Raw genomic sequence first — 117203 nt, 5'->3', positions numbered from 1 at the left:
ACTCAATTTCTACATCAGCCCACCTCCCCAAGCCCAGGTGTCATTCAGTTAGAGCTATGGCTATAATCTGATTCTCTTGCTTGTGTTTTCCCATTCACAGAAGTATGTTTCTCCCCAGAGATCAAGAAACACATACATTGCTGACCCAGACCCAGACCCAGATGAGATTGAAGTGTTTCTGAAAGGGCAAAAGATGTCTTGGCACAAATCTTTGTGGCCTTAGGTGGACATAGTCCTGGTTGTGGTACACATGCCAATTATAGGATTAGATTGCCAAGTGCGGCAATTTAAATCGGGGAGCAGTAGAGTTCTGAGTTTAGGAATGTATGGGCGTGATCACATCAACCATTTGAATTGCTTCTTTTTTCCCCTCCTTTTTGTATATTGATATGTTTCTGTGTATAGTCACATAGTATATATATGCTGCTGGGCAAGTTCACATGCCTGTCAGTTCAATCGAGTAGACATGGTCTAGAGGGGCGGGGTAAAAATCAAATAAATAAATAAATAAATAAATAAATAAATAAATAAATAAATAAATAAATAAATAAATAAATAAATAAATAAATAAAATAAATCGGTACATTTCTTGCTATTTGCGCCAGTTCTGTAGGCTATATGTGCCATTTCATATAAAGCAATTCATTTGCTATCTTGTTTCTGGATCCCAGATGCCCTAAAATTTTCTTTCTTTCTTTCTTTCTTAAAATAATGTGTATGTGACATATTGCTATTTTCTTGTCACTTTCAACTGTCAGTCAATGTGCAATCTGGTGGTACATGTCACCTGCAGCCCTTCCTCTTTTCCTTTTCAGTTTTCACTTCCTTTCTCTGTCTTTCTTTCCCTCCTTTTCCTTCTCTCCCTCTCCCCTTTTCCCTCACCTCCTTTACTCATTTGGTCTCTTTTCTTTTTTTCCCCCTGCATATCTTCCTCTCAGTTCTTGTCTTTCATTTTTCTTTTCCCCTTTGAACAGTGTGGAGAGGAGGAAACAAGTTTTAAAAGACATGTAAATAGCAGGGCTGAAAAAAATGCAGAGACATTAATATGATACTCCTTTCTTTTCCCCCTCAAACAATTCCAAGCAGGAGACATTTTTTAAATGTTAAAAAAAGAGGGTACAAGACTGGTGGCCATGCAGTGGCCATCATGCGCCAAAACCTGAGCCATTCACTAAGTAAATAGCAATGTTTATCATGCACAAGAACAATAAGGATTGAAGCAATATATGAATCAGTATATTTTAAAACAACCATGCCAGCAAGATGGATTCATTTGGCTAGCCATATGTTACCCATATGTCATTTGGATGGAAATTTATAAATTGATTTATAAAAAATTTATAAAATGATTTAAATAACAGAAGAATTGATATAACTGGAGTTTTTTGGCACATGGAATCAAGCCCTATGTTACCTTTTTGGGTGCTGGAACCCTAAGGTCCTTTCGTTGGAGCCTTGTATAAAAGGCATAGCCTATGAAAGAGTCTGGGATCCAGGAATTTCTTCTCAGAAAAACTCAGAAGATTTCTTGGTTGGCCTATACTTCCCAGAATTCTCTCAGCTACTGCAGTTACTGGAGTTGTAGGTTTTAAAAAAATTGTACTCTTAAAAAATGAATTTTCCGAGCTCTAATTCTGAACACCAGAACTGGACATACAATCTTTCCACAGTAAAATTCACTTCTGATCATCTCAAATTTTCTTTCTTTCAGGACTGTAATTGAGGGTCGGGGTAGGCATGACAATTTTGTTGTCTGATGCTGCTAAGCACCTAAGAATCAGAAATCCTTGATAATCAATTGCAGATTATTTGGAGATACACTGAAAGATGTAAATCTAGCTTCCACCAGCTCTAAATTTAACGCGAGCCTTAAATTTAAAAACCAAAAACCCAAAAAACAGTTTCATTAGCAGAAGTGATTCCAGATGTCACTTATCTATATAGCTTCATGATGTAATATATATAAATTTAATCTTTTTAATGTCAATAAACCTCATTGTGAGTGTTGTAACACAGCAAGCCGACAGGCATACCTGGTGAACCATTTAGACACAGTCCGTTCCTCACGCTAATTAACAGTCTATGAATTTTAACTTGTGTCAGGGTCATGGCAGCTGGATTCTACAGCCAAAGAGGCCTGTATTTGTCATTCACAGACAGTGCCAAGAAGCTCGGGGGGGGGGGGGGAGCCTTTCCTATGAAGTGGACTCTAATTCCTGAAGAACCAACTCTTGGTAAATGGCTAGTGATCACAAATGACATGCAACTGACTACCTTCAATTGACATATGGAAAAAAATTTAAATGGGGTATTTTCCAAATGCATAAATGCTTATTAACATGTATTGTCCTGCCAATTACACATGACAACTTTGAACACAAGGCACACCTTGCTCCTTGATCATACCTTATATGAGGAGTTGTTTTAAAAGAACCCATTTTCTCCTTAGGCACCAGTAATTTTTATTAACAAAAATCAGCAATTCTTTTATTGAATCTCTCTTACTACAGTAACAAAGCTGTCTGAGCTTCTGTTTAGCAAACTTCTTTTGTCAAAACCAGTACCTTGCAAACACAGAGGTTTCTGTTGGTCCACCTTTGAATGCCTTTGAAGCTTCTGCAAGGGTATCTTCATCTTAATGCTGCTGTACATCTCTGTTCCAAAGCGTGGTCTCTGAGGCATAACATGTGTCTATTTTCTCTCTCCATATTCCCAAATACACATTTTGTTTCCAACTGTACTCTGGAAACAACAGCAGCAACAACAATAGCTGAAAAAAAACAGGTAAAATACCTAATACCTGTGACAAACCCAGACCTACTGGGATATGCCACAGTTTCACTAAGCTGCCACCAACCATTCCCTATAAGAAGTCACACAGACCAGGGATGGATTTTTAACAAATAAAGGAATAAGGTTTATTTAAACAACACACAGGGAAAAATAAAAGGATCAAGTGAATAAGATACAGTAACGTGGCTTAGTCTCAATCATACATACACACAGTTTGGTTCACACAGAACACTTAACTTGAAGCACAGACCCTGAACCTATCAGTTCTGGCTAACCATACAGACACCTGAACCTATCAGGTTGGTACTGACTGACACACAGTAGTACCCTGTCTGACACACAGACTCCCACTCAAGCTTCTTCTCACAGCTCTCCTCCAGCTTCTCCTTCTTCTCACACACGCTCCACATATATATACAGTACAGCCCCTCCTCCTGATGTCCCGCCTTCCACTCCCCATAGGATGGAACTTTCCCTCCAAACCCATGACAGACAGGTAACATCAGTGCTGTATGTAACACCTCCCCTCTTTATAAGTTGTTTTGTAGGGGGAAAGCTAAGGTGCTTTTCACCAAAAAAACAACCTGGACCCAAAACAAACAAAAACAGTCATATAATAACATACAATACCATACTTACTTATACTTACACTCTATTAGGCATTTAAACATTTACCATTAACAATACATCAAGTTACCTTTATTCATACAAACCAACATGTTTAATAAACAGACACATTTGACTTTTTGTCATCAAAATATATACATAGTCCATGTTTCTTTCGCCGTCTTCATTCTTCAGGTCTTCTTGACAAGGCGTCAGCAACACAGTTCACTGACCCTCTGACCACCTTCACTTCAAAGTCATAGTCTTGCAGATTTAAAGCCCACCTCATAAGTTTACTATTGTGGGTTTTCATTGTCTTTAACCATTGCAGTGGTGAATGGTCAGTGCACAGAGTAAAATGTCTTCCCCAGATGTAAGGCTTGGCCTTCTGGATCGCGTAGACTATGGCCAGGCACTCCTTTTCCACGGTTGCTAAATGTCTCTCACCTTTCTGGAGTTTCCTACTCAGGTAGGACACTGGATGCTGGTCACCATTCTCATCCTCCTGGCAAAGAACTGCTCCTACCCCGCTGTTAGACGCATCGGTGTAGATGATGAACTCCCGGTCGAAGTCTGGAGCACGCAGCACTGGATAGTTGATGAGCGCCTGCTTCAACCTCTGGAACGCCTCCTCACAGTCGCTGGTCCACGGGATGCGGTCATCAGCCTTCTTCCTCGTCAGATCGGTCAGCGGAGCCGCAATCTCGCTAAACCTCGGGATGAACTTTCTGTAGTAGCCCACCAACCCAAGAAATGATTTGACTTTTCTCTTGGTGTTGGGTCTGGGCCAATCACGAACTGCTTCTATCTTGGTCTCGAGGGGTTTTATCACTCCTCCCCCTACTATGTGACCCAAGTATTTTATTTCTGGGCTACCCAGCTGACACTTGTTCTCTTTGCAGAGCCTAGGCCAAAGCACTTCCTCCCCTGGGTCAAAGTGCCTCTCCCTGCCTTCCTGGTCATCCCAAGCTTTCTTTCTGACCTTTTGAGCTTGCAGGGTCTCTGCTGCTAGCGCTAGATTTCTCTTTAGGTCATGTATCAAGGTGTCTATATATGTCACAACATCTTGTGGGTCATCCTGGGTGATCTGCTCCCAATTTTGTTTGATCAAATCAAGGGGCCCTTTCACCCTTCTCCCAAATAAAAGTTCAAACGGACTGAACCCGGTACTGGCTTGTGGCACTGATCGATAAGCAAACAAAAGGGATTGCAGCTTCTGGTCCCAATTGTTTGGATTCTCTGCCAAGTAAGCCCTAATCATGCGCATTAGAGTCCCATTGAACTTCTCAGTTAACCCATTACTTTCAGGGTGATAGGCAGTGGTTTCCTTGTGCTTAATTCCACAGATTTGCCATAACCGTTTCATGAGCTTCGATGTGAACGATGCGCCAAAATCTGTGATTATTTCTGAGGCAAATCCCATCCTGGACATATACCCCACCAAGGCATCTGCCACTGTGTTAGTTTCAGTGTTAGTCAAGGGTATGGCTTCAGGGTACCTCGTGGCATGGTCCACAATGGTGAGAATGAACCTGTTCCCCCTCTTTGTGGCCTTGGGCAAAGGTCCCACAATATCCACCCCTATGCATTTGAACGGAGTGTCAATCACAGGCAAAGGGCACAACTTTGCTTTGGTCCTGTCGCGGCTATTCCCCTGCCTTTGACACACATCACATTGTTTACAGAACTCCCTGATCTGCTTCCCTATGTCAGGCCAGTAAAAATTCTGTGTGATTCTCTGCTGTGTTTTGTTCACCCCTAAGTGCGCAGCAAACATGTCAGAGTGCCCCCTTTGTAAGATCATGGGGCGATACTTTTCAGGTACCACTAGCTGACTTCGGATCCCATCTCCCCCTTTTGAGATATTCCTCAGGGTCTCTCTATACAAAATCCCCTTTTTCTCTAGAAATCTCACTGGGGTTTCAGGCGTTAGCTGGGCGTCAGTCACCTGTTCAAAACACTTTTGGAGAGTGGCGTCTGCCTTTTGCTCTTGGCCAAATCGGCTGTCTGTGGTTAAGGTTTCCACCACAGCTTCTGAACTCCCCTCTGCTTCCGTCTCTGGCTCATCATTACCCCCCTGAACTGTCCCCGTGGTGGCTTGTGAACGTGTAATCACTAGCACCCGTTTCACATGTTCAGCCAGGTCATTTCCCACGAGCACGGCTGCTGGCAGAGTCGATGAAATCGCTAGCCGCCAAACTCCCCTCCAGCCTTGAAAGTTCACAGGTACCTCCGCTACTGGCAGTGAGATCACCTGCCCCTCAATCCCTGCCACCTTCATGCTCTCATTTGGGATTATATATTCCCTAGGAATAATATCTGGATGGCACAGGGTCACCTGGGAACAAGTGTCCCTCAACCCCCGATACTGATGGTCAAGTATTCCTACGTCCACCCCTGCTGTTTCAAACAACTGAGAATCTGTTCTCACGAGCAAGCAGCGCTTGACCTCCACAAGAGGACCATTTTCCTCAGCCTGATCAGCAGATGTAACTGTTCCAGATTGAGTAGCCATGGCAACAGGCTCCCTCAGTGACAAGGAGCTTTGCTCTTTCTGGACACAGAACACAGCTTTTGGCTTGGTTCCACTCGAGTCCTGAGGCACAATTCCTTTTAGCTGCTTTAATTTCTCACACTCTGAGATTAGATGGCCCTTTCCCTGACAGAAATAACATTTTCTGCTATATTTTGAGTCTTTCTCATCTTGTTTTGGTTTTCCCTCCAAAATCTGAGGTCTTGGTTTCATGTCTGAGGGCTTCCCTTCACCATGGGCCCCTCCCCCTTGCTGGCTTTTCCCTGGTCCCTGAGAGTACTTGCTGTAGGTTTCTTTAGGTTTCCCCATCGATTTCCCCTCACCCAAGGGCTTTCTTATTTGGGAAATAAAATCTGCGATCTCGGCTGCTTCTGCCACAGATTTCGGTTTCCTTTCCCTCACCTGGAATTTCAGTTCCCCATGCAGGACTGAATAGAACTGTTCCAGCGCTATCAAGTCTTTGAGCTGCTGAAAGGTCTCTGTCCCCTCCTGAGATAGCCATTTCTCTAGCAGCCTCACCAATTGGGCCCCCACTTGGGTAAAAGTCTGCTCTGGTTTCTTGGTGATTGACCTGAATCTTTGCCTCAGCTGTTCCGCATTTATCCCATGTCTGGCAAACACCAGTTTTTTAAACTCTGCAAAATCTTTCATCAGTTCCTCTGGCATCTCTGCATAGACTTCTGCAAGGCTGCCACTGATTAAAGATCGCATGATGGTCATCTTCTCAGTTTCCCTTACTGAGAAGTCCACAAACGCTCTTTCCACTAGGGAAAAGAACACCTCAGGACAATCTCCCTTGTGGTACACAGGGAATTTCTTCAGGTCAGCTTTAGACAATTGGCCTCCCTCAGAATCCCCGTTGTTATTATTGTTCTGATTCATCAGTTCCAATTTTCTTAACTCAAACGCCATTCTTTCTTTTTCCAGAGCAATTTTCTCTCTCTCCCTCTCCATTTCCATTCTCTCTCTCTCTAATTCGAAATGTCTCTGTTTCTCTCTTTCCCTTTCCTCCACTTCAAATTGCCTGATCCTCAGTTCATGCTGTTGGGCTATGAGCATTTTCCTGAGTTCTGGGTTCTGTTCTCCCGTGCTGTCACCCTGCACTGAGCCAAATTCATCCTCAGAACCTGGGTCAACCTGGGGGTCTTTCACTTCACCCATTTCTGCCATTTGGCTTCGAGTCAAGGGCATAATCCCCCCCCCCAGAACAGGCTGCTTTCAAAAGTAAAGCCTCAAAATAAAGCGACCACTTTTTTTTTCTTTTGCCTCAGAACCAGCTTTCTATAGATTGCTGCTGTTCTTCAGCACTAACTTGCAACAGTTGCGAGCCAGAGTCTACCCCCCTCTGCTAGGCCTCGCAGCAGGCAGGCTAAATCACTTCTACTACACAGTTTTGCCTCAGCTTTTTTCCCGCCAAAACAGGCTGCCTCAGAGCTCCCTAATCTAGTCCCCAATCTGAGGTTACACGTTCTTCTACTAGCGCACCTCCCCGTGAGGTACACCTAGAAGATTACCTACGTGCTCTCAGATTGTCCCTGACTAGACCCCCCTTGCTCTGGGCACACTTGCCAAGGCTTTGCTGTACCACTGGACAACTGGACCAGTCGTATCCCACACGCTGGACACCAATCAATGTGACAAACCCAGACCTACTGGGATATGCCACAGTTTCACTAAGCTGCCACCAACCATTCCCTATAAGAAGTCACACAGACCAGGGATGGATTTTTAACAAATAAAGGAATAAGGTTTATTTAAACAACACACAGGGAAAAATAAAAGGATCAAGTGAATAAGATACAGTAACGTGGCTTAGTCTCAATCATACATACACACAGTTTGGTTCACACAGAACACTTAACTTGAAGCACAGACCCTGAACCTATCAGTTCTGGCTAACCATACAGACACCTGAACCTATCAGGTTGGTACTGACTGACACACAGTAGTACCCTGTCTGACACACAGACTCCCACTCAAGCTTCTTCTCACAGCTCTCCTCCAGCTTCTCCTTCTTCTCACACACGCTCCACATATATATACAGTACAGCCCCTCCTCCTGATGTCCCGCCTTCCACTCCCCATAGGATGGAACTTTCCCTCCAAACCCATGACAGACAGGTATCCCCTACTGGGATATGCCACAATACCCACAAAACAGGATGATGCGGTTAAATGCTAATAGACACAATTTAATCTGATTTCTTGTAGGATGTGTGGAAAGCCTGCATTTCACCACATTTTCTTCATCATCTTCAGAGCTTACAGCTCATAGAAAAAGAGCTTGATTTTTGTCATAACGCATAAAATTATGAAAGTTGTGATGAACATGAATATCCTTAAAATCTCATGATCATGCAGTGATATTAATTGGCACCAGATTAGTTCTGACATTTCTGGACATTATAAACGACCAATGAACAGAGCGTGGTATCGGCTCTCCTCTAAGCAAGAGATCAGAAGAAGTGAAAATAATCATTCTCTACACCTTACAGTACTTCTCGTGTGAAATTAATTGCCACATGATGTGATGATATCTGCTGAGTGTTGGCCAAATTCAAGAAGAAGGCTCATGGAAACTGTCTTCGGACAAGCACTGGCTCTACGGATGAGTGCTGCCCCCTAGAGTTGGACACGACTGGACTAAAAATGTCAAGGGGAGCCTTTACCTTTACCCTACTCCCAGATATGAGAAATATTACTTTTTGGACTACAGCTCCCAGAATTCCCCTTGCCTAACATAACTGAAACCCTTGCATAATCTTTTGTTGTGGAATGCAATACTTTTTTCTTTCTTATTGGACATGAGGAAAGATTTCTAAAAGGTTAGTACAGAAACCTCTAGATTTGGCTCTCCTGTATGCAGGTCTGACATTTCAACTGATACAGAACTGACTTCAAAAGGATGGAAGAAAACACATGATTTCAAAGAAGGAAGGAAGTCTAAGAGTACCAATCTGCAGTTTGGGCTAAAAAAGACAAGACAGGAAAATCTCAAGCAGCTACCTGCCTATTCCTTGCCATCTAATTCAAGTTACTTGATAAATCCACTGGTGTTCCATTCTAACACTGCTCAGAAGTATTCAGTGAGTAGGTCCACCTAGTGCCAGAAGGTTCACAGAAGAACGCTGCTACCTTCAGCCATACACAGGCCCAGCAATTCTTGGTAAATATTGAACAATAACCACTATATCTGGAAAAACAGCATACTGGATCTCAATTTGCAAATGAAGGCGAGTTCAACAGGATCCTCCCTCTCCTGAAAAATACATTTATCTTGGAGAAATCTGCCTGAAATGCAGAAGCAAGTAGAAGAAAACCCAAGGAAATGTCTAGGAAGCCAAGTTTTGGTATGAGAAACAGAATGTGCAGGTATTATGTTTGGCCACAGTGTCTATACTTAATGAAAATGAAACATGAGTACCTTAATCCATAACATTAGCTTCCTCCTTTATTACTTTAGAAGACTGCAAAGACAAGGGAGAAGAAGAAGGCAACAGATCTATTCCTTTTATGAGGATGGTTTCTGCTTATCATCTTCTTGATTCTAAGTAGCAAATATTAAGCCATGATGTTGTCATTCTTAAGAATTTGAGATTTAAATATAAACACTATAATTTGTGGATGTGTAAGTTATGAATGCTGTAGCAGACATGATTTGTCAGTACTTTAAATTTCCATTGCCTTTAGTGGGGGAAAGTGAAGCATTTGTTCCACCTGGGTGAAACAAACAGCAAAAACAATGATTGAAATCCAGTAGTGAACTGTAACTAGAGTGGGAACACTGAATTAATTGAATTTATGGAGGAGCTGACTCATAAAATCCCATTTGCTTCAACGGGCCTACTCGAATTGTGACTTACTATAGGATTTTGGGCAATGTATTGCTTATCTGTTATCACTTAGAGCAAAACTCGCTGGTATCAAAATCTGGAATGTAAAGCAAGCATTATATGAATATTAGAAGGGCTGAGATAGGGTTCACTGACTGAATAGCTCAGTGAATTAGGTATCTGGTTGAGAGTTCAGTTCCTAACCATGAAGTTCATGCCAGAAGAGCCAGCCTGTGTAGCCTTGGGCAAACAGCACAGTCCTCGGGTGTTCCCAGAGGAAGGGAATGGGTAAATCACTTCTGAGTATTCTCTACCTAGAAAACCTTGAAAAGGGTTGTCATAAGTCAGAATGAACTTCACAGCACACACTTATATTAAAATAGGATTCAGCAAGCTTCAAAGTCCTAATTTCCTTGCTCCGGGATGGGTTGGGGGCAGCAGTGTTCCCCCAAAATGGGCAAAGAAGGTGAAAAAGAAGAAAAAGTAGATGGTTCCCCTAGGTAGCACCATTCTGTTCCTTGGCTGAGATCTAAAACTCTTAGAATTTGACGCCAGCATGGCTGGTGAACGCTAGATGCTGTAGTCCAGTATCACTGGAGGGAATACGTCTAGGAAATATCAGCCTATTATGAATATCTATTCATGCAAATTAACATTTGCGGTGATTGTTTGCAAGGATCTCACCCCCTGGGAAACAAAGCATTATATCTGTGCCTTTCTTACACATACATAAATTAAAAGTAAGCATCCTTGCCTCTGGCACATGCAGAGTAATTCTCCTGTTGCTGTTGTCTTAAACAGGTTGCAGAGCCACCCCACTTCCACAGCCCAGGTGGAAATAGTTCTTGTGACAGCTCGCAGAAGGGTGCAGACAAGCTCATAATTCTTGGCCCTCTTAATATATGATCTCAGCACGGATTGTTTATGACTAATATTACAATCCTCTTCTCTCTGTGGTTTAATTTCATGCTGCACATGTGCTTTAAATATTTCTTTTACACAGTAACACGCAGAAATTATTTACTTGGTTGTTTCTAACTTCGAGCCCATTACGACTACTTTTGTTGTTGTTTAGTCATTTAGTCATGTCCGACTCTTTGTGACCCCATGGACCAGAGCATGGCAGGCCCTCCTGTCTTCCACTGCCTTCCAAAGTTGGGTCAAATTCATGTTGGTAGCTTCGATGACACTTTCCAACCATCTCGTCTTCTGTTGTCCCCTTCTCCTCCTGCCTTCACACTTTCCTAACATCAGCATCTTTTCCAGGGAGTCTTCTCTTTTCATGAGATGGCCAAAGTATTGGAGCCTCATCTTCAGGATCTGTCCTTCCAGTGAGCACTCAGGGTTGATTTCCTTCAAAATGGATAGGTTTGTCCTCCTTGCAGTTCAGGGGACTCTCAAGAGCCTCCTCCAGCACCACAATTCAAAAGCACCAATTCTTCAGCGGTCAGCTTTCTTTATGGTCCAGATCTCACTTCCATACATCACTACAGGAAAAACCATAGTTTTGATTATTCAGACTTTTGTTGGCTAGGTGATGTCTCTGCTTTTTAAGATGCTGTTGAGGTTTGACATTGCTTTCCTACCAAGCAGGCGTCTTTTAATTTTGTGGCTGCTGTCTCCATCTGCAGTGATCATGGAGCCCAAGAAAGTAAAATCTGTCACTGCCTCCATATCTTCCCCTTCTGTTTTCCAGGAGATGATGGGACCAGTGGCCATGATCTTAGTTTTTTTTTATGTTGAGCTTCAGACTGTTTTTTGCACTCTCTTCTTTCACCCTCATTGCGAGGTTCTTTAATTCCTCCTCACTTTCTGCCATCAGAGAGGTATCATCTGCATATCGGAGGTTGTTTGTTTGTTTGTTTGTTTGTTTGTTTGTTTGTTTGTTTGTTTGTTTGTTTATTTATTTATTTATTTATTTATTTATTTATTTATTTATTTATTTATTTATACCCTGCCTATCTAGTCATCAGCAATCTTAATTCTGGCTTGGGATTCCTCTAGTCCGGCCTTTTGCATGATATATTCTGCATATAGGTTAATAAGCTGGGGGACAATATATAGCCTTCTTGTACTCCTTTCCCAATTTTGAACCAAGGAGCCATAATGTTAGTGTTGTGCTGACAACAGCACCTTTTCCAGCATCTTCAATGAGGAGAGTTGGCACCAGCTGGACCTCCACTGTGTGGAGGGGCACTACTACTACTACTACTACTACTACTACTTATACTTTGGATTTAGCATATTTTAGACTGAATTTTAAGGGTGAATGCATCACGCCTGACCAAGTGTGGACTAATTTGACAGGGAATTGTGGTTTTTTTGAGCAGCAGTGAGTTACTCTTCCACCAGAGATCTGTTTATTATGACACAAATGTAGAATTGATTCATTGAAATTGTTTCTCATTATATGAACACCTCGATCTGCATTAATTTTTAAGTAGCCCTCTCACTGGCTGACTCTCACAGCCACTGGCTCCTCTTTTGTGTTGTCTTTAATTTTTAAAAAATTCCTGCTATCTGATACAGCGCTATACCAGATAGCTATGGCTTTTTTTAATATTAAATGGCAGGTAGGGAGGTGCTTGCCTGGTCTCTGCAGCAGTTCTCTTTGTGCTAGGCTTCACTGTTGTCTCCTGGCTCATTGACCCCAAAGTGGTCCACTGGTGAAAGGGAGAGGTGAAGCCGAGGTGATATCAGCAGCAGCAGCAATTGTGATCTCCTGAATGGTGCAGCAGCAGCAGCAGCAGCTGTGGTCCTCTGAACAGCAGTGGCAGCAGCAACAGCTTCTGTGCTTCCTATGGAAGCACAGCCCCTCCACACAGTGGAGCTTCAGCTGGTGCCAACTCTCCCCACTGAAGATGCTGGAAAAGGTGCTGCTGACAGCAAAGCACTAACATTCTGGCGCCTTTTTAAGAAAAGCAAACCAGATGAGCAGTTGCCCAAAGAGATGCACAGAGAGATTCTAAGACCATGTGACTACAACGTGACTATAAATCAATTTTGTTAATACCAGGGCATATTCCATGATATAAAGCAGGGGTCTCTAAAATTTTCATTATGAGGGCCACATCATATATTCTACACATTTTCAAGGGCTGAAGGAAAAACAACAACAGTTTTATAATGAATGAATGACAGATGGGTTCTCCTGCAAGGCTGTGAAGACTCACCGCCTTCCCAGGGCTGATCCAAAGCAGAAGAACTGGTGGAGCAGCAGCAAGAAAGACTTCCTGTCTACGTTGGCCTTTCTCTTGTTCCTCCACTGCCTGAGCAGAGCTAGGAAAAGGAGTAAAACCTGACCAGAAACAATCCCCCACCCAGGTGTCTTTGCAAAAGACGGGAACAGGAGCAAAGCCTGATCCATTTTGGCGCTTTGTCCCTATCTCTAGTTGCTACCATCCGTTCTAGGCAGCCATGGACCCCCAGCATACCAGACTGGGCCAGATAAAAAGGCAAGGTGGGCTGGATGTGGCCCATGGGCTGTAGTTTGGAGACCCCTGGTGTAATGTAACCAGGCCCTTTGATTATTTTGTGTTACAACATTACAGTGCTTGTGAGTTTGCAAGTTGTTTTATTTACCATTGTATGTATTTCAAGGTTGTGCACATGCTTCAATGTGAAAGTATTTACATAAGTACATGCATATGCTCCTGTATTAGAATATGTTGTCCACATGTCTATAATGTGGAATGCATTCTAATTTATTTTTCTCATGCAGAACGGACTTGATGTTTTAATACCCAAGCTGTTCACTGTATTTGAGTATACCCTTATATTTTAGATGTCCTCATTTGTTCCAATAGCCACTGAAGCGTCAGGTTACTTCTGAATGTTGGCTAGAGTACATAACACCATCAAATACAGCTATGATGAAAAAGATAAAATCAGAAATGGGAGCAGTATTATGGTAATTTCCCCCAGAAAACTCCATCCAATGACAGACACAGGCTATGTTGGCTGGATTATTCTGGGAAATGTTACCCTAAAAAGTAGGTTTTGCCACATCTGGGGAAGATGTATCAACTTGTTTTTTAGTATGTGAGATATATATAGAAGCATGGCCCTTTCATCTTACCATGAAAGAAGAAAAACACAGAGAAGAGGCTTTTTTCATTTTTGTTCTTTTGTTGATTCCCAGAAAAGAGCATCTTAAACATGAATGATTTGTGTTAATGAAAAGAGATGTACATGAAATTTTCATATTCTTTTTATTCCCCCCTTTCAAGAGGAGAAGGGGATGTCAGAGGACGAGATGGATGGATAGTGTCACTGAAGCTACCAACATGAATTTGACCTAACTCCGGTAGGCAGTGGGTGACAGGAGGGCCTGGCGTGCTCTGGTCCATGGGTTCACAAAGAGTCGGACACAACTTAACAACCAAACAAGAACAAAATTTAAATTGAATTGGTAGTAATCCAGTGAGGAGAGTTGTTTGGTTTTGCTTCAGTTCTGTTTTGCTGGTGTTGAGCTTCTAGTGCATTCTACTCTTGATTTCTTTGCTGCTAGCTTAGCTTTTGTGGGTCCTTTTTTCTTTCGTTCATTATTTATGCTGCTGCCTGGCTTGCCTGCTCAGCTCAAAGAATAAAAGAGAAGACATCAAGTGGTGGGGTGTGGGTGAGAAATATCCCAGTATTCTAATTGTTTTGATGGAAGGACTTTGGTTGTTGTTGTTATTTTTTTGCCTTTACTTGCTTGCTTGCTTTATTTGGTTTTTGGGAAAGAAAGATGAGGCTTGGTGCATGTTTCTTATTTTTGCTCTTTCTTTTCCTGTATATGTAACGGTGATTTCCCTCTTTGATCTATTTATTAAAATTGTTATTTAGTTAATTCACTGTGTACTTATTATGTTAAAGGTATATATTTTGATAGGATTTTGTGGACAAATTTGTTTGCTTCTGTCAGGGTGTGTGGGCCTAGGGAGTGGACTTTGTGAATGTGCCAATGTTTTACTGGGCTGTTTGGGTGCTTACACAGGTCTGATGATGTTTTTTACTTTCTTTTTCATGTTCCATTTCTTTCTTTTGAAGTAGATTGCTTCCCTGTTGCCTGTTTTGTCCCTACTTTTTCTGAGTAGTTTTTAGGGTTTTTTTTTTTAGAGCTTTCGGATCACAAATGCCAGAAAACAAGAATAAGAGACATGAAATGAAATGACCCAAAAGAATCAGTCCCATTCATTGTTAAGCAAAAGGACTGGTGCATGAAAAATGCAAAAATGAAAGAGGCACAACGCCAGGAATCATCCAAAAATGAAACAAAATTAATGTTTTCACTGGGCACATCCCTAGTTGACAGCCCACAAATTAGCAGATTAGGTGTTGGATCTCAATGGAGTGAAAAAACATGTCATGTACAGACAAGGAACAAAAACTTTTCTCCACTCTTCCTAAGAATCATGAGAGCTTGGGAATGGAATCTCAGTGTTTCTAACAAAAACTTTGCAGTGCTCTTGCTAAATTGAATTAATAAGGGATAAAAAAAACAAAGGCTCTGTAAGTAAAAAGACTATTTTTACATCCATATAGAAGTCTGTTTCAAATCTTCGGTAGCTAGACCCAAGAACATTATTTTTCTTAAAAATCTATTTGTAGTTTTCAGCAACTTCCACAAGAGCACTATGAAAGTGCTGGTTTTGGTGCCCTCTGGCGTCAGTATCATCCTCCAGATTTGACTGCTCTTTATATTTTTCCTTTCTTCACAGAAATCTCAGAATGATTACATATTCCTTAATTGTTATATGGGACCAAGCTGTCTTTCCTCAAAATGCAAATTCTGCTGTATAAGACTTTTCAAATCAAACTACTTTTTTTCCAACTGGAAAAAATGTTGTGTTCCATTGCTTCAACAATATTTTCCCCAATAGTCAAGCAAAGTCCCTTGCACTTTGCTTGACTATTGCCTTTGCTCATACATCTTTGCTGCCCTAGTATGCTGTTAGTGGGAATGATGAAATTCAGTTTCTCTGTGCATGACTACAGTGCAAACACTAGGTAGAGAAAAATGTGGCTGCTATTGTTATACCATCACTTCTATATAGTACTTTATCCTGGAGTGGGCAGATTTCAGGTATCTATCTGTCTTCAGGTATCTTCTTCTATCTTCAGGTATCTGTTTTGCTGTTAGAAATCAACAACAGCTAGGCAAAAAAACTGGTTCATGGTGCAGCATCAATTATTTGTTGCATTTGTTTACGTACATATCAACATGGGAATAACTAGACATCAGGCGTTCTAATACAAACAGACAATCAGAGCTGGACTAAGAAACTGAACAGTATTCCCAATAGTATACTGATGATGATCATTGAGGCTGAGACTGCTCCCTGAATATTAGTCCTTCACTCTATCCATGACACTCCGTATCCCAAATTGAATCAGTCATTAGAAGAATAAAATCCTTAAGGGCTGATTTTGCGTCTCACAGCAGGAGCTTCTCCCTCCACTGGGATTGTGAAGTTAGTTTGCTCCTGGTTGTTGTGGGTTTTTTGGGCTCTTTGGCTGTGTTCTGAAGCCTTCGCGAATTAGTTTGCTCTGTTTTGTGATTGGTCTTCAGCTCTGATTTTCTTTAGCACAGGATCTCTTTGAAGTTTTTCAGACAGTGAAGTAGCCACTCTAATCATAAGTACGTAATATGCTACCAGGGAATAATGGCACTTTATCTGTTCCTATAAATTATTGGTGATTTGCCACAAAACGTGACCAACCTCCTTCACATCCTAGCTTTACAGAATTTAGTGGATCAAAAAACCCCGAAGAGTTCACAATCTAGAATATTTGAGATCCACAATGAATCTCAAAGCAGCATGCACTGAGCTCAAAAACCTTGGCACTTCCACCCTTCCAAGCATGTCTGGTGAAAATATGATACAGGGCCATCTCAGTGGCTGCACCCAGGCTTTTGAATCTCCTTTCCAAGAAACCAGGTTGGCCACCTCTCTCTTGTCCTTCCATCATCAGGCACAGACCTTCTTTTTCAGGCAGGCTTTTAAGCAACAGGTTTCTCAGAAATGCGTTGTTTATTAACTTACAGCTTTTAAAATGTATTTTTAATACTATTTTAAAATTGTTTTAAATCTTGTTTTTTAATCTTGATATATATTTAATTGTTTTGTTTTATAGTTTTAGTTGTGGCAAGCCACCTTGGGTCCCCTATGGGGAGAAAGGCAGTATATAACATGGTTCTGAGTAAGCCAGGGACCATCAGTTAAACATGTGGGGAATGTATGTTGCATTCATTGAAGAAACGTTTGCATGAATTTATTAATTACGTTATGCCTAAGGAAGAAGCCCTGTGATATTGTTCCACTTTTGCACTCACCTTTTTAAAGGTTCTTTTCTAATCTTTTTCTAAATATATAATAAAGCTTGACTTTTTCTTCAGTAAAATCTAGTCTGCCTTTCCTGCTCTACACATACACCAGAAACTACCTCAGTTAAGAAAGAGAAAGTCCAGCTTTTAGAGCTTTGGTTTTTGTTTACTGAGTTTCCTTGTCCCGAAAGCAGCAAAATCAGGGAGCTGGACAGGGGACAGATTGTATTTTTCTCCAGTGTGGAAGGGATTGTCACTCTCGAATTGGCCTTCTCAGCCACACTAGATGCTGTTCCAAGTCCTCTATAGCTCGTTACTATAGTCTCTCGAGACTGAAGGATGCCTACACACCCTTTGTCACAGGAAGAGAAATATATTCCCACAACAGGTATGCTTCTGTTGTTGTATGAGAAGGATAAAAGGCTGGTGGCAGCTTTAATACAATTAAGTAAGGCCCTCTATCTGCTCAGAAAGAGTTTTTCCCCCTCATAGAATAGCCTTTCCAGGGATTACAACTGAAAGATGTGGTGGAAAAAAATGTACAGGTTGCTGTCCTCTGAAGTACAGGTTGCTTTCCTCTGAAGATGCCGGCCACAGAGACTGGCGAAACGTCAGGAAGAACAACCTTCAGAACACGGCCAAAGAGTCCAAAAAACCCAGAACAACCAAAAAAATGTAGTTTATCTTTCCAGTAATGTGTGAAATTGTCTGGGAGGCAGTGGAAGATAGGAGGGCCTGGTGTGCTCTGGTCCATGGGGTCGCAAAGAGTCAGACATGACTAAATGACTAAACAACAACGACATGCAAACCAATAATGTCATGATGGAGAATGTTTAGCCCTCCAGATGCTGCAAGGATGCTGACAGGAGACCTGACACCTAGAGATTGAGCTGTACCCATTTGGTTTGCCCCACCTTATCACTCTGGAGTAGAGAGAGTGCTGGAAGGCTGGTGTTGGAGATACTGAAGGGGCAGAGGTTTTTTTTAGGGGGCACAACCCATGGTATTGGCGCCTGACTGAGTTGTCGACTGGCAATAGTGCTGGAAGGGTGGAGATACTGACCTCAAAATACTGAGCATCACCCATTTGGCTTGTCTGTGCAAGATGAGCGATGAGAGGAAGGATGTTACAAATGAGATGTGGAGATGCATACCAACATTATTTATTTTATTCAATATTGTATTATTGTGCATTTATCTAATGAAGTAAGACATAAGACATAAGACATAAGAAATTTATTTGTCATTGCGCTCACAAGTGGGTGCAACGAAATGAGGTGCTCTTCCCCAAGGTAAAACTGGACAACACTACAAAAAAAAGTTAAAATATACACAACTTTCACCATCCAAATATAGATACCCCGTTTTCTCTCAGCAATTAAAATTCCACCAAAAACCTATGGCCCCACATTTAAACGCAATACTGCACTTGGGTAAAAACTGTTCTTGAATCTGCTTGTCCTTGCTTTCAATACCCTGAATCTCCTTCCTGATGGTAATAGTTTAAAGAGCTGATATCCCGGATGAGAGGAGTCTTTCAGTATGTTAGATATCTTCCTCTTACATCTGTTCTTATACAATTCTTCCAAAGAGAGGAGTGAACAGCCAATGATGTTTTGGGCCGTCTTAATCACCCTTTGAATTGCCTTTTTCTCTGCCACTGTGCAGCTCGTGAACCATACACAGAGACAGTAGGATAATAGGCTCTCAATCGAACTCCGATAGAAGGTGATTAACAAACTCTCAGTCAATTGTTGCTTTCTAAGAATCCTTAGAAAATACAACCGTTGTTGTGCCTTCCTGATTAACACAGCGGTGTTTGCACTCCAAGTCAGGTCATTTGTTATGATAGTCCCAAGAAACTTACATTCAACCACCTGTTCCACACAAACAGTAATGGGTCCTTGTAACTGTTTTTATTATTTTTGGATTGTTGCACTCAACTATTGATTGGTATGTTATGAGCTGCTTGGAAATTTCCAACATAGAAGTTTGATAGAAATCTTAATTTATTTTGATGAGGATGATGATAATAGACTCCACCTCCCTTTAGGACCACCCAGCATGGCTAATGGATATGTGTGATGGGAACTGGAATCTAACAAGTAGAGGACCACAGGTTCTGCACCTCTGCTATACTGCATCATTTATGAAAGCTATAAGTGCAGTATGGAATATTTTGGGCTTTCTCCCCTTCACTTATAAGCATCTGCCATAAAGGCTCCAATGCAAACAGCATATTTATGAAATAAAAGAAATATCTCTTTATTTCCTAAGAAACTCCCAAATCAAGCAGGAAGGAAAGGGAAGAGTGATGTGTAGACTCCTATATTTAACAGCCCTTATGCTCTGGAATGGGTACAGGTCTGCAGGGACACATTAGAGAGCATTTCTGACATTTTCATATAGATGCTCAGTGAGACCAATAAATGAGCTGCTGTTGTCTATGTTAGCACAGGGAATATGCAATCAAGGTATAGACTTGATTGCAAAATGTCTCGGCAATCACTTTCTGAGAAGCTGTTGTTGTCACTTGGGGAGCAAGAGAAATAGAAGGGGAAAATATTACATCTTGAACTGTAACATTAATCTGAATATGATAGCCATGTTATTCTATTACAGCAAAAACATGCAAAGAATCTTGTATTATGCATGGCTCAACAATTTATTGTAACATAAGCATCTGACAAAATGGGCTACTGCTCATAAAAGCTTACGCACAATTCGCTGCTTAATTGTTGTTTTTAAAGGTGGCATAGACTTCTCAGGCCCAATCAAAATGGCATTTTTATAAATCACTCTGCAAGGCACACTAATATTTAAAAATAACCCAAGCCCCATTCTGTCATTATCTACCTGGTTGTTACCAGGTGAGGAGCAACTAGCCCATCATTTCTTTGTTGTTGTCTTTTTTACATGGAGAGTAAAATGTCTGGAGAAACTCCTGCTTGTCTGTGGGCTTTACCTATGAGCAGAGAATCCAGATTTTCTAAAACTCTTGTGTACATGCAGAACCTATATATGTGCAGACATTTCTCCTCATCAGACATGTTGCTCTCTGTGTGGAGAAAGTGGCAAGAGGGAGGGGAGGGGAGAAGCTAGTTGCTATTCTCCAAGCAACAACTGGGTGTGTATTGACTGAATAGGGCTACAAAGATGCTTATACCAAAGCCTTCATCCAGTGTACTATCACAGCCAACAACTACCAGCAGGTTCCATGGAACTGGCATGGAATTGGATACAATGGTGGAGAGTGAAGCAGTTTACCAGGCTATTGAAGAATGAGTGGCATCACCATCCTAATCAGAAACCATTAGGATGGAGCAGTCAATGGGGTAGCATCCATTGCATCCTTTAAACATGTGAATAGAGTCGTAAGTCATCTTGCTGCCTGAGGCAAATAGTACCTCCCGCATGTCAAAGTCCTTAGCACCCACACCCAGCCAAGTATTTTAGGCACAAAAAACATAAAATCTCACAAAAACTATCCTACTGGTGGCTGCTGATTACAGGGGTGGGGGCGTGTAGATGCTGTGAATGCACTCTGGGTTTTAGATTTTTAATCTTTATAAGAGCTGTGTAAAAAGCCGAACCCTGTCCCTAAAATAGGTGCAGCACAATGGATACCTCTTGTAACATGAAAACTAAAACCACAGTGGATTCACAGCCTCACCAGCCACTACCAAGTAATCCCCCACCCCAATAACGCTGTGGCCAAAATCCTGTTGTTTCATGTAGTAAATTGTACTAGATCAGACCCATTTATTCAATAGCAATGCAATAAGTGAAATCTTCTGCAAGCCCCATGTTTCAAACAGGCCTACTCTAACTGCAACTTGTTATGCTAAACAGCAGTTAGAGTAGACCCATTTGAATCAATGGAGCTTATGGAAATGTTGATTCACCAAATCCCCATTGATTAAATGGGCTGATTCTAACAATGGTAAGCAACAGGTTTTTGGCCTGCAAATAACCATTTAATGCTCTTTCAGATAGGATTGGCTACCTGGTGAGGATACCTTGCTCTGTGACGTTAGGGCAGTTCCTAACCCACGCTGATGAGAGCAAACTGCATTGGTACAGAGGGGTTTCACTAACCAGTGAGCATGATGGTTTATTTACTACCTCAATATTCCTGGTAAAAGTGCAATACCTCTGCCATTTCTCCACCAGTGCAAGTTGTTGGCTCTGAGCAGTAATCACTGTGATGCCCATGGTTGCTTCCTTGCCACCACCTGGAAAAGTTACTTGTCTTGAGTACACCTTCTCTGATCCCAAGTGGCATGGCCAGTTAGAGAACGCTGGTTGGGCTGATTCTGGCAATCGGCCCAGCCAGCTAAGGGATGCTGCTGGAAGGATTTGAGGAGCTGTAATCCAGAAAGGTAACTTTCTCAAGTTCACCTCCTTGTTTCCTTTTGCAAAAAGAGCAGCTGGAATAAGTGTGCCATTTGGTAATTTTGATGGGCCAGCCATGAATATTGCGGTATGCAGGTCTTCTAAAATAATCAGACAATGCCTTGGGGGCAGGGAAGGCCATATATGCCTGTATTTTGTCAGCTTAGCAGACATTTGTCCAGTGGAGGCAGCTAAATTGAACCTGACAAATGCCATTTTGTACTGCTGGATCTGGTTAATACTTCAAGTACAGATCCTGGAAGGTTTCATTCATATTGGAAACCTATAAGCAAGCTTGTGTTTCTAACACTCATTTTCTTCTTTATTTCACAAAGAAAACAATATTGGAGCTTTTTCCTGGAATATTACTTTCCTGTTAAAAAAAAACCCAGGAAATTTGGCTCTTTAGAGTTAATAATGGTTTCTTTATTGAGCACAGTCTTGCTGGTTTTTTTTTTTTTTGATGGGTTTTTGTTTTCTTGGCGTTTTTTATTTTTGGTTTTTAGGGTGGGAAAACAAGATTTTCTTATGAAAGGGTTAGCGGTGGCTGTGACCAGTCGAAGATCATCTGACTCCTTTTGATTTATACTGACCTTAAGGAGTGGAAAGGTGAGGCTGTTGGCAGGCAATAAGATCTAATCTGCTAGTAAATCAATAATTAAAAGTGAGGCCTTACATATTTTGGTAATGGTTTGACAGCCTTTTCCATCCTCACTGTCACAATTTTGTTTTCATCAATATAGCTAAGACATTTAATTCTAAATGACATGTTGGGGGGGGCAGTGAAATTGTGATTTCCCATATACTTCCTTATCCCCAAACATGTTCTTTCAGAGAGTCCCATAAATAGGCTCCTGGTGTGTTTTGAGGAGAAGGAATAGGGGGAAAAATGAACTTTTATGCATTCTTTGGTGTAAATCAAGTTGCTACTTCACACTAGAGTAGATCCATTGAATCAGCCGGATTACAAAAGTGTAGACTTCCTATTTAGCAATTAATTATGCTCTGTTGCTTGTAAATGTATTTTTAGTATTGGTTTTTAATATAATACTTGTTTAATTATTTTTAAAATATTTGTATACTTACTGTTTTTAGCTTTTAGATATTGTCTTTTTAATCAGGTAAGCTGCCTTGGATCCTTTTGAGGAGAAAAGTGGGGTAAAAATATTGTTATTGTTATTAAGTGAGTCTTCTTTAGTTGATGCTAACAGCTAGATTTAAGATTTTTTAAAATTTTTCTTAATTTTCTAATTGGTTTCACTTAAAGATGCAAAGCCTGGGTCGGTTTGCCATATTCCAGGTCGTCCAAATCTGGGCAGAGTAATTTATGTACAGTGGAACCTCGACTTATGAACGTCCCCACCCACAAACATTTTGACTTTGACTTGCAAACAGAGCTTCGACTTATGAACGGAAAAATTGTGTTCTGTTTAAAAGGTGTTCTCCTGCCCTTTTTTAAAGCTAAAAGGTGCTTGGTTTTGTTTAAAATGTGCTTGGGTTAAAAGGTGTTGTGTTTAGTAGGTGTTCCCTCCCTCCCTCCTTTCCTGCCCTTTTTTTGAAATTCATCTTAGGTCAAAAGAAGAAAAATTCTCTCCATAGTGGTAGAGTACAGATTAACCGGCTTTGCATTAGTTCCTATGGGAACTAATGTTTCTACTTGCAAACAGCACCTCTAGATAAGAACGAAAAACAGCCAGAACGGATTAAATGGTCTTCAATGCATTCCTATGGGAAATTTTGCTTCGATTTACGAACGTTTCAATGTACAAACACCGTTCCAATACGGATTAAGTTCATAAGTCGAGATTCCACTGTACAGTATTATATAAAGTTAATGAGCTCTTCTTTGTATTAATTAGCACGATACACATTGCCTTGCTTGCTATTTGATTCCACCACTCAGTCTTGCCACTGCTTATTAATGCAAGCAGTATTGGTCTGAGAGGGCCAATACTGTAACCCTTCAAGCCCTGGGCTTAGAACAAAGAGACCTAGTGTGGGCGTGGCCACCCTCCAGCACTGCAGAGCAAGCAAGGGCTGGGTTCCCTGGCAGAAACTCCATGGGCTCAAGTTCAGAGTTTAAACATATGGATTTACAGTTGCACTAGAGCTTTGCAGAATCCCTGCAGCTTTGGAAGAAGAAGGTTGAGTGGTACATATCAGTTCTTGGGCATCCTCTCCCTTAGTGAGAGCCTCAAGTATCTTCACTAAGTGTTCCTACAGTTCAAATCCATCAACATGAGACTTTGCCTGGCTGAAAGAGGGCTTGTATTGTTCTTGATATGAATCTTGGCTACTCAGCCCTTCTCTTCCCCCTGGTCCTTTCCTTCTGAGGATGATGACAGGAGGGAGGTTCTGAAATCAGTCAGCAGTGGTCCTTTGAGTGGAGCAACATCACATAGCCCTCCCAGCTCCCTCATGCAGCAGGAGCTCCTCTTGGGCATCAACCTGGGTCCCTTCTCCTTCTTCTTCCTCTTCTTCTGTTGGCCAGCAAACTCCTCAAAGTTGCGCAGGTCACAGGGCATGTTGCCCCATCAGCCCCACATGCTTTGAATCATCATGGTTGACCTCTCCTCCTGGAGGCATAATAAGCATTCAAATTCCTGCCCCTAGCTGTACATTCCAATACACTGTGCTATCCCTATTCCATATTTTTCTTGCCCCCCTTTTTTTGAAGCATCCTGTTTTACTCCCAGAAGCCTGTAAAAATAGGATGGATTGTGCATTTGTTTTCCTGGAAACTCAGTAAAGATGCATAGAATATTGCCATGTCAAGTCCGTTGCAGCCAAAACAGCATGGCAGCATAAAAGAAGTGGTAATGACTTTATTACAATGATAGCAAAAATTTAGCCTGGTTTGCACAAGTACTTTGTTCTGTTTCATTTCACCTTCTTATGTTCCTATGGCTGCTGCGTTTTCTGTGTGCTGTTTGCAAGTAGCTCTGCAAAACCAACCACAGATAACTACAAACAGGCAAACAGAATTGCAAGGTATACTCAGGGAGTTGCTCAGATTAACCTCATGGTGGCTAAATACATTGAAAAGCAGTAACAGCTCCTACCCCTCGAACAGTCCAATTAAAAAGGAAAGCATATTTTGCCACATATCTCCAATTCTAAGAGGCCAGAGACCTTCTGCACAGCCCTGTTTATTTATTTATCTGTTAATTGATATCTTGTCTTTCTTCCCATCAGATAAGGTAGTACTCATGGCTTTTCTTCCCAGTTTATCCTTGTAACAATGATGCAAGGTAGATTAGGCTAAGCAAGTTTGATAGGCCTCCTAAAACTTGATGTAAGCACATATGTGCACCACACTGGACTCCTTAAGCTCAATGCAGAAGAGATGGGATATAAATATAACTCACTATGTCAATAAATAGACTTGAAGAGAATGCCATAGGCTGCCTAGTTCAGTCCAACACTCAACACACAAAATTCAGGAGCAGAGTAATCCCAGCAGATGGGACTCCACTCTATGTCAGAGGAAGAACTCATTACTTATATTACCACCCCATAGACTCTTTGGGCAGTTTGCAATTTTAATTATGCAGATTACACATTGTCCCTGCCCCTGCAAACTGGGTACTCAATTTACTGACCTTGGAAGGATGGAAGGCTGAGTGAATGTTGAGCTGACTACTTGGGGTTGAATCTGGGTCATGAGCAGAGTTTTTGCTGCAATACTGCAGTTTAGCCACTATACCACAACGCTATAGGGGCCATGCTAATCTTCTCTGTATCTTTCCAATTTTAGTATATCTGCAGCCATAGTAATGTGAGTAATTGGTGGCCTTCATAGAAAAATGAAGTTGGAAGGGCCCTATAAGTCTATCAAGTCCAATTCCCTGCTCAATACAGGAATACAAACCAAATGATATCTGGCAGGTGGTTGTTTAAATTTTTTACATACTTTACTTTTATTGAATTTATACCCCGCCCGTCTAGACAAAGTCATATATATATATATATATACATTATCAAGATGGAAATAGTTAAGAAACAGCAACAGAAAATAAATTAATTGACTGGAGGGAAGGCCTGCCTAAAGAGCCAAGTTTTTAAATGACTTTTAAAAACACCCAGCGAGGGAGCCAGATTTCCATTGGGAGCGTATTCCACAGCCGAGGGGCCACCGCCAAGAAGGCCCAGTTTCTTGTTCTTTCCTTCCGGGCCTCTCTCGGCATAAGACCCCTCAGCCATCCCTGCTGGCTTTGTTGAGTGATTCGGGTAGACCTGGGAGGGAGAAGGCAATCTGCCAGGTATCTTGTATGCCTCCAGTTTTGGAGCACTCACCACCTCTTGAAGTGCTTGGTTCCACTGCCATACTGCTGTAACAGCTAGGAAGTTTTTCCTGATATTCAACTGAAATCTGGCTTTCTGTAAGTTGATCCCATTGTTGCATGCCCTGTACTCTGAGATGATCAAGAACAGATCTTGTCCCTCCTCTCTATGACAGCCTTTGAAAAGTGCTATCATAATCTCCCCTCAGTCTTGTTTTCTCAAAGAAAAATATGCCAAGTTCTTTCAATCTTTCCTCATAGGTCTTGGTTTCCAGCCCCCTGAACATCCTTGTTGTCCTCCTCTGAACTTGTTCTAATTTGTCAGCATTCTTCTTGAAGTATGGACACAGTACTCAAGATGAGGCCTAACCTGTGCGGAATAGAGGGGAAACTAGTACCTTGTGCGATTTGGAGACTATACTTCCGTTCATGCAGCCTAAAATAACATTTGCCGTTTCTGTTGCCACATCACACTGTTGGCACCTATTCAGCTTGTGATCTACAATGACTCCAAGATCATTCTCACTTGTTGTATTACTGAGCCAGGTATCCTTCATCTTGTAACTGTGTGTTTTGTTTTGTTTTCTTAGGTACAGTACTCTGCATTTATCCCTGTTTTTCAGCCTAGTACTCAAGCCTATCTAGATCCTTTTGAATTTTGTTTCTGTCTCCCAGGGTATAAGCTATTTCACTCAATTTTTTTGTCATCTGCCATTCTGATTAGCAGTCCCTCCACCCCCAGATCCAGGTCATTAATAAAAATGTTGAAGAGCACTGGGCTCAGGACTCAACCCTGGGGTAGGCCCCAAAAGACAGATTTTATGAATGTGTGTGTGTATGGATAGCGAGATGCTGGGAGCAGACTTGTATGTGCTCAGTATTATACTTAATACATTTATATCCCACCCGATTATCTTCTGTCATGACCTGACGAGGAGCCCAGCAAACCTCTTATTCCAGAACTGACTGAACTTCAGGAGAAAAAGAGGGCTGCTTCACATGCCCTAAGATACTGTGACAAGAGCTTTTCACATGTTCACCGAATGCTCTCAGAACCAAGGAGGGCCTGGGAAGCTTACTTGTTTTGAACAACAGTTCCCAGAAATTCAGATATATCATTTCCAGCTCTGGAAATGCAGTCACACAATCTCCCCACCAGGAACATTCATACACCAACAGCTATGAGAGTAGGTAGAATAACTTTCCCCATCCTTTGCAGCAGCATTGCACTACAACTTTGTCATTTGGGAATGATGGAAGTTATGAACCAACATATAGGGAAAGGCTGGGGTTGAAAAAAAATCCCATTGGTGGGCCTGGAATCCCAGCCAGAAAGCAAAGGAATTTCACCAGCATCCCTCCAACACCCACCCACCCCTGTGCTTCTGAGCCTATTTGAAATCCTGTTTAAGACGACAACCTGGAGTGATTCAAGATTCTGCTCTGTTATTAAGGGAAGGTATTTATAGGCTGAGGGTGGGGATGAAGAAAGGTGTTGCATTAGGAGACAGTCCACCTCCTCCCTGTTGGTGTTTTGCTCTGAGGCCCTGGTGCTCAGCCAGTTCTCAGTAAACCAAGCCCTTTCATGGTCATGGGGACAGATTATGTAACTCTATCCTCCTGGCCTTATTCTCCCACACATGTTGGATCACATCCCTGATGGATGAAGGAGTAAACGATCAGGTTACAGAAGAGGCAAGGTTATTGTTTTGTTTTCGTTCTGGAGCTTTTATTTGTTGTTCCATTTCCTGTCGCATTTCTAGTTAACCTTTGCCCCTCCTCACCTTGTTAAAAAATAAATAAGATGAAAGGATATCAAAGTGAATTTGGAAATTACCTTTGCCTGGATGAGAACAAATTGCCTGTGTGTGCACATTTGTATTCTTCAGCCAGCATCTTTATGATGGCCGCCACCATCATCACCCACTTCAATTTTATTTTTTAATAAATGAAAATGGGGTAATTTTTAATTTCAAAACTTCAAGCAACCCTTGGAAAATTTCCCATGTCCAAATTCCAAACAAAAGCCTCACAAAAACTTAATCGAAACTGAAAAGGCTTCTGTGTTAGAGTGAAAGATCTGCCACTAGAAGTCGTTAGCCGATTGAAAATCAAATCAGTAAAGTGTAACGATTAGAATGTTGGACTTGGGAGACCCAGATTTAAGTCCTGCTACACACCAGATAACCTTGGAATAATCATTCTCTCTTAGCTGTAGTATCTCACAGGCTAAGAGAGCCATTTATATCATCTTCAGGTCACTGGGGGGAAAGGGAAATGTATAAATGTTATAATTTGATTTATGATTATATATTAAACAAACAAACAAACAAACAGCATCCCAGTATATGAATCAGTAATGGCGGGCACACTTTAGATTTCTGAAGTAATAGTCTAATGAAATCATAAAATTTTTCCTGTCCAATAAAAAACAATCTGCTACAAGACTTTTCACTCCTACATGAGAGTAAAAAGACCAGCACTTTAAAAAAATCAGCAACATTAAAAAAAAAACATGCAGGCTTTGCAAGAAAACATTGTATTTTGCACAGAAAACCTTTTATTTTGTGCAAAGTGCAACTTTGTCATGCATAATACAGATTTTCTGTGCTGAATATAAGTTTTGTAAAAGAAACACTTTTGTGATTTTTGTTTTGTTTTGTTTTACAATAAATGCACTGAAATGGGAGATATGAACAAGCATTCAAAAACCTTCTCTGGTGGGGAGAAAACCTTTGAAACTTCTTGTTCTTGCCTACAGGAGTGAAATAAGTGAAGATTTTTACCTCTAACATGTACGTACCTTATAACTAGGTGATCTGTAGCTTGAGGGAACAGATCAAGGTCTGGTGGGATTAGCACAACTCCAAAGGCTGGGAAATGGACCGCATATACTCTCCTCTGCTCTGAACTAGTGGTTCTTCCCTTCTTAAATCTTTGTTGTTGTTTTGTGCTGTCATGTCAAAACAGACTTATAGCAACCCTAATCGGGCTTTCAAGGTACGTGAAATATTTTTTGACCAGTTGTGAGAAAACAGGTGAGTGGCCATAACATGGCAGATGTAAGGAGTTGAAGGTTTCTGGAGCTGCAATTTTCCACATGTTGATGTTGTTCATGATGATGATGGGAGCTCAGGGCAGTGTCTTGAGAGGGCCATGGGACCATGAAAGTATGAAGGAATCATACGAACTGTGGAAAATTGTATTGTGGTCGGCTATGAGAGGTAAGATTAGGCTTAGTGGCCTGTTATCTATTGGGATGCTTATAAGTGGCAGTCATTTATCTTACTGGATAGCCATCCTCCCTATCAATATGAAATCAAATTGTAATAAATTTATTAGCCATATTACAACTAAGGAATATAAAGCAGTGTAGAGTAGTTGAAAAACAATGATCCAAGTAGCCAAGCAGGACACAGATAGTTTTCCTACTAAGTCTCTAGATAACCCTTCAGTCCTTTTTAGGTAAAATTATCATGATAAAAAAGGCTACGGGTTGCTTGGGGCCACCTAATGAGGACAAGCCTTCCAGTTTCTCATTGGGTAGATATAGATATCACCTTACTAGTACAGCAGCATTTTCTCCTCCATGTCTGCTCTTTACTAAGGGAGAAGAGGGCACAGAAAATCTACTCTAGCTCAAGCAGACAAAGAATATCGAAATTCCTGAAATGGACAAGAAATAATTACAATATCAAAAAACTAACAACTTAAACAGCTGCAATTGAAACAGGAACAGGAAGTTTTAGTTGTCCATGTAAAATAGAACAATGCTTTGAATGGTAAGACAAGCAATATCTATGAAATTTCCACTTCTCCATAACCATTAAAAGGCAGGGAGCTCAATGTCTCTCCACATCTGTTACATTTATAATAGCTTTGAAAAAAAGAGGTTTTGGTTGATGTTTGGCATTAACCATGTAAAAGGTACTGCTTCAGTGGGTATCCATCTACATGATTAATATCAAACCTGCACTAGCTGGTCTAGATTTTTGTTCCAAATGTGTTATAGTCTTTACGGGAAAGTTCACAGAAGCATCCATTGGCATCATTTCAATTGCTGGAATTCAGATGGCTGGCAGATGCCTAGAAGAAATGCACAAAAAGTTTAACAAATTGCGTGGCTTGAGGGATAGTTAGGAATGCATTCTGCAACTTGATTGATTCGTACAAGAATCTTCTATCCATTCCCCTGGAAGTAAATGCCAATGAACGTAATAGGACTTGCCTGAATGACTAGACAGGTACAGTATTGCAACTCTTAAAGGACATTCACAGTAAAGACCACATCAAAAATCTTGTTATGGTACATGGAAAAATCAGGATTCTCTTGGGGAAAAAATTCTCTAGCAAGATAGCCCAGGTGTTCACCGCCATTGCTCCATCCTCCCCACAATGTATGGCAGTCTTATGTGACTCCAGATTAATCAATAGTGAAGCAGAGCCCTGGATGCCAAGGATGTTCATGCTCTTGGCAGGCTAAGCGTCACATGACCAATTGTGCCCAGAGCTATAATAGCTCTGGGCACAACTGGTCATGTGACGCTTAGCCTGCCAGGAGCATGAACTGCTTATGTAATTACTGATGCACATGTGAGTTTTCCTAGCAAGGTTCTAGTATTCATAGCGTGTGTAGCGGAATGCAAAAAGGTGACGTCATTCCTGCCTGTCCATCACAGCAGCTAAGGGGGAGGAGCTAAGGATAGAGCAGGAGGGGCAGAGCTGGAGTGACAGTTAGGGAATTGAAGGGACACTTAGACAGTGGGAATGGGATATTGATTTAAAGCATACATCAGTTCAGAATAAAAGTGATTGACTACATGATCCAATATACTTTATCACCTGAAACAATTCTATTGTGATTTTCCTTTTGATTTGTTCAATAATAAAAGAATATTTAATTAAAACCCCTGCTTCTTAAGTTATATGACCCTTTGGGGTGGCAGCTCCTGAGTGGGACATGAATTGGTATTAGGAGAATACCTGGTAGCAGCAAAAAGGGCGTGTGTACCTTTGTGAGACCCAAGGAAATGGGGACCACAAAGGGTTGATCGCTACTGTATTTTTCCCATCTTGCAGAATCATTTAATTAATTAATTGTTATAAATTTTTCTTGAACTTGTTATCCTTTATGTTGTAAGCCACCTAGAGTGGTCAAAATGACTAGATAGGCGGGGTATAAATACAATAAATAAATAAATACAGTGTGTTGTTATATGTGGTCAAGTCGCCTCTGACTTATGGCAACCCTATAACTGAGTGAACTCCAGAATATCCTACCTCAAAAGCCCTATTCAGCTCTTGTAAATTCAAGGCTGTGGTTTCCTTGAGAGAATCCATCTATCTCATATTTGGTCTTTCTTTTTTCTTGCTGCCTATCTATGTTGCCATTCCAGGTTGACACTAGGCACGGGAACGAATTTTTTAAAAATTGCTGATTCGTGTAATATGTATCACTTTGTATTTGTCAGTTCTGGAGGCCCCAACTAATACAACATGACAAATATTTAGCCTTCATATTCACACCTTCATTTGGCCTGGGCCCAAAGAGCAAGCTTTGGGTCCAGAATGGCTGTTCTTTGAACAAGCCAGAACAGCTGTTCCAGCAGCCTAGTTTGCTCTCTCTGCCTATGTGCCTGCCGAACAGCTGTTCAGCGGGCCCACTCTATCTGCCCCCACAGCCCCCCTCACCTCTTTCCCATTGCCCCCCCCCATCGCCTTCCTGCTTTGTTCTGTTGCCACTTCTGTTGCTGTAGCCGCCGGAATAGAAGCTAGGCCGTTGGAACAGAAACTGTTGTTCTGGAAGGGCAGTCTGATCTCTCTGCTTCTGTGGGCATTGATCAGCTGATTGGTGCCCGCAGAGGCAGAGAGCGCATGCCAGCATGGTTCCTGCTAGCTAGCTTACTCTCTTTGCCTATGGGCTTTGTCATAGGCAGATAGAGCAGTTTAGTGGATCAGCACCGTGCCAACAGGCTAGCCTGATCTCTCTGTCTCTGCAAGCACCAGTCAGTTGATTGGTGCTGGCAGAGGCAGAGAGAGCAGACTTGCTGGCTGGAACAGCAGTTTCTGTTCAACTGCCGTCACCACTGCCACTGGCAGGCCAAGATAATGAGGCAAAGAGGGATGGTGGGAAGGGGCTGGGGGCTTGGGGGGGGTCAGCCACAGGCTGCCTAAAAAAGAAAGTCCAATGAACCAATTCATGGTTCACCGGAAATTCCTGGGGAACTTCGTGAGTCATGGTTGTCAACCTTAATGAACCACAAACCATTGGTGGTTCATCCCCATTTCTAGTCAACACACTTTCTTCTACAGCCTAAAGTGGGAACAGAAGCACCATCCTCATGGTGCTGCCACCTACCACTCCCCTGGTATTCATGCCAGCACTCATGTGGAGGGACAGAAGGAGGAGGAAGAGGAGGAGGCCATTGGAGAAGGAGAAGGAGAAGAAGAAGAAGAAGAAGGAGAAGAAGAAGAAGAAGAAGAAGAAGAAGAAGAAGAAGAAGAAGAAGAAGAAGAAGAAGAAGAAGAAGCCGTTGGTTGCTGTGCTGGAGCCTTCCCTAGAGCTGTTGCATTTCAGGGATTATTTATATTGATGTCTGGCTCTGGGGTTAAAAAAGGTCATTGATTTTAGGACCAGGATAGATAAAAATCAACGAGTTTTTTAAAAGATTGATTTAAATCATTATTATGAAAATTTAAAAAAATTAACTTTAAATACTCAAAAAACCTTATTCTTTTATTTAAATCATGATATGATTTAAAACAAATCAACCCTGCCTAGAACCAAAGAACTGTGTGAGGGCGACTAACTAAACAACATTATAACAGCTGGCTGAGATGTAGCAGGACGAAGGACATGGTGATTCCACAACAAAAGGCTATTTCTCAGACAGTACTCAGCTGAGAGTAGCTGTAGCTTTTCTGCCTCTCCCACTGCTCTGACACTTGAAGAGATTATCTTACCCCAGTTTATGGCCGTCTTGATCCTGGTGAAATAATGCTGTTTCCTTACCTGATGATGCCCATGGCGGTCTCCTCACTCTGCCACTTCCGTGACCTCTCAAGAAAACACAGAGATGACAAGAACTTAGGATCAATTCTTTATCCCTTCTCCCTACTTGCTTCTGTAACATATCCCTTGATCAAACGGTGGTTTTCTCAAAAACTATTTGGTGTCTTTTTTGGGCTAGATAGCTCTGTGGTTTAGGTATCTGGCTGCAGAGCTAGGGGTTGTGAGTTCAATTCCCCACTGTGCCTCCTATGAGTAGAGCCAGCCTGTGTGGCCTTGGGCAGGCTGCACAGTCCCAGGATGGCCCCAGAGGAAGGGAATGGCAAACCACTGCTGAGTATTCTCTACTTGGAAAGCCCTGGCAAGGGTTGCCATAAGTCAGAATTGACTTGATGTGACTTGATTATTGTTAATAAAAGGATTGCTTCATAATGGATTTGGGCACTTGTTTTGTGCCAACCTGGCTTCCCCTACTTTTGCCTCCCATTGAAATAATGCTGTTGAATCCAGCCAACAGTAATGCTAAACATATGTTTGGAAGGAGTTCTAAGTTTTCTGAGTTCTAATCCTGCTGCTCCCCAAATGAGTCACTAATGAATGGCCTGAAGGGAAAGTTGCATCACTTTCCTGTCTGTCTTCAGTCCTTAGGTGGGTCTATAATCTCCCTTGTGGCAACTGAAGTGTTGTAATGATTAATTATTGTTTTTATGGATACTTGGAACAAAACAGAGAACTTGCTGTTTATCTACTTGTGCTCAACAGTTTCAACTGGAACATGCACACGCAGTGTTGTCTGGCATCATGCCCTCTGCCTGAACATTCACCCGAAGTCATAGAAATGATGGATAATGTTCACTACAAAGCCAGATGCTACAGGTGATTTGCTCCCCACCAGGCTGCAAACAATACACTGCTGAGTTTACAATCACGATATTGTTCAGTCAGAAATGTCTCTGTGAAGCTCTTCATTGGTATTTCACACTGGTGGCCACAGTAGAAGATGAAATGGTTTGCTAGTTGAAACTACCAGAGGCTGCTGTTGGGCTATTGAGGAGTAAAGAAATTTCATAGTAATACCTGTAAGTCCCTCATCTACTGCAGGCCATCTCCTCTCCAAAATAACAGACCAGAAAAGGTCAAATGTCCATTTCTGTTTTTGGGATCACCACTAACAACCCTTGCCCCTCCCAAAAACAAACAAACAAACAAACAAACAAACAAACAAACAAGGAGAGATCCTGTTTTAAAGCAGAATTGCAGGTCCTGGAATTTTTGAAATCCTATATGATTTGGGTCCAGGCTATCTGAAGGACCATTTTCCCCATATGAACCCTCTTAGCTCTTAAGGTCTTCAAGGGAGGCCCTTCCCTCAGTCCCACTGCCTTTTCAGTCACAACACGACAGAGACTGGTAGCAACACAAAAGAGAGCCTTCTCTGTAGGTGCTCCCAGGTTGTTGTTTTTTTAATGCCATAAGTTATTCTTGTTTTAGTTAGTTTGTTGTTTGTATATTGTGTACCTTGAGTCTCTTAATTAGGAGAAACATGGCACAGAAATGTCAACGAACAAATAAATAATTTTATGGAAAGGTAGTTCTGTGTGTTTCCCCCCCCACACACCCATTTTGAAGGGGGGGGTTGGAGGGTCTCATAAATTCAAATTGAGGGACCATATATTCTCCATTGGCTGTCCCCCCCCCCCCGACCGCTGCTGTATTCTTGACAATGACTGGGAGTAGCTCTATGGAGTTCTAGGCAAGATTCTTTCCTGCATCTTGTGGTATATGCCACTAATTAAACCTAGAGAATCAGATTGGATTGTGGGATGTGTGTGTGTCAGATTTATTTTTATTAAAAGACAACATGTCATCTTGCAATAGCACATATCAGAAATGTTGCAAAATAGATATCAAATAAATAAAATAAAATTAAGCTTGTGAATGTAACAGATTTTTAAAAGCCAAAACCATACAAAATTATAAAATAATCCAAAGAGTACCCAATTGTAGAATTAATGGATAAAATAATTTATAAAATATAATTTAAAAACTAGAACAAGCTGCCCAGAGTGGTAGAATATACCAGATGGGTGGGATATAAATCAAAATAAATAAATAAATAAATAAATAAATAAATAAATAAATAAATAAATACAATAGAGTTCATCAAAATATGCAAGTAATGTAAATCAGAATGTACTGTTTGGAGCTTAACTGATTATAACCTTACTTTACAAAATTCCTATCTATTTTCCTGCTTGATCTTTTAACTTCCATTTTCATGTAGTCAGAAGGATAATTCCTTCTGAGCATTTCCACCATGCCAATTAATGACTTGTCCTGCTTGGAAGAAGGTAGGGGAAACTGACATTAAAAAAAAAAGATTATATGTGTATCACTGAATCACTACATCAGTTATATAAAAAAATTAATAGTATTTTTCACTCCATAAGACGCACCTTTCCATAAGACGCAACAATTTTTTAGGAGAAGAAAACAGGAAAATATAATCTGTTTTCTTTGCTCCATAAGTCACACAGACTTTCCACCCCCGTTTTGTGGAAAAAAGTGTGTCTTATGGTGCGAAAAATACAGTAACTTTGTATTTTCTTGTCTTAAAGAGCCAGTTGAAAAACTGCCCACAGTTTCTCATACAGCCTTTGAAGAGAAGGCAAAGAAAAGGTTTTTCAATTTTTTAAAATAATGGATGCAAAGCATCAGCAATAGTCTATAAACAGCAATTTTTTTCTACACTTCCCCTGCCCTCTGCCAAGCAGGGGAAGTGATGAATTTGCCAATATCCTGAAGTGGCTGACTTATTAAACCACTTTAGAATAATAGCAGGAGCCATTTCTGTGTAAACAGTAAAAACAATCTAATCAAACCTGGCTGTTCCCAACCAGCCCACACTAGCTCACTCCCTGTTTGTATGTTTTTATGTTTGTTTTGAGAGACTGCGGAAATAGATTTGTGGCTGCATGCAGGTCAGGGGCCACATAATTCACAACCCCTTTTAAATGAAAGCAGGAGAACAGAATTAAAAATATTCTTTCAACAACTATCTGAATATATGTAGCTAAATTTTGGTTTCATTTTTCAAATTTATATATTACTTTACACCCCCAAAATAAGTCCCAAAGTGATTTACCAAAGAATAAAAACACACAAGGTGTCATAAGATATTAGAACCATACACATTTTACTATCTGCTGCTCCCCTGGCCCCACAAAAGTCCTAGATGCACTCACACATATACATACAGTATAAAAACCCTTGAAGTTTCTGTCAGGAATAAGATAGTTGAACTTATGAAAATTATTCACGGAACATTCCTCTAAATTTTTTTAGCCCTCTGAATAATAGTCTTCGAATGAATCATTTGATCTTGAGGCAGGTCATTAAGATTAATGGCACTGTGATGTGAACCTGAAGAAAATGTTTCCCTTGAGGACCAGTTGAAGCTCGGTGGGGAAATTGCTGATATTCATTACATTAGACAAAACATCACAGAGAGGGCAAGCATTTGAAGATCCTGCTGTTTTTTAAATTTTGTTTTGCATGTGCGCGCGCTGTATGTCGCCAAATTCAATCATCTGAAAAAGATACATCTGATCAATAGTCCCCATTCAATTTTTATTACATGGGTTGCTTTATAGCTAGGTAAAAATCTTTCAGATTCAGACACAAAAGTCCATCTGGAGTTCTCATTCTAATCAAGCATCCCCAGCTGTGAAAATTAGATCAACGGCTTTCAGGCTTTCTAATTTGATGGTACTCTGTGGTAGTTATGCACTGCAAGGGAGGATGATTGTTGTGGGATTATTTATTAGCAAATATCTCCCTCAGGAAGCTTTTGTAAGCTTTCAGAGAACTCAAGTATCACTTAAAGCAGTGGTCCTCGACCTTGGGCCTCCAGATGTTCTTGGACTTCAACTCTCAGAAATCCTAGCCAGCAGAGGTGGTGGTGAAGGCTTCTGGGAGTTGTAGTCCAAGAACATCTGGAGGCCCAAGGTTGTGGAACACTGACTTAAAAGAAGCACTTTGGAAACCATAGGGTTAGACAGGGAATGTCATTGGCTCAGACCTAGGCATGGATAGACCACTAAGATCTCCAGAGGTTGTTGCACCTCCACTCTATAATCTTCCACCATTGGCTACGTGAATGGGAAATCACACGCTACCTGGAGGGAAACACTTGTCAACGTGTGTCCTGTACTTCAAGTCAGGACCTGTCCCACCATCAGACAAAGCAAGGCAGCCCCCTCGGGCAGCAGATATGAGGGCAGAAGAAGCAGTGGTGTGGTATTGGAGAAATGAGCTGTATGGCTAGCCTGCACATTCTGGGCTAGCCTGCTGATCTCAGGAGTATGCACCATGTTGTCCCATGATCAAAGTTGAAAAACTTTTGTTCATGGAAATGGCAGGATGGATGTCTTCTTATTCTTCACTTCAATCAGGAAGATACCTTGGGCAAACCTTGATTTAGATGTGGACAAATCAGAAGATGGAAGCAGCTACTGTAGTTACAAGTACTATACAAGTACTGTAAAGTACTATACAGTACAGTAGTTTTCTCTAGCTAGTAATTTTGTGGGTAACAAGCAAGGCTAACAAGTAGTTACAAAGTTACAGTAGTAACAAGCAGTGACAAAGTTATTTTTTAGTGTAACCAATAAGAATTTCTCTCTAATGCTATGTATAATAATAACATTTTCTAGTTATTTCCAAAAAGTACATTTTAAGGCATTTTAGAGGCATTCTGACAGGAATTTGGGGGGGGGGGGTTATGCCATTCTTTTAAAATGGCAAGTGATGTATTCTTTGTCTTTTATAAATATCTACAGGATACCGTATCAAATTTTGGCCAATAGATAGAAGATGAGAATATTTCCCTATATTTTTATGCCCCATTGATAATAGCAATGCAAAGTGCTAACAATGTGTGATACAGCAAAAAATTTCTATGATTGAATTAATAATAATGGTAACAATAACTTGGTTGCCAACAAGCAATGAATAATGCAATGAGTTTGTTTTAAAATGCTCTGAGCCCTGGAATAAAGAGATGGATAGACAAAAGAGTAGACCAGGAAAAGCTTGAATGGGTGAACTCAGGTTTCACCAGGTCTTGTAAGGTCTCAAAGTGTTGAAGGCACACCTAAGCAAGCATCTTGCTGTTGGTTTTTGTTAAGAAACCAATGGCAAAAAACAATCAAACCAGCCATTGGGGCATTCATGTTGCTTAAACAATGCAATGGACCTCTTCGAGTGTACGCCATCAGGTACTTACTTCATAGGCATCCTTCAGTCTCGAGAGACTATGGTAACGTGCTCTGTATCGAGAAGTGTCCTCTCCAGAGCATGAAGCCTGGGTAAAGTAATATGGAGGATAGGCTGTTACCCAAGCAGCAAATCCCCCCTCTCCACATTGCTGAAATGGTCCAGTGGAAAGGCAAGAGCCAATACAACTGGTTCCGGCAACATCGCAGGAGTTGGCAGAACGACACGAACAGCCTTCGGGACTCCGGCTCCGGATTTTGCCTCAAGGTTAAGTCCTGAAGCCTTTTCCATGAGTGGATATAACCACAAGGCAGTGGAGGTTTGAAATTGGAGTTTTCCTTCTCCTAGATGGGCTGTCTTCAATGGCTGACAAGCCCCACCTACCTGACACTGTGGTACTTACTAAAGGTTAGCAAAAAAAGTGTGCAGAGTCAGAAGAGTATATAGTGACTGAGTTCTGATTGTGAGTTTTCCTTACAGTAAACCTGTCTAGGGGAGAGTAACATGGTCTTATCAGCTTTGAGTCAGCAATTGCAAAGTTTATAGAAAGGTTCTAGCTAGAGGCTGGGATAGTTGCCATTCATTATGCTACATGCAACAAGCTTGCTCATTTTGATCCAACCAAGCGTGATGCAAATTCAATGGTTGTTGCACAATAGTACTTCTTTTACTGGCTAATTAGCAGCCATTCAACTGTGTTTTCTCATCTAATTGCTGCTCTTTGTATGTTTGGCTGAAGATCAAGGATGCCTGCCAAGCTAGGATAGAATAGCTAAGTAGGGGCTGCAATATGCACAGGCTTCATTCATGCCTTTGGCTTTGCTGAAGTCAGTGGAACCACTTAAGCCACTCAGTGTTGCAAGACCTGCAGAGCTGGCCCTGTCATTGGGCACAGGGGACCCGCAGCTTCTGGTTATGGTTTGCAAGTGAGCAATATTCCATTCACTGAGATTTCAGGGCCAAAATCTGAGACCACAAGGTTGGACCTTTTGAAGTCAAGTGTTGGGAGGGAGGTCAGTACAGCATAAATTTTAAAAAAATTCCCAAGATTCCCTGCCTTGGCACTCGTTGGGAATGAGTAGAGCTGGGCATCCAGGCTTCAAAGTCCAGCACCCAAATCAAACTTTCTTCTTTTGCAGCACTGCTCACCCAGAGAGTTTTCTCCCTGTTTTGGAGGTCTGCAAGAACATAGCCACATGCCCTGCAAAGCTACTCTGGGCTGTTCTTCTTTCTGGAGGACAGAGCTATATGTCCCACATGCCACACCCAGTCTTTGTAAGGTAATCTGCTGCCTCAGGTGCAGGAGTAGGGGGATTATATCACCTCACCAGTGTTAACAATTGGTTCCAATTGCCACTCCACTTGGTGGTACAGTTATTAAACTGCAGTATTGTAGTCCAAGACTCCGTTCACAACCTGAGTTCAATCCCGACAGGCTCAGGTAGCTGACTCAAGCTTGACTCAGCCTTCCATCCTTCTGAGGTTGTTATATACCTTAGCTCACAGGTGGGGAGGTACAATGCGTAGCTTGTACAATTAAACGGTAACATGTTCAGAAGGCGCTTGAGCACTATGGGGCGGTATATAAGCAGCACATTTTGTTTTATGTACATGAAAGGAGAGGGTGCAATGATCATATCTAAGCAGGTTGAGAGCAACTGTGGAGGTAAAGCCCTAATAATGTTAGCATGTTCAGTATGTCACAGTACTGGACTCAAGCACAATGGATAGGCTACTGCTTCCCCTTTTTTCTTGTAGTCTCTGGTAGTGATAAGTACCTAGAAGTAAAGATGGGAAGTCTTTCTTTTTAGGACGATGAACCCCAGAATATCCCAGCCAGCATGACTAGTGGAATATTCTGGGACCTGTTATCCCCAAAAGAAACATTTCCTACTGCTGCTTTAGGAGAGGTTCAGCTGCAACTGGATTCAGATATGTTGGAGGGTTCTTGACTGTTTGCACATGAATGAGATAGTAAGCCAATCAGAAGCCACATCCTTGCATTGTATATGTGAGCACGCATGTGCTTGCATGTTAATGGAGATATTGCTCACCCCTCCTGCTGAACCTTGTTGGTCTCTATTAGAGCTTGGGAAAGTTACTTTTCTGGACTACATCTCTTCAAAATACCCCACCCGGCTTGCTTGTGAGGGGGTTCTGGGAACTGTAGTCCAAAATAATAAATTTTCCAAGCTCTGTTTTCAGTAAGGATGAAAATTCTTGTCCCCTCGAATGCTCCATGGCAGCAGTAATAGCAGTAGCTCACCACTTCAACTCCAGCAGCATGATCATCAGCTGTCACTGCCAAAATTTGCAAATCTACCAAAAACAGGGAGCCAACATGGTTTAAAAATGGCAACAAAATCTGTCTTTCGTTAAGGCTGAGCACTGATGTTCCGCAATGAGCAGAAGCATGACCAAAAGTGGGTTGGCGCCAGGAGACAAATAGAAACCATTCTCTCTGCAAAAGCTCTCGTTTGTCTCCTTTTCATGCATATATGTATTCTGGCAAATGAAACACCAGTAAAATAAAATAAAAGTCTCCATGTTATTGGATCAATAGCTGAAATGGGCACATTTGAACACATTTCAAGGAGTCAGGTTTCAGGCTAGATGTGATTCTTCAATTGTGTAGCTTGTTAGTCACTGTGATAGTAAGCGAAGGAAGAAGGGAAGAATGAAGGCAAGAGAAATTAATTGCAATTATTCTGTCAATTTCTGGATTATCAGGGTTACCACATCTAATAGTGCCAGCTTATAATATGAGGGAGGGCTTCTCCAGCTCCCCAACTGCAGAGTAAAATAGCACAGCAAGTGAAGCTGGAGAAGGTCTGATTTTTCTGTTTGAGGGTGTGTCTAACACTTGGATATGCAGCTCCACCCCTTCCCAGCTGGCCCCAGAGCTCTCCGGGTCAGTGTAAGGATGTCTACATGTCCTGCTTGCTTCTCTCAGCACTGTTGCCTGCTCTGCCTCTGTGACATCACAGAGATCCCTCCCAAGTCATTCCTAAAATTAGCCCCTCCTCTCAGGCTTTGGCATCCTGAGCAACAGGGCATCAATCAGAGGTAACAAACAAAAGCAAGGCAAAACAAGTAGCAAAAGATGTTACCTTTCTTAGGTATGTTTACAAGTTTATGAGATTATCAAAGCCTTATTCAAATGTCACAAAGTCTGGCACTCTGAACATGCTGTCTTTGCATTCTTTATGTTGTCAGTATGCAATTCAAAGATAAGAGGTTCTTGCTTGCATATAGACTCTACACATGAGCAAAAACATAGAATTTCTAGAATTCTTATTTGTACCTGGACCCCGCAGATGAGCAGAAAACTCTCCTCTTGAGACTCAGCACTGAAAGTATGAAAGGGTTATGTTGTTCTTAGAAGCTTCCCTCTAAACATGTTCAGATTCTTGTGTTTATAACCCCTGAGTAGGGCATTTCACTTCATCAGGTGATATATATTTTTAAAAGTGGGAGGATAAATGGGGGAAGGATTGATTGTAAGACCTTAGTGCCTGCTAATAGAGTGGATATGGACGTTTCTACGAGTAGAATTCACTGGGTATGATCAAACGGAGGAATTATTATAGCTGCCCCATAGTGTGGTATGTTATTGTGCAGCAGAGAAATAAATATTATACAAGGCAATTCTAAAATGGAGGCAGCCCAAACAAACAAACAAACAAACAAACAAACAAACAAACAAAAAAGCTTCGAAACCAGACTTTAAATCAGAACCACATTTTGTACAAATGTAGCAGACATGCTGATCTTGCTCTGTGCCAGATTTGGGGAAGTTTGGGCAATGAGTTTTTGAGTTATGATTTCTTGAATGTGAAACTGTTTTATGATCCATGCAGAAACAAGTGACCCTATCTCCAGATTTAAAACAGCTTGTGCAAAGTGAAAATATTGATATTATCTTGAATGAGAATGGTTGGTCCCACCTGCTTTTTTTTATTTGTAAGGAATCCAGGCTGCAAGAGATGAAATGTTGATCCTAAAAGGGAAAAACTACTTTGTTATAAGACTGAGCATATGTGGGACAGACATAGCAGCAAGAACATTCCAAAGTAGATATGTTGTAGCTTCATGAGCCAGGAGGAGAGATTTTTAGAGGGGCAATGAAAGGTCACAGAAACAGCCAAAATACAAATTTTCTTTGAAGAGACAAAAAACTGGTCTTGCTTTAAATAAAGTAATGGAGTCACAGTTCTCCAGATAGGGACATTTTGCCGTGTATCGCCAGGGAATTAGGAAAATAATTTTTAAAGGAATATTCAAAATATTTCTGCATCACAAAAGGACAGAGCAGTCATATTTATCCTAGGCATAAGTGCTTTCAGTACACCTTCTCTCAGAATTTCTGAGACCGGGCTCCTTAAACAAGTCTTCAAAGGGTAAATATGAACTTTTGACCCTGGCAGTCAGGACCCCCTTAGCTGACTCATAGGAGAACTCTTTAACTCCTTCCTGGACAACAGACATTTGTGCTGGCAAAAGGATTTGGTGTCTGATTGTAAAAACATATTAGAAGAGCTAAGAATAAATATTTGGAAGCTCAGTCATTTAAGCTGTGATATTACTGGTTTTTGCTTTGTGGCTGGGGATGGTTTTACTCAATGTTAGCAGAGCTTTGGTGCCTATACCCTGTAATCATTTGAATGATTCCACCTGTCTTTTCACTATACAATTGTCTGATAAATTAAAAAAAATTCAAGAATGTTATGTGCCATCAAGTCACTTCTGATGTGTGGTGACTATATGAGTTAATGACCCTCAAAATATTAATAGCTCTGCTCAAATCTTACAAACTAACAACATCACATATTAGATTGCTCTCTCTTCCTAGTGACGCTGCGACCCCCCCCCCCCAGCAATCTTGTGTTTTCCAGTAAGTTCTGCTCAGATCTTGCACACTAACACCGTGGCTTCCTCTATTGAGTCAACACATCTCATGTTAGCTGTTCCTCTTTTCCTATTGTCCCACCACCACCATCTTTTCCAGCAATATTGACTTATATTATATTATATTTTCATGGTAAGATAGCCTCGGTTCATTTCTGCTCTAGTGAGTGTTCAGGCTTGATTATCTACTTTTCTGCTTTCCTGACTGTATTTTGTATTTGTGTGGCTCTCCTCCAACAGCACAATTCAAATGAATTGATTTTTGTCCCTGTCTTTCTTTCACATAGTATGGATGATTTTGACCTTGGCTTCCAGTGACAATCTTTCCCAGCTCTCCCTTTAAAAAAAATACAAAAGGTGAGGGAACATCTTTTGGAAAACATGCAGACAACATGTCCATATTGCTTTTAGTCTGATACAGCTTGTCTTCCTCAGGTTGCCTACCCCAAGGAAAGGATTTGGAAATTGGAATATAGCTTTCTATTCAGCATTCTGCAGAGGTGGCACGGCAGCATTAGTTTATTAGTTTTAACTGTGTATGTTTCTCTTTATGTTGTATTTAACCACCTTTGAATTGTACTTATATCTTCGCTTCACTGTTTCATCAAGTCCAAACACAGTCATTCAAAATATTGTGGCACAGAGAAATGCAGCCACCTCCCATCTGTTCTTGCTTCCGTTCTCTCCCAGCAGCCATAGTAGAGATCATGTGACAATCTTCTGGAATCCTCTATCACTGGGTAATTCTACAGGAGTGAAGTTTCTGCTGGAACATGTGAATACAGTAATGTATGTATCCTTAAACTTACATTTTTAAAAGCCAGTAAATTCAGTTCTTTTTTTTAAAAAAACCTCCAGTATATGAATGTGGGATATTGTGCTTCTGTATCCATGATTCAAAATGCCAGGGAATGGCCCAGTAATTGGTGTATAATATTGTGCTTGTGTTGCCAGGAAGAAAAAGGATGTTAAGCTTTATATAGCAAAAGACAGCCTTAATATTAAGAAAACAAATAGCAGCAGTCAAGATGGTCTTCTGCTCACTACCATTTGCAAAGTGACACCACACAAGGGAAAATCCCAGAAGCTGACTACTTTTTTCATACGTAAACCACTATTCAATGAAACACAAAGCAATTGTCAGGATTGTTTTTCAACAAGCGTAAATGGCAGTGAGCAGAAAAGGGTCTCCTGTAGACCATCTTGATTGCTGACATTGCTGTTGTCAATATTCACGCTGCCCTTTGCTACAGTGTTTCCCCAAAAAGAAGACATAGTCTTATATTAATTTTTTGCTCCCAAAACAGCATTAGGGTTTATTTTCAGGGGATGTTTTATTTTTTTCATGTACAACAATCTATATTTATTCAAATACAGTCATGGCATCTTCTGGTTGCTGCACAATGGTGGAGGGCGGGCTTTCACTTAACTGGGGATTATTTTGGGGGGTAGGGCTTATATTACAAGCATCTTGAAAAATCATACTAGGGCTTATTTTCAGGTTAGGCCTTATTTTTGGGGAAACAGGGTAAATCTTAACATCCTTTTTCCTGCTGGCAATGTGGGTATGATATTGGCCCATCTCCTGGCATTTTGAATTGTGGATACAGAAACGCAATATCCCACATTCATAAGCAAACGTTTTTTGTTTTTTTGAAGAATGGAATAATAGGTAAAGCATTTTCTGATAAAGTAATCTAAGCAACAAATGAGAAAAAGATGCACTGTCTTTGTCGTATTATTGCTTTTCAACAGTTAATTTTATTTTATGCATTCCTGGGCATGCTCAGTTATCTGCTTTGGAAATTTCCACTCAGAACTATTAAAAAGTAATTGTCTAGTAATTATTCAGGGAGACCCACTTTGCTCAGACATTGTGTGCTAGGGACCCTATACTTTCAAAGGCAATAAACCTTTATTGTTTTATTACTGAGATTCACTCTGTGTTCTGTTTTGTGACACACACACCCTAGCCAGGGAACATGAGCTGGGCTGAAGGGCCATCCTTCCCAAACAATGGATCAAAACTTCATAACTTCTTAGCTCTCAGTAAGCCTGTGGACTACCCAAAGTGAAATCTAACACAGTTTTTCATCTGAGGAGTCGTATTTGACAGTGCTTTCCAGTATAGACCAAGACAAATGGAGGCAGCAAAGACTCCCCCCCTCCACAATTCCATTCCTCCCTGCTTACTTTTATAACTGATTTTTTTTTAAAAAATACAAGATAAGTAACTTACAAGTGGCAAGCCACTAAAAATGATGATGAAAGTGTGAGAACAGAACTGAGCAAGTTAAAAATATGTGTTAGCAATATTGCTATTGGCACTGTTTACAGTGAAACTGCTGTTTTAACCAGTAGGGGAAGATTACAGCTTCATGGTTCTGACAAAGATTTTGATAATTCTAAGATCTACACACATAAAAACACCCAGAAAAAGATTTTCAGGGAGCTAAATTGGAGTATAACAGATGACGAGAATGCCACAAAATGGGCACAGATCAAAGATATCAAAGGGGTTTGGTCTTAAGTTAAGTAGAAGGAGATGGCACATCAAAAGCAAATCTGACTAAGATGACTTCACCCAGAATATTATAATTTGTTTGCCACATATTTACAAGCACCTCCCAAACTTGCTCTCAATGGAGTAAGTGATGTGGCTTATGAAGCACCAATTGGTAAGACTTTAAGTATATCTTCCAGAATATTATGTGAAGAATGCTTAGTAAAAGAAACAAAAATGCACAGATGGTTAGAGAAACTAAAAATAGAATCCCAGGCTCATAAGCCACAGTTCTACCACCAACTCATATGAGCACGAGTACATTTTAAAGTGCTTCTCTTCACAGGATATATTCCCACAGTTTCCTTCTGGTTTGGAGTGGGAAAGAATTCCATTTCAGTTCATTTTTATTAGGATTCTTCAGTTTTTCAGTTAAAAAAAATTGTGGAATGGAAATAACTTACAGAAGAGTTGACTGATTAAATGGGTCTACTCCAAAGTGACATACTATGCCAAGCAACAGAATTTCAGCCATTGAATCATAGAATTGTAGAGCTGGGAGGATCCCCAAAAGTCATCAATTCCTGCCCCCCTGACAGTACAGGAAATCCACACTAATGCATCGCAGAGAGTTGAGTACCTAACCTCTGCTTAAATATCTGTAGTGAAGGAGAGTCTACCAATCTCAAAGGTAGCCCCACATAGAGCTCATTACAGTGGTCTAATCTCGAGATTACAAGTGCATGGACCAAAGTGGTGAGTGCTCCAACATCAACATAGGGACGCAGCTGGGCAATCCGTCACAGATGGAAATAGGTGGAGCAGACCACAGATGCCACCTGGGTTTCTTTTTTTTATTTTATTTTTTAACAAGAGGGGTGACAGAAAGGAAAAGGGGAGCTGAGGTTAAAGGGGAAAAAGAGAAACAATCACATACTAACATCCATTCTATACCTATTGCCATATCAAAATTCCACATTACTCTATTTACTCTTTTCTGCCTTCTAGGTTTAAGTTCTCAGTTCAATATATGCTATTCATACGTTGTCTGTTGATTTAGTCCACTTATAAAATAAGTCCCATCTTTCTGTTGCCTTTTGTAAAGGACAGACCTTCATTACTTCTGATAAAATGTCCATTTCCGCTACAGATGCCACCTGGGTTTCTATGGTGACCACTGGGTCCAGATGGATCCCCAAGCTGCGCCGGAGAGGCCATTTAGGAGCAATCGTGTCAACAGTCCTGGTGGTGGTGGCAAGCCAGCCATCAACCAGAGCCTTGACAGGAGTGCTAGTCAGATCAGCCAGAATCCTCTCATGGAATCCTGGAATCCTAAAGGATCCAGTAGCCTTCGAGGGCAGAGCATTAAAGTAGGTCCATGCTCCCTGTGGGGAGGGAGAACCACTGAGAGGTTACATTTTATTAGGTGGTGATCCAACCATGACAAAGGAACTGACACAAGGTATGTCCCTCTACCTGTAATCACTCTGATGTTCAATGACCCCTCGCTGGGGGGGAGGCAAGCCTTCCACTCCGTGTCAAAGAAGAAAACCCCAAAGAAAACAGCAAAGGAATACGATTAAACAGTATAGTGATATCAAAATTTAACATAAAATATCAAACAAAAATAGCAATATGCTATTAAACTAAACAATTATCAATAATCAATAATCAAATTAAATAATTTAAAGTACATTTGTTTCGGAAAAGGGTGAGTAAGACAGAAAACAAAACAAAATAAAATAAATAAAATAAAATAAAAATAAATAAAATAAAATAAACAATATAAAGAAAATAAACCCAAGATTTACCCCCCTACACACAGTCCTGTTCCGTTCAGCGAAGTTCCTCCATAGCGCCGCCATTTTCGCGCCCTCAGTAAGTGAGAACAGGGTGCGAAAACACTTGCGGTGGCCATTTTGGGCACCCAGCGGCCATTTTGGAACCGCCGATCAGCTGTTTAAAAAAACATCGCAATGCGAAGATCGGTAAGTGAAGCGCTTACCGATCATCGCAATGCGATGTTTTGCCCATTCAGAACATCGCAATGCGATCGCATTAGCGATCTAAAAAATAGACTGCTATGCGGATTCGTCGTTAAACCGTGCGCTCGTTAAGCGAGGCACCACTGTACATGTCTCGTATCAGCTGAGAAAGAAAACCTAGGATTGGCTAACCCTGGGATAAAGCTAGCAGATCCAGCACACATACTCTGTGGTGTCGTGGTCGCCGTGGTGAAAAGTGCTGTATCGTCGTAGAGGAATCTTGGAGAAGGACTCTGACTGCTGGACTGAATTATATGGACCCTGATTGCTGAATTTGGTTTACAAGGACTCTGATCTGATTTATGTCTGAACTCCATTGGAATTGACATGTTAGACCACTGGACTGGAAATAAGAACAAAGCTGTATGTGTATGTATATATATCCTGCAAATAATTTGATTCAATATAATTGTTTCTGCTATCAATACTGTTTCCTTGCCTGGTAACTTCATAAGTCTGGGAAACTCTACATGTTGGTGTCACCTGGGACACCTGGTATACTGCAACTCTGTCAACAGTTATGAGGACAGTTATTACAATTGAGGCATGATTCAGTGGTAAGTAGGAGAAATAACAGTAGCAAAAGAGTTAATGATAGAAATGGCGCTATTGTTGCCATTTTCTACATCAGGAGGTCAGTTGAGAGATCCTCGCTGGTTGAGCCAGGAGAAGGGGCAGGGGGAATAATTCCTGAAGGTATTGTCGCTGATGGAATTGGCAACATAGCAGCTGGCAGGACCCGACAATAAATGGGACCCCACAGCAAACCTCCCAGCTCCAAACTCCCAGCAGAATTCTCCATCGAACCCCCCAGCTCCAAAACTCTACCAAGCCTCCCGTTGCCTCCCAGGCACTCAACACCGGATTCAGCAGGCTTTTCGGTGGTCTCCTCCGAGTTCTCCGGGCGTCTCCAGCCAGAGCTCCAAGCTCCGAGTCCCACTGTGCTGGGACTCTTGGCTCTCGACCCCAGTGCCAGGCTCCTTCGAACCGCGCAATGTTCCTCCGAGCTCTGCAGACCAGCCCTAGCCGAGCCTCGTGATCCGAGCTCCAAGTAAACCCCACAGTGCCGGCTCCATCTCGCTGCTTCACCTCGCAGCTCCAGCTCCACAACTCAGAAACAACCTCTCTCCACGTCCTCCATGCCGTCTCCCTCAGACACAAAACATATGGCTCAGAATGGTCTCTTAACATCCCCAAGGGCCAGACCATCCACTCACGTGTCTGGTGGGGTGTGTGGCCCCGCTCATCCTTCCAATTGTGCCTGGAATGCCATTCTCTTCCCACTTGACTGGCCACTCGGCAGCCATTCAGGGAGACTCCTCCTCCCTCCCCCTGCCTGGAGTGGCCAGCCGAGCGAGAAGAGAGCGGCACTCTAGGAGTAAATGGAAGGATAAGCAGAGCTGCTGGTGGTGGACATTTGAGTGGATGGTCTGGCCACGTGGGCCGGACCCTCATGAAGTCGTGCTGCACAGGGATATTCATATTCGTATATAAATACAAATACCTCCATCTCTACCTCTTAACATTCTTGTTGCCCTCTGCAGGAAAATATTCCAGCTTGCCAATGCCCTTAAGTTGCAGTGCCCAGAACAGGATGCATTTTTCCTAGATAAGGTCTGACCAAAACAGAACAGAGTAGTACTATCACTTTCCTTGATTTGGATACTATACTTTGTTGATAAATCCTAGTATAGCACCCTCTCTTTTTTGCTACTGCATCACATCATTGGCTCATGTTTATCTTGTGATTTACTAAGAAGTCCAGATCCTTTGTAGTACTATAAAACCAGCTTTCACCCATCCTAAATTTGTGCATGTGATTTTTCCTAAGTGTAACGCTTTACATTTTTCAAGTACTGTACATTGAAACTAATTTTGTTTGTTTCGGCACTGTTCTCTAATCTCTTGAGACCAGTTTGAATCCTGATTCTGTCTTCTGATGTATTAGCATAAGGTTAGACTCCTAAACACCCTTATTGGAAAGAAGCCTCATTGAAGTCAGTGGGAACTAGTGCTAGGTAGATATATATATATATATAAGATTGCAGTGTTCATGTATTAGCCACATCACATCCACTGAGCCACACTGCACCCTATTTCTTCCCCAGACTGTCTAGTCGACTTGATCAATGCTACTATTGCTATTACTACAGCTGCTGCTGCTGCTATTGTTGATATTTCACCTAAATTATCCTATTACTCAATGTGTGTTTAGATGCTGGCAAGGATCTCAGAATTCAATTATTCAATAGCAGCTATGAGTAGCAGTTATATCACCAAAAGGAAACATATAACATTCAAAAGATGACTTCTATTTCTTCTTGTAAAACACCCTGTCTCAAATATCCTCTTGGATATTGTCCAGGCACGAAGACAACACAAAAGTGCCTCAAGGATCCAGCTAGTAGGTTGATGTGATTGGTCTGATAACATTAGCACAGAGGCTTCAGTGGTAAAGCTGGCACCATGTCCGATGACACACCGTGCTTGTTTTGAAAAGCAAATCATGTCTTCTGATACTGTAATTTCTTGTCCTACTTCCAGTCTCACCAAGTCACATGCGCAAAGGTGGCCTCAAACACATCACCCAAAACAAGGGCATACATACATCATCAAAAAGGAGAACAAAAGAGTATTTGCCCAAAATGGCATATGCTTATTTATATCTAAGCTAGCTGGATAGGTCAATGAGTTAAGTATCTGGCAGTGGAGCCAAAGGTTGGGGGTTTGATTCCCCAGTGTGCCTCCTGTGAGTAGACCCAGCCTGTGTGCCCTTGGGCAAGCTGCACATTCCCAGGGTCCCCCAAAGTTTTTCCATACCATTTCTGAATATGAAAAACTTTCTACTTTCTTGGAGCGCAATAAAAGTTGTCCACTCCCAGTCAAACAGACTGAATTGACCCAAAACAATAGGTTTTGGTTTATTGTTTTATTAAAGTTTTTACGTTAAATTGAATCAATCTAGACTATTTGACTGGATTGGTCAACTTCTACTTTCTACCCAGAAAGCCCCGAAAAGTTAGAATTCACTTAACAGCACACACACACTTACATGGACGCACAAGTTTATATATACATAAGCAATGTTATACATTATTTTCATAATTTCAATAGGAGTGCAATCCAGTCACCTCAGTGACTGTGTGACTACGAGTGACCACTGAGTCCCCTGTCCTGGGGTTCACTATGTATGGGCACCTTGAAAATCCCTGATCTCTCTCTTCATCGGTTCCTTATATTTAAATCAGACTTGGACTTCAGCCCTTCAAATGGAGGATACTCTCAAAAGGAAGACTGCTTTCTGGTCTGTCCTCCTGCCCTAATAGTGACTGAAATACATGATTTGAAATGGACTGTGGCCCTAGCAGATAGCTGAGATTAGCAATGATATTATCAAGTGAAAACAGCTAAGTATCAATTGAAATAGGTTTTCATATCAGCTGGATCCTTAGAGTACATCCAATTGTTAGAGTAGACCCACTGAGTAAACATGACTTTTGAAGTCATTTCCATTGACTGAAACCCTGCTGTGCAAGGTGTACGGGCATAATTCAACACAATACCTACAGTAGCTACAACAGCACCAAGGCAAAAGAGCTATCAACAAAGCACTTCTGCCAGCCCATTGTATAACTGGCTGCAACAGGAAGCATGCAATGGATTGCACAATCAAATTCCATAGTTTGTGTTGCCTGGGTGTGACTTGGTAGAACCAAAAGCATAAAAGTAAATGCAGAGATGCCTCTGTCCCTTATAATATGTATCATGAGCAAAGCCAGCAGATGGCAATATTCTCCTGTCTCATCACAGAGAGAGCCATCCAAGTGGGTCTAATTTTTTAATCAGTTTATTTTCTTCATAATATCTTTTCCCCCTATGCATCCCATAACATCCTAAATATATTGCATTATTATATAGTATTATCAACATCATGCATTTGTGCTGATATCTGATTTCCCACTCAATTATATATTTATTCAATAGTTTTTACACTTCTGTTACCAAGTAACTCACATGTACCAATATCATAAATTTCTAAAAGTATAACACACAATCATTTATCACTGGAATCAGTTTGTGTTTCTATTTCCCTGCTGATTCAGTTCTTGCTGCCATTATTTAAATTAATTAAGTGATGGGGAAACTTGTGGTTTCTTTTTGGTGCTGTCAGATTACAAGTCCCATCATCCTCAAACAATACAGATGGTATGCTCAGATTGGCACTCCAAGAATATCTAGAGGGTCCCTTTTTGCTCATCCTTCAATTAATTATTATAATTGCTATATAAAACTCTTTCTGTTGGCCTAGACCAGTGGTTTCCAACCTTGGGTCCCCAAACATTCTTGGATTAAAACTCACAGAAGCTTTCATCTAGCGCAGGCTGTGATTTCTGAGAATTGTAGTCCAGGAACATCTGGGGACCCAAGGTTGGGAACCACTAGTCTAGAATCAAGATGGTAACAGATTTTATGGTGAGTTTCAAAAATAAATTAAACTACTTGGCTGGAATCCTGTTAGGAAAAACCTCACATAGATAATTGTGCACATGGCTCCTTTCCATTGTGCAGATGGTTTCTCCATGACCATACACAAGTGGATAAGTGATGGTTACCCCGCCAAAAGGAGGATATACTGTACTTGTTCCTGTTGCGAGCGCGCTGAAGCCTCTATTATCTCAGGCCTTCAGGAGGTGCTCACTCTTCTTCTTTAGTTGCTGCCACCAATACCAATTCTGTACCCATTATTTACTGAGACATGTGTTGCTTTGAAACTTAAACTTGTTTATTTGATCAGTATTATATAATAAGTAAATCACAAGTTGCTAATCAATTTCTCTCACTCACTGAACTCACTGACACACAGAACCCTACTCTCACTGACTTTCTGGCTCACTCTCTCACAGACTCACAGATCTCATAAACTGGCTCTCATACTCAGTACATCCCCCTTTATATCCCAGCACCTCCCCCTTTAGCACCACCATCCACTCACTCATAGGCTCCTTTTCCACTGCTCAGCTGTGACGAACGCTACATTTCCCAACAGGTTTTGACTGTAAGATTTAGATGTAGAGGCCAGCACCTTCTGCAGGGAGAAGCGGGAAGGATGAAATCTCTCTCGTTCCTGTAAAGGTAAAGGTAAAGGTTCCCCTTGACAATTTTTGTCCAGTCGTGTTCGACTCTAGGGGGTGGCGCTCATCCCCGTTTCCAAGCCATAGAGCCAGCGTTTGTCCGAAGACAATCTTCCGTGGTCACATGGCCAGTGCGACTTAGACACGGAACGCTGTTACCTTCCCACCGAGGTGGTCCCTATTAATCTACTTGCATTTGCATGCTTTCGAACCGCTAGGTTGGCGGGAGCTGGGACAAGTGACGGGCACTCACTCCGTCACGTGGATTCGATCTTACGACTGCTTGGGCTTCTGACCCTGCAGCACAGGCTTCTCTGGTTTAGCCCGCAGCACCACCACGTCCGGCACCTCTCATTCCTGTAGCTCTCCACAAAACCTAAAAATAAAAATAGGGCTGGGAAACTCCCTCACAAAAGCTTTTGGTGCAGGAGACAGCTGCAGGATGGAGAAGGATGACTGGAAAACCCAACATTATTTTAAATCTAGCTTGGATTTCGGCCAATTTTAAACCTGACTTCAGCTTAACTTTGTATCTGTTGAGAAGTTGTCATCTTTTCCTGATTTCCCCTTTACCACTCATCTTGCCTCCTGCAACATCAGCTATATTTAGACTGTAAGTGCCAAGAAACAGAACAGAACAACGAAAGAGGGAAAATAACAGAATTCAGTCAGAAGATCCGAAAAACTGAAGGGAAATTTACACCTAGATTAGAGATGCTGAAAGACCAACAGGGGAATATACTATCTGACCAGGATGAAATAAACAGAAAGTGAAAACAATATGCTGAAGTTTAAAGAAGAAATACTGTATAGGAGTGAAGAGGAATCCTATGGTGAAGAACCTCCTGTTTTAGAAAATGAAATGAAAGCTGCTCTGAAGAAATAAATCACCTGAATGATGGAAGAACTATTGCAAGATGCAGAGACTGAATAGGTTAAAATCCTAACAACAATGTGCCAACGATTATGGAAAACAAAACAATGGCATACTGAAAATGTTCAATCTACATTCCTAAGAAAGGAAATGCCAAAGAATGCAGACACTATATAGGATAATTGCATTAATTTTTCCATGCAAGAAAAGTGATGTTCAAGGTATTGCACAAAGACTTCTAACATATATGGATTGAAAAATGCCTGATATTGAAGCTGGATTCCAAAAAGGAAGAGTGAACCTGCTATGAATACTTGTTAGTGAAGAATATCATATTTTTTCATTTATTATAACACCCCACCCCACCTTGTTTTTAAGATATCCCCCACACAAACACTTTTCTAACTTCCAAATTAAGAAAAACTTAGCTTTGAGGATTCAGCCTCTGGGCTCAGAACGGTGGACATTTGAGTCTCTGTTTGTTTAATTAATTAATTAAATTTATACCCACCCATTTAGACCCAAGTCTACTCTGTTGAATCTGAGCCTACAGGCTCAACCTCCAAGAAAGTGTGATTGGAGGAAACTAAGCCTTGTGAATGAAGGAAGCCTGTTTACAGAGACAAGGTATGTGTCGTTTTGTTCTCTCCCCAGCTATCTCAACTTAGGTAAAGGTTCCCCTTGACATTTACTCCAGTTGTGTCCGACTCTAGGGCGCGGTGCTCATCCCTGTCTCCAAGCCATAGAACCAGCATTTGTCCGTAGACAGTTTCCATGGTCACGTGGCCAACGCAACTAGACATGGAAAACAGCTGCCTTCCCACTGTGCTGGTACCTATTTATATGCTTTCGAACTGCTAGGTTGGCAGAAGCTGGGACAAGCGACGGGAGCTCACTTCATCGTGTGGACTCGATCTTATGACTACTGGTCTTCTGACCTTGCAGCACAGAGGTTTCTGCGGTATAACCCACAGCACCGCCACATCCCTTCTATCTCAGCTTACTTCTACTTCAATTCTATTAATGCATGTGAAAATAATTCTGTTTTTTCTTTTTACCATTCTCTCTCTCTCTCTCTCTCATATATATATATGAGAGAGAGAGAGGATCCCCATATCATAGTAGGATCCCCATATCCATATATATGGTTTTCAGTATCCAGGGGAGGCTTGGAACCAATCCTCAGAGGATATGGGGCTCCTACTATACCAGGAATTGTGCCTTTTCAGTTGTGGCCCCTGGAATAAAATGCCAAGAGAGACACATCAGGCTCCTTCACTTCTTACATTTAGAATGATGGTAAGACTGCTTTATTCAGAACAGCCTTTAATAACTGAATCTGTGGAATGCTTTCAATAACAACTTTAAAAATCACTTCTAGATATTTATAGGGTTATTCATATTCATGATTATAATTGTCTGTTGTATCACCATGTTGTTTTTGAATTGTATTTTTGTACTGTTGGGTAATGAGGGTTTGTGAATTTTAATCTTGTATAAACTGCCCAGCGTAGCGTTTGCACTAATGGGGTGGAATATAAATTGAATGAATGAATGAATGAAAATAAATCTCCTTTTCAGGTGTTTCTGGATTACAGCACCCATCATCCCCTCGCTATTAACTCTGCTAGTTGGGGCTGATAGGAGTTGAAGACCAACAACATCTGGAGGGCCATATATTCCTCATTCTGCCCCAAGCAGAGGAAACCCTCACACAGCACTTAAAAAAAAAAAAAAGACCTTGCATTTTACGAGATTTGGGGTATTTTCTGACTCTGGCCGAACTAAAATGTACTGATAGCTATCGGTAATGTTCTCAGGGTTAGGGTCTGTGTTTCAAGTGCAGTTCTTGCATTTCTGGAACCTACTGAGAATTCCAGTATTCTGTATCTATTAAGGCCAAAGTACAGACAGGATACACACGGAGCTTTGTGATTAGCAAAAAACTGACCTTGTTATACTGATTGACTAAGATTCCCTTGTTCTGAAATCCCAAAGCAATAGATGTCGGGACAATTTTGTCCCAGTTTTTCACAAACCCTGTGTATGGTGCATGGGTAACACCTGGGGACATCTACCAATGTCTCTTAGACCCTGTTTTACTGTGCAATTTCTGTATTCAACCTTGTATATTTGAAGAAGTGGGTGAAGAAGGTCCACAAAAGCTTATATTAAAATATAAAAGTTAGTATTTTAGGTTATTTTCTTTTGATTTTGCCTGATACACCGGGGGGGGGCATTGTTTACAGCTCTTCAGATTAATGGTAGAGCTAGGTGTCTGTGCATTCCATAGCAAAAACATCACTGTGAGGGACTCAGATATCCCGCTTGGTTGCAGAGGGTTAAGTGTGTCACTGTTTCATTTAAAAAATGGGTGAAAGTTAACTGGAGAGACCACAACCATCTTGCAGTTTAGCCTTTCCATTGTTGCAAGCTCTGGGTTTCACAGGAGTAGCACTTTTGGATGCCATAGGATGTAATTAGCATGATTTACATGCCTTCCAACCAAATCCTTGCATAACTTTCATTCTTCTCTCTCCACCCTATCAATTAGCCAGGGAATTAGCACCGACTCATTTTGATGTGTCGAGGCAGCTCCCACTGCTGTGTTTTCTCCACAACAAAAAGAAAGAAAGGAGATGTGCTCTGCTCTGCTCTTCACAGCTAGAAAGATGTACAGCCTATGTATGAAACGAGCCAGCGATGGTGTGGCAATGAAGCCAGACTGACTGAAGGTCATTTATTCAATGTTTATCAGTCAATGACTTCATTACAAGTATTTCAATTCAAATTAATTTAATCGGATCAACAATTAATTCATCCTAGGCTTTGGAGGGCAATTCATCAGATGTTTCTACATATACATAATTTGAAAGGGATATGTAGAATATCTGCTTTGCATTCAAAAGCTCTCAGGTTCATTTCGTGGTGTCTCCAGATCCTGGGGGTGGGTGGTAGGTGGAGGAGTCCTGAAAACCCTGGAGAACCAGTGATTGTCACTGATAAGTAGCTCAAGACTGGAGGAGGGGGCACCATCCAAAATATGGGGGTGAGGTGTCAACAGTATGGCAATATCAGCAGGTCCAAAATGTGATCAGACTGATTACAGGACTAGTAAATTTGACGATATATTCCTGGTCTTGGTGTGCCTTCATCGGTTCCTTGACAATTTTTGTGCTCATTTCATAATGCTTGTTATGACCTATAAAGCCCTTAATGATTTAGGATCTCAACACAAGATGTCACTCCCAGAAATCAGCCATCCATCCCACCTGCTCTTCTCAATCCACGCTGTTAAAAGTGGCCACACCAGGGGAGGCCAAAAAAGCATGGCCCCTTGTCTCTGGAACAAGATGCCATCAGAAAAGAGCCAAGCTCCTTCCCTTCTTATCTTTAGAAAGCTGGCGATGATGGAATTATTTAAAGCTATCTTTAATAATATTATATTCTGAATACTATCAATTTTTGAAATAATTCTAGATTTTTCAGAGTCATTTATGTTTAGGGTTATTTATATTTATGTTTTAATTATTATCTGTCTATTCCTGTGTTATTTTTGAATATATTTTTGGTAGTGTGGGGTTCTGAGGGTTTTAAATTTTAATCTTGTAAACTGCCCAGAGCAGCATTTGCACTAATGGAGCAATGTATCTAATCTAATCTAATCTAATCTAATCTAATCTAATCTAATCTAATCTAATCTAATCTAATCTAATCTAATCTAATCTAATCTAATCCTATCTTATCTTATCTTATCTTACCTTACCTTACCCTATCTATCTATCTATCTATCTATCTATCTATCTATCTATCTATCTACCTACCTACCTACCTACCTACCTACCTACCTACCTACCTACCTACCTACCTACCTACCTACCTACCTACCTACCTACCTACCTACCTACCTACCTACCTACCTACCCTGTTTCCCCAAAAATAAGACCTAACCTAAAAATAAGCCCTAGTATGATTTTTCAAGGGACATGGTGGCGCTGTGGGTTAAACTGCAAAAGCCTCTATGCTGCAAGGTCAGAAGACCAGCAGTCGTAAGATCAAATCCACATGACGGAGTGAGCTCCCGTCGCTTGTACCAGCTCCTGCCAACCAAGAAGTTTGAAAGCATGCAAATGCAAGTAGATAAATAGGTACCACCACAGTGTGAAGGTAAAGGCGTTCCGTGTCTAATTGTGCTGGCCACATGACAACGGAAATTGTGTTCGGAAAAATGCTGGCCCTACAGCTTGGAAACAGGGATGAGCACCGCACCCTAGAGTCGGACATGACTGGACTAAATGTTAAGGGGAACCTTTACCTTTACCTAAGATTTTTCAGGATGGTCATAATATAAGCCCTATCCCAAACATAAGCCCCAGTTAAGTGAAACCCTGCCCTCCACCATTGTGCAGCAACCAGAAGAAGATGGCATGACTATATTTGAATAGATGTAGATTGTTGTGCATGAAAAAAAAATCCCCTGAAAATAAGCCCCAATGTGTTTTTTGGAGCAAAAATGAATATATGATCCTGTCTTAATTTTGGGGAAACAGGGTAGTTAAAAAAAAGTGGGTTGCAACTAAAGAAATGTCTTAAGCGTTCTTTTGATAAAAACCAACAATAATAGATGTAGTTATTTACTCATGGGATTGCTAACTATTCGAAAGACCTCTTCTAGATCCCTCTCAATAGGGACCCAAATCTGTTTGCTCTCATTCTCACATCTTTCCTGAGAGAACTTCATGAGGTTTTAGTTTCTCATTTGACTCTCTTCCTCCATTTGTAAGGAAACATATTACACAAAATTTGAGCAAAACTGGGAGGACTGCCCTTTAGGTTCATATAAATAAAATGAATTTACGCTTTGGGTGGATTAGCTTCTTTGTTAAAAATCAGTCTTTCTCTGCTTGGTATATTGATGTGCTTTGTTGCTTAAGGAGAAAGGTGTGTGCGCAATTACACATTTTCCCCCTTCATAGAAAGGGAGGGAGGGAGAGAGGAAAGAAGGAAGGAAGACAAGCAATCTACCTTTTTCTTGCTTTTGGCTGGAGGGATTTCAAAATATTCAGTTGCAGCACCTCTTTGTGATGGACGAGGAAGTACTCATTTGCTCCCTTACCTACCTGAAGTCTCTAATTGCCAGGCCAATGAGTTGGGGCTCAATGTTTGATCTGAGGAACTGGCATGCTCTTACTAAAGGATATTACATATCCTTGAAGTACCTGCCATTGAAAGAGCACTTTTCCCCATATGAATCTACATGTGTAGTAAGATCACCTACAAAGACAGCGCCTCAGGTCTCTCCATCTTTAAAGAGATGCAGACAGCCACTGAGACAGAGAATGTACAATTGTTGCACACAGAATTTGAAAGTTTGGCATTATCTATATTCAATTTGTTATTTAGTCGTTAAGTTGTGTCCGACTCTTTGTGACCCCCATGGACTAGATAACGCCAGGTCCTCCTGTCTTCCAGTGCCTCCCAGAGTTGGGTCAAATTCATGTTGGTAGTTTCGATGACACTGTCCAACCATCTCGTCCTCTGTCGTCCCCTTCTCCTCTTGCCTTCACACTTTCCCAACATCAAGGTCTTTTCCAGGGAGTCTTCTCTTCTCATGAGATGGCCAAAGTATTGGAGCCTCAGCTTCAGGATCTGTCCTTCCAGTGAGCACTCAAGGTTGATTTCCTTTAGAATGGATTGGTTTGTTCTCCTTGCACTCTAGGGGACTCTCAAGAGCCTCCTCCAGCACCACAATTCAAAATCATCAATTTTTCGGTGTTGAGCCTTTTTTATGGTCCAGCTCTCACTTCCATACATCGCTACTGGAAAAATAGGCATATTCAATAGGCATTCATTATTTTAGGTTGTTAATCTCAACTAAAACTGTTTATATTGTTTTTTTCCTATACTTTCAGCATTTGTATGTAGACACTGGAGCCTGTGTGATTTGTGGCTTGCTTTCCTTCATACATTTTTATGAAGATTATAATTGGACTCCATTAGAGCTGCTCAGCCTGTTCCTCTTATTATGTATTAAAACTCTCCTGATAAAGTTCTTCATACTGTGGCCAAACACATTCTTCCCAGTCCTATTGAGGTGCAAGCCATCCGTTGCCAGCAAAATATAGGTTCCAGGAAATATAGGTTGTGGTCCCAAAACTGAAATCCCTCACATCAGCACCCACTTTGTACCTAGTTGTTTACTCAGAGTATCATCCTTTCCCTTTCTATTGTTCTTCTCTTGTCTACTGGAAGCATGGATGAGAGAATACCTGGGCCCCAAAGTCCTTGATTTTCCATCCCAGATCTTCAAAGTCCCATGTGATTTTCGCAGTTCGTCTTGGCTGTGTCATTTGTTCCTACGGATGAGAAGAAAGGAATATGAATCTGTGGGTTGTGTGAGTGATGGCAATCCTTCCACATCCCTAATCCGTCCTTCAGGGAGATAGCATATTTGGCAGGTCCATGGACCTTCCCAGCATATTTCAGTCCCAGTCCCACGCAGTAGGGAGTCTCCTACTACAACTATTCTTCTCTTCTTTTTGTAGGGTGTGGGTTCAGTGAGCTTTAGCCTCTCTCATGTCCTTCTGCAGTGTCTTCTTTGTATCTTCTACTGCATGCTGTCTGCCAGACTCCTCTCCAAGAATTTAAAAGTGGTTTTTCAGTTCCACTAGTGAAAAGTGTCTTCTTCTTTTGCTCCTAACTGTGGCTCTTTCCATGGTTCTTCCTCCACTATCTTTATTCTCTTCCCAGCATTATCCCTCTCTGCTTTGTCTTGCTGTTCTTCCACTTCCAGTGCCTCCCTTGGCTGCTGCTGTTCAAGAGTTGTCTATGTCGTTTTATCTTCTCTTATAGCCTTAAGTGTGGCCACTCATTGCTCCAGTTCTTTCACTTTTTCTTCCAACAGTTTGCACTTGCTGCATGCATGTGCTGCATGAAGAGAAACACGGAGAACACTTTGCAGGTCACCACCACTGAAGTGTCTCTTTCCTTCATAATCAAAATCACCTTTTTCCTTTCTTCTGTTTGTTCATAACTGCTGTTGTTTCTTTTGTCTTGTCTGCCTTGAAAGATGCTGGAGAGTCCATTTAATATATAACTAAATCCAAAAACCAACAATTCTGTTAGCAACCTATAATCAAACTCATGGGGTTTTACTCATCAGCTGTGTTCTGTTAGGAGTCATCAAGTCATCAAACACTTTATTCTCAAAACAACCTTGTAAGGTAGGTTAAATTAAAATATTGTGACTGGTCCATGGTCAACTCCCCTTACCAAATGAGATTAGAATCCAAATGTCATAAACTGTAGTCTATTATTCTAACCTTTGTTGTTGTTGTTTAGTCATCAAGTTGTGTCCGACTCTTCTTGACCCCATGGACCAGAGTACGCCAGACCCTCCTGTCTTCCAGTGCCTCCCAGAGTTGGGTCAAATTCATGTTGATAGCTTCGATGACACTGTCCATCCATCTTATCCTCTGTCGTCCCCGTCTTCACACTTTCCCAACATCAGGGTCTTTTCCAAGGAGTCTTCTCTTCTCATGAGATGGCCAAAGTATTGGAGCCTCAGCTTCAGGGTTGATTTCCTTCAAAATGGATAGGTTTGTCCTCCTTGCAGTCCAGGGGACTCTCAAGAGTCTCCTCCAGCACCACAGTTCAAAAGCATCAATTCTTCGCCAGTCATTCTAACCATTACCCCACACTTGTTGTCTAGGGATGAATGAATCAGCTGATTTTTAGTCAAGACCCACAACCCAAGATAGATGCTTACCTCTGAAATAAAAGAACAAGGGGCTTAGTAAAGGAGCCTAAAGTTGCAATCTGATGTAGATATATTTCTACATAATCCCCACTAAATTTTGTAGGATTGGCTTCTGAGTTAACATGCATAAAGATTGTTCTGATACAGATTTTATTCTCACTGACAGATTTTATTCCCTGCTCATGCTTAGGTAACATAGAGGACAATCCAATGTGTGTTTAGTGAGAAATAAATCTTACAAGTTTTGTGGGTATTATTCAAAAGTAAGTCTACACTGGATTGCATCTTTTACTCCAGTCCTGTGCACACTTCAAACTGAAGTGAAAGGGACTTACTTCTGAGTAGACATGTATTAGCCTCCGCTGTCACTGACATCTGTTTTCAAGAAGCAAAGGACTATATGCAAGAAGCAAAAGACTATCGATCGATCTATCAATCTTTTAATGATTGTTTTCAACCATTTCTGGGCTTGTTGCAGTCCACAGTTCTGGTATGAATTTGGCTCCTCAAGGCTGGTGATTTTGCAGGGCCACCAGTTGTCTATCAGTGCTTTGGAAGAGGGGTAGATAACTTTCAGAGGTTTGAATTAAAATAGAAGTCCACTTCCAGACTTCAGAGCATCATGCTTATTTCTGTATCCCCACCCCAATAATATTTTTATCTCTGTAGAAATCATTGTGTCCCCCCACCACCTTTTTTTCTGTCCCTGAATTATGACTACTGGTTTCTTATTTTTTAAAAAATGTTTTAAATGGGGGGGGGGTGTTGATGGGACCAGGTGTTTTGAGTGGCACATGTGGACCCCTGTGGGACCACATGCAACACGTGGGTCCCAAGTTGCTTACACTTGCCATAGAATATGGACAGTATAAACAAGGATATTACTGACTGATTTTAGAGATGTTAATTTGCTTGCAAATTGCTTTGAAGTCCTCAGATGGAAGTGATTTATACCAAGAGCGAAGAGTTTGCAGACACATCTAACTTTAGATGTGGTGACTCACAACTAGTTGCCCGGTGTGATTTGATTTCAAACTCATTACAGATGCATTGTTGATAGAGAAGAAGAAAATTAAGGAGGTAAGACAGAACTACAACCAACACATTTGACTAATTAAGGGAGTGACTAGACAGCCAAATTGGATTAGGTTGGATTGGACTAAACAGGATAGTTAAGGATGGATGCAAAAAGGGGCAGTATGCCATCAGGTGGTTTTAGGGCAGAAACTGCACCACACCTATTTAGTCTATCCTTCCCTTCAAAGGGAAAGAAACGAGAAAGGAAAGGAAAAAGATCCTCTTCCAGTTTCTCCAGTCCCAGACCAGAGTGGACTGAAGCAGCTCTGTGTCACGCTGCACCTGCACTGTGGGGCTAGCAGGAGGCTAGCGGGAATCTTTGCTTCCTCTTCTGTTTTCCTTTATCTGAGGGCCTGGGAGGTAGCTTTCAATTTCTTAATAAGGAAGCAGCTTCAGTGACAGTTTGAACCACCTGCTTTGGTTCAATCCCAGTGATCAAACATGCCGGAAACGGACCAAAACAGAGCAATCCTACTCGCTCCAAAAAAGAGTAGCCCCTGAAAAAGAAACAAAAAGATGCAGGTAGTCATGGATCAGGGATGGACTGGTTCATGATAATCCATATGTCATGTGGTTGCCAGGAAAAGGGATGAACTAGCTTGTCCCCAGAGCAGAAAAAACTGTGGGATACATTCTGGTCCGATCGCACCCAAAGTTGCAATCCACTATGAACATATTTTTGGTGGACTACAAATTCAGTAATGCATATATGACAGAGAAATATATAGATTGTATCTCACAGAAAGTGGACATACTTTAATTCCTGTGCCTTGGCAGCTTGTTTGTACATTCATTTGTTGATTCATTCGTTTATTCTTTCTTTCTTGCTTGCTTGCTTTCTAACATTTTTACCCTGCCTTTCTCCTTAAAAAGACCCCAGGTGGCTTGCATCATTAAGAAGACCATATTTAAAAGCGAAAAATAGCAAGTATACAAAATGTTTAAAAAGAATTAAATAAGTACAGTGGTGCCCCGCATAGCGATGTTAATCCGTTCCAGATTAACCTTCGCTATGTGAAATCTTCGCTAAGCGGGAAGTAAAAAGCCATTGGAACGCATTAAACTTCATTTAATGCGTTCCAAATCAGCCCTAAACTTCCCACTTAGAGAAGTTTCCTGGCCCCGGGCAGCCATTTTCGCGCCCTCGGCAAGCGAGGGGAGGGCGCGAAAACGCGGCGCGGGGCCATTTCGGGTCGTCCGCGGCCGTTTTGAAGCCGCAAAACAGCTGTTTTGCGGCTTCAAAACGGACCCGAAATGGCCCCGCGCCGCGTTTTCGCGCCCTCCCCTCGCTTGTCGAGGGCGCGAAAACACCGTGCGGGGCTGTTTTGGGTCATCCGGCTCCCATTTTGGAGCCGCCGAACGCGGCTCCAAAATGGCCGCCGGACTCCCCAATCGTCGCAATGCGAGTGCGGCGATTGGGTGCTCCGTATAGCGATCCCGAAAAGGGGGATCGCTATACGGATTCGTCGTTATACGGTGCGCTCGCTAAGCGAGGCACCACTGTATATCATCAAAAACGTTAAAAATAAAATCAGCACTAAAAACACATTGAAAAGCTCAGGACACAACAATCCATTTTAAAAACCTGCTCAGACTACCAGTCACTAAGGGAAAGCTTGCCTGAAGAGAACGGTCTTTGCCTGCTTGTGGAAGAACAGCAAAGACGGGGCCAGCCTGGCCTCCTGTGGGAGGGAGTTCCAAAATCTGGGAGCACCAACTGAGAAGGCCCTCTCCTGTGTCCCCACCAAGCACACCTGTGAGGGTGGTGGGATCAAGATAAAGCCTTCCCCTGATGATATTTAATGCCTGGGCAGGCTCATAGAGGGCGATGCAGTCTTTTTCGATAGCTTGGACCTAAGCCATTTAGGGCTTTGTAGGTTAAAACCAGCACTTTGAATTGTGCCCGAAAATGGACTGGCAACTGGTGGATTTGCTGTAACAGGGGAGTTATATGTTCCCGGTAAGCAGTCCCAGATAGCAATCTGACTGCGGCAATCTGGAGTTTCCAAACACTTTCCAAAGGCAGCCCCACATAGAGTGTGCTACAGTAATCCATCGGAGACGTAATTAGGGCATGTGTCACTGTGGCCAGATCAGACCTCTCAATAAATGGGTGTAGCTGGTGTGCTAGTTTTAACTGAGAAAATCACCCCTGGCCACTCCAGAAACCTGGGCATCCAGAGTCCGAGATGAATCCAGGAGCACCCCCCCAAGCTGTGCACCTGTGTTTTCAGAGGGGGTGTAACTATAGCTATAATTGTTATCATTAACTTCTGCTTTGCTGTCTCCGTAATTGTATGCCTTCGATTCATTTCTGGAGGTATGATTAAATCCAAATCATATGTCAGCTACTATAGGAGTGGTTATATCTGAGTGACATGGCATGTACTTTGCATGCAGATGGTTCCAGGTCAATTCCTTACAGCTTCAATTAATGGAAAGAATTTCAGGTAGGGTGGCTGGGAAAGGTTTTTGGCCTGAGATAGTGGTGAGATAATGCCAATCATTCTTTATCCAACATATTGGGCCTTATGGATAATGGGAACTGCAGATTATCAGATTCTCTTGCAACACAGCTCAATATATTGTAGTAGTAGTAGTTGTTTCCCTGTAAATTTAAGAAAGTATCTATTTCTGTATAACTACTACCTTATTTATGTATCAGAGTTTAGACAAGTTATTTTTTTAGATTACAATTTATGGAATCCCCAGGCAACATGGCATGCGCCAAGAGGAGAAAGTAGAGGCAATTATGGGCTGAAAATTGTGGGTTTTTTACTCCACCTTCTTTCTTAGGTAAGTTTTGGTGGAAAGTATCATGCCCTTTAGACTGTGTTTCTTTGTGGGGGATGGAATTGAGCAGCACACTATGAGGCATAGGTTTTTGAGTAACAGCTTGTATGCTGGATCTGTATTTTAAAGAGGTAGATTTAAATGGCAACTCCCCCACTCCTTTCTAAGTGGGTCTGCTTTCCCTAGAGATCTAGCTAATACTGTAAAATGAATTCAAGGTATTGTGTTATTTGCTTTGTTTATTTATTAAGATGTTTTTCAAAAAATATTCCTATCTGGACAGGAAGCAACATGGAGCTAGCTAAGCCTAGCTAGGCCTCAAAGCCTACCAGTTTAGGCCTTTTTCTCAGGTGAGCCACAAATAGGTGTCTCTTTGTCAGAATGGAGAATTACAGGATTTGTTGCCTCTGAGACCCAAGCTAAATTAGACCTCAGGAATTTTTCCCAAATGTTCTGCAAAGGCATCAAGTAACCCCCTCCCCCTCCCATGCCAATCAAAGGAGTGGCTGGAGGGAAGTAGAAGAGAAGTTTTAGGAGATCTAATTTCAACCATGGAGCTGAGGAGAATTTTAGGTGTGCTAAGGAGAGAACCAGCAGATTTAATTAAAAATAACATGAAAGATCTACTGGAGATAGATCAAATGCAAAAAAAATGATCACAGATGGTACTAGAGACAGCAGAAACATTAGAGAGATAGGAATGAGAATTGGGAAAAGACAAATAAGGGAAGAAGTCACTTAGAAAGAGGCAGAGTGAAAAAAACATTAAGATGGTCTTCAATGTTGAAATATGTATACACCTAACTTCTGGAATTGTAAGGAAACATATCTTATATATTAGAAATGGGAATAAAATTGAAATAAGAGATCACTAATCAGGGTCAGAAGTACAAGCTGGATTTCGAAGGGGCAGAGGAACTAGAGACCAAATTGCTAACATGTGCTGGATTATGGAAAAAGCCAGAGAGTTCCAGAAAAATATCTACTTCTATTTCATTGACTATGCAAAAGCCTTTGACTGTGTGGACCACAACAAACTATGGTAAGTCCTTAAAGAAATGGGAGTGCCTGACCACCTTATCTGTCTCCTGAGAAACCTATACGTGGGACAAGAAGCAACAGAACTGGATATGGAAAAACTCATTGGTTCAAAATTGGGAGAGGGGTATAACAAGGCTGTATATTGTCACCCTACTTATTTAACTTATATGCAGAAGACATCATGCAAAAGGCTGGACTGGATGAATCCCAAGCCAGAATTAAGATTGCTAGAAGAAATATCAGCAACCTCAGATATGCAGATGATACCACTGACAAAAAGTGAGGAGGAATTAAAGAACCTCTTAATGAGGGCGAAAGAGGAGAGCACAAAAAAATGGTCTGAAGTTCAACATAAAAAAAAACTAAGATCATGGCCACTGGTCCCATCACCTCCTGGGAAATAGAAGGGGAAGATATGGAGGTGGTGACAGATTTTACTTTCTTGGGCTCCATGATATCTGCAGATGGTTACAGCAGCCACGAAATTAAAAGACTGTTTCTTGGTAGGAAAGTGATGACAAACCGAGACAGCATCTTAAAAAGCAGAGACATCACCTTGCCGACAACGATCCGCATAGTGAAAGCTCTGGTTTTTCCAGTAGCGATGTATGGAAGTGAGAGCTGAACCATAAAGAAGGCTGACTGTCCCCTGGACTTCAAAGAGAACAAACCTATCCATTTTGAAGGAAATCAACCCTGAGTGCTCACTGGAAGGACAGATCCTGAAGCTGAGGCTCCAATACTTTGGCCATCTCATGAGAAGAGAAAACTCCCTGGAAAAGACCTTGATGTTGGGAAAGTGAAGGCAAGAGGAGGAGGGGATGACAGAAGACAAGATTGCTGGACAGTGTCACTGAAGCTACCAACATGAATTTGACCCAACTCTGGGAGGCAGTGGAAGACAGGAGGGCCTGTCGTGCTCTGGTCCATTGGTTCATGAAGAGTCGGACACAACTTAATGACTAAATAACAACAACAACAATCAGGGTCAAGACATAACATGTTGCTTGTTAAGGTAAATTGAAGCTAGATATAAGAAGAAGTAAAACAAATAGTACAGTACTTAATTAACATATATTAGATATGATATTGATATAGACATGACAGAAAATGTGGAGATAGAAATGGCTAAAATAATTTACTATGTGTTAGAAATGTATTTAGTTATCTGATAAAAAAAATACAAAGTAGGTTGTTTAATTGCCTCCAAATTGTATAGATTTGAAATCAGAATTGCTTTTATGAGGTATCTTATTAAAGGATTTTGAGAAACAAAAGAGAGCAATATTATAATAGTACCCATATTATGTGCTAAAATAGATATATGATTGGTTCAAATGCTTTAAAAATGTAAAGATTTTGAAGAGACAGCTAAGAAGACACCAAGATGCAAAAAAACCCACAAACCCAAATAATTATAAGCAACCCACGTAACACGATGTTTAATAAGCACAAATTGAATGTAGATAGAATGAAAAACCAATAAAATGTTAAATAAAAAAAGTAAGCCCCCTCCCCTTCCCTAAAGTTCTGCCCCTTCACACAAGCCAGAGCAGGTGGGAATGATGACTCCACTTCTGAAGAACCACTTCTCAAGGCTGCAATCCAGTCAACTTCACTCCCTTGCAACAGGGGAAAGGAATAGTAGAGTGAAGCCAACTCCTCCTTGATCTACCAGAATGGAAAGTTGTCCTTGGACTGAAGGCTTTTTTAGAAGCTATGTTGGGCCTTCTCTGAGCAGTGAGAAAGAACTGTAAATGTGGGACACATTCCACTTGTGGTGATGGCTGCAATGGGTGGCAGCTCATCAACCCAAGCAAACTACATCAGAGCACAGAGTGCTGTCCTCTGAAGATGCCGGCCACAGAGACTGGCGAAACATTAGGAAGAACAACCTTCAGAACACGGCCAAAAAGCCCGAAAAACCCACAACAACCATCTTGGCATGTAGTTCCTGAAAACTGAGCTTGTGAGTCAGCATTAGTTTGCCATTCCTGCAATTGCAGATTTGCAGACCTGCGAAGGAATGGTTCTACTATTTGCTACCACCTATGTCCTGTTTGTATATTTCTAAATAAATATTATAAGAAAGCTATATGTCTGTATGGAGCTCTTCTCAAAAGTGAGCAAATATTGCCCCTAAAGCTTGTCACCACTCAGGGAGATTGGAGATGGCCCTGGGCGTTCCTAGTTTTTCAGACAAAGACATTCTGCACTAGCCTGATGCCTTCCAGATAACTTGGACATCAGTTCCCAAAACTACTGATTAGGAATCGTAAGAGTCCAAGAAGTCTAGAGAACATCATGTTGACCTATACTACAGAATACTGGGCCTGCCTCAACAACAGCTTTCTCAATTACGTAGCATTGGTAATTCGTGTTTGCATGTCTGTAGAAACATCATATTCTGTACTGATTTGAAAGGTGGCTTCATATATGACACAGAGGCCTGAATCCTGTTGTGGTTTATGCTTCTTCAAGTTATGTTATGTAACTAATCACAGAAAATTGCCAGTAACTAATAATGTGCCATACATTTAAGAATGCATATATATGCTTATGTCTTAAATGCACTCCCTTTCTCCCAACAGAGGGGCCCAAGACAGCTTATAGGTACTTGCAGTGGTTCTCAGACTTTTTTTGTCTTGTGGCTCCCTTGACTTTTTGGCCATTGGCCATGGCTCCCCCAATATGACACCTTGGGTGAGTGGGAAGAAGGGAAGGGGGAAGCCCAGTTTGAGCAGTACTTCTGTGGATTCAGTGGATGCCAGAGAAGTACTTCTGAGGATTCCATAGTGCCACTGGCTGGGTTTTGGCAGTGGCTGGCTGGGTTTGGGGGTGCCACAGCGCACAGTTTGGGAACCACTGGACACTTCTTTTGTAATGCAAGCAGCACTTCACTAGTTAGCAGTAAGTCACTGTGCTGAGATACGCAGTTTAACTTAAGCTCTCGACCATGATTGTGGGCATTATGGATTAGACTGTAATTTTGGTGTGGGCCACTAAGGTCACTGAAATCGCTTATTCTAGCATCCCTACAGCAACCACTCAGATCCCTGAAAATGCTACAGGAAAAGTCAGGGAAATTTCTGAATGGGGTACAAGAAAGTGGGGAACTTATGTGAGGATGGCACTTCCACCCCTAGGAGTCAGATAGACCCCTATATTAAGCTAATTTTCCGTACAAATGCCAAATTAGCAGCACAATTTAACAGTACACATTCTGTTCTTCAAATATATTCCTTGGCAGCTTTAGATTTCCTTCTCTAAAAGTGTGGAATTTTGGAGTGCGGTTTCAAAAAGGCAGAAAGAGAGAACTAAAAAGAGGATGTGTTTATGTTTCCAAAACCCTAGGCAAAAAGGAAACATGATTGAACTGGCATGGTGAGAATAATGGAAGCCAAAATTTATTAATGGTTTGAGTGAAAGAACTGGATGGTGCCATTATATCAGGAGCAAAAGCAAAAATCCAGTGCAGAGCAACAAGGAGGTCAATACAGTGTTTTGTTTGCTGTTATGTGCAACCAAGTTACTTCCACCTTATGGCGAGTGTATGAATGAGTGACCTCCAAAATGTCCTATCATTAATAGCACACATGTACTAACAGCAAATGCTGTACTTGAAGTCCAAGTCCTTTGTAGCCTTAATAAAGAGTGAAATTGCAGCAGCTTGCCAAATGTTTAGCCTTTTTTAAAGAAAGAGGGGACACTAAGGAAGAAGAATGCCCCTAAACAGTCCAATGAGGACGAGGCACATGCAGGCAAGACTGGATGATTCTCAAGCAGAGGTGGAATGGAATATTCTGGAAGAAAGCATAGCCAGTTTGAACTTGCTGCAATATTTTGTTGTAGCATGTGTGTGTGTGCATGCATGTGGAGTCTGCTGACCTTAATTAGCATGCACAGTATTTTACTACGCATACTTCTGACCAAGGGTGTCGTCAGAAGTACTGCACCCTTGACCCAAAGAAATAGGGACATGGTGGCGCTGCGGGTTAAACTGCAAAAGCCTCTGTGCTGCAGGGTCAGAAGACCAGCAGTTGTAAGATCGAATCCACATGACGGAGTGAGCTCCCATCATTTGTCCCAGCTCCTGCCAACCTAGCAGTTCGAAAGCATGTACAAATGTGAGTAGATAAATAGGTACCAACTCAGTGGGAAGGTAACGGCATTCCGTGTCTAGTCGCACTGGCCATGTGACCACAGAAACTGTCTTCAGACAAACACTGGTTCTATGGCTTCAAGACGGGGATGAGCACCACGCCCTAGAGTCGGACATGACTGGACTAAATGTCAAGGGGAGCCTTTACCTTTACCCGACCCAAAGAATTTACAGTCTGAATTTCAGCACAGGAGAGAAGAGTGGAAGCAAGGAAAAATGTGCAGATGTTTGGCTTACTCATATATAAACCTCTTCAGCCAGAAGATCCCCAGACAATGTTCCCTTTAACTTCTGCTAGTGTTGCATGGGGCTCCGCCCCCTGCATACGGGGTTTTAGTGGCAAGCACATCGATCTGGCTGCACAGGATTGATGTAGCAATGGGCACACACACACATGCAGCTTAAAGAGAACATTGCCCCCAGTTGTTACTTGATGCTGCAAAGCGTCTTGTCGCCTTGACTGTGAGAGACTAATTACTAATTGTCTTCCTTTCTTCCCTGTCACAACCCTTCACTAATAAATACAGGGATTTAAATAGGTGACTCAAGAACAACATTCCCTCAAATTTTCAGCCCCACTGAGTGGGACCCTGGCCCCTGCCCCGACCCTGCCCCTCTTGCATATGCATGGGGTTCCATCACAACTAGAACTAAAAGAGCTGAAAATGATTGCCATTGATACATGGAGCAGGAGGAGGAAGGCTGTGCGGAGGGGGTAGAATTATGCATGCAGGTGCACACCTTAGAGGGAACCTCGTTCATAAATAAGGGCAAAAGCGATACAAGTGGTGTGGGCGGGTAGGTGAGAGATTTCAGTTTTATTAAGGTCTGAAAAAATAATTCTGGATCAAGTTGCTTCTTTTAAAACATACTGGAACTATACAGTCTTTTCTAGAACTGGATGTAATTAGGAAAAGAGTCCAAGAAGTCCATTCAAATATCATTTGATCTACTGTGCACTTGCTGTTTATTGAATTGGGTTTCCCCAGATGAATTGCTGTAGCCATCAGATGACAATCTGCAGGAATCAGCAAGGCAGAGACAGAGAGCTCTCTTTGCACCAAGTTCCCACTGCAGGAGCTGCCTTGAGGTGCTAACAAGGTGCTGATTGGCAATTTTCACCTGTCCCTTGTTGTTTAGTTATTCTAAGTGTTGTGAAATCCTGTTCCAGTTCTAAGTTGAAAACTTCAAAAGAAAAAAGAAAAAGAAAGAAAGTACACTATATGGAGACTAATTGAAGGGTACTCAGTTGAGGGGAAATGATACTCCTGTGCATGCCACTCTGCCTTTGAATTGGGTGATCACATTGGGGAAAAATGGACTAAAGCAGTGTCAGATTGATTGGAACAACTTTAAACCACCTCCGCCAGCAGAATAAAAGAAAATGATTCCATACTCAGAAAAAATGATTATATGAGAGGCTTTCCCACATTGAACGTAATATTATGTGGTATAATATTAAGTTGAATTTAATGGGAATGTAAACTGTAAGGTAAATGGCCAATGTCGTTGCCCCCTGACTTCTTGTATTGTATCAGTTCAATCCCACATTTGCTGACACGTTTACCTCTAAATCTCAGGCACATTCTTCCTTTAGTGGGTGAAAGGAAAGTTTAAGCAGGGTTTAACTCAAGTGTTTTTCTGCAAAATAGTAAATTGCAGAAGATATAGATTGCAAAATAGCTATGTATTTTAAAATCATTTCTTCTACTTAATGTGAAGCAACTGGTAATAATGAAAGCAATCCTATTGGCATAGGTCAAAGAGTTCTTACCCCTCTGCATTTTAAATTTTAATGTAATTCTTTTGGCTTCACATAAGGATGAGAATATCACAGGCTGATATTAGAAACTGACACAGACCTGCAATTAAAGGATTCATCCTGATTAGAACATTGGGAATGGCAACCAAATGTTTTCCTATCAAGAGCATACTTAGAATATATGAGAATTACAAAAGGAGAGCTGACTGTGCTTTAGAGCACAATCTTAATTCATGTCTGGGAACATATTCCTCACTTATGAGGAATCAAGTTCACATTGACAGCAGATCTGTTAGGAAGAGTGCACTGGAAATATCAAGAATAATTTACAATCTGGGTCTGTTTTTTCCAAAATATGAAAGATTGTACTCTCAAAGCTTTCCCAACCACACTAAAGTTTTATGGCAGAACAACTAAGCAAAATCAATTCACTGACATGTGGTATCACTATCCACCTTACTTTTATAAACAAAGGATTTCCATATTGTAAACCATTGGGACAAGATAATACAATAAAAGCAGACCTGTTAAAATTAAGGACTGCAATGGAGCTTCTTAAAATTATTCTGGCTGTCAATGACAAACAATTATCATGTTGAATATGACTTAATGGATACACAGGATGGTTTTATTGTTTGTTGAATTTACTGTTGATGTTGCGTGAGTTGCAAATGATGTATCAATAAAAGCATGTATTGTCCCACTCAGACTTTCATTCTTCAGGTTAAACAAACCCATCTTTGCTACCCCCATTTATACCTGTTCCATTTGGTAATATATTGGTCAGGTTCCTATAGTGTAGTTAAAGCGACATAAGTGTAATGGTGTAAATTACAGCTGCTAATTGCTGCTAATGTGTTTTGAGAGGTTCATGCATTGACTTGTTTACTTGTGGCTGTTTGGCCCTGCAATTTACATTACTGGATTTGCGCCACCACGAGCAACCAATAGGATTGTGCCCAGTGTTTTTGGAGCACAGTGTCTGGGACACATTGCGCCACATTTGCCAATTAGCAGTCAAAGCCACACCCATGTTTGTAAGAGAGAAAGCGAACGAGCAAGCAAGAGAGAGAGAGACTTCTTTTCTGAAACAAAGACATTCCCTCCCTACTCCATGAGCAGAAATGAATTGGCCATTCAGGGTCTTCCACTGCACCTGAAGGCAACAGGCTAGTTTAGGAGGGGACAAGACAGGCGGTGTGGTGTGTTCAGCTCTCATCTACAACAGAACAAAATGGCCAGGGACCTGCTGCCACTTCCTTCTCCAGCACTTACCATGAGAGATGATTGTCTCACTCTGCCGAATAGCAGAGCTGGCCCTGTGCCCTTTTCTGCACCTTCCCTTCTTGATGACCAAGATGAGCAGGATTCTGTCATTTGGGAAGGGGAGGACAATACATCTCTCTCTCTCTCTCTCTCTCTCTCTCTCTCTCTGTGTGTGTGTGTGTGTGTGTAAACCGAAGCATTCTAAAGGAAATCATAGTAGAGATGGGTACCATCTTTGAACAAATGTGTAAATATGAACTAAATCAGGGTATTTGTGCATTTTCAGGATGACGGCACAGGAAAAAAATCCAAAGGCATTGATGAAGCAGAGCAGCACCCCTGCAAATCCCTTGAGTGATATTCAGCATTAATTGTGAATAGAAGTGCAAGGGGAAAAGAAAAACTAACGAAGAAGCTGTGTTGTCAGTAATGTGGAAGAAGGGTATACTCTTTTTCTTAGAAATGAGCCTTCATTGCATTTCCTGTTGACACGTTGCTGCTTGAAGGGTGGGAGGAAAGTGTACAGAAAGTGTGAGAAAGGGCTGCATTGCTTTTAAAAGAAGGATTGAAGAGGATTCTGCCCATTGGCCTTTTCTCCTCTCCTCCTTCATCCCTGTGGCTGCCTTAGGAAGCTATTCTACTCACTGGTAATAATGAGGCTTCCTCCTGGCAGCTGGAAAAAAAAGAAGGGGGAAAATAAAAATAAAGCAGAGCACACAGCTTTGAAGACTAGTGTAGTCTGAGCCAAAAGCTCCCCACCTTTTTTAAAATCAATGACTTGGCCTTGCATTTTGCATTTCCCTATTCTCAGAAATTAAAATGAACGTGGTCACCGACTCAGGCCAGGATCAGGCTGGAGTGTCTCCAGAAGGGTAGAGGGTGGGCCAGGCACAGACTGGGTCTGGGTCCCTGTAAATCCCCATTTAACTGCATCGTTAAGTGTTGATGAGACAGATATTAAAATCTCATAAATGCCACAACAGTCATGTAGGACCACAGCTGTGAATGTCATCTCTCCGAAAAGAAAGGCTCACAGCTAAAGTACATATAACCCACAAAACCCACATAATTTAGTAGAGGTTTTGAGATTTATAATTAGGGGGAAGAAAGGCCTGCATGAAACCTAACCTTATAAGGTGGAGAAGTGGATACTGTATACTAGTGGTAAGCTGCTCCTGCTCCTTCCCACTGGGTATGACAAATAGTAATGTAGTTTACAACCAGGGAAAGCTTTCAAGAACAGTATATTTACCCACATGCTGACATTTGAATATTTAAATTGACAAAGCCATCTCCTTAGGCAATAGTGAGGAGAAAATGCTCTTAGAGAGTCCACACATCACTCACAAACCCCCAACAGCTTTTGAAGGCTGGGAAGAACCCAGCACAGTATGAGGCTTCCCCTGCAATCCACCAGACATATGCAAGACTTTAGGGAAACTTAATGACTCTGGCAGTAATAAAGTTCCTTCTTCAAGCACAACCATCACGTTTAATAACACACCTAATCAGAAAACGTCTCCTTTTGTTCAGTCCCCAAGCAGGAAAAATGTTAAAGGTGTGTTTCATCACGGCAAAACATTTATGAGATGAGGGAAAGGGCTAAGAGAGAAAAGAAGCAGATGATCAAGAAATGGAACAAAGGGGAGAGTTCCTTTTTTTAAAAGCACACTTTTGCTTTTGATTATTAGAGGATCCCACTATGCCATATTCATCCTCAGCTTATGTTCAGTAAGGCCCATTTCACATTCAGCACAGTTACAACTTCATCAATGATAAAGTCATTGCCCCCACATTTACTCTGACAACATGATGACAGGACCCAGCAATGTCACATACAACATCAAGGGTACTTTATTTGTTCCTCAGCTAAGGTGATTGATGCCATATTTTGCTAACAGTGCCCCTCTGCACTCTACATAGAGCAAACAGGACAATCTGTCTGCAAAAGAATTAATGGACATAAATCAGACACCAGAAATCACAATACAAAGAAACCTGGCTGAAATCACTACAGTCTTCCAGGACACTCTTCACAAGATATGAAAGTTGCTATTCTGCAGAAGGAGAAATATAGAACAAGAATCCAGAGGGAAACAGCTGAGATAAATTATATACACATGCTGGACACTCATATCAATGGATTAAATATCAGTTAAGGTTTTTAAAGTCATTACCAAATGTTATAATTATGTTTTTATCTACTGTTATTTTCCTTCACAACTACCATGTTTCCCCGAAAATAAGATAGGGTCTTATATTAATCTTTGCTCCAAAAATGCATTAGGGCTTATTTTCAGGGGATGTTTTATTTTTTTCATGTACAACAATCTACATTGATTCAAATACAGTCATGCCATCTTCTTGTGGTTGCTGCACAGTGGTGGAGGGTGGGTTTTCACTTTACTGGGGCTTATTTTTGGAGTAGGGCTTATATTACGAGCATCCTGAAAATCATACTAGGGCTTATTTTCAGGTTAGGTCTTATTTTCAGGGAAACAGGGTACCAGGCTCTTTTTTTTCAGAACAAGGCTCAAAGGTAAAGTTCATCATTCTCTACATTACCACATTGTTCCTCTGCTTTTTCTTTTAAGCATGTAACTATTTACAGTTAATCTTTAAAGTTCTGCAAAATCTTTTTTACTTTTGTTTTGTGTTTCTTGTTGGAATGTTTACAGAACCAGATTTCAAAAGAAATGAATACCAAACAAGGGTCATACATCATTACAAAGTGTGAAATGCAGCCAAACCCCACTATCTCTTAGAGCCTTGCATGAAGTCTCTGTATTCTAACTCATATGTCTGAAGTTGACCATTTTCCATGAAAGCTTACATTAAAATACAGCAGTTAGTCTTTAAAGTACCACAACATTTTGTTTTGCTTTGTGTTTTTTGTTGAAATGATTGCACAGAGTAGGATAGCTACAACTCTGAAAACTTCATCATTGATGTTATTCTAAGTTTCTGTGCTACTCTGATACTCAAGACAGAGCCCCCTAAATCAGCCCTTTAGATATTTTGGACCACAACATCCTGAAGCACCTGAAAGCATGGGGAATGGTCAAGCTTTCTGGGAGATGAAGTCTAAAACAACCGGAAGAACAAAGGTTGAGGATAATTGCTCTAAACATGGTCTCTTCCAATGATAAGATCTGTCATGGACTTTCAGAGGGTGTACTGTACACTTATGGTTCCTTACCATGTGTGTTGAGATATAGTCCATCCTAAATAAGGAGAAACTTCCAGGTATTATTTACAATATTTTGATGAAAAAATCTTGTAACATAGACACAGTAATGGCTGCTGTGCAAACTTTGGGTTTTTTTTTTTTTTTGTCTCTTCCTAGTTCAGAGCTCCAACTGTTGACAACCATGCTTTTGATCTCTGGGAAATACAGCTTTGTAAGTCTCTAGGTAACAGCCTGTTCAGATGGGTGTATAGATTCAATATTTGGATCATTCTTGTTATGGTTTGGTTCAAACCAAATTACGGCATCCATATGTGTTTCTATTTAGGTTGTTCCAGGTGGTGGTGAGGTTGGTACAATTCAGCATGCACCGAATAATCCTGCTGTGTAGTCTGTGTGGATAGCTAGTTTGTACCTAAGTGGAGCTGTGAGCACTTTTATCTGGTTATCTGAGGTAACAGTTCTGTGACATATTAGGTGGGTTGTGACATTAAAAGGGAAGATGGAGAACCCCCCTGCTCTATTTTCATCTTCTTCAAAACATAACTGATGCAATGCAATTCTAATACATTGGAGGTGTTCTTGGTACATATGTATACTATCCTAGGTTGATGTATAGTTGTTTTGACATGCCACTTTTTAAAACAAAAAATGGCTGTGAGAAAAGGCAAGGAAGGGGGCTATGTAGTTTCCATGGCATCTTCCCCCAGAAGGCAGTGCAGCCCCAGCAGAGCCCCACCTGAGGAGAAAGGTGAGAAAAGAGGGAGGGGTTACCTGCCTTCCACCTCCCCAACCTTCACTCTGGCATTTTCCCCTTGTGTCCTTGGCTGCTGCCTCCTTACTCACAAATAAACCAGGTAAACATACTCATGAGTAAACAGGATAAATGTGCATGCAGGTAAACCTGCTCAACCTTGCTCACAAGTAAACCAGCAATCCAGAGACCTGTGTGGATCCTTTTCACAGGGGAGTAAAAATCTCCAATGTGAATAGAAGGATTTTTCAAGTGAGAGAGAAAATAGATCACACTGAAGTTAAGGATCTTTTAAGCCTGAACTAGACTGCTCCAAATTCCTTTGTCTGAGCAGACCCTAAGTCTTTGTGACTTTCTCAAATCCACACCACAGGCTCCTTATGTGTTCCTGCTTCTATTTCTTCCCATGTCCCATCTCTCCTCTTCTTTCCTCACTTTCCATCTGTGCTGGATTTGAATGGCCTTTTTAAACCCAATAAATGCCCGCATCCTCTCCAATTACACTTGCTGTTCTGTTAAGTTGGCCACTAAGCATACGAGGCTTGCATGTGATCTCATCAGTAAGAGCCAGTGCTCAGAGTCTTCCCTAGTCTAGCCTATGGATGACACAATGTGTCAGCAAAATATTGTAGGTACATTTTAGGGTTCCTCATTAGATTTCCTGATGCTGGAGTTGCACACAATACTCATATCTGCAATTTTTTGTGGCGATTCAGAGCCCAATTGTAACTAAATTTTGGAGTGTTTGAGCACAGCCTAGAAATATTTGTATTTGTGCAACCATTTCTAATAGAGATGTGGGTATTCGTATACGAATATCACTGGAGTTAGCTAGGGTCCACCCCCTCGGGCTGGACCGCCCGCTCACATGTCAGGTGGCGGCCTCGCTCATGCTTCCAATCTCTCCCGGAACCCCCCTCTCTTCCTGCTCAGCTAGCCAGTCCAGGCAAGGGGAGGGAGGATGAGTCTCCCTGCGTGGCTGCCGAGTTGCTAGTTGACTAGGAAGAGAGTGGCGCTCCAGGAGTGATTGGAAGGATGAGTGAGGCCACTGCTGGGCGAATACCCCCATACGAATATCCCCATCTCTAATTTCTATATCCATCTAATGAAAAAGCAATGGTACAAATGACATGTCGGATAGATCAACTTCCTTGTACATGATAATGTTTGTCAAGTGTATCCCTCCGTTTCTTGCCTTCTATCTGTTTATGTTATTGTCACCCAGTTGTCAGAATTTAGACTATAAGCTGCTACGGGCAGGGACTTGTTTTGAGGTTTGGCTATGTTACTCTGTCACCAGGTGCAGTCCTACTACTTCTACGAACATTACAATTGCTACTACTTTTCTCCCCACCCATCCCACTCTTCTCTTACGCTTGGCATTGCCAGTTGATGCTATTGCTACAGAGAAAGAATGTTTCAGGTCCTGGGAATGATGATCCTTCTGCCTCCCAAGTCGAGCTCCAGAGACAGCACTTTTACCACACCTGGGACTAAGCTCTGCTCCCCGCCCAACCCATTCCATAGCATCTCACTGGTAGTTAATTAGCTGGTGGGAACCTGGAGAAAAAGCACTGCCTTTCAATTCCTTTTACACTGATGTGGAATGGTGCTTTTAAACACGAGATGTAACAAAATGGAGCAGCCCCGTGTTAATTTCACTTATCTTTTCTTTTAATTTCCCATATCAGTTGGTTGCCTTGCATTGGGAACCTTGGGCAACGGGTCTACTGAAATTTAGGGGAAAAAAAGTTTCAGGCTACTCTGAAGCTGAGAGAGGGCATGAATGAGAATTGCATGCCCTGGGGGCCTCCAATGCAGCCATCACCCCATCCCATTTAATATTTTGGATCCACCAGAAGCCCCCAGAACAATTTTGTTGACCTAAAAATACTCAGTCATACATCCAGAAGCTTCCAAGGGTGTGAAAGTTCATTTAAAATCTATTTCCTGTCCTTCAGTATCTTTGAGGCTTGAAATAGCTTTTAATCAAAACCAGTAATGACCTTTCCACAAAAAAAGAGGTGTGGTCCACCAAGATTTGGGATGCTCGTGAGAATGGGGAGATGTGCCCCCCTCCAACCGTTGATGGCTGCTTCCTGAGAAAGAATATGACTTCCTCCTCCCCTCCCCCTCTCCCAGCTGTATAAGACCTCTAAATCAGCAAAACACGTTGCCTTGAGAAAAGATCACACTTAATGACTTCTGTGTGCCATGCTAACAGCAGATGACACTTTGTTGTGCTATCAATAGAGCTTGGCCAATATATATATTGGCCACCATGAAGAATCCAGTTCCTTCAAGCTGCAGCCTAATGTGGCACATTGGCTTGCCAGAGGCTGTTGCCTCCCTCTTTAATTAGAGTTCTGAGGAGAACTTGTGGTTTCAGTGGGAAGGCCCATAATGGGATTCCTTTCGCAAACACGTGCATCCTTGGTTCATGCCTGGCTTTGGCAGGCTGGAAGGTTCTGCGTTTCATGAAACCAAGTCCTCTTTCTAAGTTTCCCACAGTTGTAAATCATGGGCCAGTGCCACCTGTCAGAACATCTTCAGCAATGTCCTCTTTAATATGTTTGCCATTGAATTCTTCCTGATGTTGAAACTCCACTGTTTGAAGTTATGCGCTTTAAATGCCTCGACTCTTTTAAAGCCTGCAGAGCGGGGGGGGGGGGGCAAAGCAAAGCACTGCCAATGGGCTAAAGATGTCCACCCAGAGGCATTTCTGCAGCTCTCAAGACTCCACAGAAGACCCACGCTCACTAGAGGTAAAACAGTTTTTGGGGAAAAAAAAGATTCATATCTGGGACAAAAATGTGATTCTTGGTTCCTGGAGACCTTCAAGAACAGTGTTTTTCATATTGAACTGATGTGGTGGTGTGGAGAACTCTCACCTCTCCAAAACTAATGCAAATATGGAAGTGGATTTCTGGGCACTTACGATTTTGATTTTATAATTTTAATTTTTTTTCTCCTTATGTGGGGGCCGTGTGCATCATCCATAATAGTTCATCCTTCATTTTTCAAAGGCCATCCCCATCCAATTCAGATTCACCATTTAGGCCAAAAATGGAAGTCAGTGGTTAAGGTTAAGCAGTGACACACTAAGGGACACCCAGGTGACTAATTAGCCCAGCACCAACTTGGAAGACATGAAAAATAGTGGCAACAGGTTAGCTGATGCTGGGCTTGTTGGGTGGTCTCTGTGCTTTTCTCACGTCCCTCTCCCTTTGTGCATCCTTGATTCTTTTTATCTCAAATTCTTTAGCCCCTTGTTTGATAGCATTTGGCCAGGCACTTTGGTTTTGAGTGAGAGCATCCCCTTTTCTATAGCCAATATTAAATCATTTCAAGATTGTCTTCAGTATATCTTTGAATTGTTCCCTTTGTCTACCATGCAATTGAACACCCTGCCACAAGCTTTCCATAAAAAATACATTTTGGGAGATAATCATTTGACACCCTGACGGCATGACCAGCCTACCGAAGTTGTCATTGTTTCAAGATTGTAATACCTACCTACCTACCTACCTACCTACCTACCTACCTACCTACCTACCTACCTACCTATTTATTCATTCATTCATTCATTCATTCATTCATTCATTCATTCATTCATTCATTCATTCATTCATTCATTTAAAATATCTTACCCCACCTTTCTCCTTAAAGAGACCCAAGGCAGCTTACAACAATTAAAAGAAAATATTTAAAAGCTAAAAACATTGAGTATACAAATATTTAAAAAGATTTAAACATGTTAAAAAATGGTAAATAAAATCATGGTTGCCCATCCACGCACCTAGATGCTTACCTACGCATGTACGCCTGTGTTTTTTCCTAGTATTCCAGCACTTTACTGGGCAAAAGAACAATATAAAAAATGAAATAAATGAATAAATAAACAGGAAACACAAGATAGGGTGGTCTTTTTTGCAGAGAAGTAGGAAATCTCATTGGTACAGGGAGACGTCTCAGTGAGAGTCTCTGTAAAGCAATACTCAGAAAATCACCAGGAACAATTCAAATTTTCCAGTCATCTGTATGTCCCTAGATTGTCACCACATGTCTGTCTTTCATGAACCAACAAGAAACATATCTACTTGTGCAAACCTCTAAAGAATAGGCAAAAGTTCATTTACCTTTGGCTTATTTTTGCTTGCACTGCTTTTCTCATGTTTTAGTGGGCACTCATAATCCACTGTTTTAAATATTTGCAGTCTTAGATTAGTGCAATTTATGATTTTAGATGTTTTATTTCTAACTCTGTTTTTATGTGAATAGCCAGCCACCTGAGTGGCTATAGAAAGATGGGATACATTATCTAATATTGTATGTTATCATCACCATCATCTAGCAGAAATAAACTTGGTAGGAAAACACAAGTTTTAAAAGAGTTAGAGGCAAATAAATTGCCAGACAGGAACACCATTACATGCACTTATTTACAATACAGTACCTGAACCCCAGATGCACATCACAAGAGTAGGCACATTAAGTCAATGGGGATTTGGTGAGTCAACTCCTCTGTAAATTGCATTAATTCAGATTGGTCTAATTGTCATTTGCTACACTAAATAAGCCAAAACTAAAAGAGGGGCATTTCAATCAATGGAGCTTCCAGAGGAGTTGACTCTCCAAATCCCTACTGATTCAATGGGCCTATTCCAGTGCAACTTACTATAGTAATCAACAAGATTTCAGCCACAGATTTGAAACAGTGGAAAACCTTCCTCAGTCATATGCCTCAGCTATTCTGGCTGTTTCTCAGAGTTTGTAGTAAAAAAGTTTCCTAAGAGTACAAGGTATATAAAGGTGAAATCAGGTACTATTAAAAATATTGTTTGATTTCTTTTGCAAAGAGCTTGTTATTGCCAAATTTCGTCACAATGCTGGGGCTCGTCTCTCTTAAAATCATCCCTCTTTATAATAAGATGGAAGATTGCCATAATTGAGATGCAGATTGATTATTTATTTGCGCGTTCACAAGGTGTTCAATTTGATGGAGATTAGTTTCCATTCGTCAAAGAGACAGAACACAAACAAAGTCACGTGCACATTCAGCATAATTGAAAGTCTAGTAAAACTAGTTCTCTGTCTGGCTGAGTCAGAATCCTTTACAGAAACTTATCAGCAAGTATCAAGAGATGCTCTGCTTTCTCTCCAGTGCCCAAAAGGATCAAAAAGGGTGCAGTGCAGATCCAGAAGTCAAAACAAAACAATATTGATTACGCAGTAAGTAACTTCCTTTGGAAGACTGGTATTTTTATTAAATGTGCCATTAAGTAAGATGTTGGATAATGTATAAGTCACGAAATTGCTTGTCTGAAAGATAAACTTGCCTGTAAATTTCTTTTAAAAGTTCATGTGGGAAAATAGCCTTGTATTAGGACGACTATTTAATTTCAATTCTGTGCCAGCATTTTTAGGACGGCTAAACCACCCAAGGTGTGTGTGCGTGCGGGTACACACACACCTGAACAATATAGAAAGTTTAAGCAATAATAGAATATGTAAAAAGGCTGCAAAATGGCACGTGAAGGACAATACAGGGACTTATGGGAAGGGGTGGCAACGCTTATGTATATTGAAGTGAGATGTTTAAAAAGAGTGGAAAACCCAGAAGCGTTTAAAAATAGTTAGAGAATACACACCCACAGACCGAAGTGGTGAAGATTTTTTTTACGTCTCGATCACTCTATGGAAATTAAACGGGGAAATCCAGCCACAAGAGTAATGTGTAGAATCCATGTACATTCTGTGTCAGATTGTGAATGGGAAACTCTAGTCAAGAGCTACGAGGACAATTAGTCTCTGAAACAACAGATTGTTTAAGGAATGTCTGAAAGAGGCATGCATGTTGAGTTTTAGAGCTAATTAAGGAGGAATGTAGTGACAGCTTTCTAACACTTAAAAGGTGGTCGAAAGGATCATTGTCCACCTTATCCACAGATAAGACACTAAGCAATGGATTTGGGGCTACAGTGCAAGAAGTAAGCCCAACTGGACAGAGTGGGAGTTACTTCTGAGTAGAATACAATGGATTATATGGTAAGCTTAGCAAAGGTGAGTTAAACATCATCCCAATGAAATGGTAGGTAGATGATTTGAATTCACTGGAATACCGGTGTCTCAAGTATTATTGCTGCCGATATGTTGTCAAGAAATAATCAGCGAATACAGTACAGTGCAAAAAAGAGCAATTCAGATCTAAAGAGTGGAGGTTCCTCTGCTTTCTAGTACATTAAAATGAAATGGAGTAATATGCCATCTGTTGTTTCCAAAAACAAAACAAAACTGAAAGTGATGGCTCCCTAGAAGGAATTGCTATTTTTGATGGAAATTTGAATAAAACTCTACTTTTATGAGCCACTGATTAAGCAGTGGAAAAAGTTGTATAATGAGCTTTACCTTTGCCCTATAACTTTTTGGTAGCATGTAATTCAGAGGACTGATCAAAGTTATTATGAGGAAGCTGATAAGTTGATAAGAATGTGGACATGAAATGAAGGGGAATCTCACGAAGTGGCTGTTATTTCTGAGAGAACCTACAAATCTAGTTTTGTATTGCACTTTGGTGGAGCAGTTGGATAAAACATGGCCTGTCTAACCTGAATTAAAGATGAAATATTCTTGCACTTTATTATTTAACCTATTATAATTTCTGCATTCAGCACATGCCATCTTCAAGCTTCTTTGAAAGAGCAAGGTAGCAGCTTGCAATTTAAAGCTGACTATATACCACAAAGGGACACCTGATTTGGGCTTATTGTTGCAATCACATACAATGTGAGTTAGGACAAAACTTCAGTTGTGTGGAAGGCGTATTGAAGTCAATTGAAATTCCATTTCAATTTGCATTTTGTTGAATTTTGCAATAGAGTTCTCCAGTACTAAATGTATCTCTTAACAAAAACAAAACTGAGTACAAAAATGTGTGCATTAGGAGAAATGCACAAAAAAATTCACATGAATTTTCTTTTTTAAAAATTTTTTTTGTTACAAACAACAAATGAAAACTAAAATACAAACTCAATAGTGACTACACACAATATGCATCGAACTTTCCCATCATGTGCCAGCTTCACCCTTGGGACTAGGTGACCAATAATATCAGTTTATACTGCTTTTCACCCCATACCTCTCCAAAAATACATTGATTCTTTTGCTGGCATATAGCCTTTCCCCTTTGAAAAGACATACCCCAAGTATAAATTCCATACATCTTTGAAATTATTAGACTTTACAATTCTTCTTATTTTCATTTCACATGTTAGCTTATCATTAATTGCTAAGCTCCATACTTCTTTATACCAATCTTTAAGATTAATTTGTCGCTTTTCCAATTCTTTGCGAATATTAATCTTGCCATTGTAACTGTTAAAACTAACTCTTTCTGATCTTTTTTCAAATGATTATTCTTAATTATATTCAGGAGGGCAATAATTGGTGATATCTGAATATCACATTCAATAATTTTTCTAATTCTCTCAAAAACCAGTGCCCTTTCTTTCTTTCTTTCTTTCTTTCTTTCTTTCTTTCTTTCTTTCTTTCTTTCTTTCTTTCTTTCTTTCTTTCTTTCTTTCTTTCTTATTTCACACACCCACCACATATGCATATAGGTTTGTTTTTCCTTTTTGCACCTCCAACATTGAGTTGGTATATTTTATTTATTATATTCAAACTTACTGGAGTTAAATACCATCTCCATGCTATCGTATAATAATTTTATTTTAACTTTATAGACATAGTCTTCATTATTCTTTGTGGTGACCATATCTTGTTCCAGTCCTCTCCTTTTATCAAAATCCTCCAGCCACTGTTTTTTCATCCTTGTTTGTTCAAACTGATAGGAATTTTCATGCAAATTTTAAATCAACATTCTCAGCACTTGGGAAAAACTGGATATAAAGACAGTCAGTTTACAATACTTTGCCAGCCCAGGGAATGCACTATTTCATTTCTGTCCTGCGATGGGATTCCCATAATCATATGGTTGCCCACTGTATGAATAGAATCCTGGAAAAGTTAAGCCCTTCCTCTGAATCAGCACAGTTCTCAAGTTCTTATGAAAAATGTTACCCAGAAATGGGTTTCCCTTTCTCTGTAAACTGAACTCCAGCCTATATTCTATTGGGTCACGTCTAACTGGGATCAATTTTGTTGTTGTTGTTTAGTCGTTTAGTCATGTCTGACTCTTCGTGACCCCTTGACCCCATCAATCAAATAATAATTTTCTTTATATGAACTTGGCTAGCAACTGGTTTTGAGGAAACGAGAGGATTTTCTTCTAAGGGGGCATGTCACAACCAATCTACACTCTAGTTCCACCATCCACCTAGACCACAGAATGCTATTTACTTACTCCTTGTTCTGCCTGATTTTAGGGAGGGAGAGTTGCATCTAAATGTTTCTTTCTTGTAAAGAAAAAAGTCAAGGAACATTTTGACTCCAGCCTCATCATTATTACCAACGTCTTTAGAGAAATATCCTCATATACTGAGGCCAGAACCCTTTTGTATTGCATGATTCTACAAGGATATAATTGGCAACTGCACAAGCACCAATAGGTATTTTACCAGCTGTCCATCACATGGACAGCAGGTAAAATGGTTTTTCATTGGTTGCAGAACCAAGTCACACAACCAGCTGCACAATGGCCATTTCATATTGTATTTAAAAGCACTTGTGTAATTACCCAAGCACACACAGTTGTTTGCAATATGATTTTAACCCGAGAAAGTATAATTCATTCATAATAGTATAATAATAGGGTTGTATGTTTCCCAGAGGTTTATGGGTCACGTATAGCCATTCCTGGAACTTAGAAGACTGTACCTATTCACACACCCCTCCCTCAATTTTCCTTACAAATGCTCCCCCTCCCAAAAAAAAGCCTTCTTAAAAAAATTGGGACTGGAGTGCATCAAGGTCAAGCAAAATTACGTTTCAGCCCCTGTGGGGCTGTAGACAATCCACGAGCTGCCTCCCCACACTTCCTGATTAGACATACATGTCTGTGTCAGTGACGTGCTTACTGCTGTTTTAGAAAATGCTTTAGTTCTATTATACCAATTTTGTACTATTTTGTTTCTGATGGCATATGTTTTTTGGGATATTTGTTGCTTGTCACAATTTTTCGATGACTCGTTAAACAGTTTCTGTTTTAGTTACTAGCAGATTACCTCCAATGCTCATTTTTCTAGCTATCACATCTAATATTTCATATTGTATTAATATTACATGATATGAAAGATTATTTATATTGTTTTATTTTATCTCCTCCGTCTCCTACTAAACTGAATGATTTACTTCCACGCCTTTTCCCACTGTGGTCTATGCATTTCCTGCATTTTTGTCTCACATAGACTCTAGAAAGTTTATGTTGAGTCAGAGTGTCATCCTCTGGTGGGAACTGGTAATAGCACTGTGGCTATGAGCTGACTTTAGGAAGTCTGCAATCTGATTTTTTGCAAGAGCAGAAAACATCCTTTTAATGCCACACTGTCCTCCCTACTCTATAGCATGAAAAAAAAATGATATCAGCCTTCTTTGCCAGTTAGTTATAAAGAATGAGTGAATAATGTGCATGAAGCAAGGATGATTAAAAATTAAAGGAGCAGAGACACAGATGAGGTAAAACATTTAAAAAAATACATTGATAAAGTGTTATTCTGTTCAGTGATCTTCACTAGAGTGAGCACTGGGGTCTTCACTGATGAATTGTAGTATTCCAATTAGCATCTCTTCTAAATGTTGACTTTCTCCTCAGTCTTATAAATGTTTTCACTTTTTTCCTTTTTATGTTTCTTAGAGAACAAAATGGAGACCATATTATTTTTGTTCTTTATAATTGTTGGGATCTTTGCGAACAATGGTCCTTATCCATACAATTCTGGCTATCCTGAAAACTGTGATAACAATGTCCAGAATGATCCATTTACCAACAATGAAAACCAGTTCAATCAAAGAGGTGTTCCGACACCCTATGAGGTGCTTGTCAACAGTAATTCTGACTTTGCCTTCAAGTTCTTCAAGAAAGTGACAACTAATGGAGGCCAACGGAATAATTTCAGAAAGAAGAACATTGTCTTCTCTCCCATGTGTATCTCCTCTGCATTTGCAATGCTGGCCTTGGGTGCCAGGTCCGACACCTTAGATCAGATCCTTAGAGGACTTGACTTTAGACCGTCAGAGATCCAGGAGAGGATGATCCATGAAGGTTTCCATGACCTCATCTACATGTTAAACAGTGGGGGGTCTGGCCTGCAGGTGGAAATGGGCAATTGCCTATTTGTAGAAAACCACCTGCATCCACAAGAACAATTCTTACGGGGACTCAGAACTATCTATGGAGGAGACATCTATATGGAAAACTTCAAGAACACAGCAGAAACCCAACAGCACATCAACAACTATGTTGAAAGGAAAACTCATGGAAAGATTGCCAAGCTTGTCGATGGAGTTGATCCTATTACTGAGATACTTCTGGTTAGCTATATTTACATAAAAGGTAAGACAAAGAGAGGCTTGTGATCTCATTTCCTCATTTCACATCTAAGCTTAGGGCTTGATTCCACTGACAATAAAATTTGCGTTCTGCTTTAAAACAAAAGGCACAGATTTAAGTGTACACATGAGGCACATGCACACACAGACTACTCTGCGAGGGGAGTGATTCCCCTCCCAGGGGTCCATTTATTTTGAGGCAGATTCCAATGAATTGATTCTGTATACGTGAATGGCCCTGCTCTGCATCTCTTTGTTTATTTGACAGCCACCAGGCAGCCAACCCAACCCTTCCTTCCTTCCCCTTTCAGCCCCCTCCACCTTCCTTCCCTTCTGCCCCATCCCTCAACCAACCTCTTCTCCTTGCCCCCTCTGTATATCTGTCCTGTTTTCTATTCCTCTCAGTCACCACCTTCACTCCTTGCTCCTCTTCCCCTTTCCACTTCCTCTTTCTCTTTTCACTCCTTTCATGATTTCATATTTTTATATGAGATCCTCACCCAACCAATATCAAACCATAGGGCCCATCTCAGCCTACAGACTACCAATCCAAAGCATGCCTGGGACCCCACTTTTTGTGTGTGATTTTGGGGAATCCTATATATAAAATTCATGGGGATCCGTGGGGAGGGTTTCTCCAAGAACTGAAGCCCAAACGGGAGAGTGGGTCTTCCTTCTCTACCACCATCACCTCCTCCTCCTCCACTGGCTTGCTCTCTAGTTGGAAGGTTTGAGTTTCTAGCATCTAGGGGGAATAAAATACCCTCGCGCCCCCCTCACTATAACTCTAAATCTGCATCTCTGTGTGTGTGCATTTGTTTGTGTGCATAATGTACCAGATTTCCTGGGGAAAAACCCTTGCCCCTTTTCCAGTTCTCCTCCCTTCCTTTCCATTCTCCCCACACCGTCCTGCAGTCAAACCCACCTGACAGGAGATGAAGACAGCAAGAGTGGTGGTGGCAGCATGAGGATGCAGACACTGTCACTCAAGGTTTTGATTCGGACTGAAGACAACGTGACTTAAGCACAAATCCAGAAAATACCATCACTCTGCCGATTTATTCCGGCAGTGGGAATATAGATTCCCCATATTCTATGAAACTTTCAAGGGCAAAACATCCTTCTGCATACAGTAATGATGATCTACTCTCGTTTGCAAAGAGGATGTTGGCCCACATATCTTATGTCTCAATCATACTATATCTGTAATATTTTAGAGGAAATGTTTTTTAAAAGTATTATAGAGTTACTGATCCTGTTATTCATCGTCAGAGCTGGCACTTGAGGCCATTTAGAAATAATGTGTTCATAATGTGCTTATAAGTTAGAAATGTTGTATTTCCTGCACAAAGTAGTTGTAAAGCATCAGTACCTCTATCAGCCTTTGCATAATGAATAGCTTAGTGGGTTGGGAGTTTGATTTCCTACTGTGTCTCCTAGACAGGGGCTTCACTCAATGATCCATAAAGTCCTTCCAGCTCTGCAGTTCTAAGATTATAGATCTTCTCCTTTACAATATTGCAGTACTGATTCAGTAACCAAATTGTGATTTGGCTCACAAATGTTGGCATAAAATGGTGTCTATTAAGAATAAAGAAAAAGTAGAGATTGGGGCAGTTGCGGGTGGCACTGGTAATATTATAGTGGGGTCTCTACTTAAGAACTTAATCCGTATTGGAAGGTGGTTCTCAAGTTGAAAAGTTCTTATGTTGAATCTGCATTTCCCATAGGAATGAATTGAAAACCATTTAATCTGTATCTGCTGTTTTCCGTCCATAGAAACTACAGTGGAACCTCTACTTAAGAACTTAATCCGTTTTGGAATGGTGTTCTTCAGTTGAAACATTCTTAAATTCAAGCAAAATTTCCCATAGGAATGGACTGAAAACCAATTAATCCGTTCTGGCTGTTTTTTTTGTTATGTAGAGGTGCGTTCGTACATTGAAGCTTTAGTTCCCATAGGAACTAATGCAAAGCTGGTTAATACGTACTCTAGCACTAGGGGGATAATTTTTTTTAACCTAAGATGACCTTAAAAAAAGAGCGGGAAAGGTTTTTTTTTCCTGTTCTTATCTTGGATTTCTGTTCTCAAGTAGAAGCAAAATTTAGCAAATGGAGCTGTTCTTAAGTTGGATTGTTCTTAAGTAGAGACGTTCTTAAGTAGAGACCCCACTGTACTCTTTAAATGCCTCACCTTCAAAGTCTTATAAGAGATGTTTGTGTCAGTTCTGACTTGATGGCACACAACACAGAAAAGTTTTGTATTTTAAAGGAATCAAAAGGTTTCTGTTAAATGGCCTGTGTTTTCCAGGTACTTGAGAATCTGTGGATTTTGTAATAATAGTCACTAAAGTTAGCTTAAAAAACTAACTCTCAGCTAAACTCTTACAAATAAGTCCTGCTAGAGTGGAGAAAATACAGCAGCTTCTAATTTGGATGGCTGGGGAAAGTAGGATAAAAGATTTAAAATGAGGGCAAAGGAAATTAAGAAAACTCAGCCATTGTTTAAATTAATTTTAGATGGTTTCACCACATCATTGTTTTGCTCCTGCTACTGTGAAATTCTTGATTTCTTAACTGCTTCATCTAACAATAAAAAGCTAAGATTATCCTCTTGGCTTTTAAGAGTAGTTCTGGACTAAAAGCTTTTTAGCACTGAGCAATTAATTATAATCACAGTAAGGAACAGTGGCCTTTTAAACAGTCATGTCACAGTACTTAAGAATCCTAAGAAATGAATTACCAACAATATAATTGTAAATCAGGAAAACACTGTTGTTAGGCATCCTTCAGTCTCGAAAGACTATGGTAGCGTGCTCTGTATGGAGGGCTTGGAACAGCGCCTAGTGTGGCTGAGAAGGCCAATTCGAGAGTGACAGTCCCTTCCACACTGAAGACAAACCCAGTCTGTCCCCTGTCCGGCTCCCTGGTTTTGCTGCTTATGTGACTTCCTCTTTGCCTCGGCCTGCTGGGCAAGAGTCTCTTCAAATTGGGAGAGGCCATGATGCACTGCCTGCCTCCAGGCTGAACGGTCAGATGTCAGGGTTTCCCATCTGTTGAGGTCTATTCCTAAGGCCTTCAGATCTCGCTTGCAGATGTCCTTGTATCGCAGTTGTGGTCTCCCTCTGGGGCGCTTTCCCTGCACTAATTCTCCATAGAGGAGATCCTTTGGAATCCGACCATCAGCCATTCTCACGATGTGCCCAAGCCAACGTAGGCGTCGCTGTTTCAGTAATGTATTCATGCTGAAAATTCCAGCTTGTTCTAGGACTGCTCTGTTTGGAACTTTGTCCTGCCAGGTGATGCCAAAAATCCGTCGGAGGCAACGCATATGGAAGGTGTTCAGCTTCCTCTCCTGCCGTGCACAAAGGGTCCAGGACTCACTGCAGTACAAGAGTGTGCTTAGAACACAGGCTCTATAAACCTGAATCTTCGTATGTGTCGTCAGCTTCTTATTGAGCCATACTCTCTTTGTGAGTCTAGAGAACATGGTGGCTGCTTTCCCAATGCGTTTATCCAGCTCGACATCTAGAGAGAGGGTGTCAGAGATGGTTGAGCCGAGGTACACAAAGTCATGAACAACCTCCAATTCTTGTGTGGAGATGGTAATAGAGGGAGGTGAGTCCACGCCCTGGCCCATGACTTGTGTTTTCTTCAGGCTGATTGTTAGTCCAAAGTCTTGGCAGGCCTTGCTGAAATGATTCATGAGTTGTTGGAGGTCTTCAGCAGAGTGGGCAACAATGGCTGCATCATCTGCGAAGAGGAAGTCCCGCATGCATTTCAGTTGGACTTTGGTCTTCGCTCTCAATCTAGAGAGATTAAAGAGCTTTCCATCTGATCTAGTCCGGAGATAGACGCCCTCGGTTGCAGCTCCAAAGGCATGCTTCAGCATGACAGCAAAAAAGATCCCAAAAAGTGTTGGTGCGAGGACACAGCCCTGTTTCACTCCGCTTTGGATGTCAAAGGGGTCTGATGTTGAGCCGTCAAAAACTACAGTGCCTTTCATTCCCTCATGGAAAGATCTGATGATGTTAAGGAGACGCGGTGGACATCCAATCTTGGGAAGTATTTTAAAAAGGCCATCCCTGCTAACCAGATCGAATGCTTTTGTAAGGTCTATGAAGGCCACTAAGAGTGGCTGTTGTTGTTCCCTACATTTCTCCTGCAGCTGTCGGAGGGAGAATACCATGTCAGTGGTGGATCTATTAGCTCGAAATCCGCACTGTGATTCTGGATAGACTCTATCTGCAAGCACCTGGAGCCTCTTCAGCACAACACGGGCAAGCAGCTTCCCTACCACACTAAGAAGAGAGATGCCACGGTAGTTATTGCAGTCACCCCTGTCTCCTTTGTTCTTGTACAATGTGACGATGTTTGCATCCTTCATGTCCTGTGGTACTCCACCTTCCCTCCAGCAGAGACAAGAGACTTCATACAGTTCGGTGGTGATGATCTCCTTACCGCATTTCAGCACTTCAGCAGGGATGTTATCCTTTCCAGGTGCCTTGCCGGAGGCGAGGGAGTCCAAGGCCGCTTTTATTTCTGCTAGGGTTGGTTCGTTGTCCAGCTCTTCCAAGACAGGCAGGCACTCAATGTTATTTAATGCTTCTTCGGTTACTACATTCTCTCTGGAATATAGCTCAGAGTAGTGCTGTACCCAGCGTTCCATCTGCTGTGCTCGGTCCTGGATAAGCACACCTGTAGCAGACTTCAGGGGAGCAGATTTCTTCTGTATTGGACCTAAGGCCTGTTTGATACCGTCATACATTCCTTTGATGTTACCTGTGTCCGCTGCTAACTGTATCTGAGAGCAGAGCTGGAGCCAATAATCATTGGAGCATCTCCTGGCAGCCTGTTGGGCTTGACTGCGAGCAGCTCGAAGAGCTTGCAAGTTGTACTCGCTAGGACAGGCTTTGTATGCTGCTAGAGCTCTTCTCTTATCCTCGATGGCTGGCATTAACTCCTCTGAATGGGCTTCGAACCAGTCAGCCATCTTTTTGGTCTTCTTGCCAAAGGTGGACAAGGCGGTGTTATAGACAGTGTTCTTGAAGTGTTCCCATCGTTCAGATGCATTTGCATCAGCCGGGCCTGGAAGGGCTTCCTCAAGTGCTTGGGTAAATTCCTTCACTTTTCTTTCATCGCAAGTCTTGCTGATGTCAATACGTGGTCTTCCTTCCTTTTTCGTGTGATATACTCTCTTTGTTCGTAGTTTTACTCTACTACACACCAGGGAATGATCAGTATCACAATCAGCACTCTGGTAACTGCGTGTGATCGTAATACTAGGAAGGCTGGAACGTCTAGTGAGGATTAGATCAAGCTGATGCCAATGCTTGGATCTTGGATGCCTCCAGGAAACTCTGTGTTGCAGCTTCGTGTTAAAGAATGTGTTGCTGACACAAAGACCATAATAGCAGCAAAACTCCAGCAAGCGTTGGCCATTTTCATTCATCTTTCCAATGCCAAAACGGCCTAGACAAGTGGGCCAAGAATTATGATCAGCACCAACTCTAGCGTTAAAGTCTCCAAGAATGAACAGTGCCTCTCTTTCAGGGACTTTTTTGATAGTAGCTGCCAGATCGTCGTAGAATTTGTCTTTCACTTCTGGAGTGGATGACAGTGTTGGTGCATATGCGCTAATGAGGGTTACTGGTCCTGCTGATGAGTGGAGCTGCAGAGACAGGATTCTTTCACTCCCCACAGTAGGTGGAACAATGCATCTCAGAAGAGTATTTTTGACTGCAAAGCCAACACCATATTCCCTGGTCTCATTCGATGGTTTTCCCTGCCAGAAGAATGAGAAGTTTTTTTCTTTGACAGATCCAGAGTCTGGCAGTCTTGTCTCTTGTAAGGCAACAATGTCCATCTGCAGTCTACTCAGTTCCATGTCAATGACAGCTGTCTTGCGCACATCATCTATTTCTTGCAGGTCGTTAGGAAAGCCGTAGTCAGGAAAGCCAGGGGTCATTGTCCGTACATTCCAGGTGCCCAGCTTTAGGGCAGAAGTTTTCTTACGATTGTTGCATGGTGCACAGTTATCGATCTGCTTGTCGGGTTTGACCCTAAACCCCACGCACCCCGTGGAGTTAACAGACCGTGGCGAGGTAGCACCTTACTGGCTGGGGGCTGCCCAGCTTAAGGCGGGCGGTATCTACCTAGTGAGGTGCAATGACCTCTCCCACCGTCAGAAGTAGCCCCTGGCGTCCTGCTCTACGCCAATTGAGCAAAGACTTATAACCGGTAACTGCTACTTCCCGTGTTGTTTCGACGCTGTATGCGAAGCTGGAGTGTCCTCTCCAGAGCACGAAGCCTGGGTAAAATAATATGGAGGATAGGCTGTTACCCAAGCAGCAAATCCCCCCTCTCCACGTCGCTGAAATGGTCCAGTGGAGAGGCAAGAGCCAATACAACTGGTTCCAGCAACGTCGCAGGAGTTGGCAGAGTGACACAAAGTGCCTCCGGGACTCCAGCTCCGGATTTTGCCTCGAGGTTATCTCCTGAAGCCCTTTCCATGAGTGGATATAGCCACAAGGCAGTGGAGGTTTAAATTCGGAGTTTTCCTTCTCCTAGACGGGCTGCCTTCCAGGGCTGACGAGCCCCACCTACCCGGCCTGCTCTCTAATAATGTGGGAGTATGCAATGTTGAGTGGCTTTCTTGTTTCCCAAATTAGGGTAAGAAATAGGATTAGAGAGTTTCATGCACCATTAAATATGCTCTCTGGCTCATCCTCCTTTAATGCTAAAACTCTGCCCTTCCTCAGGTAATTCATATTTACCATATTGGAATTGGGGTTAAGAGTTAGGGTGTTTGAGAATTTCGCGCGCCGTTAGGCGCGCGGTCCAGTAAAAAAACCCAAATTCAGGGCGTCAGACCCAGCCCCCTCTGGGACCATGTGGTGCAGGGGCCAAGACAAAAGCAAATTCCTTAGCAAAACATCAATAAAGGCCTACCTTTATCCCTGAAACCTCCCTCAGCAATGGGTACAGTTTCCAGTAAAAAAACCCAAATTCAGGGCGTCAGACCCAGCCCCCTCTGGGACCATGTGGTGCAGGGGCCAAGACAAAAGCAAATTCCTTAGCAAAACATCAATAAAGGCCTACCTTTATCCCTGAAACCTCCCTCAGCAATGGGTACAGTTTCCAGTAAAAAAACCCAAATTCAGGGCGTCAGACCCAGCCCCCTCTGGGACCATGTGGTGCAGGGGCCAAGACAAAAGCAAATTCCTTAGCAAAACATCAATAAAGGCCTACCTTTATCCCTGAAACCTCCCTCAGCAATGGGTACAGTTTCCAGTAAAAAAACCCAAATTCAGGGCGTCAGACCCAGCCCCCTCTGGGACCATGTGGTGCAGGGGCCAAGACAAAAGCAAATTCCTTAGCAAAACATCAATAAAGGCCTACCTTTATCCCTGAAACCTCCCTCAGCAATGGGTACAGTTTCCAGTAAAAAAACCCAAATTCAGGGCGTCAGGCCCAGCCCCCTCTGGGACCATGTGGTGCAGGGGCCAAGACAAAAGCAAATTCCTTAGCAAAACATCAATAAAGGCCTACCTTTATCCCTGAAACCTCCCTCAGCAATGGGTACAGTTTCCAGTAAAAAAACCCAAATTCAGGGCGTCAGGCCCAGCCCCCTCTGGGACCATGTGGTGCAGGGGCCAAGACAAAAGCAAATTCCTTAGCAAAACATCAATAAAGGCCTACCTTTATCCCTGAAACCTCCCTCAGCAATGGGTACAGTTTCCAGTAAAAAAACCCAAATTCAGGGCGTCAGGCCCAGCCCCCTCTGGGACCATGTGGTGCAGGGGCCAAGACAAAAGCAAATTCCTTAGCAAAACATCAATAAAGGCCTACCTTTATCCCTGAAACCTCCCTCAGCAATGGGTACAGTTTCCAGTAAAAAAACCCAAATTCAGGGCGTCAGGCCCAGCCCCCTCTGGGACCATGTGGTGCAGGGGCCAAGACAAAAGCAAATTCCTTAGCAAAACATCAATAAAGGCCTACCTTTATCCCTGAAACCTCCCTCAGCAATGGGTACAGTTTCCAGTAAAAAAACCCAAATTCAGGGCGTCAGACCCAGCCCCCTCTGGGACCATGTGGTGCAGGGGCCAAGACAAAAGCAAATTCCTTAGCAAAACATCAATAAAGGCCTACCTTTATCCCTGAAACCTCCCTCAGCAATGGGTACAGTTTCCAGTAAAAAACCCAAATTCAGGGCGTCAGACCCAGCCCCCTCTGGGACCATGTGGTGCAGGGGCCAAGACAAAAGCAAATTCCTTAGCAAAACATCAATAAAGGCCTACCTTTATCCCTGAAACCTCCCTCAGCAATGGGTACAGTTTCCAGTAAAAAACCCAAATTCAGGGCGTCAGACCCAGCCCCCTCTGGGACCATGTGGTGCAGGGGCCAAGACAAAAGCAAATTCCTTAGCAAAACATCAATAAAGGCCTACCTTTATCCCTGAAACCTCCCTCAGCAATGGGTACAGTTTCCAGTAAAAAAACCCAAATTCAGGGCGTCAGACCCAGCCCCCTCTGGGACCATGTGGTGCAGGGGCCAAGACAAAAGCAAATTCCTTAGCAAAACATCAATAAAGGCCTACCGGGGGCTGGGTCTGACGCCCTGAATTTGGGTTTTTTTACTGGAAACTGTACCCATTGCTGAGGGAGGTTTCAGGGATAAAGGTAGGCCTTTATTGATGTTTTGCTAAGGAATTTGCTTTTGTCTTGGCCCCTGCACCACATGGTCCCAGAGGGGGCTGGGTCTGACGCCCTGAATTTGGGTTTTTTTACTGGAAACTGTACCCATTGCTGAGGGAGGTTTCAGGGATAAAGGTAGGCCTTTATTGATGTTTTGCTAAGGAATTTGCTTTTGTCTTGGCCCCTGCACCACATGGTCCCAGAGGGGGCTGGGTCTGACGCCCTGAATTTGGGTTTTTTACTGGAAACTGTACCCATTGCTGAGGGAGGTTTCAGGGATAAAGGTAGGCCTTTATTGATGTTTTGCTAAGGAATTTGCTTTTGTCTTGGCCCCTGCACCACATGGTCCCAGAGGGGGCTGGGTCTGACGCCCTGAATTTGGGTTTTTTTACTGGAAACTGTACCCATTGCTGAGGGAGGTTTCAGGGATAAAGGTAGGCCTTTATTGATGTTTTGCTAAGGAATTTGCTTTTGTCTTGGCCCCTGCACCACATGGTCCCAGAGGGGGCTGGGTCTGACGCCCTGAATTTGGGTTTTTTTACTGGAAACTGTACCCATTGCTGAGGGAGGTTTCAGGGATAAAGGTAGGCCTTTATTGATGTTTTGCTAAGGAATTTGCTTTTGTCTTGGCCCCTGCACCACATGGTCCCAGAGGGGGCTGGGTCTGACGCCCTGAATTTGGGTTTTTTACTGGAAACTGTACCCATTGCTGAGGGAGGTTTCAGGGATAAAGGTAGGCCTTTATTGATGTTTTGCTAAGGAATTTGCTTTTGTCTTGGCCCCTGCACCACATGGTCCCAGAGGGGGCTGGGTCTGACGCCCTGAATTTGGGTTTTTTACTGGAAACTGTACCCATTGCTGAGGGAGGTTTCAGGGATAAAGGTAGGCCTTTATTGATGTTTTGCTAAGGAATTTGCTTTTGTCTTGGCCCCTGCACCACATGGTCCCAGAGGGGGCTGGGTCTGACGCCCTGAATTTGGGTTTTTTTACTGGAAACTGTACCCATTGCTGAGGGAGGTTTCAGGGATAAAGGTAGGCCTTTATTGATGTTTTGCTAAGGAATTTGCTTTTGTCTTGGCCCCTGCACCACATGGTCCCAGAGGGGGCTGGGTCTGACGCCCTGAATTTGGGTTTTTTTACTGGAAACTGTACCCATTGCTGAGGGAGGTTTCAGGGATAAAGGTAGGCCTTTATTGATGTTTTGCTAAGGAATTTGCTTTTGTCTTGGCCCCTGCACCACATGGTCCCAGAGGGGGCTGGGTCTGACGCCCTGAATTTGGGTTTTTTTACTGGAAACTGTACCCATTGCTGAGGGAGGTTTCAGGGATAAAGGTAGGCCTTTATTGATGTTTTGCTAAGGAATTTGCTTTTGTCTTGGCCCCTGCACCACATGGTCCCAGAGGGGGCTGGGTCTGACGCCCTGAATTTGGGTTTTTTTACTGGAAACTGTACCCATTGCTGAGGGAGGTTTCAGGGATAAAGGTAGGCCTTTATTGATGTTTTGCTAAGGAATTTGCTTTTGTCTTGGCCCCTGCACCACATGGTCCCAGAGGGGGCTGGGTCTGACGCCCTGAATTTGGGTTTTTTTACTGGAAACTGTACCCATTGCTGAGGGAGGTTTCAGGGATAAAGGTAGGCCTTTATTGATGTTTTGCTAAGGAATTTGCTTTTGTCTTGGCCCCTGCACCACATGGTCCCAGAGGGGGCTGGGTCTGACGCCCTGAATTTGGGTTTTTTTACTGGAAACTGTACCCATTGCTGAGGGAGGTTTCAGGGATAAAGGTAGGCCTTTATTGATGTTTTGCTAAGGAATTTGCTTTTGTCTTGGCCCCTGCACCACATGGTCCCAGAGGGGGCTGGGTCTGACGCCCTGAATTTGGGTTTTTTTACTGGAAACTGTACCCATTGCTGAGGGAGGTTTCAGGGATAAAGGTAGGCCTTTATTGATGTTTTGCTAAGGAATTTGCTTTTGTCTTGGCCCCTGCACCACATGGTCCCAGAGGGGGCTGGGTCTGACGCCCTGAATTTGGGTTTTTTTACTGGAAACTGTACCCATTGCTGAGGGAGGTTTCAGGGATAAAGGTAGGCCTTTATTGATGTTTTGCTAAGGAATTTGCTTTTGTCTTGGCCCCTGCACCACATGGTCCCAGAGGGGGCTGGGTCTGACGCCCTGAATTTGGGTTTTTTTACTGGAAACTGTACCCATTGCTGAGGGAGGTTTCAGGGATAAAGGTAGGCCTTTATTGATGTTTTGCTAAGGAATTTGCTTTTGTCTTGGCCCCTGCACCACATGGTCCCAGAGGGGGCTGGGTCTGACGCCCTGAATTTGGGTTTTTTTACTGGAAACTGTACCCATTGCTGAGGGAGGTTTCAGGGATAAAGGTAGGCCTTTATTGATGTTTTGCTAAGGAATTTGCTTTTGTCTTGGCCCCTGCACCACATGGTCCCAGAGGGGGCTGGGTCTGACGCCCTGAATTTGGGTTTTTTTACTGGAAACTGTACCCATTGCTGAGGGAGGTTTCAGGGATAAAGGTAGGCCTTTATTGATGTTTTGCTAAGGAATTTGCTTTTGTCTTGGCCCCTGCACCACATGGTCCCAGAGGGGGCTGGGTCTGACGCCCTGAATTTGGGTTTTTTTACTGGAAACTGTACCCATTGCTGAGGGAGGTTTCAGGGATAAAGGTAGGCCTTTATTGATGTTTTGCTAAGGAATTTGCTTTTGTCTTGGCCCCTGCACCACATGGTCCCAGAGGGGGCTGGGTCTGACGCCCTGAATTTGGGTTTTTTTACTGGAAACTGTACCCATTGCTGAGGGAGGTTTCAGGGATAAAGGTAGGCCTTTATTGATGTTTTGCTAAGGAATTTGCTTTTGTCTTGGCCCCTGCACCACATGGTCCCAGAGGGGGCTGGGTCTGACGCCCTGAATTTGGGTTTTTTTACTGGAAACTGTACCCATTGCTGAGGGAGGTTTCAGGGATAAAGGTAGGCCTTTATTGATGTTTTGCTAAGGAATTTGCTTTTGTCTTGGCCCCTGCACCACATGGTCCCAGAGGGGGCTGGGTCTGACGCCCTGAATTTGGGTTTTTTTACTGGAAACTGTACCCATTGCTGAGGGAGGTTTCAGGGATAAAGGTAGGCCTTTATTGATGTTTTGCTAAGGAATTTGCTTTTGTCTTGGCCCCTGCACCACATGGTCCCAGAGGGGGCTGGGTCTGACGCCCTGAATTTGGGTTTTTTACTGGAAACTGTACCCATTGCTGAGGGAGGTTTCAGGGATAAAGGTAGGCCTTTATTGATGTTTTGCTAAGGAATTTGCTTTTGTCTTGGCCCCTGCACCACATGGTCCCAGAGGGGGCTGGGTCTGACGCCCTGAATTTGGGTTTTTTTACTGGAAACTGTACCCATTGCTGAGGGAGGTTTCAGGGATAAAGGTAGGCCTTTATTGATGTTTTGCTAAGGAATTTGCTTTTGTCTTGGCCCCTGCACCACATGGTCCCAGAGGGGGCTGGGTCTGACGCCCTGAATTTGGGTTTTTTTACTGGAAACTGTACCCATTGCTGAGGGAGGTTTCAGGGATAAAGGTAGGCCTTTATTGATGTTTTGCTAAGGAATTTGCTTTTGTCTTGGCCCCTGCACCACATGGTCCCAGAGGGGGCTGGGTCTGACGCCCTGAATTTGGGTTTTTTTACTGGAAACTGTACCCATTGCTGAGGGAGGTTTCAGGGATAAAGGTAGGCCTTTATTGATGTTTTGCTAAGGAATTTGCTTTTGTCTTGGCCCCTGCACCACATGGTCCCAGAGGGGGCTGGGTCTGACGCCCTGAATTTGGGTTTTTTTACTGGAAACTGTACCCATTGCTGAGGGAGGTTTCAGGGATAAAGGTAGGCCTTTATTGATGTTTTGCTAAGGAATTTGCTTTTGTCTTGGCCCCTGCACCACATGGTCCCAGAGGGGGCTGGGTCTGACGCCCTGAATTTGGGTTTTTTTACTGGAAACTGTACCCATTGCTGAGGGAGGTTTCAGGGATAAAGGTAGGCCTTTATTGATGTTTTGCTAAGGAATTTGCTTTTGTCTTGGCCCCTGCACCACATGGTCCCAGAGGGGGCTGGGTCTGACGCCCTGAATTTGGGTTTTTTTACTGGAAACTGTACCCATTGCTGAGGGAGGTTTCAGGGATAAAGGTAGGCCTTTATTGATGTTTTGCTAAGGAATTTGCTTTTGTCTTGGCCCCTGCACCACATGGTCCCAGAGGGGGCTGGGTCTGACGCCCTGAATTTGGGTTTTTTTACTGGAAACTGTACCCATTGCTGAGGGAGGTTTCAGGGATAAAGGTAGGCCTTTATTGATGTTTTGCTAAGGAATTTGCTTTTGTCTTGGCCCCTGCACCACATGGTCCCAGAGGGGGCTGGGTCTGACGCCCTGAATTTGGGTTTTTTTACTGGAAACTGTACCCATTGCTGAGGGAGGTTTCAGGGATAAAGGTAGGCCTTTATTGATGTTTTGCTAAGGAATTTGCTTTTGTCTTGGCCCCTGCACCACATGGTCCCAGAGGGGGCTGGGTCTGACGCCCTGAATTTGGGTTTTTTTACTGGAAACTGTACCCATTGCTGAGGGAGGTTTCAGGGATAAAGGTAGGCCTTTATTGATGTTTTGCTAAGGAATTTGCTTTTGTCTTGGCCCCTGCACCACATGGTCCCAGAGGGGGCTGGGTCTGACGCCCTGAATTTGGGTTTTTTTACTGGAAACTGTACCCATTGCTGAGGGAGGTTTCAGGGATAAAGGTAGGCCTTTATTGATGTTTTGCTAAGGAATTTGCTTTTGTCTTGGCCCCTGCACCACATGGTCCCAGAGGGGGCTGGGTCTGACGCCCTGAATTTGGGTTTTTTTACTGGAAACTGTACCCATTGCTGAGGGAGGTTTCAGGGATAAAGGTAGGCCTTTATTGATGTTTTGCTAAGGAATTTGCTTTTGTCTTGGCCCCTGCACCACATGGTCCCAGAGGGGGCTGGGTCTGACGCCCTGAATTTGGGTTTTTTTACTGGAAACTGTACCCATTGCTGAGGGAGGTTTCAGGGATAAAGGTAGGCCTTTATTGATGTTTTGCTAAGGAATTTGCTTTTGTCTTGGCCCCTGCACCACATGGTCCCAGAGGGGGCTGGGTCTGACGCCCTGAATTTGGGTTTTTTTACTGGAAACTGTACCCATTGCTGAGGGAGGTTTCAGGGATAAAGGTAGGCCTTTATTGATGTTTTGCTAAGGAATTTGCTTTTGTCTTGGCCCCTGCACCACATGGTCCCAGAGGGGGCTGGGTCTGACGCCCTGAATTTGGGTTTTTTTACTGGAAACTGTACCCATTGCTGAGGGAGGTTTCAGGGATAAAGGTAGGCCTTTATTGATGTTTTGCTAAGGAATTTGCTTTTGTCTTGGCCCCTGCACCACATGGTCCCAGAGGGGGCTGGGTCTGACGCCCTGAATTTGGGTTTTTTTACTGGAAACTGTACCCATTGCTGAGGGAGGTTTCAGGGATAAAGGTAGGCCTTTATTGATGTTTTGCTAAGGAATTTGCTTTTGTCTTGGCCCCTGCACCACATGGTCCCAGAGGGGGCTGGGTCTGACGCCCTGAATTTGGGTTTTTTTACTGGAAACTGTACCCATTGCTGAGGGAGGTTTCAGGGATAAAGGTAGGCCTTTATTGATGTTTTGCTAAGGAATTTGCTTTTGTCTTGGCCCCTGCACCACATGGTCCCAGAGGGGGCTGGGTCTGACGCCCTGAATTTGGGTTTTTTTACTGGAAACTGTACCCATTGCTGAGGGAGGTTTCAGGGATAAAGGTAGGCCTTTATTGATGTTTTGCTAAGGAATTTGCTTTTGTCTTGGCCCCTGCACCACATGGTCCCAGAGGGGGCTGGGTCTGACGCCCTGAATTTGGGTTTTTTTACTGGAAACTGTACCCATTGCTGAGGGAGGTTTCAGGGATAAAGGTAGGCCTTTATTGATGTTTTGCTAAGGAATTTGCTTTTGTCTTGGCCCCTGCACCACATGGTCCCAGAGGGGGCTGGGTCTGACGCCCTGAATTTGGGTTTTTTTACTGGAAACTGTACCCATTGCTGAGGGAGGTTTCAGGGATAAAGGTAGGCCTTTATTGATGTTTTGCTAAGGAATTTGCTTTTGTCTTGGCCCCTGCACCACATGGTCCCAGAGGGGGCTGGGTCTGACGCCCTGAATTTGGGTTTTTTTACTGGAAACTGTACCCATTGCTGAGGGAGGTTTCAGGGATAAAGGTAGGCCTTTATTGATGTTTTGCTAAGGAATTTGCTTTTGTCTTGGCCCCTGCACCACATGGTCCCAGAGGGGGCTGGGTCTGACGCCCTGAATTTGGGTTTTTTTACTGGAAACTGTACCCATTGCTGAGGGAGGTTTCAGGGATAAAGGTAGGCCTTTATTGATGTTTTGCTAAGGAATTTGCTTTTGTCTTGGCCCCTGCACCACATGGTCCCAGAGGGGGCTGGGTCTGACGCCCTGAATTTGGGTTTTTTTACTGGAAACTGTACCCATTGCTGAGGGAGGTTTCAGGGATAAAGGTAGGCCTTTATTGATGTTTTGCTAAGGAATTTGCTTTTGTCTTGGCCCCTGCACCACATGGTCCCAGAGGGGGCTGGGTCTGACGCCCTGAATTTGGGTTTTTTTACTGGAAACTGTACCCATTGCTGAGGGAGGTTTCAGGGATAAAGGTAGGCCTTTATTGATGTTTTGCTAAGGAAAACACTAGTATCTTCAAATTACAGATTAGAAAACAAAGGGTGTCTAGCAAGATTAACTGACATGGTCAAGGATTTGCAGAAACTCTTTGTCAGAGGACGGGTGAGAGAGCTCAGGAACATATACAGTATATCACAGAAGTTCACCCCCTCACATTTCATAAATTTTAGTTTATCTTTTCATGTGACAACACTGAAATACCCCAGTGCCGGCAGTCCTCATGCAGCCCCAGACCATGACACTCCCACCACCATGCTTGACTGTAGGCACAACACACTTGTCTTTGTACTCCTCACCTGGTTGCTGCCACACACGCTTGACACCATCTGAACCAAAGTTTATCTTGGTCTCACTGGACAACAAGACATGGTTCCAGAAATCCATGTCCTTTTGTCTGCAGCAAACCATATGCAGGCTTTCTTGTGCATCATCTTTAGAAGAGGCTTCTTTCTGGGACGACAGCCCTGGAGACCAGTTTGATGCAGTGTGCAGCGTATGGTCTGAGCACTGACAGACTGACACCCCCCCCATCCCTTCAACCTTTGCAGCAATGCTGGCAGCACTCATACATCTATTTCCCAAAGCCAGCCTCTGGATATGTCGCTGAGTACAGGCATTCAACTTCTTTGGTCAACCATGGTGAGGCTTGTTCTGAGTGAAACCTGTCCTGTTAAACCACTGTATGGTCTTGGTCACCATGCTGCAGCTCAGTTTCAGGGTTTCAACAATCTTCTTATAACCAGCAGTGGTGAACCTATGGCATGCTTGCCACAGCTGGCACACGGAGCCCTTTCTGTGAGATTGCATTTTCTGCCGCAGCCCGCCACCTACTGGGTTTCCCCCCCCCCCCCAGTTTGGGCACACAAGCCACAAAGGGTTTGCCGCCACTGGCTTAGGCCATCTTTATGTAGAGCAACGATTTATTTTTTTAGATTCTCAGATAGTTCATAACCATGAGGTGCCATGTGGAACTTCCAGTGACCAGTCTGAGAGAGTGAGAGCAATAGCACCTGCTCCCCCTTCACACCTGAGACTTGTGACACTAACGGGTCTCATGACACCAGGGAGGGAAAATGGCTACTTGGGCCCATTTTGGACTTCGTTAGTTAGGGGTGTACTCACTTTTGTTAGCAGCGGTTTAGACATTAATGGCTGTGTGTTGTGTTATTTTAAGAGGACAGCACATTTACATTGTTATACAACTTGTATACTCACTGCTTTACATTTTAGCCAAGTGTCATTTCTTCAGTGTTGTCACATGGAAAGATATAGTAAAATATTTATGAAATGTGAAGGGGTGTAGCTCTTCAGGATTTAAACAACACTAGTTTTGTTGTTTTTATTTGCCATGAGGTTGTATCCAACTCATGAATTAGTGATCTCGAAAAGTCCTATCATTATCTTTCTGGTGGTCAAAGCTCTCCTTTGATACCACATTCCAAATGATTAGATGTTTTTGTCTCTGTTTTGCTCACTGTCTGGTTTTGTCATCTATGAACAGTAATATGGAATGCTGCCGCATGGAGTGTCTCATCTCCACTGATGCATCTTTATCCCTTATTTCCTTTTTTGTAGTTCTTTCATAGCTGCTCCTCTAAATCTGAATCTTCTTGGTTCTAAAGGACTGGTTTTAACCTGGTTTTAGGTTTCATTCATCTGTCTATGCGTTTTGTGGTGTCCCTTTTGACTATTGTTACAGATCACTATAATTATAGCTAATTGCTCATGGCAATCTGAAGTCCTAGCCTTAAGCTCAGAGAGGACAAAGGCTGGGTAAAAGTCAGAGGTACAAGTAAAGGAGAGTATCATTCTGATTGCACTACAATGACATTTTCAAGACTTTGGAATGCTAGAAAAGGATTGAAGGTATCCATAGCCCTGAAATTGTTGTTGGGTTTCAGTTCCCACCAGATTCAGCCAGTCTGGCCATTAATGAGAGATATCAGTAATAGATGCTCCCAAACACTTGGAAGACCACAGGCGACTGATGTGGCAAGAGTGTTTTTAATGCACAATCTCCATCTGCATTGTGATGGCCCAGATACAGATTTATCTCAGAACTGTACCAGAAGGGCCTGAGGTTTTCATCTCTCAGGGCATCAAACAGAGCCAGCCTTGCTTTTTGAAAGAGCCTCGTGGCGCAGTGGTTAAACCTGTGCTCATGACCTGGAGTTCAATCCCAGGTAGCTGGCTCAAGGTTCACTCAGCCTTCTATCCTCCCAAGAATAAATGAATATCCAACTTGCTGGGGAGGCAATGTGTAGCCTGCATAATTAACATGTAAACTGCCCAGAGAGTGCTTGAAGCACTATGGGGCGGTATATAAGCAGCATGCTTTGCTTTGCTTTTTTTTTTTTTTTTTTTGCAAGGTTGCTATGTCCAATCCGTGACTACTGGGATTCACTTTACCTGGGATGCTTGTTGTTATAGGGGGTGCTTACCTGAGAGTCTGATGCTAACAATCTCTTCTAACAATCTCTTCCACTATGCAAGGGAGACCAGGTCTTGGAAGCACCTTTAAAGCTAATTAGTTTTTATTTTTCATAAGCTTTTGTGTATATGAAAGTTTATAGAAATAAAAACCACTTAGTCTTAAAGGTGTTAGAACACTTCCATTTTCTCTTGTGCTACAGTAGACTAACAAAGCTTCCAGCTAGATTACCTTTTGCTGCAGAAGCCCTAATTCCCATATCATCCAGGACTCTTGATCCACTGAGAAAATGTGTTCTATTTTTGTTCATGGGCATTTTTCAGCTATTGTTTCACACCTCATTACTTTGACAACAAGTTTCAGTGCTGAGCTCTAGAAATACCAAGCACAAATAAAGTCTCTGGATGTCAGCGCCTACCTTTGTGAGAGCATTCAGCAACTCTCTTTGCTGCTAAGCAAAACATTCTTCTGGGGCAGAAGGAGGTTCTTCTGTTGTCCTTAGAAACCTACAAGAACTTCAACCTTGCCCAGAAGAATATTTTGTTTAGTAGCAAAGGGAGATGTTGAATGTTAATTGTGTGAATATTTATTTATTTATTTATTTTATTTATAATATTTTTTAGCTGCACCATTGCCAGTGGAATATGCACTAGCTATAATGTTTGATTCAGACTGATTAAGTGCTTTGGGAAATGCCCCACTTCAGAGATAGACTGCTTCATCGAAGGTCATCCTGACCCAAGACATCTGGGTTAACATCTCAAAACCTGAAGATTTGTGTCTCCCATTGGCTACCTTCGAAGGCACAATTTTAAATGATTATTTTAAAAATAATCTTGGAAATAATAATAATCTTAGAACTATAGAGGTTGACGGGACCCTACAGATCACTGAGTCCAGTTCCCTGCCAAGGAAGCACAGTGGGGAATTGAACTCCCAACTAATACCTGAACCACTGAGCTATCCAGCAGTTCAAAAAACCTTTGTCAAATTTCCAACAGTACTAGTCCCTTACGAGTTGATTATGTCTGCCAAAGTCTAGACAAGTAAGTGCATGTTTTGTAAAATACACCTTCTAAGTTTGGCATTTTTTTTTTCAAAAAAGGGAGGGATACAAAGAAATGTTAATTCTTTGTGGGATTGTGTGACATTTCAAGGACAGCTCCTTCTAAGGGTATCAAGAGTGCCATGTCTGAGACAATGTACACGAAATTGTGTGCAAGAAAATCAGTATATTATGTTGATTTTTTAAAAAAATATATACACGTATCCCTCTAGGTTCTCTGAGGGATGTTGTTCTGAAAACAGAAGAATATTGACTAGGAGTAGCTTCATGCAAGAGGTTCAACAGATTTCAGTAAATAGGCAGACTGGTTTCTGTGGAGTGAAAGATCTAAAACTGGAGGGAATAAAGTGATTCTTTACTGACATCATTCATTTTGGGACAATTTACAAGATGATGGCATACATAATTGAAGTGTGCTTTGGCAAGAAAGCTGCAAAGTTTTAAATAAAGCAGGACTCCTGTATCTGGGGGATAGGTTCCAATGCCAAAAAGTGTGAATAATACTGAACCCTATATATATATTTCTGGGATTTTCTTTTAATATTTTCAAACCACAGATAATTGAAACTGTGGATATTGATTCTGCATATAGAGGTCCTACTGTATAAGCAGATTCAGGCCATTGTGATTCTTGAAGAAACAATGCAAAACAGTTACAGCCCAATAGGTCATAATAAGATTAGCTCATAGATCTTGTAGTCCCATAATTTCTGCATTTTAGAGAAGAAACACTTTGGTTTAATGTGCCCTAGGAGTAGGACCTTTCAGTTAGCAAAGCCCATTCTTTCCTTCTTTTTCTCCTGTACCCTGAGTATTTTCATGGATACAAACCTTTGCCCCATCTTTCTAAAACCTGAATCCTAAATGAAGTTATAGCTATGATAAGTAAGAAGTCTATTTCACCTTGAGAAGTACCTGAATGAGCTCAAAGGGGCCAAATTTGGGATGGGTTTTGTCTGCACATCTCTTTTAAACACAGTGAGAGATTGGAACCTGGGTATGATAGGGACCATAGGAGATTCAATAGGTATTGTTCAGTTTCTCTCTGTGATTTCATTTGTGACCTAAATGAAATCTACTTTTACATCAGAAGGAAAACATCCAATGATGCTGATTTGGCCTTCAAATTGTTTTTCAAAGCCTAGACTGTAGCATGCTCTGATAAGCCAGGTGCTGATCAGGAAGCGGGGGTTTCTGACAGTGGTGTTGTGACTGAAAAATTCCTTCCATTGGTAAACCTGAACATGGGAGAAATGGGAGGAACCTCCCCAAAGACTGTGAGGACTGTGGACACATTTGGGCACCTCTGGGCAACAACAGCACCCTGTCAGCTGATCTTTCCACTCCAGAAGAACTGTTGAGTTGCTTCTAATGCAAACGAAGAAGCTTGAACTTTCAATAAGAAGCTGGGGTGCAGACATAAGCTGAGGGCGCAACTAGACAGGGGAGTTTGGAGTGATCTGGGTAATGTTTAAAATGTTTTTATCTTTGGTGTGATCTATTTTATCTTGCACTTGACCAATTCACATGGAATACATTTTTTTCTCACATGAGAAGGATCCAGAAAGCGGTTGTTGTGGGTTTTTTGGGCCTTAGATCTCGGCCGTGAAAGCCTTCGCGAATACATTGATCCAGAAAGCACTTCAGATTGCTCCAATTCCTTCCCCTTTCAATTACTGTTGCCCCACCCCTGTCTTTTGTTGCAGCTGCAATGATTTCCCTTTTTTTTTTTTGTTTAATTTAGTAAGTGGCATAGTACTACAGCAATACAGCAACTTAGAATAGATACTTTCATATATCTGAAATAGTGCTGCATCAGTTAGGAGAATTTTTTTAAAAAAAATGTGACCAAAGTAAAATAGAGAAGGAGGTTTGTCCATTGTCCTTTCTACTGACACAGCCTACTGCTTATGTCATCTTATCACTCCCTGAATTGAGCAACAGGCTGATCTTGTACACACTGCTTGCAATTCAGCACACATTAACAGTACTGCCCAGAGCAAGGTCAGCTGTTAAAAGTTGAGATATGAGACTACTACATGATACATTAGTTGCAAGACTGCTTATTTTCACCATGTGTTGAGGAAAGCCAAATTCCACTGAACCTGAATACATTCTCATGCCATTTGGTAAAGAATCACACACCATGGCACTGTCATCCACTAATGGGGTCATAAGCCATCCTTTGGTTGTGAGATGCTCTGTTATGGTGGTGTTAAATTGTGAAATGCTTCATCAGGGTTTATCATGCCAGCAATTTTATAACTATGTTTCAGAAATGGAAGGAAAGAAAGAAAGAAAGGGTACAGGTACAGAAAAACAAGAACAAGAGGAAGAAAAGACAACAATGAGTCTTGTAGCATCTTGAAACTTATGTGTTTTATTTGGTACAAGCTTTTGTGGGCTGTAACCTTTTGAGAAGAAGGAAAAAGTGGGATAGAGGAATAATCTACATTTAGAGAATACAGGAAAAAGACTGGGAATGGGGAATGAACAGACTGATACTAGATAAGACAAAAATTAACAGTGAATCTCATGTGACACATTGAAATTCAAGACACACCCTCAATCTCGAAATCCTGAACCCTCCACAAGAATCTGAATTCATAATCTCTTGTGTACAAAAAGTTCTATGTAGGATAGAATTTTTCTAATTAATCAAATTAGTTATGACATCTCGTTCAAATAACCACTAACACATTCTTCCCTCTGTAAGCCAAATGGAAGAAGCCCTTTGATCCAAAGTACACTGAGATGCGTGACTTCTATGTGGATCCGTACACCACTGTGAAAGTGCCCATGATGTTCCAAATTGGCATGTTTGAAGTTGGCCGTGACAATGAGAGGTCTTGCACGGTTTTGAAAATGCCATACGAAGGACACGCGGCTTCATATTTTATCTTGCCTGACAAAGGGCAACTGGAGAAGGTGGCCAGCAGCTTATCATGTGAAGCTTTGAAGACATGGAAAAGAATACTGAAAAAGAGGTAACTGCTTCCAGCATCAAACCTGGTGCCAAGCAATTTAGATTTGAGGGTTAAGAACAATTGCAGGATGATCTTTTGAAAACAAGGCATCATTTAGATGCATGCATAACAACATTCTCTTCTTGCCTAGGATAGCTGATGCCATAATAAATGTGTTCATTTTAAAAGTGGTACAAAAATGGTGATTTGTTTGTCTTGCAACACATGGCTTCCCGAGTTGACTTTGGTTTGACTAGATAATTATCCTACCTAGCCTGGTTATATAGATCAATCTAGATTGTGCTAAATAGGACTGCTTTGAGGTGTGCCAAATCATTTGGGGAGATCCTTGCATCCTTATGCAGGGGTTGGCCACACCACACCTGAAAGGACTCTGTTTAGCATGATCAAGACTTCATTCCCTTTAAAGGGAAAGCTTCCCATTTCTCAAGATCGTTAAGTGGCTTAAGCAAAGCATGAAGGAGGAAGCGGCTTAATAATATTGAGAAATGGAATGCTTTCCTTTTAAATCTTCCTTGCCACTCACATCTGGAGGGGAAGCTTTGCATTTCTTTTTCATTGTTGCTAACTGACAGAGCACATCAGCAATGCTCTAGGAGGACTTAAAAATAAAAAGCCCTTTCAAAACACTGCTGCTATATTAACTAGAATTAAAAATAAATGCAAATCTTCCTCTCCCTTGCCTTCCAAAGGCAAGTGGCAAGGAAGCTTCCTATTTCTGAAGATCATTAAGTAGCTTCAGCAAAAGGACAGCCAGCCAGTCACTTTGGTTCAATCTAAACAATCATGCATGCTGAAACCAAACCAAAATGGAGCAATCCTAAAAGTGCAAGAAGCCCAAAAAGTGCAGGTAAGACCACTCTTGTCTGGGGACAAGCACCAGCACTTATTTTATGTGGTTGCCGGGAAGAGGAGAGAACCAGCCTGCCTGCAGAGCAGACCAAACTCGAGGACAAACTCTCATGTACTCACACCCTTTGGCTGCAGTCTTTGGCACATTTAGCTGGGAGTTAGCTCCATTGAATAGAGTGAGACTTAATTCTGAGTAAACATGTTTGGAATGGCTCTACCAGGCTGCAGTCTTAGATGCCCTCCCTTGGGATCAGTCTTACGGTATCTCAGCAAACAGAACAGCACAGAAGTGTACGGTTTGATTCTTTAAGTTTGCAGAAGGCTAAGACTTTGAGTGTCTGTCTTTTTCAAAGACGGAAGATTTTTCTCTGTGTATCTTTTAGAATTTAAAATGACGTAGCTGAACAACCGAGAAAAATTGCTGGACACAGATTTAATTAGCAGTGAGGTGGGGTGGGTGGTACGAATGCTGAGACTGAGTTGAGAATTTTGAATATAAGATGAAAAGGATAGATAACCTGGGAAGATTGTTGCAGACGGCATCCCAGTGAGGATAGCTTTTCTTAAAATGATTACTCTCTGAAAAATCCAGAGACATTTTTAAAAATAAAATTTAATCAACATACTTTTGACTCAGATCAAAGGCCATTCTTGTTGCTAATGACAAAGTTAGGAAGCCGCCTTAGGTCATCAAATCAAGCCATTTTTCTGCCTAACAGAGGTGCGGAAACCTGTTGTTTTTCAGGTCCTCTCCAGTTTATAACTCCCATCATTCTTGACCATGCTTAGTTGCGCTGATAGGAATTAGAAACCACAGACATCTCAGGAAGATACTGGTCCCAGAAGTCTGGGATATAGTCAATCACCAAATATCTCCAGGGATTTAGTTAGGAATCTTTCCCTAACAGAGCTGGAAAAGTCCTTCCCAGCTGGGACAAAAGGAGTTTGCTTAGCCAGCCTTTCCTGGTTTTATTTTAGGAAGTGTCACACAGAGGGCAGTGTTCCAAAATATAATCACCTGCATTTTGCAGTAGGGCAATTCTATTATCTGCTCTCATGTTACACATTAGAAAAAAATTGGATTTTGCACTTTATTTTCTCATATGATTGACTGTGCTTTCTTCCTCTTGTTTTTTTTTTATTCCTGACCAGTTCTGTCAACGTGTATCTTCCAAAATGCTTAGCTAGTGGAGAGCTTAACCTGAAAGACATTATGTACACCATGGGTGTGGTTGACGTCTTCACTGACAAAGCAGACCTCTCTGGCATCACGGGGCAGCCTCAGCACAGGCTCTCGGGTGTAAGTTGAGAATATATATATTTTCTTTGTGTAGAAGGGGCCGGGGGACGTGGTGGCGCTGTGGGCTAAACCGCAGAAGTCTGTGCTGCAGGGTCAGAAGACCAAGCAGTCGTAAGATCGAATCCACGCGACGGAGTGAGCGCCCGTCGCTTGTCCCAGCTCCCGCCAACCTATCGGTTCAAAAGCATGCAAATGCAAGTAGATTAATAGGGACCACCTCGGTGGGAAGGTAACAGCGTTCCATGTCTAAGTCACACTGGCCATGTGACCACGGAAGATTGTCTTCGGACAAAACACTGGCTCTATGGCTTGGAAACGGGGATGAGCACCACCTCCTAGAGTCGAACACGACTGGACAAAAATTGTCAAGGGGAACCTTTACCTTTACCTTTAGAAGGGGGCCATTAAAATACACAATAAACATTGGTCTTACATCACACTACTATCCCATTATGTATGTGGGGAATAAAAATAGTGTTTAAACCTTTTGCCACAATTGTTAACCCATCTGATCTTAGTCTGAACCATTTCTGCCCTCTTTCATTTCATTTCAGGGATTTGTATGAAAATCCACACATACGTTCAAGTGAAGCTCAAATGAAACCTAATAGTCTAGGCTGATATTGCAAATGTTACTGTTTTGGACTACAATTCTCAAAATCCCCAAGTCCGTATAGCTATATTGGGTATGGAATCCTGGCGTTGTAATCCAGAATTTTTCCTATAACCTGGAAGAGGTGGGACATGCACACTGTGAAGTGTCCCTGGCAGAACTTGTTTTTCTGACAAATTAGAAATGGCAGTTAATTGGGGATGTACACTAGCATTTGGAATTCAGAATTGAAGCCTTTCAGATACCAAATTAGGAATTTAAAAAATTTCAGAATTTCTGGATTTGCAGAACTCCATTACAGTCAGTATGAAAACTATATAGCCATTGTTTTCCCCTTTTAAGAAACATGGGCAAAATCATTTTAAAGGATTGTGCCAAACGAAAGGAGTGTACACCAACATTTCAGGACACACACACCCTTTATAACTGTTTGCTATTTAGTTTTATTTCTGATTATATTTTCAGTTTGTATTCTCCCTGCTACTGCCATCTTGAGTGTTTTAGCCTTGTAGTTCTTTATATTTTTTTATATCTGCAGGTTGAGTATGATGTGGTTGTGTTCTGTATGTCTGTTTCACTGTTGGAAACTGCCCAGAGTAGGCCACTAGATGGAAGCAGTATAGAAATCAAAGAAGCAAGCAACCGCCGGCAGTGCCTAGATATCAGGAGATGATTGTTACGGGCTGAACTCTGAAAGTGGGAATGCCAAAGCATATCATAACAGCAAATGCTCAGCAGTTTATAAGCAGCTATGCCCACCTTTCAATTGGAAAGAACCAATGTGAAAGAAATACAGTGGTGCCTCACTAGACGATTACTTCTCAGGATGAGGAATTCGCTAGATGATGGGTTTTTGGGATCACTGTTGCGCTTCGCAAAACGATAGTTCCCTATGGGCGAATTTCGCTAGACGATGATTTCCCTGTTGGAATGCATTGAATAGCTGTCAATGCATTCCAATGGGGAACCGGGCTTCGCTAAACGATGGTTCCCTATGGACGAATTTCGCTACATGACGATTTCCCCGTTGGAACGCATTAAGTGGATTTCAATGCATTCCAATGGGGAACCGTGCTTCGCTAAATGATGCTTTCGTAAGACAGTGATTTTGACGGAATGGATTAACATCATTTAGCGAGCGACCACTGTACCTTATGTTGTCTGTACCTGCTTCTAGATTTCATTGGTGCAGACAGACGTCATTGGCAGGTTTTGCTCTCACTCCAAGCCTCCTCCCACAGCAACCCCAGTCATGAGATACCAAGTTTCCTTCCCCCACTAATCTTGGTGTCAAGGTGTCCTTAAGTTCGGTTTCTCAAGAAATCACTCCCAATAAGTAGTTTCACTTTCACTTCTTCCTCTAGCAAGCAGAAACCTAGCCTTTTGCTTTCTCATCTATAGGAGTAAACCAGACACTTAAGAATTGTTATTAGGAATTGTTATATTGTGTACAGTGGGGTCTCTACTTAAGAACGTCCCTACTTAAGAACAATCCAACTTAAGAACAGCTCCATTTGCTAAATTTTGCTTCTACTTGAGAACAGAAATCCAAGATAAGAACAGGAAAAAAAACCTTTCCTGCTCTTTTTTTAACCTTAGGTCATCTTAGGTTAAAAAAATCTCCCCCTAGTGGTAGAGTACGTATTAACCAGCTTTGCATTAGTTCCTATGGGAACTAATGCTTCAATGTACGAACACACCTCTACATAACAAAAAAACAGCCAGAATGAATTAATTGGTTTTCAGTCCATTCCTATGGGAAATTTTGCTTCAACTTAAGAACGTTTCAACTTAAGAACACCATTCCAAAACGGATTAAGTTCTTAAGTAGAGGTTCCACTGTAGTTTCTGTGGACGGAAAAGAGCAGATACAGATTAAATGGTTTTCAATGCATTCCAATGGGAAATGCAGATTCAACATAAGAACTTTTCAACTTGAGAACCACCTTCCAATACGGATTAAGTTCTTAAGTAGAGACCCCACTGTATTAGGAATATTATGTATTAGGAATTGTTATTCAGAACTATCAGATTTGGATTTGAATATATTCAGAACTCGCCAAATATGGTATTATTTGATGAATTCTGAGTATTTTGAAATCCAAAGGCACATCCCTACTATCAAGAGAGCAGTCCTGCCTTTGCTACCTTCAGAAATGGACTGTTCTGCAGTTCAGCAAGCTCATTTACATGGTGAGTCTTCAGACTATGTGAAAAGGGCCCTGAAGTAGAAACAATTAAAGTTTTAGTATATCCCAGATGTGGCAGAATTTTCCATTTTTTTCAGGACTTGCCAGTTTGCAGTGGCTATGTGGTAACTGAATCACATGGTAGCCATCATAGTCCAGATCAAGACTATGTGGAGATTTAAAAAAGGGGGGGGGGGAGTCTCTCTAAAACTCATTTCCTCTCTTTCAGAGGTGGTAACATCCAAAGTTTTACAAATCTACCTTTGGGGGATATGACTTACAGAAGGAGCTGATAAATTTTAGGGGTTTTAGTCCACAAATACCTTTTTCCAAGATCTCTGAAATCAAGGCACAAAATCTGCTGAAGGCAACGGAAAAGAGCTGATGATCAGCTTTAACTATATGGATCAGATTTTAAAAAATTGCGGTGTTGCAATTTGTATGTAATCATTTCTGAGGAAGTTCTGAGAATGACATGATTTCCTTTCTTTGCAGGCCCTTCATAAGGCTATGATGGTGATAGATGAAAGAGGAACAGAAGCGGCAGGAGCCTCCTCTATGGATCTTGTGCCAATGTCTATACCAACTGTTATCAAGTTTGACAGTCCTTTCATTACTATGATGGTAGATGAAAAGACCCAGAGTATCCTCTTCATGGCAGAGATCCTAAATCCTGCTGAGAAGTAGATAGGGCAACTGCAGCTGAGTATTAATCAACATGAATTTAATAAATACTGTAGCCTGTTTAACACAGAGTTGGCTGTTCAAGTTTCCTATTGTATCTTCATGGTAGAAAAAAAAATTACATATAGCTTCTCATTAATAGAGGGAGTTCCTGACTGCTAAAAACATCTGAGTGCAGGGTTTTTTTGCTTCTTGTAATTTGAAAATTAGGTCATTTTATCTTGTGACTCATATCTAAGACTTAAGCAGAAGACTCCTTTGAAGTCTGATTTCTCAAACATGAATGTCTGCCTAAATTGCCTCTCGCTAGCACGAAAATGCATTCAGCTGTTTTCTTGAGCTAGCTTTGATGTCTGTTTCTGAACTTTGTATTACTTGGGGAAAGGAGGAGAGAAAGTTGACTCATATAAAGCTAATATTGTTTGTACATTTTGATACTTTTCATTGTGCCTTGCCACATGGTAGCTGGTAGCCCACTTTCAGGAATCTCCACTTAAATCAGCTTACACTACAGTACAGTATATGGTTTACTCACTAGCACCTCTTGTAAGCAGTTTACTTCCTCAGCCTCTATACTTGGGACATAGATTTGACTGATGGTTATATTAATATGCTATCTATGAAGACTGATTGATATTGTATTCTCGAAGGCTTTCACGGCCAGGATCCAATGGTTGTCGGTTTTTCAGGCTGTTTGGCCATGTTCTGAAGGTTTTTCTTCCTAATGTTTCACCAGCATCTTCAGAGGACAGGAATCAGAATTCTGTCTGTGCTCTGGTGCAGTTTGTGGGATAGTTGAGTATATACTGGAACCACAAAATGCAGCATCCACACCAGAATCAAAGAACATGAGAGACACTGCAGACTAAAACAACCGGAAAATCAGCAGTAGCTGAACATGCCCTGAAACAACCTGGACATGAAATTCTATTTCAAAAACAGAAGTACTGGACAACACCAACAATAATTACGTTAGACTGCACAGGGAAGCCATTGAAATCCAGAAACACCAGCAGAGCTTCAATAAAAAAATAAGAAAGTCTAGAACTCAACAAAGCCTGGATCCCAGCACTGAAAAATATAGCCTGCAAAAGGTCAATGAACTCTGCGCAGCCACAAGGACTGGTGATCATTGCACACAAAAGACCAGCTAATGACACCTATCAATCACAGTGACAGATCATCTCTCCCCCTTATCACAACAATACACCCACAACAAAAAACATGCTGATCACCATAATCACCCAATCTCCTGAAAAGGACAAAAAGCTAATCCCACAGCTATAAATACTCAACTATCCCACAAACTGCACCAGAGCACAGACAGATTTCAGACTCCTGTCCTCTGAAGATGCTGAGACCAGAGACTGGTGAAACATTAGGAAGAAAAACCTTCAGAACATGGCCAAACAGCCTGAAAAACCTACAACAACCAACTGATTGATATTATTTGGTCAGTTTTTCCATTACAGCCCTGACTGCTTGTGCTATGTTACATCCCACTATTAGAGCCACACAGTTTCTTCTAAAGCATACCAGCCAGGTGTATTTTTCAGACCTTGTCCAACAATATTCTAAAAACTGGGTCAATATTATGGCTTCTAAAGTACATTGGAACATAAGTCTTAATTTAAATTTTGATGAGTTCATCAGTCCCAGAATTGCATTGCTTACATCATTTTATATATAGCACATTCTGGTTGAGATTGTCTTGAAAAAACACCCTTCACAGTTCAGCACTAAATGTGCTCCTAGACCAGCAGCCCTCACAGTAAACAGGTTCCTAAAAAAATAAATAATCATTGATTAGGATTTATCA

At 41.8% G+C, this 117203-nt stretch overlaps 1 protein-coding gene, 1 long non-coding RNA gene and 1 pseudogene across 2 annotated transcripts; 1 reads left to right on the top strand and 2 right to left on the bottom strand.

Annotated features, from left to right (window-relative positions):
• Window positions 1-2891: 2891 nt before the first annotated feature.
• LOC144586083 (uncharacterized) lies at window positions 2892-54280 on the bottom strand. The gene is made up of 2 exons (XR_013540807.1): window positions 54250-54280; window positions 2892-3314 (listed from the first exon to the last, which is right to left on the bottom strand). It is a non-coding gene; the product is annotated as an uncharacterized LOC144586083 (long non-coding RNA).
• LOC144586214 (U6 spliceosomal RNA) lies at window positions 25187-25246 on the bottom strand (annotated as a pseudogene).
• Window positions 54281-80879: 26599 nt separating the features above from the next.
• Window positions 80880-115455, top strand: LOC110088619 (alpha-1-antitrypsin). The gene is made up of 4 exons (XM_020811026.3): window positions 80880-87811; window positions 109476-109746; window positions 111751-111898; window positions 115196-115455. The coding sequence occupies exons 1-4, from the start codon at window positions 87079-87081 to the stop codon at window positions 115385-115387; spliced, it is 1344 nt and encodes a 447-aa protein (XP_020666685.3). The 5' UTR covers window positions 80880-87078; the 3' UTR covers window positions 115388-115455.
• The last annotated feature ends 1748 nt before the right edge of the window (window positions 115456-117203 follow it).

The sequence above is a fragment of the Pogona vitticeps genome, chromosome 1, assembly GCF_051106095.1.
Source record: "Pogona vitticeps strain Pit_001003342236 chromosome 1, PviZW2.1, whole genome shotgun sequence".
Taxonomy (NCBI): domain Eukaryota; kingdom Metazoa; phylum Chordata; class Lepidosauria; order Squamata; family Agamidae; genus Pogona; species Pogona vitticeps.
Note: the sequence above shows the minus strand (reverse complement) of the source record. Positions and strands in the feature narration are given on the sequence as shown.

Bases quoted from the DNA above. Each gene is read 5' to 3' on its own strand.
- LOC110088619 (XM_020811026.3), top strand. From the start codon at position 87,079: ATGTTTTCACTTTTTTCCTTTTTATGTTTCTTAGAGAACAAAATGGAG. The intron at 87,812-109,475 runs GTAAGACAAAGA...TCCCTCTGTAAG, and splicing joins TAGCTATATTTACATAAAAG to CCAAATGGAAGAAGCCCTTT. The intron at 109,747-111,750 runs GTAACTGCTTCC...ATTCCTGACCAG, and splicing joins AAAAGAATACTGAAAAAGAG to TTCTGTCAACGTGTATCTTC.